This window comes from Malania oleifera, chromosome 7, assembly GCF_029873635.1.
Source record: "Malania oleifera isolate guangnan ecotype guangnan chromosome 7, ASM2987363v1, whole genome shotgun sequence".
Lineage (NCBI taxonomy): Eukaryota > Viridiplantae > Streptophyta > Magnoliopsida > Santalales > Ximeniaceae > Malania > Malania oleifera.
This window is the reverse complement of record NC_080423.1, coordinates 93,364,395-93,502,674: the sequence shown is the minus strand read 5'-3', so window position 1 is coordinate 93,502,674 and position 138,280 is coordinate 93,364,395. Positions and strand designations below refer to the sequence as shown.

General features: G+C 36.5%; 1 protein-coding gene and 1 long non-coding RNA gene across 2 annotated transcripts; one reads left to right on the top strand and one right to left on the bottom strand.

Annotated features, from left to right (window-relative positions):
• Positions 1 to 39,407: 39,407 nt before the first annotated feature.
• LOC131160453 (probable LRR receptor-like serine/threonine-protein kinase At1g06840) lies at positions 39,408 to 125,664 on the bottom strand. Its single transcript, XM_058116154.1, has 20 exons — positions 125,500 to 125,664; positions 125,180 to 125,327; positions 124,858 to 124,929; positions 124,643 to 124,714; positions 124,224 to 124,367; positions 124,068 to 124,139; positions 123,825 to 123,896; positions 111,349 to 111,423; positions 110,610 to 110,678; positions 110,268 to 110,336; positions 110,018 to 110,089; positions 109,760 to 109,846; positions 109,515 to 109,583; positions 94,040 to 94,551; positions 92,577 to 92,735; positions 65,610 to 65,893; positions 65,004 to 65,055; positions 63,967 to 64,217; positions 63,415 to 63,549; positions 39,408 to 40,086 (listed from the first exon to the last, which is right to left on the bottom strand). The coding sequence occupies exons 1-20, from the start codon at positions 125,597 to 125,599 to the stop codon at positions 39,745 to 39,747; spliced, it is 2,856 nt and encodes a 951-aa protein (XP_057972137.1). The 5' UTR covers positions 125,600 to 125,664; the 3' UTR covers positions 39,408 to 39,744.
• On the top strand, positions 113,215 to 122,304 carry LOC131160454 (uncharacterized). The gene is made up of 2 exons (XR_009138049.1): positions 113,215 to 113,377; positions 120,726 to 122,304. It is a non-coding gene; the product is annotated as an uncharacterized LOC131160454 (long non-coding RNA).
• Positions 125,665 to 138,280: the final 12,616 nt, after the last annotated feature.

The following is a 138,280-nucleotide window of genomic DNA, read 5'->3' as shown; positions in this document are numbered from 1 at the left end:
TTTATGAATCAACGACTACTTTTTGTTTCCACTTATGCAAAAGTAGCATAATAATTTTGTAACTATTATTCACTCAATAGTCAATATTAGCCTTATTTTTTACAAAAGACAACATTAGTTTTAGCCTTTAAGGCTTATTGTCATAATTGTTATGCTTTTGGTAGTTTTACAACAACTTTTATTAAGCATACAACAAAGACCATTTTCATGAACAAAAAAAATGACTTTTATAAACTATTTATTAGGCAAATTTTCATTAAAAAATGATAACAAATTTTCAAAGTGATTTCTTGTCAAACCCCAAACCCAGTAATGGGACCCAGGAGTGAAATAGTAACCTAACATGTCTCTGTATCATACAAAATCTATGACACAACACAATGAATGAGGGTCCGACCTCGTGGGATTCTTAGGTACTCTATACACATTCACATATAATAAGGGTATACACAACGGAAAATAGTCTTTTTATACACATTCTGTACTATACCAGAGTCTATACAAAAAGGAATTACAAGTCCTATAATACAAAACACAACTCGGGTGTTAGCCCAAACCACAAAAGACAACCTGAAACAGTCCTATTACTTACCCAAGTACCTCTCGCAGTACACTAACCACTACGCTCCCAACACAAGGATGCTAGTTCCAGTTACTCGAAAAACCTGAAAAATATGTATGTACCGCAGGGGTGAGACACCTCTCAGTAAGGCAGATACAAGTTATATCGGTGTGTGACATTTGAGTGTTATCATGACACAAAACATACACAGTAAAATGCAATTTTAGTATTTTCACAAAACAGTTCCAGTACAGTGCATACACGCACACACACATGATCAAGCAACCCAGTGTCATCACACCCTTCGGCCCTAAGCCGGACCGCATTACACTGCGTCCCCGGCACATGACGTAGCCCTGGGCTTCCATGACATCGTACCAATACAACTGGAGGATCCACACCCTTCGGTGATCAGCCAGTAAGGCTCATGCTCTGGGATATAAAGCCGGACACTCTTGCTACACATGGCAGGTGATATTTCACGCTCTCAGATATAGAGCCGGACACTCTTTCAGTAACTAGAACAATTCAAAATTCAGTTCCTATTGCATTTCAACAAAACACAACTATGCATGCTTATATAACCAAATAAACCACACCCATTTGGTAATCTAAAATTATGATTTTCCAAACATATACAGTTTAAACAAGTTAAGGCACGACCATCCCTATAACACAATATATATCACAATATATTTACGGTTTTCTAACAAAACCAGGGATGCAGCCCAATGCCCCCTTTTCCCCAAAACTGTAACATAAAAAACCCATAATTTTACCTATTAGATTCTCCCAAATGAATAACCAAAACGCACACAGGACCGTGAACTACAGTTCTATCGAGTCTAATTTAAAAAATAACAGACATAAATTGAATCCCCTTACCTTTCCCTGAAAATCAAATCCCAAAGTCTACGACTCCTAAACAGGGAACCGAGTTCTTAAAACTTATAAAACACAGTACAAAATATACTCACAATCCTTTTCCCTACATAACTACCAGATCAAAATTGAAAACCGAGCCTTACCTCGATTTTGAGCCAAAACCCGAAAACACCCAGAACGAAGATCCGATCCGTAGATCTTGTAGAGAATCCTTCCTTGATCCTCGTGATAATGTCAGATCAATGATTCCTCAGTGTATGACGAAGAAATCTAGAGAGAGAAATAAAGAGTATGTTGAGTTCCTAGAGAGATAGAGAGAGGATTTGAGATTTCTTAACTGAAAAGTAATGAAAACTGATATTTATAGCCCTTTGATTCGGCCAACCTCGTCGACGGGATGGCGTTTTCATTGACGATCCAATGAAGACAGTTCGTCAATGAGACGACGACCTCGTCGATGAGCCTGAGATTCTAGGTTTCCCAAAACCTTCCGGCTTCTCCTCGTCGATGAGCCTTTGCATTTCGTCGCCAAGTAACAGAAGGCCTTCATCGACGAACTCTGGCTTTGTCGACGAAACTTACTCAATTACCATTTTACCCTTCTTTTTTAATTTATTCCATATATCACGGTTCAGGTTTTTACATTTTTGATAACGCGTTTTCAGATAGTTACCAAATGATCAAGTAGAGATTAACTAATTGACATATTGGGTAACCTAACCCATTATATTTTTAGAAAGTAAATACATAAAAAATTATTAATTTAAAGTTTAATTAATAAAAAATTAGAGGTTAATTATAAGATTTTCAATACGTATAAAAAAATTAAAAATTTATTCCAAACACACCTTTATGGTCTGATTTTTGTATATCTAATGTTACTTCAGACATAGTTGAAGTGGAATCTTTATTTGATGAACATGAACATTATAGAAAATATCGATTTGTTAATTTTCTTACATTAAAAGGGAGAGTTGAAGATGAGTGATTTAGATAGATATGCGAGCTGAAGATTTGGTTTAAGTTTTTTAAGTTAAGCTCGTATTTATCTTTGCAAGCCCACACGTAAGGGCTTGAGGGGTTGGCTAGAATTAAAAAGATCCATGTCAACCATAAAAGCAGCTCTCAAATGGCTACAGAAGAAGGCTAGGGGTACAAGGATTCAGGTTGTGGTTAAAAAGGCTTGCCTAACTACTTTGGTTTATCACATGTGACACTTTAGAAACAACGAAAGCTACGATCAAAGTTATTCAAACGAACGCATACAAGATTGTCTTTGATAGATTTCCCAATTTTTCTAATTCTTGGAAGCCGAGATGCTTAGATTGATATATGTAGGCTTGGATCTTGATCTTGGCAATAAACAAGAGATACTAAAGCAAATATTCGATTGATTGAAGCAAGTGTTTGGTCAACCGAAATAGATACTGTATGGGCATTCCATCGACCGTTAATCCCATTCCATTGACAAATTGTGGCAAAATGGTCTTGGTGATTTTTGTTGGATGTTTCCGACTCTTTCTGAGAATCCACATTCACCTAAGTTTTGATTCGATTGACTGAGTTTTTGGATTATTTAGGAGAACGAATTCGGTCGCCTGAACAATGTCATCTACTTTTTTCGGTCGATTGATATGCTGAATTTTATTTTAATGTTTTGGTTTTTCTATTGAAGCTTTGTTTGGCCTTTGCGCCCCTAGGTATGCCCATGTTGAGTGTAATTGCTTTTGGCGTTTCTTTGTTGGGGAACTTTGGTCTCCATCCTCTTGAGTATGCCTAGAGTTTCTGCACACATCCATTTTGATTAATACAATTTATCATTTACCAATAAAAAAAAAAAAAGAGTGCTTGCAAGCATTATGAAAGTTGGTTCATAATTAGGCAAGCAACAATGTAAGTTGACCGGTAAAAACTAATTCAATCATCACCAATTGAAAAGAAAAGTGGAGTATAAGCTTATTTGAATAGTCATGGTGAAAATCTAATGACTCGAATTTTTTGATTAAGTTGTAGTGTATCCATGTACATTAGACCTGTGCATAATTTACGTGCACATATTGAATTTTATCTATAGAAACCTCATTTTGTCTATATAGCAAAATTTGAGTTTTTCTTATTTTAATTTTAGTGTCTTCTTGGGTCTTTTTCTAGGTATGAACTCTAATTCAATTCCAATTTGTATATTGTTTTGTAAATATTCATTAATACAATAAAAAAATAATAAAAATACATGAAAAAAAATAAAAAAATTAAGAATAAAAAAAGGGTAGGCTAACTCCTCCATCTTTACACCTGCACACACATCACAAGAGAAATTTTAATTAGTAATTGATTAGTGATTGTAAACTAAAAAAAAATAAAAATCAATCTATTTTAAATTTGATTGATCAAAATCAGAGTTAATTTGAGGTTCTCATTCTGACCTATAAATAGAGCATTTCAAATAATTAAAAGGAGAGAAAAAGAGTTTTTGAGATTGAGAGGCTTGAAAAATAAAGAGAGCATTGAAAAATTGAGAGTGAATGGGAGCTAGGAGGTTGGCACATTGTGTGATGACGCAAAAATATATATATATATATATATATATATATATGATTAAAGCACAAAAATAATAAAATAATAAAAATGGTCATTGAGTTAATATCAATACAGAAGTGTTTTTCTGTAGGATCCTTGATTCCATGTTTGATGCCTAAGAAAGACCTTGTTTAAGCGAGTGCTCAGAGACCATTGCGGCTCAGTCGCTCCCTGGAGGTCGGCCTGGTCAAAATGAAATTTCATAGGATAAACAGGATAGACACTGTTTGTACACGTAAATAAGTATATATACATAAAATAGTATTTTGATAGACATAATTTGTAGAAATACACAATAAGATGATAATAATATAGGTATCATATGTGGGGCCCACAAGACTATGTGGGGTTTACATGAGTCCTTGAGTCACAAGACACTGTTTATATACGTAAATAAGTATATAAAATAATGTTTTGACTGATATAATTTGTAGAAATATATGATAAAATAATAATAATATAGGTATCCTATGCGGGGCCCACAAGACTGTGTAGGGCCCACATGAGTCCCGAAACCGTATGAAGGTTTACACGAGTCTCAAAGTTATGTAGGATGCATAAAATCGTATAAGAGTTATTCGAGTTACGTAGGATCCATTCGGGTCTCGAAGTTGTGTGGAGCCCACAAGATCATTTGAGGCCCACATGAGTTTTTAAAATTTAAATTTAATTCTTATTCAAAAATAAATAATAAAATAAATAAATACTAAAAATAGTTTAAAAGTAATAACAACGATAATAATAATGATAATAATGATTAAGAAAAATAATAAAATAATAAAATAATTAATTAACTAATTGATTAATTAATTAGGTAATTGGTTAATTAAAAATTTATTTAATGGGAATGGTGGCAAGCACTCGCACATGACCTCCATCCCCATTCCATACTTAACCCATACCTTGCCCATTTTTTAATTTTAAAAAAATTATAATTTCATCCATCTTACCACACTTTTATAAATTCTATTTCTTCCCCAAAATTTTCCTATAAATAGGAAGCTCTCAACCTTCATTTTTCACAACAATTTTTTCAAGGAAGAGAAGAATTAGTGAGTGAAAGAAATTGTGGTGGAGAGAGAATTTTTGAGTAAGTTCTCAATCACCCACTCTTTCCGATCTCATTTCTTAGAGATAGTTACAGTGTTCGTAAGGAAGAAGGTAAGTGAATTTTGATTATGTTAGTTTTATTTATTTATTTATTTAAAATTCATACCCGAGTTTATTTATAAGTAAATTTCAATTATGTTAATTAGTTCCACAAAATTTCCATGAGTTTATTTTACGCGTATTTAATTATACTAGTTCTATCTTTAATATATTTGCATCTATTTTTGAGTTAAGAAATGTTCTAATCCCCTCGGGTAAATTTTCAACAATTATTTCTATTCAAAAATAAAATTATATATATTTTTAACACAAAAATTGTGTGACATGAGTTTATTTTTACGTTACATTTTTTATGAAAATATGAGTAAAGATGAGATTTTCACGATATTATTTTAAATTACATAAATTATAATAAGATGATTTTAAAACCCCTTATGATAACGAAAGTTCAAAGTTACTGCTCGGTACCGCAGCTTAAAGCTTATACGGATCAGAGTGCACCCACACTATTTACAGAGTGGTTATTTATGTTAGTAGATTTCTCCTGAGTGCACACCTGGTTCCGGACCAGGACTTAATAAGGAAAATCTCACTTAAAGTTTACGTACGTTGATTTAGTTTGGTTGGCCAGCCAGCTAAGTCCAGTCTTCGGACCGCACAACCCAGTCATGGTGGTAAACATGACTTACAGCAAACAGGCCTAAGGGTGGTTTTTACAATATATGTTTATACATAGTTAATTACGTATATAGAGTCACTGATGATTTGAAGGAAAAGTGAATGTTTACATGAAAAGGATCATTCTAGTGCTTAAATGACGATCTAAAGAAAACGTATAAGAAAAAGTATATGTATATTTATCATTAAATATTTATACAATTTTAAAGTTAAAAGTTTAATTTAACGGTTATAGTATATGATTATAAAATTTTACTGTTGTAATTGATGACAAAAGTTTTATGCAGAAATTTTTAAATTTATATTTATTCTAAAAGAAAATTTGAAGTTATAGTATTAAATATTATTTTACAAAATTTTTAAAAAGCTCATTTTGGCCACACATTAATAATAATCTTATTTACTTACTGAGCGTCGTCTCACTCCAATCATATTTTTATTTCAGATAACTCTGAAGAGCATATTGGAAATCAGGCTTAGCAAGCATGCGGGTGGGGATTAGAAAAAATAAAGATTGATTAGAAATATTAGTATGATTTCAGATATTTATATTTGTGTAATTTTCTCCTTTTGAAATAAGTGATTGTAATACGAATAATTAGTGCTCTGGTTTAATAAAAATTGAGTTTATTTGCTTCTACTGTAAATCAATGGTAAAAAGTTAATATCCCAGGCCCCTCGGGGTCGGGGTGTTACATTTGGTATCAGAGTAATTGATTATAGGTTCTGTAGACTTTAAGAAATAATTTACCAGAGCATAATATATAAGTTCTCCATACTCTAATATATAAATTTTACCAAAACTTAGGTATAAAACATGATTTGGGTAGGATTGGGTAGTTTAGAATATTTATTTTAGTTTGTTATATTATTATACGCTAATAATAGATTTATGAATTTAAAATAACATTTGATTATTATTTAAGAATGGATCTTAAAGATAGTAGCATTGGAGGAAATGAGATTTACGTGAAGGCTCTCAAGGACAGGTAATAATTATAAATTCTCTAAGAAAAATAGTAGTATTATTGAAGACACGTTAATTAATTTAAATATGTTATTTATGTTTGTAAAAACACGTACCCATATTGATGATTCATAATTAATTGTCAAATGTATTAATAACTTAAAATTTATATATATATATATATATAAATATAATAATAATATCTGAGATTTAATTATCTTCACTGTTGTTATTTTCACTAAATATATAAGAGATAACCCATTAGACCTTATTGAATTTAGAAGTGCTACACATACAAATAGATATGAACAAACGGTCTATTATGAAATCTGAATTTATCCAAAAAATTTCTTTGCATGCATAAGTTGGATATGAATATGTATTTTTAAGTTACATATTCAGTTATTAACAAAACATTCAAGCTTAATTTAGGAATATATATTTTGACAAAATCTTTAATTTTAATTTTGTATCAGTTTATAAGGAATTAAATATAATTCAAATATTGCTTATTATATTTAAATTCAAAAAAATATATATATGTATAATCTCTTAGTATGTGCAAGTTAAATATGTATATCTATTTTTTCCCATTACATATTCAATTTCCATCAAGTATCCAAGTTTGATTTAGGAGTACAAATTTTGACGAAATCTTTAATTTAGTATAAATTTATAAAAGTTAATACAACTTAATTTTTTCTAAAAAAAAAAAAATTCCATTAATGAAAGCAATATAAAAATTAACTAATTTCCTTTAAATAACTAACCAATGTCAAATCATCAATTGGCTAAACATGCCCAACATATATTTATTAATAATAAATAATAATAATAATAATGTTAATGGAATATATATATATATATATATATATATATATATATATATATATATATATATATAAAGGGGTACACTTGTAGTTAAAAAAAAAAAAAGGGCCTCATGAGTGAAAATCATCGGCTCTAGCTCACTTACCCCGGAAGCAAGGCCAGGGCATGAGACCACTTGGGCATAGTGGGGACTCGAACCCACGATCACATGGATGCGCGGCCGGTTCCTTACCACTAGGCCACCCACCCAAGTGGTGATCTAAGAATGAAATTAATTATAGTTAAAACATTAATAAAGATGTAAAAACATAAAAAGAACCTAGAGTCTGCAAATTTTGCAATACGTGTCGCTCGCTCAATTTTCGCGACACATGTCGCTATCCCTCGATTTGTGCAAAACGCGTTGCTCAATATCTGTGACACGCGTCACTCTCTCTCGATTCTCGTGACACACGTCGTTCTCCCTCGATTTGTGCAAAATGCGTTAATCAATATCTGTGACACGCGTCACCCCCTCTCGGTTCTCGCGACACACATCGTTATCCCTTGATTTGTGCAAAATGCGTTGCTCGATATCCGTGACACGCGTCGCTCTCCCTCGATTCTCGTAGTACACGTCGCTCTCTCTCGATTTCCACAACACGCGGTCATTTCCTTATAAAAAGGGTACGTCCTCCTCAAACTCTAAGCATCACAGTTTTCTACCATCTTGAACAACCACATTTCGGTTTGAAGAGATTAGTTCTTCCTAACTTTTCTCTTGGTTGTCTCATTACTCAAAAATGTTGCCAAATCACCCAACTCTTTAAGCTGCTGAGAGCAGCACTAGATCGCCAATCCAAAGATGGAAACCTAGCAAGGCACAGCTAGAGATTTTAGAGGAGGCCTTCTGCAGCAGTCAAGGGGAACTCCCTTCTGTGGAGCGAACTATCTTACTTGCAGCACAACTTCGAAGGTATCGTCCAATCGAGCCGAGGAATGTGCGCTTTTGGTTTGAGAATCGTAGGCGTAGGCAGGAATCAGTTGGAGAAGCCACTATCTCAACTACTGCCCCATCAATTCTCCATATTACCTCCTCCGCCACTACCAACCCGAACAGTGCCCCTGCCATTCTTCCAACCCTCTTCCCTATCGAGAATATTCCGACTATGAAACTTACAACTAATATCACACCAATGGGCCATATCCCTTACAATGACAATATTGCAGTCACCACACTAAGGGTTTCGGATAATGCTGGCCTACTTCACCATTGCAAGGAAATCCGATTCGCATTGAGACTCATACACGGGCCACCAATAACTCGGGAAGAGAGCAGCTCTTCCTCCCTCGCCGAACAAACGGGCGCTCTCTCCCTTTTTCCGACCCAAGCCGGCGACATTATAAGAGGTCAACTTTGCCAAGAAAGAACCCAGGCGGTTAGCAGTGACACCGCTAGTACTGCGATAGATGTTGACATTGATCTAAGGCTCTAAAGGCCAGATCTTGTATATTTTTAATTTATAGGACATGTATAATATATACATATATATAATTATCTTTCTCCACATCTTCTGAATTTCTTTTCCATTTCAACCTCTATTAGACCGACGATTCACACTTCAACTCCCAAAATAAAATATTTCGCCAAATTGACCCTCAATCTATTCTAAGACTTAGTCAAATCGTTAATCAATGTACTCTTTTAAATAGCGCAACCAATTATACAGTACTCATTTTAAATTAGCAAATTTCGAGGACAAAATTTTTATAAGGAGGGGAGATTGTGATGACCCAAAAATATATATATATATATATATATATATATGATTAAAGCACAAAAATAATAAAATAATAAAAATGGTCATTAAGTTAATATCAATACAGAAGTGTTTTTCTGTAGGATTCTTGATTCCATGTTTGATGCCTAAGAAAGACCTTGTCTAAGTGAGTGCTCAGAGACCATTGCGGTTCAATCGCTCCCTGGAGGTCGGCCTGGTCAAAATGGAATTTCATAGGATAAACAGGATAGACACTGTTTGTACATGTAAATAAGTATATATACATAAAATAGTGTTTTGACAGACATAATTTGTAGAAATACATAATAAGATGATAATAATATAGGTATCATATGTGGGGCCCACAAGCCTATGTGGGGTCCACATGAGTCCCGGAGCCACAAGACACTATTTATATACGTAAATAAGTACATAAAATAATGTGTTGACTGATATAATTTGTAAAAATATATGATAAAATAATAATAATATAGGTATCCTATGCGGGGCCCACAAGACTGTGTGGGGCCCACATGAGTCCCGAAACCGTATGGAGGTTTACACGAGTCTCAAAGTTATGTAGGATGCATAAAATCGTATAAGAGTTATTCGAGTTACGTAGGATCCATTTGGGTCTCGAAGTTGTGTGGGGCCCACAAGACCATGTGGGGTCCACATGAGTTTTCAAAATTTAAATTTAATTCTTGTTAAAAAATAAATAATAAAATAAATAAATACTAAAAGTAGTTTAAAAGTAATAACAACGATAATAATAATGATAATAATGATTAAGAAAAATAATAAAATAATAAAATAATTAATTAACTAATTGATTAATTAATTAGGTAATTGGTTAATTAAAAATTTATTTAATGGGAATGGTGGCAAGCACTCGCACATGGCCTCCATCCCCATCCCATACTCAACTCATACCTTGTCCATCCCTTGTCCATTCTTTAATTTTAAAAAAATTATAATTTCATCCATCTTACCACACTTTTATAAATTCCATTTTTTCCCCAAAATTTTCCTATAAATAGGGAGCTCTCAACCTTCATTTTTCACAACAATTTTTCCAAGGAAGAGAAGAATTAGTGAGTGAAAGAAATTGTGGTGGAGAGAATTTTTGAGTAAGTTCTCAATCACCCACTCTTTCCGATCTCATTTCTTAGAGATAGTTATAGTGTTCGTAAGGAAGAAGGTAAGTAAATTTTGATTATGTTAGTTTTATTTATTTATTTATTTAAAATTCATATCCGAGTTTATTTATAAGTAAATTTCAATTATGTTAATTAGTTCCACAAAATTTTTATGAGTTTATTTTACGCGTATTTAATTATACTAGTTCTATCTTTAATATATTTGCATCTATTTTTGAGTTAAGAAATGTTCTAATCCCCTCGGGTAAATTTTCAGCAATTATTTCTATTCAAAAATAAAATTATATATATATTTTTAACACAAAAATTGTGTGGCATGAGTTTATTTTTACGTTACATTTTTTATGAAAATATGAGTAAAGATGAGATTTTCACGATATTATTTTAAATTACACAAATTATAATAAGATGATTTTAAAACCCGTTATGACAACGAAAGTTCAAAGTTACAGATCCTCGGTACCGCAACTTAAAGCTTATACGGATCAGAGTGCACCCACACTGTTTACAGAGTGGTTATTTATGTTAGTAGATTTCTCATGAGTGCACACCTGGTTCCGGACCAGGACTTAATAAGGAAAATCTCACTTAAAGTTTACGTACGTTGATTTAGTTTGGTTGGCCAGCCAGCTAAGTCCAGTCTTCGGACCGCACAACCCAGTCATGATGGTAAACATGACTTACAGCAAACAGGCCTAAGGGTGGTTTTTACAATATATGTTTATACATAGTTAATTACGTATATAGAGTCACTGATGATTTGAAGGAAAAGTGAATGTTTACATGAAAAGGATCATTCTAGTGCTTAAATGACGATCTAAAGAAAACGTATAAGAAAAAGTATATGTATATTTATCATTAAATATTTATACAGTTTTAAAGTTAAAAGTTTAATTTAACGGTTATAGTATATGATTATAAAATTTTACTGTTGTAATTGATGACAAAAGTTTTATGCAGAAAATTTTAAATTTATATTTATTCTAAAAGAAATTTTGAAGTTATAGTATTAAATATTATTTTACGAAATTTTTAAAAAGCTCATTTTGGCCACACATTAATAATAATCTTATTTACTTACTGAGCGTCGTCTCACTCCAATCATATTTTTATTTCAGATAACTCTGAAGAGCATGTTGGAAATCAGGCTTAGCAAGCATGCGGGTGGGGATTAGAAAAAATAAAGATTGATTAGAAATATTAGTATGATTTCAGATATTTATGTTTGTGTAATTTTCTTCTTTTGAAATAAGTGATTGTAATACGAATAATTAGTGCTCTGGTTTAATAAAAATTGAGTTTATTTGCTTCAACTGTAAATCAATGGTAAAAAGTTAATATCCTAAGCCCCTCGGGGTCGGGGTGTTACACATTAGGAGGTTAGAGAGTTTGACTTTTAGCAGATGAAGAAATTGGGTTAAGCAAGCTAAAGCAACAAGCAAAAGGGAGTTTTTGAAAGGTCAGTATCTTTTTCCTTACACATCATTATTAGCTGGCTGAATTTTCAATTGAGTTATATATAATTAGTTCAAAAGCTACAGAATTATGAATTAAAAAGTTCATAAATGTTCTTATTAGAAGAACCATAACAATTTTCTCGGATTGTTAACCCAAAAATTTATACCTGAATTTGAAATACCATACCCAAAAAACCAAACCTGGGTCCAAAAGCCTAGATTCCACTACCCATGCCTAAATACCTCTGACCCAGCCTAGGGATCGGGGTCAACTTGACCCAAGTCCAAGTCAACTGACCTAAGAACCTAACTCGAGTCCAAGAACCCGGGACTGACCCGTTTATGCAAGGCCCAGGTAAACCCTTGTGTTGGGTCAATTAACCCTTTAACCCAAACCCAAATCCTAACCTACCCTAAATCCAAGTCCAAGTCAGTTGACCCACCTAAGGCTATTGGCTCAAGCCCAATCAAACCCAGGTCCAAAACTCATTCAAACCTAACTTAAACACTAACACATAAGTAGTCCAACCAAATCCCAACCTGTTTATACCTGTATCCTATAATGCTCAATTGGGCCTGATTCACCTAAGTTCGAACTACCCAGGGTCCAATTGTGTCTAGCCTGATTGGCCTGACCCAATTCAACCTAATACACCCTCAATTCAATTTCACTCCAGCTTAATTTAACCCAAATGAAACCCTAATTTAATTTAATCACCTAACTTAGGTTAACCCCATTCCTAATCTTGTTTGGTTCAAAAGAAAACACAGGAAAACATGATTTATTTCAGAAAATCACAAAAAATGCGAAAAGAGAAAATAGAAATGAAAAGGATTGAGGGCATAGAGGTTTACCTGGGGAAGTCCTTTAGATCTCCTCGTAGATTTGATGATCAAAGGGATAGACAAAGAGCTTTGAGCTCTCTGTCGCTGCATATACTACTAAAGATCTGCAAAAGAAGGAAAAAGAGAGGGAAGGTTAAAGATTTGAAGAGAAAGAGAGTGAGAGAAGTGATACAAAGAACAAGATGAGAGATGAAAATTGGGTAAAAAGAGAGTGAGATGAGAAAGTGAGAGAGAAAGGGACTTGCCAAGCGGCAGGGAGTCGTCGGAGGTGGTGAGACGGAGAGAGTGGGTTGAGAGAGAGAGAGAGAGAGGCATTGAGCGAGAGAGGGTGGGTTGAGAGAGATGAGAGAGAGAGAGAGGGCTCGTAAAAGAAAAGAAAAAGGAAGAAAAGCAAATATATATATATATATATATATATATTAAATCTTCAAAAAAAAAAGTTAGTGAGACACTTAGTGGATCAAGAAGGTTTATTTGGAGAATAAAATGATGTGATCTGCTGTCCAAATTGCGCTTTCTTTAGACAGTTGAATTATTACTATGTTAGCAATTTGTGTTAAACTTCCTACGCTTATCATTTCTGCCGCGTGTAAGGGTGATGTTAGCGTTGAGTGACGTTATGCTGACATTATCCATTAAATAATGATTTTTTAAAATATAGGTAATAAAAAATAAAAAATCTTGAATTGCCCTACCTTCGCCACATGTTGCGTGGTAGACACATGGTAGCCCTACAACCTTTTCTTGCTTTTTCCTTCTTAAATTGGGTCAACTTGGTTTGACCCATGTCAACCTAAGTTGAACCATTGACTCGGTTCGAACCAATATTCCTGGACCATCCATTTATTTATTTATTTTATTAATTAATTTTAATTCACAAAAATTGAGAAAAAATAGTAAAAAATCAATAAAATTAGGAAAAATTCAGAAGAAGTAAATAAAAATTCTTTGAGTCATTTTTGACTTGGGAACCAAAAAAAATTAGAAAAAATGAAAAATAAAAATAAATGAAATTGGATAAAATTCTTTAAAATTCCCAAAAAATTATTAAAAAATCTTGAAAAATTATAAAAAAGAATTCTAGAAAAATTTTGGAACTTGGAGAATGTTTTGGAAATCATTTTTCCTTAAGTTTGACGCATTTACATATTTAATATTTGTTTTTATCATGTTTTTTATGTGCATGTGTGCGTTCCGATGATAAAACAAAGGGTAAAAGGTGTTTTAGACCTCAATTATATCAGCTATGGGGGGAATCTATCTAATAAGATCCCCTCATTTGGAGGTCTTATTATAGATTTCTAAATCGCACTTGATTTTACATTTTCTTTTAAAATTTTAAATTTATTACAATGTTTAAGAGTTAATTAAGGACCGTATGATTCAAATTAGGATAATTCACAGTTAACTAGGTATTATTCGTAGAACAGGTGTGCAAGATGTGCTAATTCATTTCCCTCACATAATTGTACTTTCAATCATAAAGGGAAACCAAAATTGCTGGTTCCTTGACCTTAAGATTAATATAGAGACCAATCAACAAGTAATAATTAGGTGAACTAGGCGTATCGAATCATTATCATTAGGTTTATTTTATTTTATAACTAAAAGTTGGAAACAAAAAATCAAAGAGTGAAATGATAAGTAATGATAAGTGAGCGCTTATACTTTTATTTAAAAATTATTTTAGTTCTTATATTTTAAATTTATACGATTAAGGATTTGTACTTATTAATTTTATTCAATTGAAGTTGTCATCTAAAATAATTTAATGGTTATGAATTGGTGAGTTAAAATTAATGGAAGGTCCTTCCGCCCATGGAGATTAATTGATTCATTTGGAGCCTAGATATTATTTGTTATGAAAAAATGTATGTTATTTTTAATTTTTTTTTTATAGTTATTATACATTTGAAGTCCTAATGACTTGACGACAAATAAAACTTTTCGAGATTTTTTTAATGGTAAACTTAATATGAAAAATTGCAATATAACACGAAATATTAATTCAACACTTTATATATGTAAGTAGTTTTATTAAGATTCTTTCTTATTTTTAGATTTAATTAGGATAACAAAGGCAATTGCATGATATTAATAAGTCCTTAGATATAGTAATTAAAAGTATAAGGACTAAAATAGATTTTGCTCAATAGTATAGGGACTAACTTATGATTTCACTCAAAACCAAATCAAATAAAAGAACCAAGTCAAATATGTATGCGGCAGGCCTGAGTGGCTACGAGTATGAGAGTATCAAAAGCATGACTGGATTCAACGAAGGCCAGTTCCCTTTTAGATACTTGGGCATCTCCCTGGCATCTACGAGACTCAATGTCACATATTATGCTCCCCTGACTCCGAAAATAGAGAATATTATTAGCTCCTGGCCTAGGAAGACTCTATCGTATGCAGGTAAACTGGAATTAATAAAGGGAGTGGTTCAAGGAATGGAATGCTTTTGGCGCTCCATTTTCCCCATTCCAATGGCAGTGTTGAAGCATATATTCTGATTTTATGCTTTTTCCCGTTTAGATACTTCATCATCTTGAGTTTAAGGGGGGATGTTAGAATATATGTTAGAATATTGTGATTTTATGCTTTTTCGATCTAAAGTGTGTTCTTATTTTCTTTGGCCGAACAATTTCTTGATTGGTCAATTATTTATAAATGACCCTTTGGGCTCGTGAAAGTATATTTGACCAATTAATGATGGGGAATAAAAGATAATCACCTGATACCATATCTAGGCCAAGCTAAAGGATGATCCTTGCCTAACTTAAAATTTTTGCTGATGAATTCTCCCATCTCTAGATCTAACTTGAGATCATCCTCATTCTCAAGATCACCCTAGCTTTCAGCGAGCTTTGATTCTTCATGTTTGGCCGAGTTAGAAATCTTCTCCTTAGTATATTCAGCCACTAAAGAATCTTCATAATGTTGGCTAATAATGGGTTCGACCTTTTCATCTTCTTTTTTGTAGAATTGGCCAGTCGATCATTCTCATGATCTTCATAGCCTATGTTTTCTTAAGGAGCCTATTGCCTCCCATGCTGCTGGGTTTGTCCAAAATCATTATAGGCAATGTTTTGGATGAGAGGAGATTGCACGATCAATGTAGGGCTGCAAACGAGCTGAGTTGAGCCAAGTTGTGGTTAGCTCGAGCTTAGCTCGTTTGTTTGAAAGGAGAGCTAAAGCTTGACTCAAGCTTAAAATTTTTTTTTAGAACTTGATTCGATTAGCATATATATAACTTGAGTTTGAATCAAGATTGACTCTACTAAAGCTCATTTCATGTTAATAAATGAGCAAGTTTAAGCTTATGCTCAAGATCAAGCTCAAAATTGACTCGACTCATTTCAAACTAATAAATGAACCAAATCACTAAACTAATTAAATTAATTGATAATTAAAAATATAATTAAATAAAAGTGTATTTTAAAGTAAAATAATTCAAAATCAAATATTCAATGAGATTAGTATCGGGTTTGTTCATGAGCCTAATATCTAGTTAGATTACAAACTACTAATGAACTAGTAAATGAGCTGACTCGTGAATTGTTAAATCGTAAGCTCATGTGCCTAACAAGTTGAGCATGACTTAGTTGGAGTTTGGATCTTTAGTTAATGAGCTCAAAATTTAAGATCGAACTCGGTTTGTTTAACTAAAGACACAAGTTTGAGTGAGCCATTATCTAGCTAGTCAAACACCAAGTAGCCCATGAGTAGCTCGGCTCGTGGACCTTCCTTCTCTTGTGATTTTTGCTACTTTCTTCAGAATAGTGATGGATATCTTAGACTCTTGCTTAATAAATTCGTGTGAATTAGAACTATAAGAGTTACAACAAATACTAACTCAAACACTTCTTATTTCCTATGACTTTACATTAGCTTCCTTCAGTATGTTCTTGAGATCTCCCGAGTGAGTATCCTCTTGATCTTTGCCTATTGGAGTGTCCACTCGATCTTTGCCTATGAGAGTATTCACTTGATCTTTGGACTTAAACCTGTATCTGTATGATTTCGCCACTTATACCTGTTACAACTTGGTATGCAAAGAATAGTTTAACTTAGAACCACTAATGGGTTGTTATTATCAAAATACAACAATTAGGATTATGTAGCCACTAAGGCTAACAAGAGGTACTCACTGCACATCCTTGAGAAGTTTTCTCCTCAGGAGCTTTCCCTGCATTCTTCTTTCTGTGCCAACAATCCTTCGAGATATGCCCCCTTTTGCCACAATTGTAGCATTTGAAGTTTTTCTTACTCTTTGATTTTGATCTACAATGATTATGACTTCCACTAGAACCACGTTTTGTTGACCTTACCCTCGTTATTGGTAGTGCCTCAACTTGTTGAGAACTAAACGACTTTTCTTCCTTATTTTTGCGTCTTGTTTCCTCTTCCAGAACAGCAACTGTAACATCATCGAAGGATAGAGTGTTTGTGAGTATATTATCTGTCAAGTTGATGATGAGTTGATCATACGAGTCTGGTATACTTTGGAGTAGAATTTCAGCTCGTTCCTTCTAGTCTATTTTGAACTCCAATGCCGAAAGTTGGGAAAATAGAGTGCTGAGATTGTTTATGTGATCTGTCACCGAAATGGATTCATTCATTCGAAGAGTGTAGAGTTTCCTCTCTAAGAAGATCTTATTGTGAAGAGACTTTACATCATAGAGTTTCCCTAGCGCATCCCAAATCTCCTTTGTAGACGTCTTCTCCCTAACGCTTAATAATACCGAATCTGATAATGCTAAATGCAGATTGGATATAGCGTTGCCCTCTATCTCGCTCCATTTCTCAATTGTGATCCCTTGTGGTCTTACTCCAATTGCCGCTAAGCAATTGTCCTTCCTCAAAATTTCCTTCATCTTCAATTTCCATCGGGAGAAATTACACCCATTGAATTTCTCTATTTCTGGTTTTGTTGCCATGATAATAGCAACGATCTGCACTTCTACTAGACCAGCTCCCACTTTTTCACCGTGAACAATGTCGTGTATGTGAACAGTATTGTATATGTGAATAGTACCGTATACTTGAACAAATCTCGTATATGATCATAATATTGCAAAAGTATCTGCTGACACATGTGAATAGTAATCTTGAATAGTAATCCCAACCCAAAGGTCGTAACCCAAGACTCTAATATTGTTGTTAGGAAATGAATGGGTAGGAACAGTATCACACAACTTAAATAAGAAATGAGAAAATAAGAAATATTGACACCAATATTTACGTGAAAAACTCCCAAACAAATCTAGAGAAAAACCACAAGCAAGAGTAGAAGGAATCTATTATGAAAAAGGATGTTACAACTTCTCTCTACTTACAAGAGGAGAACAATGATAACTCTTTTGAATTAGTAGTATACAAATCTCTTTGTAAAATAGGAGAAACTAGAAATAGGCTATAGTAGGGATACTTTGCAAGAGAATACTTGATTTCTCTCTTTGAAGTTGAAGTTGGAGATGTTTGGGATGATTTATTCCTTCTTCACCACTTCCCTATTTATAGGGGCTTGTAAGCCTCCTTTTTCAACAAGTAGCCATTACATAAATAGTGCAGCCGTCATATGAATAGTGCAACCATCATATGAATAGTGTAACCACTACATGAATAGTGTAGTTGTCATATGAATAGTGTAGCCATGTTGGACTTTGAATGCCAACTTTAGTTGACAATTCACCACACTATAATGCTAGAAATGACTTTACAATTCAACATGCCACACCACCCATTGCCATGCTAATGATGCTCACCTTTCATGCGGCTACTTATCCCCTACAAGTGAGTTTCTTCTTTTACTTTCAATTTCTTCACTCGTATTTTGTAAAAGCTCAGAATTAATGTCAATAACATTAATAAAAAAAATATCAATTCCATTTGGATCAAGATTTTTTTTTAGCAAAAGGAAAGAAAAGGAAAATAAGGAGGAAACTCATTCCCTTATATATTTTTTTTTTCTGTTAAATACTATCAAAAATGAAAAATTATTTTAATTGTAACTAAAATTTTTAAAAATTTAAATATTAATAATATATAAAATTAAAATTTTGTTGATAAATTTGTTTTATATATATATATATATTCTTCTTTCTCATCTTCCTTGATAACTAGACATGAAAATGTGGATTCTTTGATATTTTCCTTTTCTTTCCCTAATATTTTCGGAGTTCCCAATGGAGCCTTGAGGAAGAGGGAAAGGAATTTGAAAAATTCCATTTTTTCTTGTTTGGTTAGCAAGAAAAGTAATAAAGAAACAAAATTATAATAACTTAATGAACAAAATTTTATTACACATAATTAACAATTGATTTGTTTCAAAAATTACATTAAAACAAAATTTCATTTTTGATAATATTTAACATAGAGATATAATATACTAGAAAATGAATTTTTATATTTATCTAAGGCTTCCAACTCTTACTCTATATTTGAAGAGACCTTGGATTTAGAGTTATGTTGGATTTGGATAAGATGTAATATAAAATTGTATTAAAATTTGTCCAAATCAACCAAAATTCAAATCTAAAATCCGAAATTCATGTTCCCAAACACTACCTCAGAGTTAAAGTTGAATTTTTCTACCTTACAAGGAGTCTACTACTTTGGAGAAGAACAACTTCTAATCCATTTGTAAAAGAATATGGGTGGTTAGTGTTTGAGTTCAATATGTCATTTCAATGTATCCAAAATGTTGCTTTTTTTTTTTTTTTATTACATAGGAACTCCAACCACCAACAAACCCGTCGGACTCCCTGGTGCGGCCTGAAACCTACGGATTAACGTCCTCCCCCTAGGTCTTGCTGATTAGGGTAAAATCCGGAATGTGGACACGACTTCCGTGCATTAGTTGGACATTCGGCCAACCCGACCCTTGGGACACGTCTCCATTACCATCCACAGTCCCCGTTGGCTCATAAAGAATTCTCACCATCTACGGTACCCGCTGACTCACAGAACGAACTCTCACCATCCACGGTCCCCGTTGGCTCACTGAGTAAATTCTCTCCATCCACAGGTACCACTGGTTCTGTGAGTGTATCTACTTAGAATTGAACCCCTGATGCTCTTTCTTACATGCTGATGTCTTTCCACTGTGCCATGCCCATGGGGGCTACCGATCCAACTTTCTTAGCATAACTATAATAGGTCTTATTGAACGCCAACATACTAGCAACAGATAATATTTATTGACGTTATTTGCGAGTACAAAGTTCAGATTTTAGATTTGGATTTGAGTGAATTTAGACAAAATTTAATATAATTTATACTAAATTTTGTTCAAATTCACTCAAATCCAATCTAAATCCTCTTCCAAATATAGAGTAAATAAATTCACTGTTTGATGCAAAAGTTGTCATATAATTGATTAATGAGGAATAGTTTGCCATTGTCGAATAATATTTTGATATGAAACTCCATACTAAAAAATAACATTGTTACTGATGAAACTTATAATAATTTATTTCTTCACTTCTCTTAGCGAAATAGCTTTAATCCACTTTGCAAAATATTCTACAACATCAAAAACGTCAAGATGCCCAAGAGAATTTATTCAGTGACCCAACTACATATAACCTCCATGCATCAAATGGCCAAGATTTGCAATTCTATTATGTGATTGTTTTTTGTGTGAAGCTAGTAAGCTTAGACATTTTTTTTTTCACATACACTATGCAATCTTTAACTATTGATTGCCAATAATTGCATGACCTTTGCTTTACTTTAAAATGGAGCTTTGAACCATGTTGGTGAGCTTCAAAAATTGAAGTAGGCCTCTTCTATGACCTTAGTAGTTTCATTCTCACATAACCAGCGAGGAAACAATCTTTCATAGGAGTAGAGAGTGTTGCTTGTGTAGTAGATAAATTGAGGGCTTCATCTCTATATATCAACCCTATAACATGGATCTCTCTAGCTTACCCCAAAAAAAAAAAACTCTGTAACAGGGATTAATAGGTAGCTTTTCACATCCAAATAATTGATCATTAGCTTCAATTATGCAAATCAAAAGTGCATTATCTTGTTTTGGTGTACATTCACATAGTTGGGATGTCAATACCTAATATTTTATCTAGAGTTAATTCTAGAGCCTTTAATTTCTAAAAAATAAAAAATAAAATCGCCTTCTTTTAATTTTGAAATTTTCTTCAAAATTTTATACTTTAAATCAGTCATTCTTTCTGTTCTCGCCCATCTCATTTTTTATTGATTCCATCTCTTAAATGGAAGGATGCTTTTGTTTGACTTTCTCATATTTTAACCTTTACCTTTTCATTTTTTGTCACTGTTTGTTTTATTTTGTTTTGTTTTTGTTGATTTTTTAAAAGTACTTAAGTTTTATTTTTATTTTTCGCTCAGCAGTTCAATGTTGGTTATCTCCTCTCCAGCAAATTAATTGAAATTCTACAACTTCCAAGGCACTAAAAACACTCAAATGGCAAAATAAATTTTCACTATTTCTCATATTTGAAAATGTACTAGTGCAAAATGAAACAAGAGTGACGAATCAAAAATGACATAATCTTAGTTAACAGTAAGGGGGCGTTTGGTATACATGCGACAAATTCTAATTCAAAGAAGCTCAGATCCTTACCATTATGTTTCATAGTCAAACTCAATTCAACAAATAAAAAAAAAAAAAAAATCACAACCAAATTCCAAAATAAAGCACCTAGCCAAAATTCAAATAAAATGTAAACCAAATTAAAGCCAATTCTTATTAGATATCGCAAAGAGCATTTAGTCAAATTAAGTGTTTTGTGCTTAACACTGAATTCAAATATGATTTTGTGAATAGATTCTAAATTCAACTTGAACTGATTAGTGAAATTGAAAACTAAACTATTTTAACAATTTCACATTTAATATCTGAATATGTTTTTTTTTCTTTTTTAAATTTTAATCGTCTTAACTCTTAGAATACATTTGATAAAATCAACAATTAATTGCATGAAATAAATTTTTAATTGGGCATAAATAATATTTTGTTTTCGTATGTTTAATTAATAATTATAAATAAAAATATAAGGTATTATTATACAAATAAAATTTGTTATTTTAATCTTAATCATTCCACTGTTGAGCTTTTTGTCATTTTCATTTTTTATAATGAATAAAATTTAAAAAGAAACATAAAATTGAAAAAAGAAATCTCTAAATTTCCTATTGTCTTTTTAAGTTTGATCCCTGGTTTTGATTGTAACACCTTGAACTCAAAACTAGGTCCAAAGTGTTATTTGAAATAAATATCTGATATCGCCTTGTGACACCCCAAACCCGCCAAGTGGGGCCCGAGTACCATGTGTTCCATTTAGTTATATCTAATATTCTAGCATCAATTATGTAGCGGAAATAACATCAACTCCTAAACAAATTCCAGAGTTTCTATATCTATATGCAGTCTCAAAAAGTATTCACCATACAACTAGTGTTCACAAATATTTACAACTCTGAAAACATAAATATATTATAATCCCAAAAATTATAACCAAAGTTTATACCATCGCTCTCTTTCAAAAATGCTACACTAGCCCCGAGCTCACTAGGCTCGATCACGCGAAGGTTTTGAAAAAGATAAAATTTCATATCGGGTGAGACACATCTCAATAAGTCGGAATAGATTAACTCTAGTGTGTGGCTATCATGAGGTTTGTGTACAAATATATATACTCATCATTTATAAATATATCACAGTATAAAAACATTCTCTACCCCTACTCACATACATGCAGTGCATTTTAATAAAATGAGAGTTCCTAAGGATTGGAGTGATTACCTGCCCATACAAGTAGCACCCCTCTGCTTTGATATGTTATGCAACCCATGGTTACAATTGAAGCATATCAAGACACTTACCTTACTTAGTAAGCCCTCAAGTGGTTAATATATCTCGTACTCACACACACATTCAAATAAAAGTTTACTGGTAGAAGTTCCCGAGAATAAGAAAAATAATCTGCCCATACAAGTAGCTTCCCTCCGCCCTAATACGTTATGCAGCCCGATTTGACTACATCTGATACCTATCAGGGCACTCGCCTTTCTCAGCAAGTATTCAGGTGAAGAGTATACTTGCCCCAAGTAAACATGATATTACAATATACAATTCATTCGTACTTTACTCTATTTTTGTTATCTCCGTATTTATTCATCTATTCATGTTCTTAGTGTTTCATATCATAATAATTCATTTGCATAACTCTGTTTCATAGTTCACATTACATGAATCTCATGTAAAGTTCACCTTACATGGATCTCATGTAAAGTCCACCTTGCGTGGATCTCATGTCATATACCTTATTTGTAACAGTTCACATCACGTGAATCTCATATCATTTAAACAATACACATGCAATACATATTCTTAACTCATTTAAGTATTCCCATCATCTTATAAATATGTCTTATTCTATCACAGTATTTACATTTTACTCATGCCACACCATTTGCATAATACGCATATTCATATCATTTAAAATAACAAAAGCCAACCAATGTTCATTGTCTATTTACTAAAAATACACTTTTAATATTCTTAAAAAATATCTTGGAAATTCCTTACTTTCCACATTTCATTTTCACGAATAATATCTATACTGCCCTAAGCTCAAAATCATAATTCAAACGGTTGGCATTTCTTTTAAAATTCCTCTGATAACCATATACATTTATAAACACATATATTTTCCATTTATACCAAAAAATTCATAAAAATTACTGGTTTAATCTATTCCCCTTACCTGATTTCCTGAATTATGCTGGCAAGAACCCCACAATGATACCTGCGGTGCTTACTCGAACCCTGAATCAATAACCCTAATTTAATCAACTCAAATCCCCTAACAACATTCCTATAACACTTCCTAGATTCCATATACTTCATTCTAACTATAAAACTCTAAAATATCTCACTTACCCTGATTTTGGGATGGTGCCCCAAAATCCCAAATCAACGATCTGTTCTAGTAAGCTTGTAGAGAATGATTCTACGAACCTCGTGGTGGTTCCGGATCATAAAAAAGGAACTTAATGGGGCGAGAATCAGAGAAATATGAGGGAATAACCGTACGATTTCGTGAGAGGGAGAGAAAGAAAAAGGAAGAAATGGATTTTGTTTATAAACTTTAGCAGGATCTTTCTTTAATGTCACCTCTGCAGAGAAAACCGTCGCCAATTTTCTCAACCCCTCAAAATTTTGTTGCTGGTTTTCTCTTTAATCGACCCAATTTTACTGTTTAACCCGTTACCGGCCTGCGGTAACTCCAAAAAATCGTTGCTGGTTTCCTCTTCATTCCAGAAAACCGTTGCTAGTTTTCTTCTCTTCTGTTTTTTTCCCAGGTCTCTACATTCTCCCATTTTTAAGAAATTTCATCCTCAAAATTTTGCTAATCATTCATTTTCATGTTTCTACAATTTATTAACTCACTATATTTCATACAGTTATGTATATGTCACTATATAAACTTTTGCATCATTTATAATTAAGTAAAACTATCACTTTCTTAAACGTAAACTCATACCTGCCCCCTTGGCTCTATCCACCTCATCTAGGATCATCATATAGACACGTGCTGGTCCACCTCCACCTCGGGGTACTTGTTGATTTTCCCGGTTCTAATTCGGTGCAGGTGTATTTGGTAACAGCACATGATAGTTCTGCATTATATGCCTCGGCCTACTGAACCTATAACAGTTAGGACCCCAGCACGACATTCACCCTTGTGCCTCTTGTTAAATCTATGGCATGCAAGGTAAGATAAATCATTCTGATACCCAGAATGATCCTGATCCCTCATCCTTGCCTCGGGCCCACTGTGTCCCTTTCTCTCTTCCACGAGCCCTAACTAGTCTCAGCTTGAAAACTGGAAGGTGCATGCCTCTTTCTCTGTTCTAACAATGTTGAACCGCCCTACAAGATTTTCTCCAGTACTGAAGCTTTATCCACCAAGTCCTAGAAGTTCTAGACCTGGAACCCCACTACAAGCTCAAAGATCCTTCATCTGAGGCCTTTTTCGAACATCCTGGCCTTTCTCGCCTCATTCAGAATAATAAAAGGTGTGAAGTGAGATAGCTCTACAAATTTCGCTGCATACTCCCCAACAGTCATATTTCCCTAGGCCAGGTTAGTAAACTTCTCAAGTTTTTCCTTTTTAGTGGATGAAGGAAAATACTTGTCAAAAAACAGTTCCTCGAATCGTTCCCAGGTCAGCGCTACTTTCACTACCCTCTATCCCTCTAGCAGCTTCACAGAAAGCCACCAGTGTTTCAAATCTCCAATCAACTTAAACGTGGCAAAGCGGACCTTTAGTTCATCTATGCAATCGAGTACTTCTATTATCTCCTCAATTTCCTAAACCCAGTTCTTTGCAGTCACTGGATCAGGTCCTCCTTCAAAAGTCGGAGGGTTCAATCTCATTAACTCCTTGATACTACTGCCTTGATCTACAACTGGACAATTATGCTCTCTAGGCTCCTTCCTCATTTCTGCCCTAACCTGCCGAGCTATACCCCGCAACATCGTGGAGGTATCAACATCCTCTTCACTAGAAGTCGCTGAATCATCCATTCTTTTAGCCTTTACATCCTCACCCCTAGGATCCATCCTGCAAATAGAATAGAAAAGGGATAAGAATTCCATTATCATAACCTTCTCAACACAATCATTAATCTAAATTTAAACATAAGCCCAACTTCTCAATTTAGGACTAGTTTCACAGCTCAGAAATGAAATCATCTAATGGCTTTTCTAAGGCCATCGACTGTTTCAGAAAAATCATAGGAAATCGTTGACGTATTTTCGCCTCTAGGCTACAAAACAAAATCCTAGTCTCTCAACACCTAATCTACCCATTTCCTATCCTCATTGTCATATATTCCTATACTAAGGTATTAATCATTTTTAAGTCTGCAGAATCCCAAAACCTAATGCTTTGATACCAAAATGTAACGTTCCAAACCCAAAACTAGGGTCCAGAGAGTTATTTGAAATAAATCTCTAATATTGCCTCGTGATGCCCCAAACTCGCCAAGTGGGGCCTGGGTGCCACGTGTTCCATTTACCTGTATCTAATATAATAACATCAATTACGTAGTGAAAATAATATCAACTCATCAAAAATATACCAGAGTTTCTATATCTATATATAGTCTCAAAAAGTATTCACCATACAACCAGTATTCACAAATATTTACAACTCAGAAAACATAAATATATTACAACCCCAAAAAGTATAACCAAAGTTTATACCCTCACTCTCTTTAAAAAATGCTACACTAGCCCCGAGCTTACTAGACTTGATCACGCGAAGGTTGTGAAAAAGATAAAATTCCATATTGGGTGAGACACATCTTAGTAAGTCGGAATAGATTAACACTAGTGTGTGGCTATCATGAGGTTTGTGTACAAATATATATAGTCATCATTTATAAACATATCACAGTTATAAAAACACTCTCTATCCCTATTCATATACATGCAGTGTATTTTAATAAAATGAGAGTTCTTAAGGATTGGGGTGATTACCAGCCCATACAAGTAGCACCCCTCTGCTCTGATACCTCATGCAACCCATGACTACAACTGAAGCATATCAGGGCACTTACCTTACTCAGTAAGCCCTCAAGTGGTTAATATATTTCGTACTCACACACACATTCAAACAAAAAATTACTAGCAGAAGTTCCTGAGAATAGGGAAGATTACCCGCCCATACAAGTAGCTTCCCTTTGCCCTAATACGTTGTGTAGTTCGGTATGGCTACATCTAATACCTATCAGGGCACTTGCCTTTCTCAACAAGCCTTCAGGCAGAGAGTATACTTCGCCCTAAGTAAATATGATACTATAATATACAATCCATTCTTACTTTACTCTGTTTCTGTTATCTCCGTATTATTCATCTATTCATGTTCTCAGTGTTTCATATCATAATAATTCATTTGCGTAACTCTGTTTCATAGTTCACATTACATAAATCTCATGTAAAGTCCACCTTGCGTGGATCTCATGTCATATACCTTATCTGTAATAGTTCACATCACGTGAATCTTATATCATTTAAACAATACACATGCAATACATATTCTTAACTCATTTCAGTATTCCCATCATCTCATAAATATGTCTTATTCTATCACAGTATTTACATTTTACTCATGCCACACCATTTAAATAATACCCATATTCATATCATTTAAAATAACAAAAGCCAACCAATGTTCATTGTCTGTTTACTAAAAATACACATTTAATATTCTTAAAAAATATCTTGGAAATTCCTTACTTTCCACATTTCATTTTCACAAATAATATCTATACCGCCCTAAGCTCAAAATCATAATTCAAACGGTTGACATTTCTTTAAAATTCCTATGATAACCATATACATTTATAAACACATATATTTTCCATTTATATAAGAAAATTCATAAAAACTACTAGCTTAATCTATTCCCCTTACCTGGTTTCCTAAATTATGCCGACAGGAACCCCAAAATGATACCTACAGCGCTCACCTGAACCTTGAATCAATAACCCTAATTTAATAAACTCAAATCCCCTAACAACATTCATATAACACTTCCTAGATTTCATATACTTCATTTTAACGATAAAACTCTAAAATATCTCACTTACCCTGATTTTGGGATGGTGCCCCAAAATCTGAAATCAACGATCTGCTCCGATAACCTTGCTGAGAATGATCCCACGAGCCTCGTGGTGGTATCAGATTGTCAAAACAGACCTTAATAGAGCAAGAGTCGAAGAAATATGAGGGAAGAACCATAGGGTTTCATGAGAGGGAGAGAAAGAAAAAGGAAGAAATGGATTTTGTTTATAAACTCTTGTAGTATCTTTCTTTAATATCACCTTTGTAGACTCAACCCCTCAAAATTTCATCGCCGATTCTTTATCTGGCCCAATTTTACTATTTAACTTGTTATCGCCCCGTAGTAACTGCACAAAATCATTACCGATTTTCTCTTCATTCCAAAAAATCACCGCCGATTTTGTCCTTTTTTTTTTCCCCGGGTCTCTACATTGATAATGACAAGCTGCATGTTACTAATCTGTGTGTCTAAGTTGTAACAAACTGAACTCAAAAAAATAAAATAAAATGAATAAAAGGTAAAGGGGGGGGGGGGAGAATAAAAGAAAGGGGAAAAGAAATTTAACAAGGGTATCAAGCAGGGACTCATCGACGAATTTGTTCTCCTCATCAACAAATTTGTTCTCCTCATTGACGAACATCCTTCTGGGTTTCATCGACGAGTACACATGTCTCGTCGACGAGGAATTACTGTGTAAGAACCCGAACTGTGATATATGAAATAAATAAATAAGAGAAGGGTAAAACGGTAATTGAGCAGACTTTGTTGACGAAGCTGGAATTTGTTGACGAGGGCCCTTCTATTGCTCGGCGACGAAATGTAGGTGCTCGTTGACAAGGAGAAGTTAAGGGGTTTCTGGAAATCCGGAAATCTTAGGTTCGTCGATGAGGCCACCGCTTCATCGACGAACTCCCTTCGTTGACTCGTCGACGAAGACGCCGCCTTGTCAACAAGGTTGGCCGAGTCAAAGGGTTATAAATATCTTTTTCCATTGCTTAGAAGTTAAGAAATCAAAAATCCTCTCTGTCTCTAAGAACTCGAAGTTCTCTCTCTCTCTAGACTTCTTCACCGTATGTTGTTAGAATCGATGATCCGATGTTACTACAAGGATCAGGGAAGAATTCTCTTTGAGATTTGTGGAACAGATCTTTGTTTTGAGCATTTTCGAGTTTTGACCCAAAATCGAGGTAAGACTCGATTTTCATTTCTATTCCTGTAGTTTTGTAGGGAATGAAATTATGAGTATGTTTACTACTGTGATTTGAAGGTTTTGGGAACTCGGTTCGTTGTTTAGGAGCCGTAGAGTTCGGATTTGGATAATTGGGGAAAGGTAAGGGGATTTTGTTTATGTCGGTTATTTTCAAAATCAGACTTGGTAGAACTATGGTTCACGGTCCTATGTGTGTTTTGGTTACTCATTTGAGGAAATCTAACGGGTAAAATTATAAGTTTTGCATATTACAATTTTGGGAAAAGGGGGCATTGGGTTGCATCTCTAGTTTCGTTGGAAAACTGTGAATATATCGTGATATATATTGTATTATGGAGATGGTCGTGCCTTGACTTGTTTAAAACTGTATTTTGAAAATCATGATTGTTGAGATTACCAAATGAGTGTGGATTGATTTGTTATATGAACATGCATGCGTTGTGTTTTGATGAAATGAAATCGGAATGAGGTTCCGAATTGTTTCAGGTTTTAATATCCGAATTTTACCGAAGAGTGCGCAATACCACTAGATCAGCCGACTTTTACCAAAGGGTGTGAAAACACTAGATCTACACCGGTTCAATGCTATGGGCTTATGCTATGCTAGGTTACTAGGGGCACTGACTTTTGCCGAAGGGTGTGAAATACCACCAGATAGTCGGCTTTTGCCGAAAGGTGTGAAATACCACTAGACAGTCCGGCTTAGGCCGAAGGGTGTGACTACACCAGATCGTATTGCTTTGTATCGTTGGTATACTGGAACTGTTTTGTGAAAATACTGGAACTGTATTAAATTGTGTATGTTTTATTTCATGATAACGCTTATATGCCACGCACCGATATATTTGGATCTACCTTACTAAGAGGCGTCTCACCCCTATCGTATGTACATATTTTTCAGGTCCTTCGAGTAACCGAAACTAGCGTCTTTGTGTTGGGAGCATAGTGGTTGGTGTACTGTGGAAAGTACTTGTGTAAGTACTAGGACTTTATCGGGTGGTCTTTTTGGGTTTTGGTTGACACCTGGATTATGTTTTGTATTATGGAGCTTAGACTCCTTTCGTATAGACTCTAGTATGGTACCATGTATGTATAGAAAGAATGATTTTTGTTGCCTAATTATTATATATGTTAATGCGTATAGGGTGTACGGGAACCCCACGGGGTCGGACCCTCATTCATTATGGTGTATCATTGGGTTTTTGTATGATACAGGGACATGTTAGGTTACTAATTCACCCCGGGGTCTCATTATCGGAATCGAGGCATGACAACTGAGAGAAGGGAAAATTCAGGTTTTTTGCTTCATCGATGAACATTTTGACCTTGTCGACGAATGTTCTTCTTGGCTTCATCGACGAACCCACGTGTCTCGTCGATGAAGGCCTGGTTATAAATAGGCATTGGATCTTCTTTTCCGCGAATTTCTCTCCCTCTCTCATTTTCTCTCTCTGGGTTTCATTTTCCCTACTTACTTTATTTGAATCTGGCCTAGATTTAACTCGATTCGATGATCAGAAATTAGCACAAGGTTCCTAGGAAGATTCTTTGCAACATAGGCGGAGCATATTTTTAGTTTGGAGTACTTGGGCACCACTCCAAAACCAGGGTAAGTAGGATATTATTATTATTAAATTAAGTATTGGGAGTGTGTGGGCCTAGGAGATGATAAATGTTAAATATCCTGAGGTTAAACTAATTAAGTTAGGATTTTTGGAATACAAGTTCTCGTTTTCCATTCAGTTTAGGTAGAATCTCAAGGAGTAGGTAAGGGGAAAACATTATAGAAACTTTTTAATTAATTTTTGAACCGGTTAAATTCAAGTATAAAATTATATATATTTAGGTATAATTTTCTGAATGGTTAGACTTTTGGATCAAAAGATGATTTTAATTAAATATATATCTTATTTGGGAAAAATCGTGTGGTATGAAAATAACTTTAATAATTAAATGGTTACGAGTACTGCTGGATAATGATTGTTGTTCGCTTGTGGCTGCTATTTGGGTTGTAAATTTTGTTTGATTGTGAATACTGTTCAAATGTGAGTATTGTTTAATTGTGTATACTGTGGTAAATGTGTTGATGTGCTTGGATGATGGGTTATGCAATGGATGTGTATTGTTCTACGGTTAATGTAAATTGTAATATAGCGTTGGCAGTGGTATGAGGAGGTCGTTATATCATACCTGATATAGTCGCCATATAACATTGACAATGGTATGAGGAGGTCGTTATATGGGCGTTTATATTAAGGGGGTAGAACATTGGTAGTGGAATGAGAAGTTTGTTTTACCGATTTACTATGAATGAGATTGTATGTGTGAATTTGTAGCCTATGTGGTTGAGAAGCTTGTGTAGTAACCTGTGTGGATGTGGGTCCTGTGTGGACGATATTCCCGGGGGATGTGAGTCCTGTGTGGACGTTGAATTCTGTGTGAATATGGACCCTATGTGGGTGTGAATGAAGAATGCGTATATCCTATGTGGATTGGTTGTGATATGCGTATACATGTGGATCTTTGTGTAATGATTAGCATTGGACGTGTGTAAATTTAATTACATAAGTATTTATGGTAAAGTAAAATTCTCCACCAAGGGCTTGCTGAGAAAGGCGAGTGCCCTGGTAATTTTTCTTTTGGTACTAGAGTAGAGGGAAGCTACTTGTATGGGTGGGTAAGCTTCCCTATTCTCCAAGAATTTACCTGGATATATAACCTGAGGGGCTTACTAAATAAGGTGAGTGCCCTAGCATTGGTGTTAGAGCAGAGGGAAGCTACTTGTATGAGTGGGTAGTCTTCCCTATTCTTGGGAATTATCAGTAAAAATAATTATGAATGTGTGTATATTATTAGATGTCAGAGATGTAATTGATGATGTGGATTCTTTGGTGCTAATGATATTAAATAATAGATGATTATTTTTGTATGTATTGAACTCTTTGCCACACACTGTTATAGCTTTTTCTTCCTTATTAAGAGGTGTCTCACCTTGGTGATTTATTATTCTTTTCAGGTCCTTCAGATGATCGAGCTTAGAAAGCTCGGGGGCGGGGTTTAGTTGTGAGTGGTTAAAAGAACAGGTTTATGTAAAGTTTTATGTTAAATTATCCTAGTTATGTAATATGGAGAATTTGGTTATACCCTTTTATGGGTTTGTATATATGTTTATAGTACTCTAATATTTTATTTGAGGTTGTTTAATTAGTTTTGCTATGTGATTGGTATCAAGGACGTGTGATTGGTCTCATCACACCCTGGGCCCTACTTGGCGGGTTCAGGGCGTTATAAGTGGTATGAGAGCTTTAGGTTATAGATTCTGCAGACTTTAGGAGGATTAATACTAGAGTATAGGTTTGAGTTGGATAAGGGTAGGAGTGAGTAGATTAGGGTATTGATAGGAATTTGAGTTTTGTTTCGTAGCTTGGAGGCGGAAATCCCTTGACGGACTACTGTGATTTTTTGAATTAGTCAACGGTTTTAGAAAATCACGGTAAATCCATCGACGGTGATGTTTCCAAACAGAGAGTTTGAAACATGAAATTAGAATTTGAAGGTTAATATGATTTTGAATAATTGGATGTTGGATGTTTAATTGAGGATTTGGGTATTAATTTGGTTTCCTGTTTTATGATTATGTCAGTTATGTTGAGATGTAGAAATTTTAAACCTTACCTTTGTTATATATATCCAGGATGGATCTGAGAGGTAAAGGCATGGATGATGAAGGAGGAAATGAGTTGGGAGCTTCCAGCGGAGATGAGATTGAAATCTCTCGATTGTTGCGAGGTATTGCTCACTAGGTCAGGGAAGAGATGAGACGAGATTTCGGGGGATCAAGCTACCCACTAGTGCACCAGGGCCGTACAATTAATCAATTCACCCGCCTGAAACCCTCATCTTTTGAGGGTGGCATTGACCCAATCAAGGTTGAGACTTGGATGCAAGAGATGGATAAAATATTACCAGTGCTGAATTGCACAAAGGAGTAGAAAGTTCTATTCACCACCTTCAAGCTAACCGGAGAAGCTAAACGGTGGTGGCAAGCAGTGAGCTATTCGAAGAGCAGCGAGCAGTACCTATAGCGATGACCTGGGGTCATTTTAAGTAGGTCTTCTACGACCGATATTTTCCCGCCACCACCAGGAATGCGAAGACGGAAAAATTTTTCAACTTGAGTCAGGGGCGCCTCACAGTTCAACAGTATGTTGCTAGGTTCTTGGAACTTTCCCGTTTTGCACCTTTCATTGTTTTAGATGAATATAAAAAGTAGAGATGGTTTGAAAGAGGCCTAAATTAGAGGATTTATAAGCACATGACATGTTTGCAGATATAGGACTTCACATAACTAGTGGATAAAGCCACCGTTGCAGAGTCGAGTCTGCGGAGAGGTGCAGAGGCGTTAGAATGGAGGAAGAGACCCATGTCTCCCAGCCCTCATGAAAATGTCAGACAGGGGTTTTGGAGGGGAGATAGAGATACTGTGGGTTAGAGGCTAGAAAGGAATGATCGAGGACGATAGGGAGATTCGTCACGCCCCCATTGTTCTAGATGCAATCAAAGGCATTGGGGACAATGCCGGGGAAGGGGTGTCGTGTGCTATAGATGTGGCAAGTATGACCACATAGCCCGAGAGTGTTGAGAACAGCCAAATAATGCACCTGCTCCATATCTGAATTGGAGGAACAACCTGGTGCCTCGTGGCAGCGACAACCCGACACGTGTTTATATGCTTGGTACAATAGAGGGGGGACAATACTAAAGGTGCAGGTAATATGTTTACATTTGCATAAGTAATGATCTTGTTTGACTTTGAGTGATTTGATGCTGCATATGCTATAATTAATTAAAATATATGAATGTGGTTAGCTAGTTCTTAAGATTGAGAAAATATGAAATTAACGAATTTTGAGGATGAAATTCTTTTAAGGAGGGGAGGATGTAATAACCTGAACTCAGAAAAATAAAAGAAAATAAATAAAAGGTAAAGGGGGGGGGGGGATAAAGAAAGGGGAAAAGAAATGCAACAAGAGTATCAAGTAGGGACTTGTCGATGAATTTGTTCTCCTCATCGACGAACATCCTTTTGGGTTTTGTCGACGAGTACATGTGTCTCGTCAATGAGGAATTACCGAAAGTAGGGAAAATTTAGGTTTTTAAACGCTTCGTCGACGAACATTTTGACCTCGTCGACGAATGTTCTTCTTGGCTTCATCGACGAACCCACGTGTCTCGTCGATGAAGGCCTAGTTATAGATAGGTCTTCGATCTTCTTTTCCTCGAATTTCTCTCTCCTCTCTCCTTTTCTCTTTCTAGGTTTCGTTTTCCCTACTTATTTTTTTTTTTCAAATCTAGCTCGGATTTATCCCAATTCGATGATCAGAAACTACCACGAGGTTCTTAGAAAAATTCTCTACAACATAGGTGGAGCATATTTTTTAGTTTGGAGTACTTGGGCACCACTCCAAAACCAGGGTAAGTAGGATATTATTATTATTAAATTAAGTATTGGGAGTGTGTGGGCCTAGGAGATGATAAATGTTAAATATCCTGATGTTAAACTAATTAAGTTAGGATTTTTGGAATACAATGTCTCGTTTTCCATTCGGTTTAGGCAGAATCTCGAGGAGCAGGAAAGGGGAAAACGTTATAGCAGCTTTTTAATTAATTTTTGAACCGGTTAAATTCAAGTATAAAAGTATATATATTTAGGTATAATTTTCTAAATGGTTAGAATTTTGGATCAAAAGATGATTTTGATTAAATATATATCTTATTTGGGAAAAACCGTGTGGTATGAAAATAACTTTAATAATTAAATGGTTACGAGTATTGCTGGATAATGATTGTTGTTCGCTTGTGGCTGCTGTTTGGGTTGTAAAATCCGTTTGGTTATGAATCCTGTTCAACTGTGAGTACTGTTTGATTTTGTATACTGTGGTAAATGTGTTGATGTGCTTGGATTATGGGTTATGCAATGGATGTGTATTGTTCTACGATTCATGTAAATTGCGATATAGCGTTGGCAGTGGTATGAGGAGGTCATTATATCGTACCTAATATAATCATCATATAACGTTGGTAGTGGTATGAGGAGGTCATTATATGGGCGTTTATATTAAGGGGCTAAAACATTGGCAATGGAATGATGAGTTTGTTTTATCGATTTACTATGAATGGGATTGTGTGTGTGAATTTGTAACCTATGTGGTTGAGAAGCTTATGTAGTAACTTGTGTGGATGTGGGTCTTGTGTGGATAGTATTCCTGTGTGGATGTGAGTCCTGTGTGGACGGTATTCCCGTGTGGATGTTAGTCCTGTGTGGACGTTGAATTCTGTGTTAATATGGACCCTGTGTGGGTGTGATTGAAGAATGTGTATATCCTGTGTAGATTGGTTGTGATATGCGTATACATGTGGATCTTTGTGTAATGATTACCATTGGACATGCGTAAATTTAATTACAAAAGTATTTATAGAAAAGTAAAATTCTCTATCGAGGGCTTGTTGAGAAAGGCGAGTGCCCTGATAATTTTTCTGTTGGCACCAGAGTAAAGGGAAATTACTTGTATGGGCGGGTAAACTTCCCTATTCTCGAAGGCTTTGCCTGGATACATAACCCGAGAGCTTACTGAGTAAGGTGAGTGTCTTAGCATTGGTGTTAGAGAAGAGAGAGGCTACTTTTATGGGCGAGTGGTTTTCCCTATTCTCGAAAATTATCAGTAAAAATAATTATGAATGTGTGTATATCATCAGATGTGAGAGACGTAATTGATGATGTGGATTCTTTGGTGCTAATGATATTAAATAATAGATGATTATTTTTGTATGTATTGAACTCTCTGCCACACATTGTTACAACTTTTTCTTCCTTACTGAGAGGTGTCTCACCCTGGCGATTTATTATTCTTTTCAAGTCCTTCAGGTGATCGAGCTTGGAAAGCTCTGGGGCGGGGTTTAGTTGTGAGTGGTTAAAAGAACAGGTTTATGTAAAGTTTTATGTTAAATTATCCTGATTATGTAATATGGAGAATTTGGTTATACTCTTTTATGGGTTTTTCTATATGTTTATAGTACTTTGGTATTTTATTTGAGATTGTTTAATACGTTCTGCGACGTGATTAGTATCAGAGACGTGTGATTGGTCTCATTATACCTTGGGCCCCACTTGGTGGGTTTGGGGCGTTACATACGTACTTGAACAGGTTAATCATTCAAAACACACACATGTAAGTGAAGTGGAAGCCAAAAAGGACTTAAAGCACGTAATCCTAGCTGATTCCATGAAGAGTCAAGAGTAAAAGAAGAAGACATTCGTTTTAATTGTAAATGCATTTTGTTTCATTATTTGGTCTGTAACATTGTGGTCTATAATAACTCCATCTCATGCATAATGTGTTTATATGCTGAAGACCATAGCTTGACCTTAGGGATCATCTTCGGTCAACCGACTTCGGATTTTTTGGACTTAATGCTCAAGGCCATAGATTGACTTTAGGTCCCTAAAAATCACATGAAAAGTCCCCTATAATTGAAAAGTTATACCTATGTGAACAGGGGTGACTTCAAATAAAAATTAGGACCTAAAATGACCATTGGAAAGGCCTCGGTCGACCGAACCAATCTAGTTGTACTATGTTGGTTAAGCGAACCACTGTTAGTTAAGGAGATTAAGCCTCGGTCGATCGAACTTATGCAGTATAAATGATATGGTCGACCGAACCGTATGTAAGTCAATATTTTGACTTCGTATGGTCGACCGTCTAGGTTTGAACATAGTGTCCTCAGTCAATCGAACCGCCACGTGCCTGACACCCTGTACACTTAGTCGACCAAAGTTTTAGTTCTCTTTGGCCACGGTCAACCGAACTATTTGATTAGCTGACTGAACTCTTTGTTGGTCGACCGAACCTCGAATGGGTCAAAATCGCCCGAATACGATCGACCATATTCGCAATTCAAAATCTCCACGGTTGACCGAACTTGGCAATATGGTTGATCGAACCATGAATACGGTCAACTAAAACTCTCGAGTTGCCGTATTTTTAATCGCGATAACTCACTCTAAATAGGGGTTAATCATTAATTAAACTTTTCAGAAAGTCCCTTCGTATCCCTAACGGTCTAAAATTAAGGGAATTCTATATATACCCCTCATTTGTCCAAATTAGCATAGATTAGCAATATAATTAGCAAGAATTCTCTCTGATTTTTCTTGAGCCCATATTGCTTATACTTCATATTTCCAAGTCAAATTTTTAATACTCTCACATTTTATTCTTGCTAAATCTTTTTCAAAAAAGAGAGTTATATTTTTCTTGTGCTCCTTTCTTGCAAAATAATTGCAAGTTAAAATGAGTTTGATTCTCACTTGTGTGAGGTTACATATATTCCTCTTGAAGCTTTTTACTATCATTGTCTTGCATTGTTTGATAATTTTCTTGGAGAGTAAAGCTAGGGTCTTTCTCAATATATTTGATTGATAAATATTATTTGAGAAGAACTCTTGTTAGCTTCTAAGTCTTGACATCTTCATTGGTAGATTCGAAAGCTTGCATGCACTATTTGATAAATTATTTTTTAGCAACCTTGATCCCTAAATCTCGGTTGTGCTTAATATTTAAAAAATATTATTATTGAGATTCTTACCTTGAGATTCAAAGTTCCTTTGATATTATATACTGATTATAATCTTTCTAAATCAAAGGTAGTCACTCTCACGTATACACACGTTTATATACATCTTTGGAGAGTTGAAATCTTGTTAGAAATTATCTCACTTGAACATATATTCCGATTATATGTGAGTGCATATTTGGATCACAATATTGTACAAATCTGCTTGTGTTAGAAGCACCTTTCATTGTACGCAAAATTTATATTGATCGATTGTAATTCAAGCGTGGCCTGAGGAGGGTCTTTTCCGCCCCTATAAGGAGAGGTTGAAAAAGTTGAGGTCAGCCCTGATAATTTGACCTAGTGTTGTATACGGCATCGCTCCACCCATTAAGTGAGTAATAGTGGTAATCTTCGGGCTTGTGAGCTGAGACAGGGACGTAGGCAGTATTGGACGAACCCCGATAACATTTCTTGTGCCCACTTTTAATTTCTACAATTTAAATTTCAGCACTGAATGTTTGCGTTTAATTATTTGAATATTTAATTGGGTTTATGATTATATAGAAAGATCCTAAGTTTGTGTAATACTGTTTGTGGAATTTAAATTTACTTAGGAGAAAAGTTTCAAATACCCAATTCACCCCCCTCTTGGGAATACACCAATTCCAACATTTCCAACTTACCAAATCATATATGTTTCCGTATCTAGTTTTATCAAAGGAATCCTAATTTAGAGATTTCATCAAACACTTTGATGTCTAATTGTAGTCTCTATTCAAAAACCATATAGATTGACACAACGCATCCTAAGTCTTGATGGAACTAACAAACTAACTAACCTTCCAAAGGAAGATTATTATTTATTCTCTTAGAAAACAATCTATTCACGTGCTACACTAAGGTTTGGAATTCAAAAACACTAGGGAAAGAGAAAGAAATCCATTTTTTCTTATTTGGTTACAAAGAAAAATGAATATATATAACATATGAGGGCTGACTTTACACATACTTAACACTTGATTTTTCTTAATTTTTAATCACATTAGAACAATTTTTCATTTTAATGGTATTTGGTATGGAGAAAAATTAAAATTAAAAAATAAATTTCCTTTTTATTTTTCTTCCCTTTTTTTTTCAAACAAAATTCCCGATCCAAACAGTCTCTTGATATTGTTTTTGCAAACTTCACAAAATGAGGCTTGGGTACACAAAATCATGATAGAATGCTAAAACAAGGTTTGGTAAAAGCAATTTGTCATGGCTTTGTATGAAAATGATGTTGTACCCCAAAACAATGTCAATTTGTTTGACCCCATGACAATGTCAATTTGTTTGATGCAGCATACAGCAAATAGATGAAAAGGACAACTTGGGGTCAGATAGGCTGGCTGCTTGCTGGCAATTTCCTTCAGCTATGAACTAGGTCTGCCACATTGACTCCAACAGGCAGTTGAATATTAAAAAACAGTTGAATATGAAAATAAATCTACCAAACTGTATTGGTTAATCCAAGTCTCACACTGCAAATTTTTGTGAAATGATTTTTTGGATGAATGCAAATTATTCAAATGTTCCTGAATCAAATCCAGGACCCTGTACATCTTCATGTTTGTACATGTTCTTGTGTAATTTTTCTTTTCAGATTGATAAGGGACATTTTGTCAACCGATGGGAGGTTATATATGATGTAACTGAAAATCTGTCACACAACCACCAAAAAGATCTGAGAAAAAAGAATCGCTGGAATTTCTCTCAAGTACTGAATTTGATAAAGGTGGTTGCTAGCACTTGCCATTCTTTCACACCTGGTCTTGCTGGTACATGAACATTAGCTGTAATTGTCTTCATACATAGTAATCAAAAGTAATCTGAAAACAAAAGTAGGGTATGCATAAAACATCCATCAACCAAGTTATAGATTCCTGAAGTTCTTCCAATTCATTTGGGCAGTTCTACAAATCCATCTATTAGATTTTCCCACTGTTGGCATAGGGTTGCACATTTTGGAAGCAGATTTTGACTACGATGATCTTTTTTCCCCTTCAGAAGAATCAACAGGTTACTTTTTTTTTTTCCCCTTTAAGGTAACATGCGAAGATTAATGGGAACACTAATGCATTAAAAAAAATGCTTATTGCTTATGCAGCATGGAACTAGGTTCAGATACTTCACATGTCATCTCTCCCACTACAACCCCAGACCCGGGATATACCAACAGATTCTACACTTGGCGAGGTTGGGCACTGTACAACACAAAGCACGCAGAACTATATATACATATTACTGTTCAGCCAAAACCCAAAAATGGAAAACCCAGTGAGCTCTTAGGACTGCACAAATTCGGCCCTTCTGTGGGAATGAAACTACAAAGGATTCAGCATGTCTTTTTGAACCTGCAAGACTTCATAAGTATTAGAGGTTTTACAAGTTTATAGGAATTATAAGTTTATTACTTGCATCAACGGGGCCTGATGGTGGGGAAGACACCACTGACAAGATTACTTCCAAGGAACTCAGTAGATGGATAGGAGTTCCTTCCAGAATAGGCCGATGGGACTGAAGATGGCACTCCAGACGTGGATGCATCTGACACTAATGGAATGGTGTTAGATTCTGGCAGCAATGATAACATGTTCTCCAGCTCCCTGACCACCTCCAACATTGAAGGTCGTGCCTTTGTCTCCTCTTGACAGCACTTGAGGGCCAAAGTCATGAATTTATTGACACACTCAGATGGGTACGGACCCATTGTGCGGTTTATTATGGAAAACATCATTCCAGATTGACAAGCTGCAATTACCTGGCATTCAATTAGTACTATGCACATGTGAGAAAGCAGGGTGATCGCCATGGCCTGGGATAGACTTAATAAATTTACATGGTGAGAAGGGTCATTGTTTACATGCTTGCAAAAATCCAAGTTGATTTCCCAAAACCAATTAAGGTCATAGAACTGTAGATGCTTCAAAAAAGAGGGACTAATTTAATGCAGGTCTATTTTCATCTAATGGAAGACTAACTTTAAAAGATGAAGAGAAAAGGGCAAGTTAGCTTCATTACTAATGATGTGGCAATATTAGCACAGTCTTTATTTTGTTACTCAATATTAGGCTTATTAGCCCAAAATGAACATAAATTCAAGGTGAACATTAAGGTTGTTGATTCAAAATCCTTCTGTTTATTGAAAAGGAGCATTGAACATTTAATATTGTCCTTCATTTCTTAAAATAAAGCATGTTCCAATAAATGGGCAATGTTCACTTTTCAATGAGGTTGCATCATCTATATCAAAAGATTTTATTGGTCATTGATTATTTAATAGTATTAGCTTTGTTAGTAACTAAGAGTTAGTGAGTGTATTATGGTCATTGTGCCGTATTTGACATATATTATAAATAGAGGGAGAGATCTATGAGTTTGATTAGGCCACACAATACCTTAACATGGTAGAGAGCATGATCTGACCTAAACTTACAAGGGCCACAGACACCACCAAACCAAATCCTAACTTATAACGGTATGCATGTCTGCATAGGAGGGTTGTCCACACCACCAATGACCTAAAACCACTCCACTAGTTTCTGGAAAGCTCCAATGTGTTACTAACAGTTCCAAACCATAAGAACCCCTTTAGATTTTGCAAAACCAAGAGCACTATTACTCACAAATATTGCTGATTTGTAACCCCCTCAAATTTTATCGAAGGCCCAGTATTATGGACCCAAACACTTCTCACTATGTGAAGGGTCATGTGGTACTAGTTGTAGCACACTAGCTTAACCAGTCAGAAAGTAAACCAGGTTTCACCACATGAACAAATTCACAATGATTGAGTACAAATAAAGTACAAACAGTAAGCAAACAATGTACGTAAACATAAGTCTCATGGTAAACCATAAAGCAATGCAATTTATTAATCACACCTTCATAGGCAAGGTGTGTTTAGTGAGGGAGGCAAGTAGGCAAAATATGTTTGCAAACGCTAGTAAATTACACAATGAATAATAAAAACTCACCCTCCCCTAAAGAGCTTTCTATGCTATTAGCACTCTGTCACTAGGAAACATCAATGTGACTGAGGAGTCATACTCTTTTTTTTCATTAAGACAATATCCTACTCAAAAATAAAACGTACACTCGTATTTACATGATGGTTACCAATCCTATATGCACACAAGCAGTCAAAGACAAGCATAATGCCTTGAACAAGCTTGCCTCATGACAACCTGCCACATATTTCAGTAAGACATTGTCCTACTTGAAGAAGTAAAACTTACACTAGTATTTACATAATGGTTACTCATCCCATATTTACAAGATAAGCAATCACACGTATAATGCCCTAAACGAACTTAGCTAGTGACAACCAGTGACATGCCCTCATGCATTGGTCAAAGACCAAATGTTCAATCATCATGTGCCAACATATGAGGCTTTGTTATAGACTTAAGAGTACTGTTTGCTTGTACCTTGCTCATGGTAGTTCTGGTTGTTCCCCTCGTTCATGGTTGTTTCATTAACCATGTTCCATGTTGACCTTGTTTTTGAGTGTTGGGGTGTAGTTCATAAATCCTGGTAGTATGTCCCTTTCATCATTGCATGGATAACAAATGAGAAGTTGGACGGAAAGAATTATGTGCAGTGGTGTAAAGCTATTAAAATCTATTTGACAAGCTTAGGCAAATATGAACACTTGTTTCAATCCTAACCCAGCAACAATAAAAGGAAAGAAGTGTGGAACTAGGAGGATGCGTTTACCATATTCCTATTATGGAACTAGATGGGACCGTATATTGCATGAATGTGCATACATGTGGATGTATGCAAGGAGACTTGGGATTTTGTCAAACTCTAATAATGCCATAACATTACATGTAGGCACGATCTTTCCCTGAAGTACTTTCAATTACAATATAGAGGCAAAAGCATCACGGAGGACTTTGAATAGATGAAGCACATCCATGAGGAACTTAACATCGTGCAACCCATAATGGTCGATGCTCATGAGATGCAAAAGTGAAGGGAGCAAATGATATTCCTTTGGGTCCTAGCAGGTTTGAAACCCAAGTTCAAAGCAACCGGTCTTAGACTCTTTGTAGTATGGATTTGCCATCCTTTGCTTATGTTTATTTTCAAATCCTTCGTCCTTCCTTTAGCACACATTCCTTAACTCCTAGTTCAAGTGTTTCAACCTCTAGCTCCAAGAAGATTGCTTTTATTATAAAAAGGTCATGTTAGTTTTGACCCAAGCAGCCGTAGAAGTTCTTGAGTGGTTTGTTAGGAATCTGTGAGCAATAAACACATGCCAGAAAAATAAGAGACACTAGAAATTACGTGGTTCGGTCTAGATTGACCTACGTCCACAGAGCACACCATAATCCACTATGAAATCAGGAGAAAATACAAACTCTCTCTCTGCTCTCTCTGCACTCTTCCTCACGCCTTTTTAACACACATTTTTCACTTGCACACACCTCTTTATTTATAGATGGTTGGAGGAATTACATTAAATGGTGATGGAGGAATTACAATAAATGGCAATAAATAGCCGTGGACACAGCTCAACACGGCTTGCACCAACTTGCACGCGGCACCAGCTCACACACAGCACCGCGTCTCTGGCTCCAGCTACTCAACAATCTCCCACTTGGAGATGGAGACGCCTCCACAACCAGTATATTGTTAAATGATGTACTCAAATATATCTTCAGGCATGAAGACCAACTGAAGTTGAACACAACTTCAGCTTCTCTGTAGTCACCACCTTTGTCAATATATCTGCCGGATTCCTGCTACCTTGGATTTTTTCCAGTATCAACACTCCATCCTCTAATAGAGATATGATGAAATAATAACGTAATCGAATGTGTTTGGTCCTGAAATGCAGAGTTCTTTGCCAGATGTATCGCACTCTGATTGTCGTTGCATAAAATATTTCTTTCCTGCTTTATTCCGAGCTCTGTTAACAAACCTTAAAGTCAAATCATCTCTTTACTTACTTTCGTCATTGCTACGTACTTAGCTTCTATAGTGGATGGAACAACAATCTTCTGTATCTGTGACATCCAACTAACAGCTGTTGTGCCAATAGTGAATATATATCCGGTGGTGCTTCTGCGATGATCAATTTCACCTGCAAAATCAACATCTACATACCCTTGAATTTTCAAGTCGCTTTTGCCGAAACATAGGCACTTATCAATAGTGCCATGTAGATATCTGAAAATCCACTTCACTGCTTCCCAGTGAGTCTTCCCTGGATTTGACATAAACTTGCTGATAGGTCCCACTACTTGGCCAATATCTGGTCTGGTACCAACCATAGCATACATGAGACTTCCAATGGCTGAAGCGTATGGTACCTTAGCCATGAAATCTTTTTCTTCATCTGTCTGGGGAGACTGATCCTTAGAGAGATAGAAGTGACCTGCCAATGGTGTATTTACTATTTTGGCGCTTGCTCATGTTAAAGCTCTATAAAATACGGCTAATGTACTCTGACTGATAACCACAACGTTCCTTGTTGCTTATCTCTAGAGATCCGCATCCCAAGAATCTATTTTGCAGAACCCAAGTATTTCATGTCAAACTCCTCTGACAATTGCTACTTCAATTTTCTGATCTCTTCTATATTTGATCTTGCAACTAGCATATCATCAACATATAACAATATGATAATACAGCTAGTACGATACCTCTTGAAGTAGTAACAGTGATCGGCATTGCACTTCTGAAAATTTTTCTTCTGCATACAGCTGTCAAACTTCTTGTACCACTGCCTAGGAGCTTGTTTAAGACCATACAAGCTCTTCTTCAATCTGCACATAAGATTTTCTTTACCTTTAACTGAGTAACCTTCTGGCTATTGCATATAAATTTCCTCATCAAGGTCACCGTGAAGAAATGCTGTCTTCACGTCTAACTACTCAAGACGTAAGCCCTCTGAGGCAACAATGCTTAAGACAGATCTGATGGTTGTCAGCTTCACAATTGGTGCAAAAATATTAGTGTAGTCAATTCCTTCCTTCTGCTTGAAACCTTTGACTAATAACCGGGCTTTATACCTCTTAGATTCATCATGCTCTTCTTTGATCCTGTACACCTATTTGTTGTGAAGAGCCTTCTTACCTTTGGGCAACTTAGCTAGTTCCCATGTTTTGTTAGAGGTAAGAGACTTCATCTCATCTTTCATTGCAAGCTCCCACTTGCTCGAATCTCTTGCCTGACATGCTTCAACATAGTATTTAGGTTCTCCTCCATCTGTAAGAAGTAAATGATTCACATACCTCCTATTTGGTACATGCTGTCGAGAAGATCTCCTAAACTCTGGAGCTGGAGTAGGAGGTAGCGGTGCAACAATTTGCTCCACAGGTTCCTCTTCCTGAGGATTCTCAGTGTTCCGCTGACGTGTCCTTACACCTTCTAGGACATCATCCACATCTACATAGGTTGTTTCAAACTCTGTAGGTTATGTTTTGTGTCTATCTTTGTACATTACCTTTTCATCAAAAATCACATCTCGGCTTCTGATCACCTTTTTGTTTTCATCATCCCAAATGTGATACCCATATTCATCTCCACCATAACCGACGAAGGTGCATTTCCGGGATTTTGGATCAAGCTTATTCCTGACATGATCATTGATATGTACATATGCAACATAAACAAAAACTCTCAAATGTGAAAGTTTTACCTCTTTACTTCTCCATACTTCTTTTGGTAGTCTATAGTCCAATGGTACTGATGGACTCCTGTTAATCAAGTAAGCTGTTGTGTTGACTGCTTCTGCCAAAAACATCTTTGGTAAGCCTGATTGCATATGCATGCTTCTGGCTTTTTCTGTCAATGATTTGTTCATCCGTTCGGCTATGCCATTGTGTTGAGGCGTACGTGGCACAGTTCTTTCCATTTTGATACCATGCTCATAGCAGAATTTCTTGAACCCGGTGTCATCATACTCACCACCATTATCGGTTCTCAGCTTCTTGATTTTCAAACCAGTTTCATTTTCAACCATTGCTTTCCAAATTTTAAAAGCATCAAAGACATCAGATTTTTTTTTCAGGAAGTAAACCCATACCTTCCGAGAATGATCGTCAATAAATGTTACGAAGTAGTGCTTCCCAGTTGTGGATGAAATGGTCGTTGGTCCCCATACATCTGAATGGACTAGCTCAAGTCTCTCCTTCTTTGGGGTACTGGTGTTCGTCTGGAAACTGGCCCTCTTCTGTTCCCAAGTATGCAATCCTCACATGTGTCAATCTTCATTGACTGTAAATTAGTTAACTTTCCTTTTGAGTGCATCGCCCTGAGTCCCTTCTCACTCAGGTGTCCGAGTCGTTGATGCCAAATGTTGCTATCATCATTTCCTATAGCAACTGTAATAGACATGCATGCATTAGGGGTTACATAAAGAGTTCCACTTTTCTTACCTCGTGCAATCGTTAGTGCACCCTTCGAAATCTTCCATTCATCACCAATGAAAGTTGTGTTATATCCTTCATCTGCCAGTTGACCAACTGAGATTAAGTTCTTCTTTAGGTTTGGAATATATTTGACATCTCTCAGCTTCCATACTGGCCCGTTCATCTTGATCTTCACTGTCCCCTTACCGTCAATGTCGCAAGGTTGATCATTGCTAAGGTATACTTTACCGAAGTCACTTCGTGTATACTCCTCTAGGCAATCTCTATTGCAAGTGGCATGAAATGAAGCTCCATAGTCTAACACCCATAACTCCTTTTTTCACTCCAAAAAGTAGATCAACATATCATCATTTTCTGAAGCAACATTTGCTTCTGTTTTCGCCTTCGTCTCGTATTCTTTCTTTGGACCTTTGCATTGGTTTCTGTAATGACCAGTTTTTCCACAATTCCAGTACTCAATATTCTTTGTGCCCTAGGAACCTGTGTTCTGAGAACCTCCGGGTTTTCTGGATTTGACCCAAGCAGCCGTAGAAGTTCTTGAGTGGTTTGTTAGGAATTTGTGAGCAATAAACGCACACTAGAAAAATAAGAGACACCAGAAATTACGTGGTTTGGTCTAGACTGACCTACGTCCACGGAGCACACCACAATCCATTATAAAATCGGGAGAAAATACAAACTCTCTCTCTGCACTCTTCCTCATGCCTTTTTTACACTCATTTTTCACTCGCACACACCTCTCTATTTATAGATGGCTGGAGGAATTACATTAAATGGTGATGGAGGAATTACAATAAATGACAATCAATAGCTACGGACACAACTCAACGTGGCTTGCACCAGCTTGCACGCGGCACCAGCTCACACACGGCACCGTGTCTTTGGCTCCAGCTACTCAACATGGTTTGAGTGGTCATGGTGGAAGGGATGGATGTGGTAGAGGTCCCTTATGCAAGTGCCTTCATTGTAGGCTAATAAGTCTATTGAGTAGAGTTTGATCTTCATGGTAAATCACCACGCAATGCAACCACCACAAACTCCACTTTTTCAAGTTCATCAAGTGGAGAACAACATTGTATAAATTTCATATGAAAGAGTCTTTAGAGCTCCTTAAGTATTCAAGCATCCTAACAAGCTTCTCTTCCCATTGCAACTCTTGGTCAATTAAGTAACCATATAACTTGCTCTTTGTCCAATATTTCTCTAACTAGTGCTTGGGTTATAGATTGAGTCTCTAACGACCATATGATGGGTTTAACCAATTTTCTTTTCCACACTCCAGTATTTTGAAAGCTTATCTTATATCACCCTTGCTGTCGGGTCTACTACTACAATTAAAGGAATAGGGTAGTTGTTGACGTCCAATTTTGTTCAGGGCAAATTTCACAATTAATTGAAGGATAAAAGGTATTAAGTGATCACAAAGCAATTCATTAAGGTCTCTTCACCATTCTCTATGTCATTGCTTGTGTAATTCAAATTAGGACTCTCAATTTCACTTTTTTGGGGTTTAATTGCTTTAATTTTGTAAAATAGGGAGCTATCCTTAATCAAGGTCTTAAATTTCAATTTCAACTAAAATTTCCAAGCTTCAAAAGTACAAAAACTTTTATGGTAATTTCAATTTCGATATCAGTTTAGATATTAAATTTTAAAAATAATGGAAATTATGAGTAAATCGTGGAATTCTTTTCCAAAACTTAAAAATTGGTTACTAGACATAAAAATGAAAGTTTTTTGTAACTAATATATAAACTAAATACACCATGATAGGTATGTTGTTTATGAGGTACAATAATCATAATATAAAATTCATAATAAACATATTCAGATAATATAAATGATATTCATAAATCAATTAATTATTATTTATTATACAAATGAAGAAAATTTAGACATAAATGGCTAAATAAAATTTTTTGCTAATGTATAGGTTTAATTTTTCATATAATTACAAAAGGTCTAGTAACATCTTTGGTTTCAATAAAATAAATAGATAAATTGAGAGATAAATTTGACTTTATGTTTAAATCTCATATTTTAATTCCAAGAAAATTTTTTACTTGTTAAAAATTCAAAAAATTTCACTAAAATTTTGAAATTTAGATATATATCAATAGATTCATTGAAATTCCAATGGAAATTTTGTAAGATGGAAATTGATTGTGAAAACAGAATATAATTTCTGTATTTCTTGAATTCTGCACTTTCTGTACATCCCAATCTTACATTATATAGTACAATCACCAATTCTAAACAAGGAAATAATCCCCCTACAGAATAATATATAATCTTCTACATTTACCCACTTTCCTAATTTATTCATTATTCACAAAGATACTTGGGATTTTAACACTTCCCCTCAAGTTGGATCATAGATATTAATCATCTCCAACTTGCTAATGAGATCATCAAAGTTTTGTCATACCAACCTTTTAGTAAAGATATCTGCAATTTGTTCCTTGGTAGGTACATAAGTCATATAGATAGTTCCTTCTTCAACTTTTTCTTTGATAAAGTGTCGGTCCACTTTCACATGTTTAATCCTGTCATGTTGAACTGGATTGAGAGAGATACTGATGACTGCTTTGTTGTCACAATAGAATTTGATAGGAAATTTTACCGGGACCTGTAGTTCTTCCAAGAGTTTCTGTAACCACATTCCTTCACATATTCCTTGAGCAACTGCCCTGAAATCAGCTTCGGCACTACTACGAGCCACTACATTCTATTTTTTGCTTCTCCAAGTTACCAGATTTCCCCAGACGAATGTGCAATAATCGGTGGTGGACCTTCTATCTTCCACTGATTCTACTCCATCTGCATCTATAAAGATCTCTACTTCCTTAGTTTCACATTTCTTGAAGAAGAGTGCTTTGCCTGGGGAGCCCTTGAGATATCGAAGGATGTTGTACACAACATCTAAATGAGCTTCTTTTTATGAATGCATGTGTTGGCTTACCACACTGACTGCAAATGCAATATCTGGTCTAGTATGTGATAGGTAGATTAGCTTACCAACCAATCTCTGATACCTCTCCTTTTCAACTGGTATTCCACAGTTTTCAACCCTCTTTACTGCTTCAATCGGGGTTTCACTAGGTTTGCATCCAAGCATGCTAGTTTCAATTAGGAGATCAGTAATATACTTTCGTTAAGAGACACTAATAGCCTTTTTCGTTCTAACAACTTCCATGCCCAAGAAGTACCGCATTTGTCCCAAGTCTTTAACTTCAAATTCAGTAGCTATAACTTTCTTCAATCTTCCCATCTCTACTGTATCATTCCCAGTTAGGATTATATCATCAACATACACTATTAGAATTGTTCTCTTATCCCTTTCAGACTGTTGGAAGAATAGGGTGTGATCTGATTGCCCTTGTCGATATCCTTGGTTCTTTATTACTTTTGCAAATCTGTCGAACCATGCTCTGGGAGATTGTTTGAGTCCATACAAGGAAGTCTTGAGTTTACACACTCTGTTTTCTTAACCTTTCTTACTGAAGCCTGGTGGTATAGTCATGTAGACTTCTTCTTCTAACTCGCCATTTAGAAATGCATTCTTGATGTCAAGTTGTTGTAGTGGTCAATCTAAGTTGGCTGCCAAGGACAAGAGGACCCGAACTGTATTCAAGTTTGTCACCAGTGCAAATGTCTCCGTATAGTCAATGCCATAAGTCTGTGTAAATCCTTTTGTAACAAGTTTGGATTTATATCGTTCAACTGTGCCATCAAACTTATATTTCACTGTGAAGACCCATTTACAACCAACTGGCTTCTTCCCTCTCGGCAAATTCATTACATCCCAAGTTCCATTTTTTTTCCAGAGCCCACATTTCCTCCATGACCGCCTCCCTCCATTTAGGTACTTCCCAAGCTTCCTGAATATTCTTTGGAATTCTCATCCTGTCAAGGTTAGAGGCAAAAGCACGATATCCTGTAGACAAGCTTTTATAAGACATGTATTTAGACTAAGGATATTGAGTACATGATCAAGGTTGTTTTTTGATTGCAATAGGTAAATTGATGTCATCAAGTACAGGATTATCAGAAGAGAGCATGACTATCTATTACCAGATCAAGATTGGGCGTGGACTCATGGTTGTTCGGAGCCATCACCGGTTCCAACACTCTTGGTGCCTCAGGTATGAGATTCTCCCTGTTCTTTGTGTTTGGCTTTCTTAAGTAAACGAGTATGTCTGCATTGTCTTGCTTTCCTGCATCTCCCTCTGAGGTTAAGTGTTCTTTTGTGTTTGACAGGTCAGGAAGTGATGCAATGGAAGGTTCAATTGATGGGTTAGGGAATGAAGCAATGGGAGGCTCAATAGATGGCATAGATTTAGTAGTAAAGAAGTCAAAGAACCGATCTTCACTCCATTTCTCCCCCTGAAGAGAGGTCTTTGGGAAATAAGGAGTGGTTTCAAAGAATGTGACATCAAGGTCAACAAACATCCTTTTTGAGACATGGTCATAGCATTTGTAGCCTTTTTGGGCAGGGGAGTAACCAATGAAGACACATTTAATAGCACGAGGATCCAATTTATCCTGATGGTGAGCATGAACATAAACAAAGGCAGTATAGCCAAAGATTTTCAGTGGAAGATTGGAGGTGAGTCGAGAGGTAGGAAAATGTTCCTGGAATTTCTGGAGAGGAGTGGCAAAGGTAAGTACTTGACTCGGCATTCGATTAATGAGATGGGTAGTTGTTAAGATGACATTGCCCCAAAAATAGCTTTTCATGTCTGTAGTGAACATCAATGCCCGAGCTACTTCAAGTATATGTCTGTTTTTTCGTTCAGCAACCCCATTTTGTTGAGGGGTATCCAAACAAGAACTCTGATGAACAATCCCATTTTCTTGAAGATAAGTTCCTAGAATATCATTAAAATACTCCGTACCATTATTAGTATGTAAAATTTGAATGTGAGTCTGGAATTGTGTTTGAATCATTGAATGAAAACTGAAAAAAATGGAACGAACTTCATTTTTATCTTTCAACAAGAAAACCGAACAAAGACAAGTATGTTCATCAATAAAAGTAACAAACCATTTTGTATGGGTGCGATTAAGGGATCTTGAGGGTCCCCACAAATCACTGTGAATCATAGTAAATGGGTGGGATGGTTTGTATATGGATGGTGGGAAAGAAGCACGCCGATGTTTTGCAAGCTCACACACTTCACATTGAAACTCAGAAGAAATTTTATTTGAACTAATAGACGGAAACAAACGTTTTAAATATTGAAAATTTGGGTGACCCATCCTAGAATGCCATAACAAAAGTTCAGTATCTTTAAAAATAGATGCAGAATCACAAATTGCAATATTACATCATTCACTCAAGCTTGCCTCCTCAAAGTAGTAGAGTCTCTCATGCACCTTAGTAGTGCCAATCGTTTTCCCCAATGATAGGTCCTAAAAAACATAATGAGATGAATCAAATTTAGCAGAGCAATTGGAGTCTTTGGTTAATTGGCTGATGGATAACAAGTTGCAAGATAACTTGGGAACATATAGGACAGATTTTAAAGTTACAGAGTTAGATATGCAAATACTTCCTTTATCGGCAACCGTTGATAGAGAACCATCTGCAATTTTGACTCTCAGATTTCCAGCATATGGTGAATAGGATGAAAACTATTGATAAGAACTAGTCATATTATCAGATGCACCCAAGTCAATTATCCATGGTGATTTGTAACAAGATATAGTATTTAAGGGTAACAAATAATTACCTCCATAAGCTAGAGAACCAGTGGAAGACTGACCCGATGTTTGAATTGAGGAAAACATTTTATATAGCTGATCCATCTGCTTTGGACTGAATACGCTACTAGGAGTGGTATTGTTACATTTTTCGCCTTGTGACTTCTCAACTGAATTATCAGTAGTTTCTTAATATCCACATTTTTTATTATTATTTTGTCTCAGCTTCCAATCTGCAGGCTTTCCATGAATTTCCCAACAGGTATCTTTTGAATGGCCCGGCTTGCGACAATGCTCGCACCATAATTTCCCCTTATGTGATTTTTGCCCAAATCCCGTAGGGCCTTTTGAAATTAGGGCCAAAACTTGAGGCCCATTTGGTTTCAGATTTAGGGCTGATTTTTCCAGCCCAATATGGCCCATAGGTGTCTTCAGTATCACCTTTCTTCTGCTCTCCTCGCGCCTCACCTCAACAAATACCTCTTAGGTCGATGGAAGGGGTTGTTGGCCAAGTATTCGTCCTCACACATCATCCAATTCACTGTTGAGGCCGGCCAAGAACTCGAAGACCCTTTCATTCTCGAGTTGTTTCTTGTAGCGGGTGCTGTCGCCGGAGCATTCCCACTCCTCCTTGACGCTCTGGTCGAGCTCCTGCCAGAGTTGTGTCATCTCCATGAAGTACTCGGTGACGTCTCTCTCACCTTGCCTCATCTGCCACAATCGAATCTTTATCTCGAAGATTTGAGAGTAACTCTCGACATCGGAGTACGTCTCACGAACGGCGTCCCATACGTCCTTCGCCGTTGGTAAGAACAAGTAGATTTTTCCGATTGAAGGCTTCATCAAATTTACTAGCCATGCGGTTACCATGGAATTTTCAGACTTCCATTTTTGCAAGGCTGCAACATCAGTTGAGGCGGGCTTCTTCCTCTCGCCAGTAAGATAACCTAACCTCCCTTTGCCTTTGATCACAAGTTTGATGGACCGAGCCCACTCAAAGATGGGGAAGATGATTGGCAGAGGACATAAGGCTAATGATTGTATTACTTTGAGTCAATGCCTCTTTCTGCTGCTTGCATTGTACTACACTACTTCAAATCCTTTGTTGCCTTAGTTATCCTTCATTGGACAATTTAAAACAACTAGTTGCTACGTCAAGTTCTATGTCTAGACTTGAAGGCAAGTCTTGTCATCCCAAGTCAATGCACAAGTAGTAAGCCCTTTCATGCTAGTCTATTTTGATGTTTGGGGTCCTAGTGACGTTTTGTCAAAGCTGGATCACTCAAGGATTTTGGAGGGTACCGAATGAAAACTCACTTATAGATTTGGAATTGATAATTTTCAACCAAAATTTTGGAATTTTAGAAAATCCTAACCAAAAATTTTGAAAATGTAGGTAAATTTGGCACTAGAGCTCAAATTTTGATGAAAAAACTGAAAAAAAAAAAAAAAAGTTTGAAGCCCTAATGAAGAAAGCCCTAAACTAAGCATACCTCATCACTTCGTCTTCTTACCCTCTTCCTCAAAACTCCGAGGAACCCTAGCAAGTTACAAGTCCTTGCTGCTCTCTTCAAGCTAGAGTTGATTCTTCAAGCTTTAAGCACGGCAACTCCTTTCTCTCTGTCCCTTGCAGATGCAGAAGGTGCTGAGCAAGAGGAAGGGATTCGTCGCAAACTCATAGCTCACAACCTCTCCCACAGTCTCTAGACGATGCATATCAAAGTTGACTGTTATTTTCTCCCAGAGAAACTTATGCAAAAACTCATTGAAACTACTCACGTGAAGTCCCCAAACCAACTCGCTCACTCACTAAAGCTTTAGAGGGTGCTTAGAATCGATTTTTGAAAACCTAGGAGCATATGTGATGTAGGACAAGAAGCAAGGTATTTGGAATATCCTTGTTGGAGAATAATTAAAAAATAATTGGGTTAAGGGATGGTTGGGTTTAGTTAGTAGTTTATATGAGTCTAGTTTAGTTAGTATAATATTATGTGTATTTGGGAGCTTGTTTGTAATATTTGTATATTCTAGGGGTATGTTTGTAATGTAATGTAGTTTTAGGGGTTTATGTTTAATTTCATGTGAGAGGCCTTTTTATAAATTAGTGTGTGAAAGCCATGTTAGGCAGTTGTTGAATTTGAAATTGAAGTGAACGTGAGTTTTTCCCTTGCATCTTCTCTCTCCTATCTTCCTCTTCTTCTCTTCAATATCTTTTAATCTCTCTCATGGCTGCAGATTCTTGATGCTTGCCCCTGCATCATTTGGTATCAAAGCCAGACCATGATCTCATTCTTCCATTTCAATTCCCCCATTTTCCTTTCATTCTTCTTCTCTTCTTCCATCTCCCCACTTTTGTATAACTTCTCTCTCCCTTATTTTTTTTTCTTCTTTCTTCTCCTTCTTGTTCTATCTCTAATTTTTTCTCTGTTCTGCTTATTCTTCTTCTTTGTTTTGTCCTGCTTTCTTCTCCACTTCCAGCAATTTCTCCCTTCTTTTTATCTTCTTTCTTATCTCTTCTTCATTCTATGATTTTCCCCACTCCTATATATTTTTCATTCTAATATCTGGTTCTCTGTATAGAAATTTCAATTTAATTAAAAAAAAGTAATATAGTTATGACCAATTTCGAAAATTCCAGTTTGTGTCCTTATTTTTCAAAATTCCAATTTCCAGCCTAGATTTTGCAACACCACCCACACCATCAAAAACAAAACCTCTTGAAACCATAGACCCTAAAATTTCATCACCATACAACCACCAGTGAAACCTCACATGCAGGACAACAGTTCTAGCCGTCTGCCCCTTTTGAATCCCTGACTTCTTGTAATTTTCTTATCAAACCACCACCACCATAACCATTGCCTTTATCAACCCTTGATCTACCTATGCCTGATTTTCATCACCGAGGACTCACTGCCAGCAATGCACGTGAGAATTGGATCAAGGATTTGGGTTTAGTTAGTAGTTTATTATGTGTTTGGTTTAACTAGTATGGTATTATGTGTATTTGGGGGCATGTTTGTAATATTTGTATATTCTAGCGGTATGTTTGTAATGTAATGTAGTTTTAGGGGTTTATGTGTAATTTCACGTGAAGAGGCTTTTTCATAAGTAGTGTGTGAAAGCCATGTTGTAGGCAGCTGTTGTTGAATTTGAAATTGAAGTGAACATGAGTTTCCCCTTGTATCTCCTCTCTTCCCCTTCTCTTCAATTTCTTCCAATCTCTCCCATGGCTGCAGATCCTTGATGCTGCCCCTGCATCAATATGATATATATGCTCTGGCTTGAGGGGGAGTATTATTGGTTATTGGTTGTTTAGTAGTATTACCTATGTTAATAACTAACAGTTAGAGAGGGTTTTTTGGCCATTGTGGTGTACTTGACATGCATTATAAAAAGAGGGGAATACCTATGGCAGTGATTAGGTCTTCTATTTTACACAATTCTTCAACAAAAGACAAATGAGTTTGCATTGGAAATAGCATGGTAATAATTTCCTACACTTTTCCCATGGCCATGTGAATCTCTTTTTTTTTCCCCTCATTCTACACTTAACTCACTCTTTTGTGACCTTCCTGCCATCCGTTTGGCACTTCTGACTCAAATCAAGTCACTTATTGATGCTAGCACCCTTTCATGTTCTTCTTCATTGTATGCGCTTGTAACAACAACAACAACAACAAGCATTAAGTCCCACTAGGTGGGGTCTGCTACATGAATCCTATTCCGCCAATTCACCCGATCGAGAGTGTTTTCTTCAATAATACCCCTACCTTTTTTCATGCCAGAAGCAATAACTAACTCAGTCCTCCTCATAGGTGTTCTACTAGGCCCGTGTTTCAAATGCCAAACCATCTAAGTTGTCTCTCCCTTATCTTGTCTTTAACTGGTGTTATGCCTAAATTATTGTGTATATGCTCGTTTCTTACTTTATCTTTTAATGTTATATCACCCATTCACCTTAACATTCGCATTTCAGTAACTTTTACTTTTTGGACATATTGTTTCTTAGTTGCCCAACATTTTGAACCATAAAGCATAGGCGGCCTTATAGCCGTCTTATAAAGCTTTCCTTTTAATTTTAAGGGTATTCTACGATCACACAACGCACCTGACACACTCCTTCATTTTACTTAACCTGTTTTAATTCTATGTACAACATCTTCTTCAATTGCCCCTTCTGCTTGCATAATAGATCCAAGATATCTAAATCTATTAGTGCAATTAATCTCTTGATTACCAAGTTTAATTTTCTCTCCACTACTACTCCTTAGATCACTAAAATTACATTTCATATATTTTATCTTATTCCTACTAATCGTAAACCCTTTAAGACTCTAATGTTACTCTCCAAAGTTCTAGCTTAGATTCCGCTCCGCTCCTACTATTATCAATCAACACAATATCATCTGCAAACAACATACATCAAGGGATCTTATTTTGGATATTCGTAGTAAGTTCATCAATAACTAAAGTAAAAAGGACTCAAAGTCAAACCTTGATGTACACCTATTGTGATTAGAAAATCTCTAGATTCCCCTCTCCTAAAGTCCTAACGCTAGTCACCATTCTATTATACATTTCCTTAATGATCTTAGTATGTCTAACACATACCCCATTCTTTTCTAAGACCCACCAAAGAACTTCCAAGGTACTCAACATATGCTTTTTCTAGGTCAATAAAAACCATATGCAAGTCCATCTTATTTTCCCTAAACTTTTTTATTAAACTTCTTAAAAGATAAATAGCTTCTATTATTGATCTCCCAATCCCAGACATAAAATCAAATTGATTTTTTGAAATCCTTGTTTCTAGTCTTATTCTATGTTCAATTACCCTTTCCCATAATGTCATTGTATGACTCACAATCTTAATTCCACGATAGTTATTACAGTTTTGAATATAGCTTTGTTTTTTGTACAAAGTTACTAACGTACTTTTACTCCATTCTTCTGGAATTTTCTTCATTTTTATAATAATGTTGTATATATTAGTTAACCAAATATTTCCTTTATCCCCTAAACATTTCCAAACTTCAATTGGTATTTGTTAGAGGTTATTCATGTCTTTCAGTATTATTATTAGTAAGTGTGTTAATTAGTGAGAGTTAGTAAGGGTATTATTGTCATTAGATAGTATTCAATTTGTATTTTATAAATAGAGGGAGAGACCTATCTTTAAGAAGGTCACTCATTTTAATAAAACTCTCAACATGTTATCAGACTGTGATCCAACCTAAACCTTATTCTTTTTAGTTATCACTAAAAAAGCCATTCACGTTGATGTCCTTCTCAAATCCACCTCTGCCTCTCATTATTTCACAAAACCAACCATAAACCCAAACACAAAACCCTCCAAAGTCCAACCCCACAAAAACCTGATCGCCGAAAAAGCTCCCACGCGCAGCCACGCACTGAACAATTGCCGATAGTACCAACCCCACGAGCCGAAACATAAGTGAGTTTGTGGCTACCTTTTTCTTTTCTTTTTCTTCCTCTCTCATGTTCTGATTTCTTCTCTAGACAACATTATCAAGCTGTCGGACCTGTTTTTTGCTAAAAAATCCAACCGTTTTCGACCATGCACTCGCAGTACTCCATTAATCTCTGTTCAAGATTTGTGAAGGCTTCTTTGTGAGTTTCTTGGAGCAGTGGCAATGTTCGTATGCCCAATTGTGAGGTTGTGGCAGTGCTATATCAATTGGGGAGTCGTTCACCTCATCCGTGGTTGTGTTGGTACTTCACATAGTTTGTGATTGTCCCAATTAGTTTTGGTTGTTCTTCTTGTTTGACATTGGTGTGGCTGCTGGTTTGTGAGTGTTGGGATGGAGTCTTTGAATCCCAAAAAATGTTGCCTACATCGCTAGCACAGATAACAACTTAAAAGTTGGATGGAAAGAATTGTGTTCAATAGTCTAAAATTGTTTGGGTTTATTTAATAGGATTAGGAAAATATAGGCACTTGCTCCAATATGATCCTTTTGATGAGAAAAGAAATGAAGTGTGGGTTCAATAAGATGCCTTGATTGTTTCCCTCTTATGGAATTCGATGGAGCCACAGATAGCATGGATGTGTATGCATCTAGGTACGTGCAATGATATTTGGGATTATGTCAAGCTACTATACTCTAGTAACATTAAACGTATGTATGATTAATCCTAGGAGTACTTTAGTTACAACAAAGAGATAGAGTATTGCAGATTTTTTGGAGAGATGAAGTGCAATCATGTGAAGCTTAACGTCATGCAACCTATCATTGCCGACGTTGGTGAGAGGCAGAAGCAAAGGGAGCATATGACAGTCCTTCATGTTCTAGCGGGCTTAAGACCCATTTTGAGGCAATCCCGTCCCAGATATTTAGTAGTGTCGAGCTACCATCATTTGCCAATGTTTATTCTAATGCCCTTCATGATTTCTTTAGCACACATTCTCCTACTCTTGCATCTGGCTCTGAGAGGACAACCTTTGCTACACAGGGTGATTCTAGTTCTTTACCGAACAACTGCAAAAGTTATCGAGGTGGTTCGAGTGGTCGTGGTGGTAAAGATGGACGAGGTAGAGGTACTCCTCGCAAGTGCACTCATTGTGGATGGAATAATCATACTATTGAGCAGTGTTGGGATTTCCATGGTAGAACTTCACATGTTGCCAATACAACCACCACCGACCTCACACCTTTGGGGGATGCCAATACAGCCACAACTAACTCCATACCTTTGGGGCCAAGTGGGGGGCAACGTGCTTTATTCATGTCAGAGGAAAAGTATTCCAAGTTCCAGCAATATCAAGAGTCACAACAAGCTTCTCTTCCCATTGCATCTCTTACCCAAACAAGTAATCCCATAGTATGCTTGTCATTCAGTACTTCTCATCCTAGTCCTTGGGTCATAGACTCCGCTGCCACTGCTCATATCAATTATACCTAGCTTCTTCTCCACTCCTCAATATCCTGCAAATTTACCTTGTGTTACTCTTGCTGATGGATCCACAACTGCACTCAAGGGAATTGCGATTGTAAATCCCATAACTTCTATTTATCTTCCTTCAGTTTTATATATTCCCAAATTTTCTTTCAATCTTATGTTCGTTAGCAAGATTACTAAATCCATGAATTATTCAATGACATTCTTCCCTGATTCTATGGTTATTTAGGATTTGAAGATGAGGAAGACGATTAGCGGAGGGTGTGAGCTGGTGGACTCTATCACTTTGAGTCGCTATCTCCTTCTACTACTTGCACTACTGCTGCCACACCTTTCCAAATTCATTGTTGCCTTGGTAATCCTTCACTGGAAAAGTTAAAATGTCTTGTTCCTAGTTTGAGTATTGTGTCTAGTCTTAATTATGAATCTAGTCAGTTGGGAAAGCACCATCGTGTCCCTTCCGCACCCTGAGTCAATAAATTGATTGCAAGACCTTTTATGTTAGTTCATTATGATGTTAGGGGTCCTAGTAGAGTTGTGTCCAAGTTAGTTTTTTGGTGCTTTGTAACCTTTGTGGATGATTATTCAAGAATGACTTGGTTATATTCAATAAAAGATCCTTCCAAGTTATTTCATGTATTTTGTGCCTTTTGTTCAAAAATAAAGACTCAATTTGGTTTGTTAGTTCAGATACTTCAAAGTGATAATGCTAAAAAGTGTTTCAGTGCACAATTCACTACTTATATGACTCAATTTGGTATTGTCCATCAATCATCCTATTCCTACACTCCTCAACAAAATGGGGTTGCAGAGAAGAAATATATAAATATATAAATATTCTTGAAATCACTCGCCCCTTACTTTATCAAATGCATGTACCTAAAGTGTTTTGGAGTGATGATGTACTTACTGCTTGTTCTTTGATCAATAGGATGCTATCCTATGTTCTTAGTGGTAAAATTCCCTACTCCATTCCTTTTCCTAATTCACCTTTATTCTCTCTCCCTCCTCATTTATTTGGGTGTGTCCTTTTTTCATCAACTAACTCTTGGGGTGGATAAGTTGGATCCTCGTGCTATAAAATGTGTCTTTCTAGGCTACTCATATACTCAAAAGGGATACCATTGTTAAGTTTTGTGCTTCATCGCTTTTTTGTTTCTGCCAATGTTACCTTCTTTAAGCCTACACCTTACTACACCCAGTCCCTGAGTGCTTCCAAGCTCAATGAATCTCTTCCTTTTCCTAGTCTTCCAAATTCTACTCTACTGTCCTTGCCCAACCAACCATCTGAGTCTCCATGTAGTTCGAGTCCTTCTCATTGTCTTGATCATCCTAATTTGCAGGTGTACCATGCCTTTGGTTTCCTCGTCTGATGATCATATTCCCTATGATGTTGATCTTCCCATTGTTGTTTGGAAAGGTAAAAGCACATGCACTCAACATCCCATTTCCAATTATGTTTGTTATGACTTCTTATCACCCTCCTATTATTGTTTTGTTATTGCTCTATCATCTACTACCCTTCCTAAATCTGTTTCATCATCATACTATGGGTGGACGAGTGCTATGGTTGAAAATGTGAATGTTTTACATGAAATGGCACTTGGGACTTGGTACCTCTTCCTCCTAAAAAGTCTGTAGTTGGTTGTTGCTCAATTTACATTGTGAAAGTCAACCTTAATGGTTCTATGGCTCATCTAATGGCCCGTTTTGTTGATAAGGGATATACTCAAGTGTATGGTTTGGATTATTCTGATACCTCTTCTCTGGTTGCCAAACTTACATCAATTCATATGTTCATTTCCTCGGCTACTACTTATCACTGGCCTCTGCATCAGTTAGATGTGAAGAATGCCTTCTTGCATGGTGAGGTTGAAAAGGAGGTTTATATGGAGCAACCACCTAGGTTTGTTGCTCAAGGGGAGTCAGGTTCAGTGCGTCGGCTTAAAAATGCTCTATATGGTTTAAAACAGTTTTTGAGAGCATGGTTTGGTCGTTTCAATGTTGTAGTACTTGAGTTTTGTCTTCGATAGTGTGCAGTGGATCATTTTGTGTTTTATTGTCATACTTCATTGAGTAGGATCCTTCTTGTTGTTTGTATGGATGATATTGTTATCACAGGTGATGATGATAAAGGTATTCAGAGTATTGAACTTTTTCTACAAACTAAGTTTCAAACCAAAGACTTAGGACCGTTGAAATACTTCTTGGGTATAGAAGTATCTAGATCTCGTATAGGAACTATTTTGTCATAGAAGAAGTATGTTCTTGATTTGTTGGATGAAACTGGATTGTTGGGATCTAAACCAATTGATACATCAATGGATCGTAACATCAAGTTAGTGCCAGATATGGGTGATTTGCTACCTAATTCTGTACAATATTGGAGACTTGTTGGAAATTTGAATTATATCACAGTTACTCAGCCAGATATATCTTTTGCAACAAGTGTTGTGAGTCAATTTCTAGATTCTCCAAGGACAAGTCATCAGGACGCAATAATTCGCATCTTGAGATATCTCAAAGGTGCACCTAGGAGAGGCTTTTTATATCTTGATCAGGGTCACACTTATATCCATGGAAATACAAATGCAGATTGGCTGGGTTGGCTTCTGACCAGAGCTGCACAACCAAGTACTGTATCTTGGTTGGTGGTAATTTGGTTTTTCAGAAGAGTAAGAAACAAATTGTGTTGGCCAGGTCAAGTGTTGAATTAGAATATAGAGCTATGGCTTACTTGTGAACTTGTCTAATTGAAGAACATGATGGAAGAATTAAGTATTTCGCATTCTTAGCCTATGAAGTTGATGTGTGACAATCAAGCTGCTCTCCATATTGCCTACAACCCGGTCTTTCATGAGCAGATGAAGCAAATTGAAGTTGATCGCCACTTTGTTCAGGAGAAGCTTGTGCAGAAGCTCATTACTACCATTTATGTGAAGTCTAATATGTGTCTTGCCGATTTGTTTACCAAAGCTTTGGGGGGTGCTCGTGTTAAATTTATTTGTAATAAGCTAAGAGCATATGACATTTATGCTTTAGCTAGAGGGGGAGTGTTAGAGGTTGTTTATGTCTTTTATTAATATTATTATTAAGTGTGTTAGTATGTTAATTAGTGAGAGTTAGTAAGGATATTATTGTCATTAGAATGTATTTAATTTGTATTATAAATAGAGGGAGAGACCTATCTTCAAGTTTGGTCATTCATTTTAATCAAAATCTCAACATTATTCTATCTGGTCCTATAGATTTCTCACTTTTCATTATTTTAATGTCATCTTAACTTCAAGGACTCTAATTTTGCGAATAAAGCTCCTACTTTTAGTCTTCTCCTTATTTGTTACTTCCAAGTTCAATCTTTCAGTTTGGTTTTCATTAAAACACTTATCAAATTATGTTCCCCACCTCTCTTTCATGTCTTCTTCTTTAATTAAGACATTATCATTATCGTCCTTTATACATTTTACATCACCTAAATGTCAGCATTTTCTTTCTCTAGCTCTAGCAAGTTTATAAATGTCTTTTTCTCCTTCTTTTATATCTAGTCTGTAAGCTCTATGTTTAGCTTCACTAACAGCCATTTTTGCATTTTATCTCGCCTCTTTATTTTTTAAGATTTTATACCAACTTCTTTTGTCTTAATGACTTTTTTGACTTCTTGATCCCATCACCATCTTTCTTTACCACCCGAGTATCTTCATCTAGACTCAACTAAAACTTCTATTGTTATCCTTATGCTAGAATTAGCCATTTTATTCCAAACAAGTATTTGGATCTACCTTACCCCCGAATCACACTCTTCAATTATTTTATCTTTGAATTTACTATATTATCTCCCTTCAATCTCCACCATCTGCTCCTCTTTGTTGATTTATATTACTCTTTTTCTTCCACTTTTTACAATGTATATCTAATACTAGGACTTTATGTTATGCAGCCAAACTTTCATTTGGGATAACTTTACAATCCTTACAAGATAGACGATCCCCATTCCTAGTTAAGAAGAAATCTATTTGGCTTTTATTATACCCACTCTTGAAAAATACTTTAGTGTTCTTTTTTATAAATCAAATATTCAACATAACCAAATCATAAAACATGGAAAAATCTAAGATTGTAACACCAGCCTCATTTTTATTTCCATATCCATGGCCTCCATGTATCCTCTCATAGTTTATATTATCCTTTCCAATGTGTCATTTAAATCAGCTTCCATGAATGTCTTTTCAAACATTGGTATCCCTTGTAAAATACTATCCATATCTTTCCAAAATTGTTTTTCAACATTTTCTGTTAAGCCTATTTGGGGAGCATACGCACTAATGACATTCACCATCTCCAAGCCTAAAGCTATCCTGATTTTAATGATCCCATCCCCTATTCTTTTAACATCTACTATATTATCTTGAACCATCTTAAAATAATTTTTCATCATTATCTCCTTATTAGGTTTTAAAAAGCATTACCCAGTGCTGCCCCCACCAAGTGTGGTATTGAGAGAGAGGAGCTGGCTATGATCCTGAACTTTGGTATTTTTGCAGCTAGTAGCTGGTCTTACACATTAAACCTGCACATTTGTCCTTAAAACAGTTTGAGACTACTAGCATAGCACTAGATAATGGCCCACTTTGGTTTTAAGTGTAAAATATAACTTGATTTCAATGCAGTTGCTACTCTGGATGAATGTTTTAAAATTACTCGTGGGCCACAATGTTGATGAGATAATCAGGGAGAGACCAGTTCAAACTATCTCTAATTAGATACTTAAGGAGTAAAATATAATTTCTCCAATCCACATACAGTTTCCTACAAAAACCTATATGTAAAGTAAACTCTTAACAGGCCATGTACACTTGCAATTCAAGTTAAATATTATTTTTTTTGAAGAAAATAAATATGTAGATGCTTTTCTCAGACTTTTCGCTAAGATCAAGTATAAAAAATAAATATATCGAATCTACATCAGCTGCATCAAGTTTATCCTAATCTGCATTATCCAAGTTAAGAAAGCATCTGAAACTGAACAAAAGGGATATATAAACTATAAGTAAAAGCAGTAAGTAATCAAGTACCTCCCGGACAATGTTTCTGCCATGAGATATAGGTTTCATCCCTGTCAAAAGTTCTAGAAATACAATTCCAAGACTATAAACATCACTCTTCTCTGTTAACTTGTGAGTCTGGAAGTATTCTGGATCAAGGTAACCCTACACGGAAGACAATGTAAAGTGAAATTACACCATGATTCCATACCAAGACAACAAAACGATTTAGTAGCTGAAACTTTTAAACTACACCAAGAGCCAGTATCCATCCTATGAGCACTGTCACAATCAGTGCTCAGCCTTGATTAATAATCATTAATGATCAGTTTTTTGTTCATAACTGGCATGAAACACAGATTTAGAATTGTTCAAATCCAATTAATTGTCATTTTCTTTGTTCAACCAGAAAGCTGGTATGCACACTAATTAGAAACTCCAGAAGACAGCTGGCTGAGATCAAACTTCAATTATTCAACATAAAACTAAGGCATCATATAATACATGTAGACCTCAAAAATTGTATTTGGACTTCTTAATTATACAACTCTTTATCTCCAAAATTTTCAGAAGAGAGCTTACTGGAGTGCCTTTAACAACTGTGGACACATGAGCAGTTGAAACTCCTTCGGTATCCGATACTGGTGCAAGCTTTGAGATTCCAAAATCAGAAACTTTTGCAGTAAGCTTGGAGTCCAATAGTATGTTGTTTGCCTTGATATCACGGTGAATTATGGGTGGGTCAGCTTCTGTATGGAGGTAGAGAATGCCTTTGGCTGAACCCAATGCAATATTCAATCTCGCAACAAAACTCAATGGTTCTCCAAATCTACCTGTCATATTGCACATCAATGACAGAATACATAAGAGGATCAAATTTTAATTTGTAAAAACTATGACCATGTGCTTGGAAGCTTGGATTTCAGGCCTTGGATTTGGACTTGTGTGGATTTAGATAAAATGCATAACAAAATTGTATTTAATTTTGTCCAACTACGTGCAAATCCAAACCCAAGGCTTGAAATCTGTGTCCCCAAGCACAAGCTTTCTGCTTTAAAGAGAAGTAAGAGAAAGCAAGATGGTGACCATGAATGTAAAAGTTCAAAAATAATAATTGGGGTTCTTCAACCAAGTTGTTTTTTTTTTTTTTCCAAATGACAACCCCCTAATAAAGAAACAAAAATAGAAGTAAAAATATTATTAAAGAAAAATATTTGACTTCACAATTTCTAAAATAGAAGTCATAATATACTGAGCATATTATTACAAAAAAAAAATGCTTTTCTCATAGATCAACTGTTACTGTTCCTAAATTGTCAAATCAGAAACATATCATACACATGCAAACCCCACCCCTCCCACACCACTCATGAAAAAAAAAACGATAGAGAAAAGAAGCAAGGACCTTTCAACAATGTAAGTCAAATAACATGGGTGATATCACAGTTTCACACATGCAAGCATGGATGGAGTGTCAGGATATACACAACAAGTAGTTTCAACAGAATATTTTCTCATAGAAAGTCAGCTGTTACTTCTTTTCTAAAATGTGAAATCAGGAGTATCACCACATTGGTGCACTTACAACAGCAAGAACGGAACTCAGGAAGAACATTTACCAGATAGGAGATCGTGCAGTGAACCATTAGGCATGAACTCGTAAACTAACATCTGCAAAGACACGCAAGATGATCTGATGTTCAATTTTCTATTTTAGATAACAAATAAATATTACTAAAATTACTTTTTAATTATGAGATTTTCAGCTTTCCTTTATGATACTAAATACATTCAGGACTGAAAATAACCAGAATATCAGAGAATAAATAAAGAAAAGCATCAATTTGCATGGTCAATAATAGGACTGATAGGAGAGTAGAGATCATAAAAGGAGGCTTCAGGAAACTAGTTTATCCAATTATGACACACAAATTCACCAGTAGATATCCCCCAAAAACATTGCAATAGGCAACATTGGCAGGTTGATAATTCTGCAGTAGGCTCCTGTCAAGCATGATACATGTTTTTGCCCCCTTCCCAAATGGCTTAAGCCTTTGACACCAATTTGTAGTTTAACAATTCCCAATACGTTGTCCAAAATCACTATGAAGTTTACCAATATCCCCATAAAATACACAAACGAAACACAAGATTATGTATGTATAAAATGGCCAGCATTGTCTCTGTCCTATGATTATGTATATCTAAAATGGCCAGTATAGAACCTGTTCATCTTCTTCATCACAGTACCCAATCAATGAGACCAGGTTACGATGGTGTAGTCGTGACAGCAATTCTATCTCAGTGAAAAACTCTTTTTGACCCTGTAAGGATCCTTCCTGTGCACGCTTTATTGCCACAACTGTGCCATCAGCTAAAATGCCTTTATAGACCTTTCCATAGCCACCTTGACCAACTTGGGTGGAGACACTAAAATTGCTTGCTGCCTTTTCCATTTCTCCAAAACTGAATCCTTTCACACCTTCAACTTTGATAGGAATTTTCAGAACTGCAGAAAAAAAAAAGAATATATAATTGCTTCTGATAACTATTATAAGTGGTAATCTAAAAAAAATATTTTGGAGCTGTTTTTATACTATAGGTGGAATCTCAAGTAGCTAAAACTTGTGTACCAAGTGAAAAATGTAAATTGAGGACCTAGCTTGTACCCGAGAAAGGTAAGAGCTAAACGGGCCTCCCTTCAGGCCCACAATTCTAACTCACATAATCAAGGTAATCACTAATCAGTCAATACGAGTTTCAGGAAGGGCTTGTGTAGCCCCATTATGGTTGATTCACATTTGGGGGGGGAGTTAGCATTATCCCTTTTCACAAAACAGGGTACATACCGCAAACATATTGCAGAAAAAGGGTAAACGATACTTCTGTATTTCAGGACAGAGAGAGGAGCGATCCAGTTAGTCATGGGATTTCAGTTGATGTTCCTGCACATTTGGTGTAAGAGGGCCACATCAGGAAGATAGCTTGATCTGGAACATGTTGTTAGCAACAGTTAAGGGTGGCTTTCACTGAGGTCTAGGAAGGGTGTGTGGATCAGCGGATTACATTCAAAGGAACGTTGACAATGTGGGGGACCGATTTACTAGTGAGAGAAGGAAACGTGAGAGGGTTACTGCACACTGTGTTGACTAGCTAGGTAATTCTGCCAGGACAACAAAAAAATTTTAAGGAACAATGCTGAAGGTGTAAATGTTGTGGAATCTCCAAATATTCTGAAGGATGATACAGATGCAAGAAGTAGCAAGGGTAAGGATATGGGAAAATGGGCGACATGTCATTGTGTGGGATAATGGTAGTGTTTATGTTAATGACTTCGCAGATGATGGCAATTTGCTTTTGGACTCTATCAGGAACCATTCACTAGATTTCTGAATTATCTAATTTATTGAAGATTTATCATATGTGCCATCATCTCCAACGGAAGGTTTAAGAGGGTAATTCAATATTTGAGGATGGAACAGTTAAGGAGTTGTAATGTAAGGATGGAATTTTGCCCATCCTGTATATGAGGCTAATTGCAAGGATTTAGAATCATTTGGAACCACTTATAGAAAAATACTTTTTTGAAAAAAATAATATTCTGAAAACATATTATTTAAAAATAATCTGAGATTGCTTATTATAAGTACTTTCTTCAGAAAATACTTCTTCAAAAAATACTTATTTTCTTTAAAAAAAAAAAAAAGTAGTTTGGAAAAGTACTTTTTGAAATAAGTACTTATTAAAGTGTGAACCAAACACTACTTATTAACACAAGTACTTAAAATAAGTACTTTTCTTAAGACGTTCTAAACAGGGGCTTAGAAGCTCAACAATTGTTGGATGAGTTGGGTTTTTGGCTATTTGGTCCTGGAGGTAATGAAGTTCACATAGGTGTGGGTGAAAGGAAGTTGAAGGGTCAGTGCGAATTAGCAGATTTGAAGTGCCTGATGAATTGGAAAGGATTTAAAGAGGGGTTTTCTTATTTGAATTGTTAGGATTTTTTTTTTCTCTTGTTTCCTTTTCTCTTGAGGATTAAATGTCCTCTTTTAGGTTGTTATTTTCTTTTTCCTCTCTTAATATATCTTCTTTTTAATATAAGAAAAAAAAAAGTAAATCAAGGATTTGGTATCAGGTTAATTAAAAGGACACCATCGGATATACTATATCAACCAGTTTCATGATGCAAAACAGACACAAAACAAAATGGTAAAATCAAATTACACCAAAAAATTGTGAGCCATGCAATTGACAAGGATCAACCTTTATGCTCATTGACATAGTGACTCATATAGAAGACTCCTTTTACATGATACTTAGTTCCGTTTTAAAATGTTTACTGTAGTAACTTGCAAAGGGAGTTTTATGAAATCAGAAGCAAAAGCCATATGGATGCATCATCATGGGAAATATACTGCAATAGGAAGGCATGGCTGTAGCTGGTTGCCTTTTGAATAACAACATATTTTGAATGCATCTAGGATGAGGTTTTATGAAATATATTTATCCAACATCATCTTCATTGTACCATCATTAACCATGGATAAACATCATATTTCATATCGCTGCATGAAAATTGATAAAATTTTAAACTAAACATTTTATATTATGTGCAGGGGTAACATCCCAAAAGTGAATATTGGAGGCAAACTGACAGATGCAGGAATGGAATCAATATGAATTAGACCATGGCAAACATGCCAATGCAAAATATGCACAACATAAAAATGATGAAATTTAAGCATTTACATATGCACACAGAAAAAACTTCAAATGCTAGAATTATTTTTCAGATAATAGCAAATAGTAGATGCAATGTTCAGTATCATATTGCAACTTGGATCACTCTATTAAGGAAAATTAAAAAATTAAAGTTCCCAAGAGCTCATATTCAAATTATAGAGCATGGAATCTCCGACAATGATTTTCCAAGGCTTCATATCTTCCCTTGTTTTGAGTTAGATTTCTTGTATTAGGTGTAAGCATGGTCTTAAATTTCAGCCGAAATTTTCGATTTCTGTCACCCTCGAAATCGAAATGGCAGTTGATTTCTGTCTTGCATAATTTCTGTCGAAATCTCAATGAATCATCTAAAATTTATCGAAATCTCGAAATTTTAGCGAAACTTGTTGAAATTTTAACTATACAATGAAATTTCATCGGAATTTAAATGAGATATTTAGGAGTGAAGTGAAATTTCTCTTTTAATTTAATTTATTTTATTTATTCTATCAAAACAAAAGATTATTACAAGTGCTTTTGAAATTATATGAAAAAATAAACTTACAGTAACATTTTATTTAACCATTCATATCTAAATTATCATTATATGTATAATAAATAATATTTAAATGATTTATGAATTTCATTTGTATTAGCTGAATATGGTTAATGTACATTATCTTACAAATATGTTTGATAAACCTACTATTTTACAACTTTTCCACCTCATACAAAACATAGATGCATTTAATTTGTAATATATTAGTCCTAAAACTTATATTATTATGTTTGTTAACCATTTCTAAAGTTTCATAAAGAATTCCATATTTTACTACTAATTTCCGTCATTTTTTCAAATTTAAATCGAAATTTCTGTCGAAATTTCCGTACTTTTGGAGTTACAAAATTTGAATCGAAATCGAACTTTAAGACCTTGGGTGTAAGAACCCAGTTTGGTACAAGACCAAACCGTCGACGGTTTCAAACGGTCGACGGTTTCAGGCGGGCTGAGCTCTTTAAGTTGCAAGAAAGCTTATATTTTTGTTAGACTCTCACTCTCTCTTTTAGGGTTTTCTCTCTTTCTCTCTCTTCCCTTTCCTCTAAATTGTGTCCCACTCTCTCCTTCACCCAAATTCTCTCCACTCTCGTTCTCGGATCCTCTTTCTCTCTCTCTCTCTCTCTCCTCTCCGATTGTCTCTCTCTCTCTTCAGCAAGGTTTAAGGAAACTGGGGTTTCGTCTTCCGAACATTGCAGGCATGGTTCTAGGAATGTGGTAGGTCTATCTTCAGGAATAGGTAAGGGGAATAGATTATGTCAGTTTATCTTGAAATTGAACCGATTAAACTTGAGTATTTGGATACAAAAATATTATATTGGATTTTCTAAATGAATCAGGCCGTTGGAAATTATTGATTTTGATTTATTATATCGTATTTGGGGAGAGTGAAAGTGAGTAGGGTGATCGTCTCCCTTTTCCTGTAAAAATACGTATTTTGAGTTAAATTAAAACTGTAGAGGTGATCATACCTTTAAGTTGTGAGAAAGCTTATATTTTTGTTAGACTCACTCTCTTTTAGGGTTTTCTCTCTTTCTCTCTCTTCCCTTTCCTCTAAATTGTGTCCCACTCTCTCTTTCACCTAAATTCTCTCCACTCTCGCTCTTCGATCCTCTCTCTCTCCTCTCTGATTGTCTCTCTCTCTCCTCGGCAAGGTTTAAGGAAACTGGGGTTTTGTCTTCCGAATGCTGCAGGCATGGTTTTAGGAACGTGGTAGGCCTATCTTCAGGAATAGGTAAGGGGAATAGATTATGTCAGTTTATCTTGAAATTGAACCAATTAAAATTGAGTATTTGGATACAGAAATATTATATTGGTTATTCTAAATGAATCGGGCGGTTGGAAATTGATTTTGATTTATTATACCACATTTGGGGAAAGTGAAAGTGAGTAGGGTGATCATCTTCTTTTTCTTGTAAAAATAAGTATTTTGAGTTAAATTAAAACTGTAAAGGTGATCATACCTTTATTTTCAGAAAAATATACTGAGGATACTATGATATACTTTCTATGGACAATTTAGTAGAATATGATATTAACACTTAAATGGAGTGGCATGAGAATAGTTTATTTGCATAATCTATCTTGTTGGAATTGCTATGGTATTATATGACGAAAATTGTGGTATTATACTGATTTCTTGAATTGCTGGGAATAATGCGGATATTGTGAATTTGATGGTTTAATATCGATCATGTGGATGGATGGAAATTGTGAAAAGACTATTGTGAACTCAACGTTAAGAAAATGGGATCATGTTACTGTTTTATTATGTAAATTACAAAATATGGTTTAAAAAATCCTAATGGACCAAGTGTGATGAAAGCTCGGTACTGTAGCTAGTGAGATGACCAGTGCAGCCACACTATTGTGGAAGTGTAGGCGGTGGATAGTCGATTTGGCCTAAGAAGGGTTGTGTACCCTCCTAGGTCCGAACCAGGATGCGGTAGGCAAATCGTACTTGCAGACGTGTTACTTTGACTTAGATGTGGTTTGATCAACCAAGCTAAGTTCAGTCTTCAGACCGCACAACCCGTCATGGGGGTTAAACATGTCGTTAGTCCAAATGAGGAGTTCTTCTATACATATTTGTAGATTTATGTAAATGGGGCTATTATTGAGCCAGAATCATGATTTGAAGGAAAATGTGTATTTTTAATTATATAGGTGTGAGTTATAGTTTATAAATGTAGTTTTATTTAAAGTTAAATTAATGGAGGTATTTTGTGCACACTAAAACTCATGTTATCCACATACTGATAATAATTTATTCCTTCTTACTGAGAAGTGTCTCACCCCAACAAATATTTCAACTTTTTAGGACCTATAGGAAGCCCAACTTAGTGAGCTTTGGGAAGGGGTGAGATAATATAGTTTAGAGTAAGTGTTTGTAAAATACTGAATTAAGCATGTTTCTCTATCTCTTGGGTTGTAATATTGTTATTTGGAGATACCTATAGGTTTGTGATGGTTTAGTACTTTGGCATAGTATTTGAGGTTTATATTATTTCTGCTACTTGGATTGAATTAATGTATGGAAAGTCTCATCTTGGACCCCACTGGGTTCAAACCATTATAATTATGGTATCAAAGAGTATATTTATTCCTATGTGGCACTCTGGACCCCAATTTCAGGTTTGGGGCGTTACAGTTGTAGTATCAAAGCGTATATTTATTCCTATGTGGCACTTTGGACCATGGTTCGAAATTGCGGTTGCGGGTAACATCGTGTAACGGTCGCGGGTGTCGCAGGACACGGGAGACACGGGTGTTACGTAACGGGAAGCGGGCATAACGGTCGTGAATTTTTTTCACGCATGCACAACCATGCCAAAATCGAAAAATAAACATGAAATCCATTAATACATGATTTTTAATGAATTTTAAAGGTCTTCATTCAACCTACAAATGCTTTTTAATAGGCATTATGATTTTTATATTAATTTTAGTGCGTTGTTTACAAAAAAAACATATTTTTTAATAATTTACATTACTTTAAAATTTACAATTTAACAAAATAAATATGAAATTGTAAATCTTATAATTTAATTATTTAAATGGTAATAGAAACTTGAGTCACTTAAGAGTTGAGACTTGACTAATTGTGTACAAATTATAATTTATTATAAATTGTAGATCTAATATTAAATTATTAATTGTCAAGGACCTCAAGGTATTTAAAAAAATAAATATGTAGAATATTAGTTAATAATTTTTTACTAAATCTGTACTCTAAGTTTCTAAGTTCTAAGTTCTAGGTTCTAACTCTCTAAGAGTCTACGTAACTCTATAAATTTTATATTTTAATCACTTTATACTAATTTTTTTATTTTAATTAATAAATTCTACTTATACAATCATTAATAATTTATAATTGTTAATTTGTATTCTAATTAAATAATAAATAAACTAAATTTATATACTAATTATATTTATAAACTGAAATTATAAAACAAAATTTACAACTTATATACTAATTAGTAATTAAATAAACTGAAATTTATAATTTATATAAACTATAAATTGAAATTATAAAACAAACTAAATTTAAAACTGAAATTTACAATTTATATACTAATTAAATGAACTGAAATTTACAATTTATATACTAATTATATAAACTGAAATTTAAAACAAACTGAAATTTACAATTTATATAAAGCAATAAAGCATAAATTGAAATAATAAAATAGAATAAATTATTAAGCAATAAAGCATAAATTGAAATAATAAAACAACATACATATTACATACCCACTGGCCACCACCCACTACCCAGTTACCATTTACCCAATACCCACTCCTGACTCCCGCCTGCGACTACGAGAGAGCTGCTGGCTTGCTGCAGCTGCAACCTGCAAGCCTCCAAATTTTGAAGGAATCGAAGGCTTGCTGATTTTTGGGTTCTTGGATGAAGGAGACAAATGACGGACTGAGGGAGACGAAGCTGTACGAAGCAGATTTTGGGGGTTTTAGGGATTTCGAAGCTTCAGATCAGTAGATCGAAGCTGTACATGTGAAGGAGACGAAGAATCGAAGAGTGATTCAGGTGAAGAGGGAACTGAACTCAGCTTGCGGACGACAGATGTAAGGGTTCGAAGGCTCGAAGCTGCGTAACGGACGTTATGTTCCGTACCGTTAGTGTAACGGCTGTTACGAGCCGTTACATTTCCGTAACGGCCGTTACCCATGGGAATTTTTGACTCGCCGCTAATGCGGCCCGAAATGGTATCGGAGACCTGTTTTTTCGTTACGTAACGGCCGTTACGCTATGTAACGGCTGTTATTTAATACCATGCTCTAGACCCCAGTTTCGGGTTCGGGGCGTTACAGTTGTGGTGTTAGAGCCTAAGTTGTTAGGTTCTGTAGATTTTGGCGGATAATTTTACCACAGTATAGGTATGAATTATGAAGAGGGTAGGAATGAGTAGGCTAGGTGTTGTAAGGTTGGCAAGGTATAGGATGCATAGCGGAGTAAAATACACTAGGAAAATTGGAATTTTAGATTTTGTCTCGCAACCCTGAAGCAGAAGTCCATCGAAGGTTTCCTAGGATTTCTTGAAACAGTCAACAGTTTCAAAAAAGCCACAACAAACCATCGACGGGTTTTTCTCCCAAAAGGCTGCATTATGTTCTTTTCTTTTTGTAAATTGTACTAGGATATTTGTAGTTTAATATTCAGGACATCGTAATTATGTGTGTGATTAAAGGTTTGTTTCTTGAAATGAGTAACTTATATTAAAAAAGGGAATTAGTGAAGCATTCAGGGGCAAACCGTCGACGGTTTTCTATGGCATTCATAAACCATCGACGGTTTCATCAAAAACATGCTCTCGGTATTTCCAACAGTCGACGGTTTCAGGAATCTCAGAAAAACCGCCGACTGTCTTGTGTGTGAGCAGTGAGAATGAGACTTAAATTGGGAACTTGGACGTTAAACTGGTTTATTGGTGCGGAGGAAGTCCCTAAAGGAAAGCCTAAGTATTCTTGTATGTGGATATTGTGCATTTATAGTTTCTTAGTTAAATGGTTGTACCAATCGTGTTACAGTATCGGGATTCTAAATCAATTTTGGTCCTATCTTCAGGATGGACCCCAAAGATGACAATGTGAGTGCTGGAGGAGGTAACAATATGGGGGCTTCCAATGAGGACGGCATTAATTCTACTTCAGTGCTACAAGGTTTAGCCCAACAGGTCATGGCGGAGATTATGCGGAATTCTAGGGGACAAAACTGCTCACCCACTAACCAGGGTTGCACTATTGATCAATTCACCTACATGAATCCCCCAACTTTTGCAAGAGGAGCTGACCCAATCATTGCAGAAAATTGGGTTCAGGAGATAGAGGAGTTACTGGCAGTCCTTCATTGCATAGATGAACCGAAGGTTCTTTATGCCACTTTTAAAATGACTGGGGAGGCTAAGCGTTGGTGGATATCGGTGAAGCTACTCGAAGAACAGAGTCTGGGACCCACATCTTTGACTTGGAACCATTTCAAGGAAATCTTCTTTGATCGATACTTCCCCGCTTCCACCAGGAATGCCAAGGCAGAGGAGTTCATGAACTTAACCCAAGGGAACTTAACCGTCCAGCAATATGCGGCCAAGTTTGTTGAGCTGTCCCGATTCGCCCCATATATGGTTCTAGATGAATTAAAGAAGGCGCGGAAATTTGAGAAAGGCCTGAGTCTAAGGATCTACGAGCAGGTGGTGGCATTTCAAGTTCAAAACTTCTCGGAGTTGGTGGATAAAGCAACGGTATAGGAGACAAGTCTACAGAGTAGTGCAGGAATACTGAATCAGAGGAAGAGGCGCCCATGCCTCCAGGTTTTCACGCTGGTACAAGTCAGAGTCCATGGAGGATAAATAGTAACAATGTGGACCAGAAACAAGAAATGGGGAATCGAGCTGATTAGGGTAATCCATCATGCCCTCTTTGTCCTAAATGTAATATGAAGCATTGGGGGGAATGCCGGGTTGTGCACCCTCCTAGGTCTGGACCAGGATGCGGTAGGCAAATCGTACTTGCAAACGTGTTACTTTGACTTAACTATGATTTGATCAACCAAGCTAAGTCCAGTTTTCGGACCACATGACCCGTCATGGGGGTTAAACATGTCGTTAGTCCAAATGAGGAGTTCTTCTATGCATATTTGTAGATTTATGTAAATGGGGCTACTATTGAGCCGAAATTATGTTTTGAAGGAAAATGTGTATTTTTAATTATATAGTGTGAGTTACAATTTATAAACGCAGTTTTATTTAAAGTTAAACTAATGGAGGTATTTTGTACACACTAAAAGTCATGTTAGCCACACATTAATAATAATATATTCCTTCTTACTAAGAGGTGTCTCACCCCAACAAATATTTCAACTTTTCAGTATCTACAAGAAATCCAGCTTAGCAAGCTTTAGGAAGGGGTGAGATAATATAGTTTAGAGTAAGTGTTTGTAAAATACTGAATTAAGTATGTTTCTATATCTCTTGGGTTGTAATATTGTTATTTGGAGATACCTATAGGTTTATGATGGTTTAGTACTCTGGTATAGTATTCGAGGTTTATATTATTTTCGCTACTTGGATTGAATTCATGTATGGAAAGTCTCATCCTAGACCCTACTGGGTTTAGGCCATTATAATTATGGTATCAAAGAGTATATTTATTCCTATGTGGCACTCTAGACCCTAGTTTAGGGTTTGGGGCGTTACAGTTGTAGTATCAGAGCGTATATTTATTCCTATGTGGCATTCTGGATCCCAGTTTCGGGTTCGAGGCTTTACATTAGGTGATTTCACACTTGGCACTAAATGACACTGCAAAGGGTGTCTCTCTCTAATTAGTCCAATGCCAATGCCAATGCCAATTTTTTTAGGACAAAATGCACTGATCAACTTTAAGGTTTGGTAAAAAGACGCTAATCTCCACTGAGGTAAAAATTTCACAAACTTGCCTTGAAGTTTGGAAAAAAGATATGGATCTCCCTGATTAGCAAAAAGAAAAGCTAGGGAGGGATATAAGTGTTCCAAAAATCAAATGTCAAGGCAGATCTATGGGATTTTTGAAACCTCGTGGCAAGTCCTTGTCGCTTTGAAACCTCAGGGAGGTATATGGATTATGGAATTTTTGGAACCTCAGGCTCTATGTTTTTTTGGCAATGTTAACAAAGGTCTGTGTCTTTTGCCGATTTTTTAATACGTCATTAGGTATTTGGGTTGGACATACATACAAACATGCTCAAAAACTCAAATGCACACATAAATTCACATAACACATGCATATCTGGAACACAATAAGGGTTGTTATTCAGTCTTTGGATTGAGAGTTGAGGGGTGTAGAGTTACCTATAATTCTAGTTTGTATTGACTGTGTATTTGATATCCCCTTCCTCTGCAGACTAGCCACAATGCTGAACCACAAAAGTCTTGTTGTTTTTGAGTGCTTATATCATTTCTCTGTTGCTTCATGTTAGATCCTATGGTTTGCCGTAAGCACCTTGTTGTAACTTGTAAAGTAAGACATTCACCATGGGTTTTGCCAAGGATGGTTGAACAAACTATGATTCACTAAGCTACCACATTTAGTCCTTCATTGCTTGAGCACAAAAATAAATAAATAAAAACTAGGGCTATCTCAAAGTTGATACGTTTATTGTATGATCGAGCACATAACTGTCCGTTGCATGGATGCTCAACTGATGAGTTATTTTCTCTCTATATTATGGTCTTCTATGTTAGTTTGATGTTTCTATTAAGAGTAGCACATATATGTAAATCCCCAAAACCAAACGCCACCCCCCTCCACCTCCAAAAAGAAAAAGATAGAAAAACCTTGCCTTCTACTTTCTTTTAGGGATCATGGCAATGGCAAAACCGATAATCACTTACAGATGAGAAGTGGTTGATTAAATCAAGAAGATTTCCACCCGAAGAAGAAAATTGATTAGTCAAAAAGTTGGACATTGATGATAATTAAAAAATTTTGCAAATAGAATAAATGTATACCTTTGCTCAATAATTCATTGTATTTATTTTCAATGTTTTTCTTATATAACATTCAATACCTGAAAGCAATACCAGGTGGCATAAAAATAAAATATGAAGGATTTTTAAGAAGAAGAACAACCATTCTTATTGAATTTCAAGAGACATGATTACAAGATAAATAGTAGAGGAAGGCCACAAAATCAGCAAATCAAATCACCACAAAATCAGCAAATCAAATCACCCACAAAATCAGCAGATCAAATCAGCAAATCTCTACGCTAGAAAACAGGAAACTGAAACTACTAGAAACTGAAATAGTAATTTCAGATTAAAAAAAAAAAAAGAATTTCCTAATTTATTCCCTAGAAATCCAACACCCCCTCCCTCAAGTTGGAGCGTAGATATCATGCCCAACTTGCTTACAAAGAGCTCAAAACTAGGTCTGAAAAGCCATTGGTGAAGATATCGGCTATTTGTTGAGTAGTAGGAACAAAAGGCATGCAAATAGCTCCACTATCAATCTTCTCTTTTATGAAGTGTCTGTCACTCTCTACATGCTTCGTGCGATCACGTTGTACTGGATTTTGAGCAATACTTATGGCAACTTTGTTGTCACAATACAACTTCATTGGTGAAATCAGAATAGAATTTTTTGTATTTCTTGAATAAATCTGTACAAGCCAATACAAACTACTTATAATACAATCTCAACTTTAAATATGGAAACAATCTCCTAAAAGGATCTCACTCAATAATATACAATAAATACCCCCAAAATCTCTCCAATATACACGGGATTTCTACACTCCCCCTCAAGTTGGATCATAGATATTAATCCTGTCCAATTTACAGATGAAATCATCGAAACTCTGTTGGGCTAACCCTTTGGTAAAGATGTCTGCAGTTTGTTCCTTGGTAGGTACATACGTCATACAAATGGTTCCTTCTTCAACCTTTTCTTTGATAAAGTGTCGGTCCACTTCTACATGCTTAGTCATGTCATGTTGAACTGGATTGAGAGAGATACTGATGGCTGCTTTGTTGTCACAATTGAGTTTGATAGGGAATTTCATCAGAATTTGTAGCTCTTCCAAGAGTTTCCATAACCACAGTCCTTCACATATTCCTTGAGCAACTACCCTGAATTCAGCTTCAACACTACTTCGAGCCACTACATTTTGTTTTTTGCTTCTCCAAGTTACCAAATTTCCCCATACGAAGGTGCAATATCCGATGGTAGACCTTTTATCTTCCACTGATTCTGCCCAATCTGCATCTGTAAAAATTTCTACTTCCTAGCTTTCACATTTCTTGAAGAAGAGTCCTTTGCACGGAGAGCCCTTGAGATACCTAAGGATCTTGTACACGGCATCTAGGTGAGTCTTTTTGGGTGAATGCATGTGTTGGCTTACCACACTAACTGCAAATGTAATATCGGGTCTGGTATGTGATAGATAGATGACTTTACCAACCAATCTCTGATACCTCTCCTTTTCAACTGATATTCCGCAGTCTTCAACTCTCTTTGCTGCTTCAATGGGGGTTTCACTAGGTTTGCATCCAAGCATGCCAATTTCGATTAGGAGATCAAGGATATACTTTCATTGAGAGATACTGATACCCTTTTTTGATCTGGAAACTTCCAGTCCTAAGAAGTATTGCATTTGTCCCAAGTCTTTAACTTCAAACTCAGTAGCTAGGGCTTTCGTCAACCTTTCCATCTCCACTATATTATCTCCAGTTAGGATTATATCATCATCATACACAATCAGAATTATTTTCATACCGTTTTCAGACTGATGAAAAAACATAGTGTGATCTGACCATTTTTATCACCTTTGCAAATCTGTCAAACCATGCTCTAGGAGATTGCTTGTGTCCATACAAGGACTTCTTGAGTTTACATACCTTGTTTTCTTCACCTCTCTTACTGAAACCTGGAGGTATCATTATGTAGACTTCTTCTTCTAACTCGCCATTTAGAAGCGCATTCTTAATGTCAAGTTGCTGCAATGGCCAATCCAAGTTGGCTGCCAAGGACAGGAGGACCCGAACTGTATTCAATTTTTCCACTGGTGCAAATGTCTCCATGTAGTCAATGTCATAGGTCTGTGTAAACCATTTCGCAACAAGTCGGGATTTATACCGTTCAACTGTCCCATCAGCTTTATATTTCACTGTGAAGACCCATTTACAACCTACTAGATTCTTCCCTCTCGAAAAATTCATAACGTCCCAAGTTCCATTCTTTTCCAGAGCCCACATTTCCTCTATGACAGCTTCCCTCCATTCAGGAATCTCCAAGGCTTCCTGGATATTCTTTGGAATTTTTATCCTGTCAAGGTTAGAAGTAAAAGCACGATACTCTATAGACAGGCTTTTATAAGACATGTATTTTGACCAGGGATATTGAGTACATGACCGAGTTTGTTTTCTAACTACAATGGGTAAATTGATATCATCAGGTACAGGCTTATCAAAAGGAAGTTCATGGCCATCTATTACCTAATCGGGATTGGGCATGGACTCGTGGTTGCTCGGAGCTATCACCGGTTCGAACTCTCTTGGTGCCTCAGGTATGAGATTCTCCCTGTTCTTTATGTTTGGATTTCTTGAGTAAACAAGTATATCTGTGTTGTTTTGTTTTTCTGCATATCCCCTTGAGTTTAAGTGGTCTTTTGTACATGATAGGTCAGAAAATGATGCAATAGCAGACTCAGTGTATGACACAGATTCATCAACAGAGAAATCAAAGAACCGATTTCACTCCTTTTCTCCCCCTAAAGAGAGGGCTTGGGGAAGTAAGGAGTGATTTCAAAGAATGTGACATCAAGGCTAACAAACAATTTTTTTGTGACAGGATCATAACATTTGTAGCCTTTTTGAGTACAAGAGTAACCAATAAAAACGCACTTAATGGCACGAGGTTCCAATTTGTCCCGATTGTGAGCATGGACATGAACAAATATAGTACACCTAAAGATTTTCAGAGAGTGATTGGAGTGGAGCCGAGAGTTGGGAAAACATTCTTGTAATTTCTGGAGAGGGGTGGCAAAAGAAAGAACCCGACTAGGCACTCAGTTAATGAGATATGTAGCTGTTAAAATGGCATTGCCCCAAAAATATTTTTTCATATTTGTAGTGAACATTAATGCCCGAGCTACTTCAAGAATATGCCTATTTTTACGTTCAACAACCCCATTTTGTTGAGGGGTATCCACATAGGAACTTTGATGAACAATTCCATTTTCTTGAAGATAATGTACCAAGATATTATTGAAATATTCTGTACCATTATCAGTACGTAAAATTTGAATGTGAGTTTGGAATTGTGTTTGAATCATGGAGTGGAAACTGGCAAAAATAGAATGGACTTCAGTTTTATATTTTAACAAGTAAACCCAACAAATACGAGTATGATCATCAACAAAAGTAACAAACCATCTCATGTGAGTATGATTAAGAGAGTATGAGGCCCCCCATATATCACTTTGAATCATAGTAAAGGGTCTGGATGGTTTATATGTGGATTTTGGAAAGGAATTACGTTGGTGTTTTGCAAGTTCACAAATCTCACACTGAAATTCAGAAGATGTATTATTTGAACAAATGGAAGGAAATAAACATCTTAAATATTGAAAATTTGGATGACCCATCCTAGAATGCCATAACAAAATTTCACTATCCCTAGAAACCGATGCAGAATCACAAATAGGAGTTTTACATTGTTCACTCACATTCGCCTCCTCAAAGTAGTAGAGTTCCTCACACTTCTTAGCACTACCAATCGTCTTCCCCGATGATAGGTCCTGAAAAACACAATAAGAGGGAAGAAATTTAGCAAAACAATTGGAATTCTTAGTCAACTAACTAATGGATAGTAAGTTGCAGCATAAATTAGGAACATGAAGAACAGACTCTAGTGTGATGGAGTTAGAGAGTCGGATATTCAATTTGCCTGCGACAGACGAGAGTGATCCATATGCAATTTTAACTTTCAAATTTCCAGCACGGGGTGAATATGATGAGAAAAGATGATTGGCATCAGTCATGTGATTAGAAGCACCAGAATCAATAATCCAAGGAGTTTTGGATCTAGAGGTTATACTCAAGGCTTGCAAAAAATTACCTCTTTGGGCTAAAGAACCCGAAGAAATATTTGTGGAAGACGAAGCTCTGTAATAACTAAACGAGGTCCTCCAACAGAGTTTCACGAGGTTCTCAGTCTGCGATTCGCCCCGTCTCTCGTTTAACCCGTAGTGTGGAAAAATTACCTCAGGCCCTAGAAGAGTTTTTCCCCCAAATGGCGATCTAGCAATTCGGAGCTGGAGAGCGTCGTCACCACGAAAGAGGTCAGGTTCAGTGTTTGAGACCGAATTTCAGCCTATCTCCACTCTCTACTACCATCTACTCTGCTGCCGAGAATCCTCCCTGGGCTCCGTTTCCTTGGCCGCCAACTTTCACCTCGACTTCGCCCTCATCCTCGGTCTCTAGGGCAAGCCCGTCATTCTCCAGGTCTCTATATTTTCGCCTCTCCAGCAATCTCTCGAACGAACCAAACAAGTCCTCGGCCTGTCTCCACTTTGTGTCCGACTGCAACAACTCAAGGCTCACTCTGTCATGCATGCTTGGAGAGGGTTTTCCTGCATCCTTGATGATGATGACGTTGATAAAATTGAAGCTTTGTGACACAAGATCGAGCAGTCTCTGAGAATCCCATCCCAGTCATCGTCCGAAAATGCGGCTAGGATGCCAGATTTCTCCACCTGCGGGATCCCACGATGACGTCGGCCGTGCTCCTGATCCGTGCTAGCATCGCCAGTGCAGAAGATGTCATCCTCGTCAAGCTCGTCACCACCGCACCAATCGACTGCGGTTTTCGGTTGAGATAGAAAGCGGACGTCAAGGAATCGATAGGACGACGGAGCTCTGCTATTGACGGCTCCTTCCGCCATCATTAACTAGGATTATAGAAAACCTAACTCTGATACCATTAATCAAAATAGAATTTTCTGTATTTCTTGAATAAATTTGTACAAGCCAATACAAACTACTTATAATACAATCTCTACTCTAAATATAGAAACAATCTCCTAAAAGGATCTCACTCAATAATATACAATAAATACCCCCTAAATCTCTCCAATATACACAAGATTTCTACAATTGGCATATTCACCAATGTCAGCAGCTCTTCAAGAATTCTCTTCAGCCATAGCATCTCAAAAACTTCGTTAGCCATAGCCCTATATTCTTCCTCGACACTGCTCCTTGCAACCACATTTTGTTTCTTGCTTCGCCATGTGACCATATTTCCCTAGACATAAGTACAACATCCTGACATGGATCTCTTATCAATAATTGAGCCTACCCAATCTGCATCAGTGTATGCCTCTATGTTCTGCTATGTGGTCTTCTGGAAGAGTAAACCTGATTACGCGTCAAAGTTGCGTAATTAGGCGTGTAAAATCATGCATTAAATATTATAATTTTAATTAAATGCCTAGTTATGTTCAGTATTTCAGAATTGAGCTCATTTGAGTTAATTATCCTATTTTGCCGTAAATTTATGAATATTCGTTTTTTATTATTGCAGGATAATTTCTGAAAATTAAAGCCGAGCTATGCACGAAAAGAGAGGCCGTATACGTGAGTTGTGTGCGTGCGTGAAGGAGCCGAGCCATGCATGAAAAAGCAGGCCATGTGAGATGAAGTCATGCACACAAACGGGCCACATGCACATGCAAATGAAGCCGTGCACACATGAAAAATTACCCTTCCTGGACCGTGTGTAAAGGAAAAGAAAAGGAGCGGCCATGGACATTTAATGGGCATGCAAGGTGGGCTGGCCATGTAGCTTTGAATTACAAGCTTCAAATTGTGTTGGGCCTTGGAAATGCATGGATGTGACCACGTCAAAGGTGGCCGGCCCATGCGTGGGGAGCTCCATGAGGCGCTGGGCTTAGTAGCCATGCCTAGGGGCTTGAATGAATTGAGGAATAGGGCTTAAAAGAAGCTTTTTGCTTTGATGTGACCACGTGAGTGGGCTTCCAAGCCCATGCAACCGGGTAGCCCATGCGGAGAGAGGCGCTAGAAGCAATTGTGCAAGCTGGGAGCCGAATTTGGATTGGGAAGTAAAGGTTGAAAAGTCAAATATTGTGGGCTAGGTTTTTCTTTGAGGTTTTTAAAAGTAGGGTTTCTTTTTTTTTTTTGGATTACGCACCGGGTATCCACACGTCCGTTTTACGGAGTAGGGTTTCTTTTTGTTGGAGAGTTGGTGGAGACTGCGCCACACAGGAAGCTCTCCCTTGGGGGAACCCGAACTCCACACGGCCTCTTCTTCATCTCTCTTCATCGCTCTCTCTCTCTCTCTTCTTCTCTTTAATTAAGTAGTTTTGTTCACTTATTATTTATTTTTCTTTGTCATTTTCCATAGATATTTTAATGTGTAGTTTGAGTTATTTATTGCATTGAATATTTATCTTCAAAGTATTGTTGGGTTTATCTCTCTCTCTTATTTTGGCTCTTTACTTTAATGATGTTTAAATACATTGTTTGAGTAGTTAATGTTGGATTTAAATATCAATTTTTACTTTGTTATTTCAGTGGTCTATTAGATTAATTAATTTCTTGTCTTTAGGTTTGTTATTTTAAATGCTTCCAAGTTGAAGTAATTTGTTGTTTTACTTTGTTGTCTTTTATTTTATTGTTGCAATGAGCTATTATGGAATCAATTTGATCCGAAAATTTCAGATTACAAATATGAGTGGCTAAGTTCTACAACTTAGGTTGCGGTTCAATGTCGGTTAGTTTCCATGATTTATTAGTTTTCCTACAATGTTATTGTTAAACCCTCATTTGGCTAAAACCGAAAATTGAACGCATTATTGATAAATCGCTTGCTCTTATTTCTTGTTTTGTTATTGACATTAGGCACAACAAAATCATGATTTAATCTAGGATTTTCATCAATTAATTTTTATATGAATTTCGGTTGATGCTTAGTGAGAGTACTTATCTTGTTCCGTTTGGATGTGGCAAATTCACTTGAGCTCTAGTTTGAAAATTTCATCACATTAATGCCTTGATTGGATTAACAAGAAGAGGAGTAAAGCCGAGGAAATTAGTAAATGGTGGAAGAAAAAAGACGTTGAACCCGTAAACCAAGTGTTTGATAAATTGCTTCAATGAATTTGTTTTGTTTTGGCTGCGTTATTGAATTTATATTTTTGGAATCTTGGTAAAAGTTCAATCTCATCTTAGCATTTTTCTCAAGTACTTCCCATCTTGTTTACTGTTTTCATAAACATACAAAAACCAAAAAGATTTTCACACCACATTTTACATCAACAGGTTTTCACAAACATTTTACAAATACTTTGATCCTCAGTGGTCCCTGTGGAATACAATCCTGGACTCTTCCTTGATACAACTTGACACTTCAACACTTGGAAGCACAATACAAAACGAGTCAAAACCCTTTCTTGGTGTACTTCTTAAGTATCTGAGAATCCGATAAACTGCTTCAAGATGTTTCTCATAGGGTAAATGCATAAACTGGCTTACCAAACTCACAACAAAAGCAATATCAGGCCATGTATGTGATAAGTAAATTAACTTTCCCACCAACTCTTGATACCAACTCGTGCTCTTTTCTTCTGATGATGTCGTATAAGTCGGCGATAATCGATGCCCAAAGAAATCCTACCGGCTCTTCTGGTACTTCCAAAACCATTCCACCCAATCCCACTATTCATCCCAAGTCTGGATCTACTAATTACTATTCCCGAAATTCAGCCCTTTATCTCAAGGTTACAAAACTCAATGGGCGTAAAAAACCATGGTGCAAGCATTGCAAAAAACTGTGGCATACAAAGGAGACGTGTTGGAAGCTTCATAAACCAGCAAATTGGAAGCCAAAATCCAAACGTGACAGCAAATTGGAAGCCAAAATCCAAACGTGACAATCACACCTACCAAGTCACTGCTGAAGAGACTCAAGAGCCTTCTACTAACTTAGATTGTTTCAATCTCCAAAACTATCCTTAACTATTGCCTTGTTCTTTGGTACAGAAGGGTAACTCTCTTGCTACTTCATTTCTAGGTGTTATTCCTAATTCTTTTCATTCTTGGATAATTGATTCTGGTGCAACTAATCATATGGCTGGTTGCTCCAAATTGTTCTCATCCTATAGTCCATGTGCAGGCAACAAAAAGGTCAAAATTGCAGATGGTTCACTCTCGGTAATTTTCGGAATAGGAACTATCAAACTCACTTCGTTGTTAACTCTCCATGATGTGCTCCACGTACCAAATCTGTCTTACAATTCGTTTTCCATCAGTAAAATTACCTCTGATCATCAATGTCAAGATAATTTCTACTCTTCTTATTGTGAGTTTCAAGAATTGACCACGGGGAGGATGATTGGCAGTGCTAAGGAAAAAGATGGACTTTATTATTTTGACAATGGACCTAACTCGAGCAAACAATGTCAAAGTACTTGCTTAAATTCTGTTTCTATTTTCAAAGATAATGATATCATGTTATGGCATTATAGGTTAGGCCATCCTAGTTTTCAATATTTAAAATACTTGTTTTCCAGCTTATTTTGGTATAAAAGTCCATCTTCGTTTCAATGTGAAGTTTGTCAGTTTTCTAAACATCATCATGCATCCTTTTCCACCCAACCCTACAAACCAACTACACCATTTACTATGGTTTATAGTGATATCTGGGGCCCATGTAGTTCTGGCAAAAAATGGTTTGTGACCTTTATTGATGATCACGCGAAATAAAGTTGGGTTTATTTGATAAAGGAAAAATCTGAAGTGGCTCTGATACCATGAAGGACTTTTTAGAAGAAGAATAACCATTCTTATCGAATTTCAAGAGACACGACTACAAGATAAATAGTAGAGGAAGGCCACCAAATTAGGAAAGGCACAAAAGCAAAAAATTAAATCACCACAAAATCAGAAAATCAAATCATTTCAAAATCAACAAATCAAATTAGCAAATCTCTAGGCTAGAAAATAGGAAACTAAAACTACTCGAAATTGAAATAGTAATTTTAGATTTTAAAAAATAGAATTTCCTAATTTATTCCCTAGAAATCCGACAAGATACGACAACAAAGAAACCCCACCAAACTTGGATAAAGGTGACATGTAATTCAACCATAAATGCAGTTGTATGGTTCCTTACTTGTTATCATGATTTTAAGTTTCACTCAATACAATTCAATAGTAGCCTATTTGAATCTTAAATTCATAGAAACTCTTTGATGTTTTAGGGCACAATAAAAAAATGTAAAATATTTACTAATCCTATTGGGAAATGATAAATTAGAGGATTAAGACAGACTCCCAGCACATTATTTAATCAAACAAAACCAATTAAAAGACAAAATGTGAGAATGACATTAGATGAAATATGATACATGCATGCCTCAAACTTCAAAAATGTTGAAAGCTAACATCATAAATAGTATGAACAATAGCAATGGAATAGCATGGTTTCTTTGACAGAACATTTCAAGAAGAAATTCACAAACATAAATACAAGAAAAATGCAACTATAAATTTAAAAAAATCAAATACCAGCAATAGGCTTTAAACCTTTATCCATTCTAGAATTTAGTCACTTAGAAGGATTGGTTTTTTTTTTTTTTTTTACAACAACAATAACAAAACCATGCCTTAAGTCCCACTAGGTGGGGTCGGTTATATGAATCATTTTCCGCCAATTTATGCGATCATGGACCATTTCTTTTAACAGATTCATAAATATTAAATCTTTACTATCTCCTTCCAAGTTATTTTAGGTCTAACCCTACCCCTTCTACTGCCCTTCACAGTAACTTATTCACTCTTCCACACTGACGCACTATGTGGCCTACGTTGCAAGTGTCCATACCATCTGAGTCGTCCCTCCCTTATCTTATCTTCTATAGGAGCTATACCTAACTTACCGTGAATATGGTCATTCCTTAATTTATTTTTCAATGTTATACCACTCATCCATCTTTCCATTCTCATCTCAGCAACTTTTACTTTTTGGATATTCTGTTTCTTCGTCACCAAACATGCTGATCCATATAGTGTTTCTCTTTCTCCATTTTTGTTTGTGCTAGTGGCTGATGTTTTGAGTAGGATGGTTGATAGGGCGGTGGATAGAGTTTTAGTGAAAGGTCTAGAAGTACACAGGGAGGAGATCATGGTGTCACACCAACAGTTTGTGGATGATACGATCTTTTTCTTGGAGGATCATAATCCTTATTTCCTAAACAATTTAGGGCTTCTTCAAATTTTTGAAACGGTCTCTGGGCTTAAGATTAATATGGGTAAGAGTGGTATTGCAGCTATTAATGTGCCTGCAGAGAGTGTTAGGGAACTAGCCTTGGGAGTCATATGTGTTGAATTGGGTTGGCTTGAATGATGGGGAAACTATTGAGTCACTTTCTTTGTTTGTTATGTTGAATATGTTGGAACAGAAGAATAGAAAAACAAAAAAAAAACAAAGAAAAATAATGAAATATGCCTCTTAAATTTACTGACTTGATGAAGAAATTACATATATAAAAAGCTACAGTGCTGCAGCACTTTTTGCTGGATTTTTTAGATTCTTTTCTATTTTTTCACTACTTAAAATGATTGGGATAAGGCCACTATTTATAGGGCAGAGTACATGGGGAATAGATGGGAAATTTTAATATTCTAGGGACTTAACAACTCATTAAATAAATCTAGAAACAAGGTAAAGAATATGACAAGTTCCTAGTCTAAATAACTCACTCTTGTGCTATTAATGGATGACAGCTATATACCACTTTGAAAAACTGAACAGAACTTTAAATAAGAATCACACTGGCTGCAACTTGCTGGCTGAATAATTTTATTGCTGAATGTTATGTTGACTGTAAGCTGAGTTGTCTGCTGACTTTTCAACTAAATAACTGAATTAACTAATTTCAGTAGGTTCATGGCTTTCTCACAGAACAATTGTAATGTGTCTTTTGAAGATGATAATCAATCTTGGTAGTTGGATTCTTCGGGTGTTTACTCTTGTAAATCTTTTAGTGAATCATCTCTTGGTACCTTCTCCTTTGTACTATACAAAGTAATCTAAAAGGTCAAATTTCCCCCTAAAATCAAGGTGTTTCTTTGGTTGGTAGTGCTTAATAGGATAAATAATAACAACTTGTTGCTAATGAGAAGACCTTTAAAGGCTCTCTCCTGATTTATGTATGCTTTGTTTTGATTGTTCAGAATCTGTTTCACATTTTTTCTGACATTGTGATTTTGCAAGGTTTGGAAGAAGCAATTAAAATTTTGTGGAGAAAGCTGAGTTTGTCCTAGAACAGTGGAGGAGTTCTTGGTGGCACCCTTTGTGGGGTTTGGGAGGAAGAAGGAAGGAATTGCATTAGAAATTGTGTTGTGTTTGCAGTGTTTTGGGGCTTGTGGAAGGAACGTAACTTGCATATTTTTTCAAGGAAGAAGTTACCATATTGGTTGGTGTGGGAAAAGGTTCTTTTTATGGCTTCTTTATGGTGTGTGGGCAACAAAAATTTGAAGGGGATGATGTAAACGGAATTCAATTTATGTATTCCTTGAATTCTAAATTATATACATCTCAATCTTACAATATATAATACAATCAAATATTCTAAAAAAGGAAACAATCTCCCTACAGAATGATATACAATCTTCTACTTTTACCCACTTTCCTAATTTACTCACTATTCCCATGGATACTCGGGATTTCAACACTCCCCCTCAAGTTGGATCATAGATATTAATCATCTCCACCTTGCTAATAAGACCATCAAAGTTCTGTCATGCTAACCCTTTAGTAAAGATATCTACAATTTGTTCCTTGGTAGGTACATAAGTCATACAGATGGTTCCTTCTTCAACCTTCTCTTTGACAATGTTGGTCCACTTCCACATGTTTAGTCTTGTCATGTTGAACTGGATTGAGAGAGATACCAATGACTGCTTTGTTGTCACAATAGAGTTTGATAGGGAATTTCATCGGAATCTGTAGCTCTTCCAAGAGTTTTCGTAAGCACGGTCCTTCACATATTCCTTGAGCAACTACCCTGAATTCAGCTTCAGCACTACTTCGAGCCACTACATTTTTTTTTTTGCTTCTCCAAGTTACCAAATTTCCCTATACGAAGGTGCAGTATCTGGTGGTAGACCTTCTATCTTCCATTGATCCTGCCCAATTTGCATCTGTAAAAATTTTTACTTCCTAGCTTTCACATTTCTTAAAGAAGAGTCCTTTGCCCAGAGAGCCCTTAAGATATCTAAGGATCTTGTACACAGCATCTAGATGAGCCATTTTTGGTGAATGCATGTGTTGGCTTACCACACTTACCACAAATGCAATATCGGGTCTGGTATGTGATATGTAGATTAGCTTACCAACCAATCTCTAATACACCTCCTTTTCAACTGGTATTCCGAAGTCTTTGAGCCTCTTTACAGCTTCAATCGGGGTTTCACTAGGTTTGCATCCAAGCATGCCAGTTTCGGTTAGGAGATCAGTGATATACTTTCACTGAAAGACACTAATACCCTTTTTTGATCTAGCAACTTCCATGCCCAAGAAATACCGCATTTGTCCCAAGTCTTTAACTTCAAACTCAGTGGTTAGGACTTTCTTTAATCTTTCCATCTCTACTGTATCATCCCCAATTAGGATTATATCATCAACATACACTATCCGAATCATTCTCTTACCACTTTCAGACTGTTGGAAGAACAGAGTGCGATCTGATTGCCCTTGTCGATATCCTTGGTTTTTTTATTACTTTTGCAAATTTGTCGAACCAAGCTCTAGGAGATTGCTTGAGTCCATACAAGGACTTCTTGAGTTCACATACTTAATTTTCTTCACTTTTCTTACTGAAACCTGGTGGTATCGTCATGTAGACTTCTTCTTCTAACTCACCACTTAGGAATGCATTCTTAATGTCGAGTTGCTGTAGTGCCCAATCTAAGTTGGTTGCCAAGGACAAGAGGACTTGAACTGTATTCAAATTTGCCACTGGTGCAAATGTCTCCGTGTAGTCAATGCTATAAGTCTGTGTAAATCCTTTTGCAACGAGTCTGGCTTTTTATTGTTCAACTGTCCCATCAGCTTTATATTTCACTGTGAAGACCCATTTACAACCAACTAGCTTCTTCCCTCTCAGCAATTTCATTACGTCGCAAGTTCCATTTTTCTCCAGGGCCCACATTTCCTCCATGACAACCTCCCTCCATTCAGGAATTTCTAGGGCTTCCTGAATATTCTTTGGAATTTTCATCCTGTCAAGGTTAGAGGTAAAAGCACGATATTCTGTAGACAAGCTTTTATAAGACATGTATTTAGACCAGGGATATTGAGTACACGACCTGGTTTGTTTTCTGATTGCAATGGGCAAGTTGGTGTCATCAGGTACAGGCTTATCAAAAGAGAGCTCATGACTATCTATTACGAGTATGATCATCAATAAAAGTAACAAACCATTTCATATGGGTGCGATTGGGGGATCGTGAGGGCCCCCACAAATCACTGTGAATCATAGTTAATGGGCAGGATGGTTTGTATGTGGATGTTGGGAAAGAAGTACACTGGTGTTTTGCAAGCTCACACACTTCACCTTGAAAATCAGAAGACGTTTTATTTGAACAAATGAAAGGAAATAAACATCTTAAATATTGAAAATTTGGGTGACCCATCCTAGAGTGCCATAACAAAAGTTCACTATCTCTAGAAATAGATGCAAAATCACAAATTGCAGTATTACATTGTTCACTCATTCTTGCCTCCTCAAAGTAGTGGAGTCCTTCATATGCCTTAGCACTGCCAATCGTCTTCCCTGATGATAGGTCTTGGAAAATATAGTGAAATGAAACAAATTTAGCAGAGTAATTGGAGTCTCTTGTTAACTGGCTAATGGATAACAAACTGCAAGATAACTTGGGGACATATAGGACAAATTTTAAAGTTATAGAATCAGATATGCGAATACTTCCTTTGCCGACAACTGGTGAGAGAGATCCATCTGCAATTTTAGCTTTCAGATTTCCAGCATATGGTGAATAGGATGAGAACAATTGATAAGAATTAGTCATATGATCAGATGCTCCCGAGTCAATTATCCATGGTGATTTGTAATGGGATATAGTATTTAGGACTGACAAAAAATTACCCCGGTGAGCTAAAGGACCAATGGAAGACTGACCCGATGTTTGAATTGAGGAAAAAATTTTATATAGCTGATCCAACTGCTCAGGACTGAATACACCACTTGGAGTGGTATTATTGTTTTTCTCACCTTGTGACCTTTTAGTTGAAGTATCAGTAGTAGCCTGATAGCCACGATTATTTTGATATTGCCTCGGTTTCCAGTTTGCAGGCTTTCCATGAATCTCCCAGCAGGTATCTTTTGAATGACCCGACCTACGACAGTGCTCGCACCATAATTTTCCTCTTTGTGAGTTTTTCCCAAATCCCGTAGGGCTTTTTGAAGTTAAGGCCGAGACATCAGGCCCATTCGAATATAGGGCTAGTATTTCAGGCCCGAAACAATCCGCCTGTGGCCTCAATATCACACGTCGTCGGCTCTCCTCCTGCCTTACTTCGATGAACACCTCTCGGGTTGATGGCGGAGGTCGTCGTCCAAGGATTCTTCCCCGTACGTCGTCCAAATCTCGGTTGAGGCCGGCCAAGAACTCAAAGACCCGTTTGTTTTCGAGCCGTTTTTTGTATCGTGCGCTATCACCGGAGCACTCCTATTCCTCTTCGATGCTCGGATCGAGCTCCTGCCAAAGATGACTCATTTCCATGAAATACTCAATAACGCCTCTCTCACCTTGCCTCATCTGCCACAATCAGGTCTTGATCTTGAAGATCTGCAAGTAACTCTCGATGTCGGAATATGTCTCACGAACGGCGTCCCAGACATCCTTTGCCGTTGGCAAGAACAAGTAGATTTTCCCGATTGACGGTTGCATCGAGTTGATGAGCCAAGCGATGACCATGGAGTTTTCGAACCTCCACTTTTGCAAGGCTACAACGTTGGTAGAGTCTGGTTTCCTCCGTTCGCCGGTAAGATAACCTAGCCTCCCTTTTCCTTCAATCACCAATTTTATGGGTTGAGCCCACTCACAAAAATTTTTTCTGTTTAATTTCTCCACTAAGAGTGGAAAGGTTGTGTTGTCTAGCCCATTCAAACCCCCAACGGATGTGGCCTCTGAGTCTCCGTTGATATTTTCAGAAGAGGTTGATCTTTGCTGTTGACGGTGCCGTTGGCCATAGTTAGCTAAGGTTGAGAAACCCTAGCTCTAATACCATGTAAATGGAATTCAATTTTTATATTCCTTGAATTCTAAATTATGTACATCCCAATCTTACAATATATAATACAATCAAATATTCTAAACAAGGAAACAATCTCCCTACAGAATAATATACAATCTTCTACTTTTACCCACTTTCCTAATTTACTCTCTATTCCCACGGATACTCGGGATTTCAATAGATGAATATTCCAGATGTTTAGCATGATTGGCAGTTTCTTTTAAGGGCGTGCTGATTTTCATTTGCTGTCTTTTATTTTTTGCATTTTTCTAATTTTGTTTTTCTTGGATTCCCATACTTCATTAAGTTCTGATTGTACATTCTTTCTCTATCTAATGAGTTTATTTTTCTATCAAACAAATACCGATATTGCGCTTTTGACTGGATGGACAGCCACATAATAGAAAGATCAAGAAAGAAACTACTTCAATCACAGAGCTACAACCATATTATAAGCAGGAATAGTAAATTTTGATCATTAAATTCTCCTTTTCATGATACTGGTCGAGGTCTTCCATGCAATACTTTGTGAAGGAAAGGTGCTTGAACATAACTAATATAATGGACTCACATGGTTGTTTTTTTGAAACTCTGTGCCGATTTCTGAGCTGCTTTTTCAGGAACATGACTGCAATAACCAAAGATATTGCAATTGCACAGGCGATGGCACCCAGCACAATTCCAACCAGGCTGCCTTTGCTCATACCTGAGTGAAGAGGTGGTTGGGCAACTGCAAAAATAAGAACTATCAGTTTATTCCAACATAAGTCCATGTAGTACAACTGAATCAATGATGCCAAGTTTTAGAGGCATAACAAAATTTTAAAAGATGATAATTATGCACACGTGCACAAGGTTTACTGGGGAATGAAATGTATCACATGCAGATTCTTTATGAAAGTAGTCATTCTACTTAGTTTTTATCCTTATTTTCAATCTTCCAATGATGATAACTTAATCAAGTTTGGTTGGACAAAGAGACTGTAATTCAAAATACATAATAAATTAATAATGATAGGAAAATATGGTGCAATGGCATATCACCATGTTGGGAAGCCAAACTTTATAAGCACACTACTCAAGATATTGACACAACCCACTTAATGCATTTTTTAGGGAAAAAATTAGGTTATTTGTCAATATTGTGGGTAGTTTGGCTACACAGTGTGCTGACAAACCATTTTCCAGAAATAAATTAGAAAAACTGTAAGTAGGACTGGGGGTAATGTAATAAACTAGTTGATCGGGATAAAATAGTTGGTTTACGGCTTTAAAATTTGTAAATTCATCTTATATTTTGAAATTGACTGATACAGTGTGCATGCATAGATACATACATATAACACATAAATAATTTTTTTATGTAAAAATAATATATATGAATTTATTTATTTAACTTAAAACTGGATTGGAAAAATAATTAAAAAAAATAATATATATCCAATTTTAATTAATTTATTTAATAAATTAACAGATCCAGACCTCAACCAGATTATCTTACATCACATCCGTCTATTTAGATCAAATGTCAATCAAATTTGAATCAAAGTTTAGCAAGCCTAATTGCAAGTACCTTTCCCCTTCTCTATATAAATTGGAAGTTAAGAGTGACTTGACATTATTATACAATACAAAAGTGAACAAAATTTGATTATATTCTAAAACAGAAGCTATTATATAGATTCCTCAAACTCCAAAAATACAGGTTCAAAAGGTTTAACAAAAACTTATGATGTCTGCCAGTCCTAAAGACAAACTACACTTTAGTGAAATAACCTTCTTTTCCACCCCAACCCAGCCCATGACTCTTAAAATAAATAAATAAATACAAAATAAATCAAGAAAACGAAACCATTTCCAGGTGATATAGTCATCTCAAAGCAGCATTGGTGGGAGAGAGAGATAGAGAGAGCAACATAAAATGATCATTTTGACTACTACTGAAAAATTTGATCCACCAGATAATAGATATATATATATATATATGATATATCCACAGTTATAAACAAGAAATGGATGGTGCTGGAGACATACCATTTGAATACGGTCCCAAAAGAGTGAAATTAAGCAGGTCATATGGACCAAAGGTATCATTCCCAGGAATCGCAAATGTAGCAAATAAGTCAATAATCCTTTGGACCTCACTTGTATTGAATATAGAATAATTACCATACTTGGGAAAGAATTTCAAGTACATCCTCAGCCTAGGACCTTTCTCCCATATGAATGAAGCAACATGTAGTTGGTAGATTTCCAAATTAGCATAAGAAGTAATGTATGTGTCAAATTGTTTCTCATATGGAATAAAATCTGATATGCTAGGACTTCTCAAGCGTAGTCCAACTCCGAAAGGTGCAGCACAAAAGCAATCGACTGGAGATCCTAGGACATATTCATAATTCTCACTGGTAGGACAGGATTGAGCTTTGCAGGATCCACTGGAGTTGCTAAAGCTTCCAGGACCCTCACTGTCTCCAATTTCAGTCCCACAGAATTGGACAATGTTCAGTTCATTCGCTTTTGTACAAACAGGATTACCCTGAAGCCTAAACATTCAGAATTTGAGGGTCATCAACCTATAGCAAGTATAAGAAATTCACATTTACATGTTTTTGTAAGAAGCACTTACTCAGAGTACAACACAATATAAAGATGCAAAGAAAGTTAACCATATATTATCATCCCCCCAGAGACCATTCTTCAGTACTCATACACATGCAATTGTTTGGACTTCATGCACACAAAAACAGGATGGATGCTGTATTATAATTCATTTTAAGCAACAAATGGAAAACCCAAGCTCGAATAAATTGGAAATACTTGCAAATAAACCCAATAAATTTAATTTTCTGATAGCACATATCACCCAAGTTTATTTTCTTTCTCTTTTTCAACCCTAAAATCAGTAATATTATCTCCACAAGGGCACGGACAACCAGCATACAATATTTCACCATGTTTATATACATCAAGTGATTTGTAGTCATTTACTTCCCAACAGTAGAATAATACAAGGTACAACATAATGTCTGCTAAATTCTTTAAAAGTATGTATATTTCTAATAAATTATTTGAATTTGAAGCTTCAAAAACTATTTCTTCAATATGTGCACATTTCCAACCAATGTGGGTGAGAAAATGCTCTAACAGAAACTCCAAATAAGGATGCAACAGTTTACAGTTAAGGTAACTGATCTTTTATGGTGCAACTTCTCAAGTAATGGAATGAAAAAACATTGGAACCAATCCCAGGACCATCTCCTGATCCCCTAAAAGGACCCTCGAAAAATGCAATTTTAAGTGCCTAATGATTAGATCCAACTGTCTAGGATCAATAACATGATTAATCCTTAAGCATAATGTCTATCACAAAGATGGAGCGTTTCATATCACAACTTGTCAGTGTTCTTTTTGTTGAGAATTTCACTAGTGAGCTTGTCCCACATTGGAAAATTAGAGTGGGTGATGGGTGCTTATATATATGGTTGGGCCCAAGACCCAATAGGCTTAAGCTTTTGGGTCAGGTTGATGTTCACCCATGTGTATCAAGCCTACCCATGGGCTCCTCCGGTCCTAACAAGTAATATTAGAATCGACGGTTCGTAACTCTGGGCGAGCGACATCGTAAAAAGTCGAGACGTGAAGTTAATTCTCCTAACGTGCTAACAGTTGGAGGACCAAGTGTGTGGCTGAGGCTAATAAGGATCATCTAGGCTGCGGATGGATCAGAATAGGGTCAAGACGTGAGAGGTAGGATTGGTTCGGAGGCACGTGAAATGCAATCCGACGCACGTAAGGCGCCTGTGGTAATGCCCACTTAAGCAATTGTTGGAGAATTGGGATTACTCCCATAAGAGAGACGGTTTCCGTTCAAGGGGGAGTAGTCGGAACTCACAAGTGAGGGGGAGATTGTTGAGAATTCCACTTGTGAGCTTGTCCCACATTGGAAAATTAGAGTGGATGATGGGTGCTTATATACATGGTTGGGCCCAAGACCCAATAGGCTTAAGCTTTTGGGTCAGGTTGATGTTTACCCATGTATATCAAGCCCACCCATGGCCTCCTCCAGTCCTAACACTTTTAGCTTCCAATTTCAATCTAAACTGCATGCTGCACATTATTGTTTTGTAATTGACTTCATCTAAAATATCTAAAATAATGTCAACTACTGATGTGCTGTAACTTAAAAGACATTTTCAATTCAATTACCTACATGAGTAGGTAAACAAGATCACCTTCTTCAGTGTAACTTTATGGCCTTGTAAACTAGGTTATAAACAAACTCATGGAAGCACTGAATCCTTAGAATTTTATTAAAAGAATATGCATATTGAAGCTTATCTAGAAATTGTTTCTAGTCAATAAAAATAGATGATCAATTTCAAAACATATATTGGAGTTAATCAATTAAACCCTGGTCAATGTTCAGTAAGTGAACATTTTAAGTTCTTCAATCAAAAAAACATCTAAGTTCACTGGACATTTATTTATGTATACTATTTTCAATCCACTGTGAAAGACTTCCATCATATGTCATGAAACCATTACAGGTGTTTTAGCGCATATTGAGAATCTTTGTGCTAGAGGAAAGGAGAGAAGAAATGAACTCCACCTAAACCAACAACAAAAATGGTGACACAAAACTCTTCATTCCCTTACTTCCATGTCTCTAGGCCAAGTAACACAATGCTATGAGCATGGTCTTAAATTTCTATGAAATTGTCGAAATTTTCGTCAAAATTTCCGATTTCCATTACCCTCGAAATCGAAATGGCAGTTGATTTTCGTCTTGCATAATTTGCATCGAAATCTCAACAAATCATCCAAAATTTATCGAAATCTCGAAATTTGTCGAAATTTTAACTATACAATGAAATTTTATTAGAATTCAAATGAGAGATTTAAGAGTGAAGTGAAATTTCTATTTTAATTTATTTTATTTATTTTATTGAAACAAAAGATTATTACAAGTTCTTTTGAAATTATGTGAAAAAATAAACTTACAGTAACATTTTATTTAGCCATTCATGTCTACATTATCATTATTTGTATAAGAAATAATATTTAAATTATTTATGAATTTCATTTGTATTAACTGAATATGTTTAATGTGCATTATCTTACAAATATGTTAGATATACATACTATTTTACAACATTTCCACCTCATACAAAACAAAGATGTATTTAATTTGTAATATATTAGTCCTAAAACTTATATTATTATGTTTATTAACCATTTCTAAAGTTTCACAAAGAATTCCATGCTTTACTACTAATTTCCGTTATTTTTTCAAATCAAAATTGAAATGACATCGGAATCAAAATTTCCATCAAAATTTCAGTACTTTTGGAGCTTCGAAATTTGAGTCGAAATCGAAATTTAAGACCTTGGCTATGAGCATACAAGAGACAATGTCGCGGGCCGGAACACTTCACACCTTGTGAAGGGCCATGTAGCACTAGCTAAAGCATTCTAGCTTAACAAGTCAACCAAAAGAATATAGCAGTTTACCACAATAACACATTCACAACCATCAAATGCAAACTAAGCGGAAGCAACAAGCAATCAAGTAAGCAAATGAGAATTGCGTAGTTTACGTTAAAGCAACATAATTCATTAACAACATATCAATAGACAACGTGTATTTAGTGAGGAAGGCAAGTAGACTAAACACATTTACAAATACAAGTTTCACAATGATTAATGAACATTCACCCTCCCCTAAAGAGCTTCTTGCACAATTTTAGCTCTGACACTAGGAAACATCAAACTAACTAAGGAGTTAAAACTCCTATTTTACACTAAGGCATAAGTACATCAATCAATAAACCCTATACTACTATTTGAAAGGTGGTTATCCATCTTATATACACAAGGCAAGCGATCACAGATAAGCATAATGACCTAAACAATCTTGGCTCGTGACATTCTCCCCCACTTATGCAGTTAATATTCTTGTACGCTTTGGCTCTAGGTACTCTTCAACTTTGTCTAAGAACTATTTCATGTTTTCCACAACCCAATTGATTTATTTGTCTCCAAGACGGCAAGGCCTTTCCATTTCACTAAGAACTCAAACTGCCTCTTCCTTGATGATGTGAACTCTCTATTTGCAAGGATGACTTCAACTTCTCTTATGTCAGGTTACATTGTCATTAGTGGTGCCCTGATTGATGACTTCTGCTTTTATCTTCAATGTCGGTGTTGAATGTCTTGAGGCAGCTAACGTGAAACACATGATACACTTTTATCCAAGCTGGAGGATCAACCTTGAAAAAGCTTTCCCGACTTTAGCCAATATAAGGACTAGTCCTTTATATTTTTGAAGTAATCTCCTATCTTGAACCCATAGTGACTTGATCTGTTCTAGATATAGCTTAACAAGCATCAAGTCATCCATGTTGAAGTGCACCAGTCTTCTCCCCTAATTTGCTCACTTCTTCATTCATTTGGAAGCTTTCTCCATGCAAGTCGGGCAATCCCTGCAACTCCATTCTTTGGAGAAAATGTATACTCTTGGATTCTTTCCTCTACACGACTTGTCCACTGTGTGAAGTAACAATTCTTGTTGTCGAGTAATGTGCTCAAAAGGACTCATGTTGGTTGTTGAGCTTTTTGGATGTTAAAACAGAACTAAGCCACATGAAGTAGTTGTACCCAATTCTTCTGGTTGGCAGTGACGAAATGGTGCAAGTAGCCCTCAAGTAGCTGCACCCAGCCCCGATGCAAGAGTGGTCTCCCATCAAACAAAGGGAACTAGCAAACAAAATCGGTACAACCTTAGTCTCCCTCAAGAATTACATTCCAAGTATCACTTGGAAATCATCCATCGACACGACTATGTAATTCGTTTGTCCCGCCCAATTCTCAAGCTTCACAATCACTTGCTTGGCTACCCTTAGAGTAGGTCGAGTTGGAAAGTTAACCTCTTTCATGTGTCCTCCTTCAAGTTCAAGTTGAGTCTCTACACTTCCACCTGTGAGGCAAAGTTATAAGTAGACCTAGCATCCACCATAGCATAAATGCTCTTCCCATCAATTCACAGATCCCCAAACATTAGCCCTTTTTTCTTGGGTAACTTCTAGTTCTTTTGTTTTGCCTCTCCAATGTGTTGAGTGATTGTGTTGCACTCATCCTTAGGGTTTCCTCCTCACCCTCCTCATCTATTTGTGGCCCCTTCGAATGTAAGCTAACAAAGCATTAAGTGATGACTTGTGAGGGTAATGAGCAACTCGATGAGGGCCTTGGCATAAGAAGCATGCCATCTTGCCCTTATCACTGGTGTGTGGAAAGACCAAGATGATAAAGCTTCCTTTGAAGTTGATGCCTTGGTGCCGGCTCCCCTACTTTTGGGTTTGATCTTCTTGAACAATTTCCTACTATTTACACCCATGTCACTCTCTTTGGACGTTTTGGAATTCTCTTCTCCAGCATAGTTAGTCAAGCAACCATGGTAGCCTATGTAGTAGACAAGTCCTGAACTCTTTGTTAATTAAATTCTGCCCTCGCCCACAATTTTAACCCCTAAATAAATGAAATAACTTTTCTTTAACATGTCACGGATATCCAACATCAAAGTAGAGAATTGTTTCACATACTCCCCGACTATACCAGTGTGTTTGAGATCTTGCAATTTGGATTGAGCATTTTACTCAACATTTAAGGGAAACAATTAGGCCTTGTGCTCTCTCTTCAAGTTGCTTAACAATCAACTACACATAGTCCATTCTGTATCTCACTATACTTGATATGCCACAACAACTTAGCCTCACCACTTAAGTACATTGTTGCCCTAGCTACTTTCGCCTCCTTTAAGTCAATCCTCACCGCACAAAAGTATTGCTCAATGCCAAATAAGAAGTTCTCCAACTCCTTAGCATCGCGGGCACCCCCATATGCTTGGGGTTTTGGCACCTTTGTTCTTCCATACTCGATCCCCATTTCCCATAATGTGAACCATTAGGTTCATCTTGGCATTTAGATCACCCATTTGGAAGTTTAAAGCTCCTATTGTAACGTGGAAGTCCTCTGGCATTACCACAATAAAACCCTATTGGCGTTTTCGTGATCCCTCCAAAACATCAACATGTTCAACAAGTTTTCCCATCTCTATGACCATATTTTTAGCTGTCTCAGCTCTCAGACTGCACCTTTAGCGCCTTAAGTCTCTCGATAATGTTTGTTAAGGTCTTTTACCGATGCTTCATAGAATTCAACAATAAGAAGGAAACTGAATTGATAAAGCAATTACCAAGCTCTAATACCATCTGTCATGGGCCGAACACTTCACACCTTGTGAAAGGCCATACGTCACTAGCTAAGGACCTTTCTATGCTATTCTAGCTTTCACACTAAGAAACATCAAACTGACCAAGGAGTGATACTCCCAATTTACACTAAGGCATGAACATACCCAATGAATAAACCCTATACTACTATTTACTTGGTTGTTACTCACATACCATGTACACAAGGCAAGCGGAGACAAGCTAGCATATAAGCTTGGCACGTGACATAAAAAACAGTGTGTAATAGCTGTTATAGCTTCAAGAAAGTTACTGTGTGACATATTAGAGGTACTCCAATTCACAACAATAACTGTTGTTAAGGTCCTTATGGTACGTAACAGTTATGGCAACCACTAGAGGCAATTATGTTATCATACTAGCAGTGACTAAGTAAAATAGATTTCATTTTCTTTTTATTTTGCATTTTCCCCTCTTTTCCCTTTACTAAAGCTTAGAAACTCAATTTTCAGTTGGTTTACTTTAGTTAGTGTTAACGCTTGATATACATGGTTGGCCCACAACCTAACAACTTAAGCTTTTAGGTAAAGTGGTAATCTAACATGGTATCAGAGCGCTTCAAATATGAAAAATATCCTCATAAAGTCAGAGTGCTATCAAATCCATTTTTTTATACCAAAAGAACTATATTAATAGGAAGAGAATTTACAAGGGGGAGAAAAGGCATCTCCCAAGAAATCTAGAACAAACTAGATAAAAACTAAAACATCAAAAACATAAATCTAACCAACCAATTCCTCCAATCCCTATTTAAATCCTGAAAGCTAGCTTCTCTAAAATTTCCAAACCTGACACACTATAAAGAAGTCAAGAACTGAATCTTTTGCCACATCAAATATGAATGCAACTTCTTCCTGGAAGAAATCCGTGCATTATGTTCCAACTTCCAACCAAATACCCCATAAAACTGCATACTTACAACACGTCCATAGAGATTTCCTTTACTTCCTTCTTCCAAAGCCTGCAAAAGATTAACAAATCTTCCACAAAATAAGGGCAGACCCAACTCTCTTCCATAACACCAAACAATTTATTTCAAATCCTCTATGCAAAATCACAATGCAAAAATAGATGAGAGGCTGTTTCGGAATTCCTATAACAGAGCATGCAAACATCTGGAGAGAAAACCTTCAAAGGTCTCCTAATCTATAGCAAGTTATTGGTATTAATTTTGTTAAGCACAATCAACCAAGTAAACACTTTAATTTTGGGGGGAACTTTAACCTTCCAAATAGCTAAATAAAGAGGAAAGGGATAATTTGAATAAGTCAAAAATTCAAAAAATGATTTACAAGAAAACACTCCTGAATGATCCAAACACTAAGAACAAACATCCCTACCCAATGATAATTTGCAACTGTTCAATACAGACAACAAAGAAGACAACTCCACCATCTCCTTATCATTCAAAGATCTCCTTAAATGAATATTCCAAGAGACAGGAAAGCCCCTCCCATTACCCACAAAGAAAGAAATAACTTTGTTTGGCTCACAACACAATCCAAAAAGACATGGAAAAGAAATAGAAAAAGAATCGTTCCTGAGCCGTGGGTCTTTTCAAAAATGAATCTGAGATCCCCTCCCCACTACAAATTTAGTGTGAGAGATAAAAATAAGGTAAATTTGGGAAATAGCCTTCCACAAACTCCCCAAAGAACATCTCAAGCTAGCATTGGTATCCCACCTATTCTTCCAACCCAAACTTACTGCGAATAACTCTATATGCCTTAGGGAATTATCTTCCAAGAGGAAGTGCCACAACCATTTAGCTAAAAGAGCAGTGTTTTTAGACATCTAGTTACCAAGACCCAACTCCCCTCCTTTTTAGACTTACTAACCTCCGCTCAGTTTACTAAATGGTCCCCACAACCTCCCATACCAAACCACAAAAAGTCCCTCATAATTCTCTCAAGCTTGCTCACAACTCCCACAAGAATTTTTAAAATTATCCCTTCGCCCCAAATTGTTAAATTGATCAATGTCAAACTTGCAAGTGCATATTAATTAAATTAAGTATTAACTATATTATGTTTGCATTCTTATAGAAGGTCAATATCGACGGTGCGTGCTGAGATTGGCCATAGAGAGATGTGGCGGTGTCTCTATCAATCCCAATCCTGGGATGTTCTAGAGAGTTTCGGCTTGGTGGGCCCAAGTCAAGGTCCGCTGAGGGGTTCCCTACCCCTTAGATTTTTCTTAAGTTGCTCAAGCGTTTACATGTCATTCGTGACACGTGTTCCCTTTTATTTCCTCTTATATGAACCCTATGCCATTACTGATTTGCTAAAAAATCCATCCTCTTGACATAACATGTCAATCTATTATTCGAGGATAAAACCTTGCAACATTATTTCTCTCCCCTATAAATACCCTTGATTATTCTCCAAAGGGGATCTTCTTGACTTAAGCAACTAAGCCCCACCCCATTCTCTCTCTCTCTCTCTCCCTCCCTCCCTCCCTCTGTCTCTCTCTCACTTGGCTTCCCACTAGCTCAAGGAATACCTTTAGCCACCAAAATACCTTCACCTACATGATTTGTGCTTGCACTTCTTGGGAATTGCTCAGCTCCCCTCTTTGGCCCTCTGCGAACATCCATTGCTTGTGTACAACAAAGCTCTCCTCCCTTCTCAAGAACCCCCTCCACACCACCTCGTCCCAAGTTAATTTAGGTCTACCCCTCCCTTCTTACAGCCTTTAAAATAAACTAGATCACTCTTTTATTTGGTATAAAAGCCTCTAGCATCAACATTATGTGTGTTATGTTTTCCATCCAAACATTAAAATCCCTGCTTTAAGTAAATTTTCAGGTATGTTGAGGAGATTAAACATCGTTAGACTCTAAAATTGTGAGCTTAATTTTATTCTAAAATTATGAACTAAGATCAGTTGATTTAGATATAAGCAGTTAATTTAAAGCTTAGCTGAACTGGGGTAATTGTGCCAATTTGAATGTTAAGAGCTTTTTGTGTTTAAAAGAGAAATTCTTGTCTGTGATTTTAGTAAAAACTCACATACCAAATAGCACATGAATTTTCTAGAAAAGGTTCTCTAATACCTATTTGAGAGAGGACTTCCCTGCATTTTGTGCTATGTGTAACTATGTAAGCATGCAATAAAGTATATTGTTAGAGAACTCATCCTCAAAACCTAGGTGTCAAGGAGAGAGAGCTAAGAGGATCTTATACTAGCTTTGAAACTGTTCACAGAGAAGATGTGGGATTGGATGCACACTAATACTCCCCCTTGAGCCCATGGGGGAAATGAGGCGAGGAGAGACCATGGGAGGAAATGAGGCGAAGAGAAGTCCAACCCACGGAGGAGCCAAGCAGGCCAAGGCCCAGCTCTAATACCATTCTAGAGAACTCATCCTCAAAACCTAGGTGTCAAGGAGAGAGGGCTAAGAGGATCTTATATTGGCTTTGGAACTGCTCACAAAGACGATGTGAGATTGGATGCACACTAATACATATAACTAAAAGGAGCCAAAGAAAGCTTGGTTCACGATGAAAATATGAAAATGATGCTTAAATTAAAACCCAGATCATGACCAACACATTAAAATCACTGGGTCGGTTGGACTAGCTGAACCAGAGAGTAATACTAGTGGTCAAACAAGTGATGTCAGCATGATACAAACACACAACAACGGCAACAACTAGAACTCTTTTTTTTTACTTCTCCTATTATTTCTCAAATATTTGTGAAACTTACAGTTACTCTTATTTTTAAGAGTCAAATAAATATTTAACTAGCGAAGGTTTATTCAATTGAAATTTATTGAACGAGTAAAATACTTGAGGGTTTTATTAACTCACGTGTATGTATGTTGTGAGCAGAATTCTATATCATTTATGTACATCCCAATCTTACATTATATAATACAATCAACTATTCTAAACAAGGAAATAATCCCCCTACAGAATAATATAAATCTTCCACATTTACCGACTTTCTAATTTATTCATTATTCACAAAGATACTTAGGATTTTAACACTCCCCATCAAGTTGGATCATAGATATTAATCATCTCCAACTTGCTAATGAGATCATCAAAATTCTGTCATGTCAACCCTTTAGTAAAGATATCTACAGTTTGTTCCTTGGTAGGTACATAAGTCATACAGATAGTTCCTTCTTCAATTTTTTCTTTAATAAAGTGTCGGTCCACTTCCACATGTTTAGTCCTGTCATGTTGAATTGGATTGAGAGAGATACTGAAGGCTACTTTGTTGTCATAGTAGAGTTTGATAGGAAATTTCACCGGGACCTGTAGTTCTTCCAAGAGTTTCCGTAACCATAGTCCTTCACATATTCCTTGAGCAACTAACCTAAACTCAGCTTCGGCACTACTACGAGCCACTACATTCTGTTTTTTGCTTTTCCAAGTTACCAGATTTCCCCAGACGAATGTGCAATAACCTGTGGTGGACCTTCTATCTTCCACTGATCCTGCCCAATTTGCATCTGTAAAGATCTCTACTTCCTTGCTTTCATATTTCTTGAAGAAGAGTCCTAGCCCTGGGAGCCCTTGAGATATCGAAGGATCTTGTACACAGCATCTAAATGGGCTTCTTTTGGTGAATGCATGCGTTGGCTTACCACACTGACTACAAATGCAATATCTGGTCTAGTATGTGATAGGTAGATTGGCTTACCAACAAATCTCTAATACCTCTCCTTTTCAACTAGTATTCCAAAGTCTTCGACCCTCTTTACTGCTTCAATCGGGGTTTCACTAGGTTTGCATCCAAGCATGCCGGTTTCAATTAGGAGATCAGTAATATACTCTCACTGAGAGACACTAATACCTTTTTTCGTTCTAGCAACTTCCATGCCCAAGAAGTACCGCATTTGTCCCAAGTCTTTAACTTCAAATTCAGTAGCTAGAACTTTCTTCAATCCTTCTATATCTACTGTATCATCCCTAGTTCGGATTATATCATCAACATACACTATTAGAATTGTTTTCTTACCCCTTTCAGACTGTTGGAAGAACAAGGTGTGATCTGAATGCCCTTGTTGATATCCTTGGTTCTTTATTACTTTTGCAAATTTGTCGAACCATGCTCCGGGAGATTGTTTGAGTCCATACAAGGACTTCTTGAGTTTAGACACTCCGTTTTCTTCATCTTTCTTACTGAAGCCTGGTGGTATAGTCATGTTGACTTCTTCTTCTAACTCGCCATTTAGAAATGCATTCTTAATGTCAAGTTGTTGGAGTGGCCAATCTAAGTCGGCTGCCAAGGACAAGAGGACTCGAACTGTATTCAAGTTTGCCACCGGTGCAAATGTCTCCAAATAGTCAATGCCATAAGTCTGTGTAAATCCTTTTGCAACAAGTTTGGCTTTATATCGTTCAACTGTCCCATCAGATTTATATTTCACTGTGAAAACCCATTTACAACCAACTGGCTTCTTCCCTCTTGGCAAATTCATTACTTCCCAAGTTACATTTTTTTCTAGGGCCCACATTTCCTCCATGACCGCGTCCCTCCATTTAGGTATTTCCAGAGCTTCCTGAATATTCTTTGGAATTCTCATCTTGTTAAGGTTAAAGGCAAAAGCACAATACCCTGTGGACAAGCTTTTATAAGACATGAATTTAGACTAGGGATATTGAGCACATGACCTGGTTTGTTTCCTTATTGCAATAGGTAAATTGATGTCATCAGGTACAGGATTATCAAAAGAGGGCTCTATTATCATATCAGGATTGGGTGTGGACTTATGATTGTTCGGAGCCATCACCAGTTCCAACGCTCTTGGTGCCTCAGGTATGAGATTCTCCCTATTCTTTGTGTTCGACTTTCTTGAGTAAACAAGTATATCTGTGTTGTTTTGGTTTCCTGCATCTCCCCCTGAGGTTAAGTGCTCTTTTGTGTTTGACAGGTCAAGAAGTGATGCAATGGAAGGCTCAATAGATGGCACAGGTTTAGATGGTATAGATTTAGATGGCACAGACTCAGTAATAAAGAATTCAAAGAACCAATCTTCACTCCATGTCTCCCCCTAAAGAGAGGTCTTTGGGAAATAAGAAGAGGTTTCAAAGAATGTGACATCAAGGCTAACAAACATCCTTTTTGAGATAAGGTCATAGCATTTGTAGCCTTTCTGGGTAGGGGAGTAATCAATGAAAACACATTTAACAGCACAAGGATCCAATTTAACCCGATGGTGAGCATGAACATGAACAAATGCAGTACAGTCGAAGATTTTCAACGGAAGATTGGAGGAGAGTCGAGAGGTAGGAAAATGCTCCTGGAATTTCTGGAGAGGAGTGGCAAAGGAAAGTACTCGACTCGGCATTCCATTAATGAAATGGGTAGCTGTTAAGATGGCATCTCCCCAAAAATAGTTTTTCATGATTGTAGTGAACATCAATGCCCGACCTACTTCAAGTATATGTCTGTTTTTTCGTTCAGCAACCCCGTTTTGTTTAGGGGTATCCACACAAGAGCTCTGATGAACAATCCCATTTTCTTAAAGATGAGTTCGCAGAATATCATTAAAATATTCCGTACCATTATCAGTATGTAAAATTTGAATTTGAGTCTAGAATTGTGTTTGAATCATAGAATGAAAACTGACAAAAATGGAACGGACTTCAGTTTTATCTTTCAACAAGTAAACACAACAAAGACGAGTATGGTCATCAATAAAAATAACAAACCATTTCGTATGGGTGCGATTGAGGAATCTTGAGGGTCCCCACAAATCACTGTGAATCATAGTAAATGGGCAGGATGGTTTGTATATGGATGATGGGAAAGAAGCACGCCGGTGTTTTGCAAGCTCATGCACTTCACATTGAAACTCAGAAGACATTTTATTTGAACAGATAGACAAAAACAAACGTTTTAAATATTGAAAATTTGGGTGACTCATCCTAGAATGCCATAACAAAAGTTCACTATCTCTAGAAGTAGATGCAGAATCACAAATTGCAGTATTATATTGTTCACTCAAGCTTGCGTCCTCAAAGTAGTAGAGTCCCTTATACGCCTTAGCAGCGCCAATCGTCTTCCCCGATGACAGGTCTTGAAAAACACAATGAGATGAAACAAATTTAGTAGAGCAATTGGAGTCATTTACTAACTGGCTGATGGATAACAAGTTGCAAGATAACTTGGGAACATGTAGGACAGATTGTAAAGTTACAGAGTCAGATATGCAATACTTCCTTTACCAGCAACTGGTGAGAGAGAACCATCTGCAATTTTGACTCTCAGATTTCCAGCATATGGTGAATAGGATGAAAACAATTGATAAGAACCAGTCATATAATCAGATGCACCCGAGTCAATTATTCATGGTGATTTATAACAGGATATAGTATTTAAGGCTGACAAATAATTACCTTGGTGAGCCAGAGAACCAATGGAAGACTGACCCGATGTTTGAATTGAGGAAATCATTTTATACAACTTATCCAACTGCTCAGGGCTGAATGCACTACTTGGAGTGCTATTATTTGTTTTTTCGCCTTGTGATTTTTCAGTTGAACTGTCAGTAATAGCCTGATACCCACAATTTTTTTGATATTGTCTCGGCTTCCAATTTGCAGGCTTTCCATGAATCTCCAAGCAAGAATCTTTTGAATGACCTGACTTTCGACAGTGATCGCACCATAGTCTACCTTTTTGTGATCTTTGCCCAGTGCCAGAGCCCGCAAGAGTTTTTGTGATTAGGGCCGAAACTTCAGGCCCACTGTCTTTTTGGGTTATTGCTGATATTTCAGGCCCACTGTTTTCGTGCAAAGCCTTCAACATCACGTTACGGCGACTCTCCTCACGCCGCACCTCTACGAAGACCTCTCAAGTCGAAGGCAGGGGACGCCGGGCAAGGATCCTTCCTCACACATCGTCCAGGTCACGGTTGAGGCCTACCAAGAACTCAAAAACTCTTTCATTCTCGAGTCGCCTATTGTAGCGTATATTGTCGCCGGAGCACTCCCACTCTTCATCGACGCTTAGGTCAAGCTCCTACCAAAGAGTGGTCATCTCCATGAAGTAATCAGTGACATCCCTCTCTCCTTGCCGTAGCTGCCACAGTTGAGTCTTAATCTCGAAGATGTGGGAGTAGCTTTCGGCATCAGAGTACGTCTCGTGAACAACATCCCAAACATCCTTTGCCATTGGTAAGAACAAGTAAATCTTGCCCATTGAGGGCTTCATTGAATTTATGAGCCACGCAGTCACCATGGAATTCTCTGACTTCCATTTTTGCAGAGCAGCTATGTCGGTTGTGGCGGGTTTCTTCCTTTCGCCAGTAAGGTATTCTAACCTTCTTCTGCCTTCAATCACAAGTTTAATGGACTGAGCCCATTCACGGAAATTTTTTCCGTTCAATTTCTCCACCGAGAGTGGAAAGGCTGTGTTGTCTAGCCCATGCAAACCCATGATGGAAATGGCTTCAGAGTTGCCGTCGAGAGCTTCAGAGGAGCTCGACCCTCTGCTGTTGACGGCGTCATCTGCCATTGTTAGCTAAGACTTAGAAACCCTAGCTCTGATACCATGTGAGCAGAATTCTATATCATTTATGTACATCCCAATCTTACATTATATAATACAATCAACTATTCTAAATAAGGAAATAATCCCCCTACAGAATAATCTAAAATCTTCTACATTTACCCACTTTCCTAATTTATTCATTATTCACAAAAATACTTGGGATTTTAACATATGTACATTATTTTGTGTACCTAGAGATAACCAGCTGCTTTAGTGGTAAGACAATACCTTGTTTCCCAGCAGGTCCTGCGTTCAACTCCTCACAACAATGCATTAAACCTTTTCTAGTCAGAGGTAGGTCAACCTTGGTGGTCCGCCTGGCCTGGCCGAGTCGGGCCAAGTTGGCCAGATTGACTTCTATTTTCTATAGTTTAATGGTATAGACCCGACCAATTATTGGACCAGTTCTGATGTAACCCTGTTGAACCAGCTGGTCTGGTCTGCTCTGGGTTCTAAAACTATGAAACGATGCTGATGATAACCATTTACACTCAAAAACCAGCATGTTTAGGATAATACTGCAAGGTATAACCCAAAACATGGAGTAACAAACATAAATACAATTAATTTATTGCAAATTAATATACCCAAACATTTATTGGACCAAATGCAAAGACGACTAAAGCCAACAGGGGCATGCTAACACGTTACTGCACAATATAAAATTTATGAAGAATAAAACTTACATTATGGTCACATTTGAAGGGGGATCAAGACTGTTCGAAATGTCTGATAGCAAATTATTTTTGAAGTCCCTGCAAACGTGGAGAACAACAAAACAGATTAGCATGAAATGTGGAACAGGACAAAATGATGAGGCCCTTTAGCTCCACCTAGCTTCCTTAACCTCAGCATCAATCATATAACGTTGAAAAAAAAATGTTGGATAAGATGCAGTTAGATGTGGTATCTTTGTGCTATAGTGACTTACAAAACAAGTTTTGCACTTGTGCCAAAAGTCACATTCTGCCAAACAGTAGATGGAACCGAACCATTCAATGAATTGTTCTCAAGTGACCTACAATTATAAACAAATTTCATAATCCTATAGAATGAATGGGAACTATCTTTTGATTCATTATCCTATAGAATTTGAATTTTGATCTACACGACGTAAAATACTAAATAGGAGTTAGCACCACATGCAGAAAGACAGACATGTTAAATGATAATGCAGAAAGCTTCTCACAATCTTTGGAGACATGGAAGGCCAGAAAATTTTGACGGTATAGGTCCATTTAGCATATTGTTGGATAGATCACTGCAACACAGTGCAAAAAAATATAAATACATAACAGGCAACAGATGGTGGTTTTTAAAACTAACACAGATGCACACTGTGTATGTTAGTATGTTTTAGAGAGAGGGGGGGGGGGGGAGAGAGAGACGGAAGCAGAGCAAATTTGGAGCAGAAATTCTGAACTTCAGCAGTCACATACATAGTTGTGATATTATCTGAAAGCTTATTTGATGGTATACTTCCTGTCAGTTGATTCTGACTAAGATCTCTGTGACATGAACATTAATAAGAAGTAAGATACAATCATGATGAATGAGAAATTTTGCTACATGCACAAAGACAGCTAAAACACTACTCAGGAGCAAATATAGCATGTCTCCACATGATGAAGTCAGTTACTCTATGAATGTGACTTTCATCAATGAATAAGATATATTCATCAGTAGAACTGTAATGTAAAGACATGTATACATCATGTATAAGCATAGTGAATGTTTATACTAAAAAAGAAAACAAAAAATCAACAGTAGTTGAGACTTACAAGTAAAGAAGGCCAGGTATTTTGCTAAGATCAGGAACAATTCCTTGCAAGTTGCAATTTCTAAGACTCCTGTGGAGTCAAAAGCAATATAAAAAATTAAATACTGTCTACTAGGAGTTTCACAAACTGCAAGTTGAGAAAGGTCCTCCTAAACAAAGAACACAACATGTTAAATAACAACACCACCACCCAAGCTTTAAGGTCAGCTACATGAATCCTCTTCCACTATTCTGCATTGAGGGCAATGTCCTCCAGCTGTTGGAAGGCTGCCAAATCCTTCCTATCTTAGTTCAAGTTATTCTATACCTACCTCCCCCCCTTCTACTGACACTAACATTAACTAGCTCACTCATTCTAACTCTTGCATTCTTTAGCCTGCTTTGCAAGCACCCAAACCATCTTAATTGACCTTACCTACCATAAACATACAACTGAATGTTGTACAACTGCTATGCCTAACTTACTACAAATGTGTTTATTCCTTGAAAACAGTATATTAAATGCAGAACTAGGAAGTTATAAAGTGAAAAGGCCCATATTGCAACTCTCCTGCATGTTATATGGGGCATAATGGAGTTTTGACATCTCCCCAAGATGGAATTTTCTCATATATTTTATGAATTTTTCTTTATTTGGAAATACAGTAAAAGTAACCTTCAAGTCAGTTAATGATAGAACAATGAGAAGGAAAATGAATTTAAGGGCTTACAATTTGGGAAAATAAATTTAAGGGGCTTACAATTTCACCAGTTTAGACATGTTTCCATAAGACTTTGGAATCTCACTCCCATTGAAGTTGTTATTATCAAGTTGGCTGCAATAAATGGAGAGAAATAAAGGGAAGGAGTGCATGTGTTAGGAATGTATTAATTTTTCCACTCTGTAATTCAAAGTGTTACAGAATAAACAAACTGATTCTCAGGAATGCACAGTTTAAAAATGCAGCTATTAGCCTCGCAAATTAGATGTGAACCACAGAGCTTATTCTTCGTAAAGCACAAGGATAAATGCATCAGGCAATCCATCCTTAAAATAGGAAGAATATATCCAAGAAATAAAATTCCAATATGATTGATGGATTTACTTTAATCAACTCATATAACTACCATATATGCAAGATATGGAAACATAATAAACTAGGCAGAAAATGATGCAGAAAGGGAGAAGGAGATAGGAAGAGGGGGACAAATAAATGGTTATCCTTGCACAGGATCACCACGCCTGCAGGCACACACAGCTCCTCAAATATTTCAACTTCGATTAGAAGTCAATCATACTAAGTATTTACAGGACCAGCACTTACCACAAACCCTAAAAGGACTAAATATTTTAGAAATATTTTTTTCAAAAATACCCTAGAATCCTTATTTTTTGGCACCAAGTGAGAAGCTTTCTTAGTACCAAGAGACACTTAGTACCAAGGGACAATACAATCTGACAAGTATAGAGTAACTCATCAAAATTCGTAATTCCCTGTGCATCTACTTCTTACATCCATGTTGCACACTGTATAGCATTTCCAATGTTGATTTCAGTTATTCCATAGAGTTTAGAGTTTCTAGCCTTCTGGGTGTGATAAACTGTTGTAGACCAAGCCCTTTTGTAGGTTACATCAGTTGGAGAGTTTCCCAAGTCAATCACCCAGGACAAGTTTGCATCCCAGTTTGTATCTGATCTAGGAATTTTCAAGACCCTTGAAAATTTAGCAAGTAATAGAGCAGATGAAGAAGGGATGGCTTCTGGATTCAGGTACGGAACCACACATTCTGCAAGTTAAGTCAGTAGTTTTTCCTCAAGAAACTAGCTTTTCAAGTGTAAAAAGTTTGTCCTTCATTTCTAGCCAGTTTTGCCCAATTAACCAATAGACTTCTTTCTCAATGAAGTCCCAAGTCAAATGGAAGGAGAATTTTCCCGGATTGAGGCCCCAGTATATTGTGCAAGTAAGGAGTTTGGAGATAGGATTATCCTTTTCTAGAACTCCAATTTGGGAATATAAATTTTCTAGACTTCCTAAATTTGCATTTTTTAGGGCAGGCCTAGGATCAACAGTAAGATAGCTCCTTTGTGACCGATTTGTCATGGGTTTAAGTCCAAGGAAACAGCCTTTCTGCATAAAAGCAGGTGTAAGGCTGCATGCATTGTGATGATCTTTTTTATAACCATACCCTTTAGGCCACAGTAAATTTAAACTACTTTGACAAATTAGCATGACTTGCTTTGTTTTGCAATAAACAAGCTCATGCTAGCCATGTTATTCATTTATTTGAGTTTTGTTAACTAATATTGGAAATTCCATTTGACTTATTAGTGGTAGGAGGGGCTTAGATGAAAGCAAATTATGAAGATCAATCTAAAACATAAATAGCATAAGAGTTGGGGCAGAGAGAGAGTATAACAAAAAAAAAAAAAAAAGATGGGGCATGCTGAACCAGGTGTGACACCTGGCAGCACTACAAACCAGCAGCAGCCACCTGGCAGTTCTGAAAAACCAGCAGCAGACACCTAGTGCACAGATGTCAGCACTGCAGGACCTGTTGCCACCAGCTGCCTACGGTCCTGCCATGTGTCCAGCTGCTGTCTTGACTTTCCAGCCCTGCAGAGCAGCCTGAACATAGAAACAATACCACAAACTCTTGCTGAAAACCCTAGTTCTAGAGAGAGAGAGAGAGGGAGAAAAAGGGAGGGATAACTGCATAAACTCAGGGAAGTTCAGAGAAAATACTCATCAGAGGAAAACTTAGACTAAGTTGAAGAAGCTGAAAATCAAGGTAGGTGTTCTTAAAATTCATTTATTCACCTATGGATTTTGGTTATCCAAAGGAAACAAGGGTAGAAACTTGCATAAAGTTGAACCCAATAAGGAAAATTTAAGATTGTTATCTCTAACAGTTTGATATGGCTGCATAATGCATAATTTTTTTCTTCGTTATCATAGTTGCATATCTTGTTTTGTTGGGAAATTTTCATGTGATAGATATTCATCTTGTAAGGATGATGGTTTTACTTGCTATGTCAAAGCTTGTGTATGCATATTTCGAATTGTTATTGTGTGAAATAGATGGCACCATGTGTTGTCGTGGCTCTGAAATTGTGGAATTTGAGAAAGTAAGGATTGTGTCTCCCTTGGGTGAAAGGCCCTAAACCTCCGGAGGGTATTTCTGTGTTAAGCAATGGTTGGCTGGAATTTGGCACTTGTTAGTATTTCGGTGTTAAGTGGTGGTTGGCCAAGCTGGAATTTGGCACTGAGATAAAATGTGCACTTAGTTGGGATAGCACTGCTATGTTGGGACTTGGGAAAAAAGTGTAAATGCATGCTATTTGGATATTTTGAGATGGTCGCTTAAGATGAACAGATTGGCTACAATAAAGAGTGTGTTCATGCATATTGTTTTGAATAAAGTGCGTTCATGCACTTTATGATCATGCAAACATGCAAGAAATCCTGTGTTAAGTATTGGAATCCTTATTTGAATAAGAGGGAGTTAATAATGTCAATTGAGCTTGTGGTTGCTCGCCCTATTCCTTAATAATTTTATGTTCAAACTGAAGGAGAGCTCCACTTGTACGGTTCTCCAAGATGCTACCATTTTGACATATATTACAGGTTGGAGGGAAAACAACAAGGACACTAAGCGTGTGTTCAGTTTTGGCAGTTATGTATGTAGACTAGGGAGTGAGAAAAATGATGCACGTAAAATACAACCCAACTTAAACAGCTGGTTACTGAATGAAAAACGTTTTCACTTGCTTATGAAATATATATGACTTGTTTTTTCAACAAATGTTCACTCTTAATTGGCTTTTAACTTGGTTCCAAATGATGATTTGCCCAGTCATAGTGACCCTATTGGATTTTAGATGGAGACACAGCCGGTCACATGCCAAAAACCAAGGACGTGACAACCTTCCCCCTACCCTTCCAAAGTGGGGAGCCTTGCGGCCTGAGGTCCACCCTGAATTTCAACTTTTTTTACTTGAACTTCAATCCTCCATAATTTTCTCTCGGTTAGGGGAAAAAAAAATAAAAAAAAAAAAAAAAAAAACACCTTATATTATGAATTGCACAAGGATCATAAACCATAGCCTTCAGACTAGTGGTTACATCAATTTAACCACCTCATCAAGGCATCAAAGAGAAGTCAAATTAGGTTATGTAACTGAACTTGCAAATGTAAAAGGGGTGACAAGCTCAATGATTGGAATGCCTTGAAATTCATTTACATCATCAGTTACCTACTCATAATTGCTTGTGGAGTTTTCATCTTCAACAAGTTCACGGGCTTCTTCCTTATTGATCTTTTAAGCTTGTAGTTAAATTCATTAATATCTCAGACACTCTTCACTCTCTAAAGGTGCTAATTGTAAATTCTCTTTCAAAATTAGATTTACCTTTACTCTTCATGGCTATCAATTTCAAGAATGCCTCTTTGAGCAACAACTTCCAAAATTGGACTTGGTGAAAAGTTCAAACTGCTCTAAGGTATTGGAGGTGTTTGAGGAATTGAGGAATGGAGTACAGTGGTGGTGAAGTTGCATAATAAGGACAACTAGAATTAATGTTGGGTGGTGGTGGGAACCAACCTAGGATGGGAGTATATATAAGCAGACATAGGTAAAACCTGGGATAATTGGTGTACAAACATGGCTTTAAATAGCAGTTGTGGATAATGCCGCACCATCACATAACAGTCACAAGTTAGTGAAATGTGGGAGTAGCAAAGGTTATGTGACAAAAAGTAGCTGGTGTATAATAGAGAAAATAATGAACTAAATCCTCGGGCGAGAATTCACTTAAGGTCCATCATTCGAACTGTTGGAGATGTGGCTCATATTTGAGTGGAACGCAAGCACCGGCGAAGAATAGTGATGCAAAGAACAAGGAAGCTGGTTGCAGGAAGAAACCGTCGACTGTTTGGTCGACGGTGATCAATGGTTTTGGCCTCGGGAGATAACCGTCAACGGTTTCAGTCTGTAGCAGGAACAGCTCTCAGTATTTAACCGTTGATGGTTTCCCTGAAACCGTCGACGGTTTTGTGTGGCGCAAGTCACAGATTTTTGAATTCGAAGATCAGTAGATTGGGGTTTTCAGAGGATTTTCCTCTGGGGATTGCTACAGAAGTGTTTTAGATGTAGTCTAAGTCTTCTGTGCACAAAGAGTTAGATATATGAACTAGATTTTGTAACCCTTGATGTAAGCTTGACAATTGATGGTGAAAATCAGCAGCTTGCTCCCGTGGACGTAGGCAAATTGCCGAACCATGTAAATTCTTGTGTCTTTGATTCTTGTGTAAATTCTCATTGTGATTTATTGTTCCATATATTTATCGTTAGTTGCTTGCATTACTTGTTCCGGATTCGAATTTGTTGGTTTCCGCTACGCATTGGCATTGACATTCATGCCACTTTGCACAACAAATTGGTATCAGAACTATTGGTTGCAATGGCTGGGATTTCTTCTGCAAAGTTCGAGATTGGTAAGTTCAATGGAACGGAAAATTTCGGACTTTGGCAGAGAAAGGCTAAGGACGTATTGGTGCAGCAAGGTATAGTGAAGGCACTATACGGATAACAGTCGAAAGGCATGGACGATGTAAGTTGGAATGAGTTCGAAGCAAAAGTTGTGGCTACTATGAGGTTGTGTCTGGCTGAAACTGGAGAGCGAGTACATGTCCAAGCTTTATTGAACAAGTTGTATCTTAAGCAATGACTCTATGGGCTTAAGATGGCAAAGGGTTCGAACCTGAATCAACACATCAATGTATTCAATCAAATCATCAGTGATCTGAAGTGAGTTGATGTGAAGTTCGAGGATGAAGACAAAGTTTTGATGCTACTAAATTCCCTACTTACGTCTCCTATGTACGAGAATTGGTTACAACTCTGACATGGGGAAAAGAGACTCTGGAGTTGGAGGATATCACGAGTGCCCTGTTGAGTTTCCATTAAAGGAAGACGGTCGGCGAAAAAATACTCAAAGTGAAGGGCTCGTGGCAAAGGGGAACCAAGATCGTGGGAGGAACAAGTTTCGGGGTGGACCAAGTAACAATAGGTCTCTGTCAAATTCTAGAAAGAGGAAGGACGTGCGGTGTTTTAAGTACAGGAAAAAGGGGCACATAAAACCCAATTATCCGGAGAGGAAGAAGGGGAATGTTGAAACAAAGAAGGTTTGACAAACACGGGGAATGTAGTGGAGAAGGAGACTCTGGGAGCGGTGATGGTGATATGCTCTTGGTTTCATTCGGGTCAAATGAGTTTTCGAATTCCTGGATCTTAGACTCGGCATGCTCTTATCATATGACGCCCAACAAATACTGGTTCACCATTTACAAATTGGTGAGTTCTGGTTCCATTCTGATGGGAAACAATGTTGTCTGTAAAATTTTCAAGATGGGGAATATCAGAATCAAGATGTATGACGGTGTAGTGAGGACGTTATGTGATGTTAGGCACATACCAAAATTGAGGAAGAATCTAATTTCGTTAGGCACCTTAATTGTAACGGGTTTAGTTACAAGTCTAAAGGTGGGGTAATGAAGGTGAGCAAGGGTGTTCTGACTGTGATGAAGGGGCTGCAAGTACCAGGGAATATCTATATACTGCTGGGTACTACGGTTGTAGGTGGAGCTGCAACTGCAGGGTCAGAGTCTGACAGTGCCGTTTTGTGGCATATGCGGTTAGGACATATGGCTGAGCGTGGAATGAAGGAACTTCACAAGAGAAACCTTTTGAAGGGTGTAAAGTCATGTAAGCTGGATTTTTGCAAGTACTGTGTGCTTGGAAAGCAGAATAAGATTCAGTTCATGGAAGCCACACACAATACGGAGGGAATACTGGACTACATTTATTCGAACGTTTGGGGGCCGGAGAGAGTAGCATCACAAGAATGACATGTGTACTTCGTGAGTTTCATCGATGATTACTTACGAAATGTCCGGGTGTACTTCAAGCGGCACAAATCGGAAACTTTTTCCAAATTTAAATTATGGAAAGATGAGGTGGAAAACCAGACCGAGAGAAAGATTAAGTTCCTCAGGACATACAATGGAATTGAGTACACGAATTCGAGCTTCAAAGAGTTTTGCAAGCAGCATGGCATAAGGAGACATTTTACAGTACGCCAGACACCACAACAAAATGATGTGGCAGAAAGGATGAATCAAACCCTAGTTGAAAGGGGTCGGTATCTCAAGTTGAATGCTGGGCTCACTATGAATTTCTGGGCCGAGGCAGTGAGTAAGGCTTATTTCTTGGTTAACAGATCACCAAGGGCATCACAAGGTGGGAAAGTTGCTGAGGAGGTGTGGATAGGTAACGAGGTAGACTACTCCGGATTGAGAATATTTTGGTGTCCAGCCTATGCACACTTTCTTGGTGAGAAGAGATCAAAGCTTGAGGTGAAGTCTAGAAGGTGCATCTTTCTAGGATATCAGAAAAATGTGAAATGGTTCAAGTTGTGGGATTCGGTGACAAACAAGGTGGTGATCAGCAGAGACGTGGTTTTCGATGAGAAAGCTTTGTTGCGGCATACTTAGGAAGAATAAGAGAAATAGGTGCTAGAAAACTGCAGCAGTAACGAGCATGTTGTGTAGATGGAGTTGGGAACTAAGGGCAAAAATGCAAGGAGTTCTAGCTCGAGAGATCAGCAGGCGGTGTACGTGAAGATGACGATGTTCAGAACACAGGGAGTTCTAGCTCGGATGACCAACAGCTGCGTCGCAGTATAGCTGTAAATAGACCTAGATGCATCGTCAGGCCAGCCCCCAGGTATGGATTTGACGATCTAGTATCTTATGCACTTATCACCAGCAGCGAGGATCCTACTACCTTTCAGAAGGTCGTGCACAACCCAGGAGAAAGGTAGTTGGATGGGAGCTATGGTGGAGGGGATGGAATCACAGCATAAGAACCAGACGTGGGACTTGGCGGAGCTTGCAACTAGGAAGAGGGCGATTGGATGCAAGTGGGTGTACAGGAAGAAAGCAGCAGTTTCAGAAAAATAAAGAGATAAGTTCAAGGCTCGCTTGGTAGCAAAGGAAAACTGGCAAAGGAAGGGAGTTAATTATGATGAAATCTTCTCCCCTATGGTCAAGCACACTTCCATCAGGGTAGTGTTGAGACTAGTGGCGAAATACAACATGTATCTGGAGCAGATGGAGGTAAAGACGACGTTCCTCTATGGTGATTTGGAGGAGCTGATTTACATGACACAGCCAGAAGCGTTTTGCCAACCTGGACAGGAGCACTTGGTTTGTAAACTGAAGAAATCACTTTACAGGCTGAAGCAGTCTCTAAGGCAATGGTACAAACAGTTTGACGCCTATATGATCCATATTAGCTATAGGAGGTGCGAGTACGATTGTTGCGTCTATGTGAGGAGTCTTGGGGATGGTTCTCTCATATTTATGTTGCTTTATGTCGACGACATGATGATTATTGCGAAATACATGATTGAGGTGAATCAATTGAAGACTTTGTTGGGTAAAGAGTTTGACATGAAAGACTTGGGTGTAGCCAAGAGGATTCTTGGCATGAAGATTCGCAAGGAGAGAGCTGCAAGGAGATTGTGGTTATCTCAGGATGACTATGTGGAAAAGTGTTGGAAAGGTTTAGCATGGATAATGCTAAACCGGTGAGTACACCGTTAGCGAGTCATTTCAAGTTGTCTACCGCGCAGTGCCCAAATACGGACAATGAGGTTCGTGACATGTCGAAGGTCTCCTATGCCAATGCAGTTGGGTCTCTGATGTATGCCATGGTGTGTACAAGGTCGGACCTTGTATATGTTGTTAGTGTGTTGAGCAAGTACTTTTCGAATCCAAGTCGACAGCATTGGAATGAAGTCAAGTGGATTCCCAGGTACTTTAGGGGTACAACCAGATATGGCATTATATTCAGCAGACAACATAGTGATCCATCATTGGTAGGGTATGTGGATGCTAACTACGCAAGAATTTGGATGACAGGAGGTCTACCACAGGGTAAGTATTCACCCTTGTGGGAGGACCTATTTGTTGGAGGTATATGGTGCAATCACTCATTGCTTTATCTACTACTGAATTGAAGTACATGGCATTGGCTAAGGCTTCCAAGGAAGCATTGTGACTTACAGGATTGGTCAGGGATCTGGGTGTCTGGCAAGGTCGAGTTTGGCTGCAGTGTGATAGTCAAAGTGTCATCTATTTGGCAAAGAATCAAGTGTATCATGTGAGGACAAAGCACATTGATGTGTGGTTTCACAGGATCAGGGAACTAATTGCTTCAGGTAACTTCTAATTAAGAAGGTTCACTTGTTTGACAATGGAGCTAATATGTTGACAAAGCCTATCACAAAGGACAAGTTCAAGCATTACTTGGACTTGATCAACTTCTCCAAGTGCTAGATGGGAGACGGTCCCAATCTACTGTCCCAGGTGGAGCAGTGGGTTATGCTTCCATATTTCTCCTAAATGGGGAATATTCGCCAAGGTGGAGATTGTTGGAGATGTGGCTCATATTTGAGTGGAACAACGCATGCGCCGTGGAAGCATAGTGATGCAAAGAACAAGGAAGCTGATTGCAGGAAGAAACCGTCGACTATTTGGTCAACGGTGATCGACGGTTCAGGCCTCAGTAGATAACCATCAACGGCTTCAATCTGCAGCAGGAACAGCTCTCGGTATTTAACCGTCAACGGTTTCATTTGGCACAAGTCATGGATTTTTGAATTCGGAGATCAGTAGATTGGGGTTTTCGGAGGATTTTCCTCTGAGGATTGCTACATAAGTGTTTTAGATATAGTTTAAGTCTTCTATGTGCATAGGGTGAGATATATAAACTATATTTTGTAACCCTTGATGTAAGCTTGACAATTGATAGTGAAAATCAGCCGCTTGCTCCCATGGACGTAGGTAAATTGCCGAACCAAGTAAATTCTTTTGTCTTTGATTTTATTGCTTTCATTACTCTCATTGTGATTGATTGTTCTGTATATTCATCGTTGGTTGCTTGCATTACTTGTTCCGAATTCGAATTTATTGGTTTCCGTTGTGCATTGGCATTGGCATTCAGGCGACTTTGCACAACACGAACCTAAATTTGGTTCAAAGAAAAGCCAATACATGTTCCCTATTGCTGCAGGGATAGGCTAAAGGACTCTGTGGGCTGCAAGGGATGCTAGTCAATAGTAGAAGGAACAAAGAGAAATAGAGTGGGAGAAAGGGACAAATGACAACCATCACAAGGCATCACCAAGCCAAGGATACCATCAAACATAATTTCTTAAATATTCAATGACTGAAAATCAATTACTACTAGATATTTACAGGACCAATGCTCGAGCTCAAGCAGAAATCCTAGATACTAGTCTCCAAAATTAGAAGACCTGAATATTTTAGAAATGTTTTTGCACTTGGAAGAAGAACTAGAAAAGGGAATAAATATTGTGATAATTAGATTCTACTCAGATTTGGTGCTAAAATACCCATGGAAATTTAAAAAACTGAAAATAAGTAAAATTACAGTAATTTACTACAAAATAGAAATTCTAAAATTAGTAAACTTGACTTTGCACTTGAACTTGAATCCCCTGTGGAAAAGCAAGACATGAACTACAGAAAATTACTAGGCACAACTTTCTTATGTTTATTAATAGTGGCTAACAGCATTTACAAAGTATAATTCCACATATTGATCTCATAGACAATATACGTTAATTATTGCAACCATTTTCACTGCCAAGATGTTCCCATCTCCAAAGACAGTGAATGCAAAAAAATAAAAATTATGTACAAACAAATCAATTTAATCATTTTCATCCTGATTTAAGATATTGGCTTGATTCATCTTGATGTAAACAAGGTATGCTCCCCATATACAGCTCAAGTGCACAAATAATTTAAGAAGCAATATATCAGTAACTTATCACAAGTATCAAACAATAGCTTCAAATATCATAACTCAGAACTATGTGCTGCAAATGACGATATGTTACCATTTAAATTTTAATGCATAATCATCCCATTTTATGAAGAAAGATATATGGTTTTACGGGCAAGAATATGATTAGATTTTATTAATCAAATCTCCCTTCCCAAAGAAGAGAAATAAATTGAGAAGAGGATTTACAATTTATTTTGCAATGAAATATCACATGTTATTTACATGCATAAATATGGGTGTGTATATATAGTGAATGGGTAAATGATAAAAACTTATAAGCTGGTTGGTTTGGGTGCATAGATATTACAAGAAGACAAATGACAGTGAAGTTAATGATGATACTTAGCTTTTTTTTATATTCTATGATCATGGAAAGTATTTCACATTTAAAAGACATAGCAGTATAATAGACACCAAAATAGCACAAGCTCGTGAAATTATTAGTCAATAGTATATTTGGTAAAGAAGGGGAGCTTAGGCACAACTGTAAGGTTGTCACCGTATGACCTAGAGGTCACGGGTTCAAGGCGTGGAAATAGACTCTTACAAAAATGCAAGGTAAGACTGCGTACTATAGACCCATTGTGGTCTGCCCCTTCCCCAGACCCCACATATGCGGGAGCTTTGTCCACCGCGCTGCCCTTTTATTTTTTTAAGTATATTTGGTAAATTTTCTAATTTACCATTTTCATTGTGCCAATTGCATTTTTTTTTTCAATTTTTATGAATTGCTTATGTAGCATGGTTTACCATCCAATACTAAGTTGTATCATTGATAGTAAGTTGTAAGAGAGGCTAAGAATCCTAAAAGATATGTGACCAGCACCGATACTTATGCCAGAATTATCTTTCAATTAAGCAAGACTGCATTTCTAAATAATGATTACTTCAGAGTTCAATTTTTTTTTTTTCAAATATCCTTTTTTTTTGTATAGTTTTTAATTAATCAATCACCAAACATTTCAAGTCATTAGCTCAATTCTCAATTGATATTAGACATGAGCTTTCTTTTTTCTTGTTGGGAGGGTTACTTTGGTGGATCAACTGGGCCAACTAGTCTGCAGGACGGGGTAGACAAGTAAAATTTTTGGAGTAATCTGTAGAGACCTGGAAAATTGAAATAATAAGAAAAACAGAGAAAAGAAGGAAATTTGGTTTGGTGTATAGACCAAACTGTCGATGGTTTGGTGAGAGGCCAGAAAACCCTCGACAGTTTTGTTTAACCGCAGCCTAGTAACGGTAAAACGGTGAAAATAGGTTTGGTTAAAAATCAAACCATCGACGGTTTCAGGAAAACCATCAACAGTTTTGTCTGGCAATTCTGAATTAAAAGGGATCCTGCAAGCTCATTTTCATTAATGCAGAGACCTAGAAAATTGAAATAATAAGAAAAACAAAGAAAAGAAGGAAATTTGGTTTGCTGTAGACCAAACCATCTCCCTTTACAATTACAGAAGTGGCCCAATAGTTTTTACTGCTTCTGCTCTCCTTCTTTTGTTCATACTATAAGCTTGTAAAATTACACATTTTCCTATATATCAATCAATTCAAAATACTGCTGCTTATACATAGAGCATATACAACTCAATCAACGAAAATAACATTCAATTCAGATAGTCCAATATGCCAAAAAAAAAAGTTAAAAGTCTAAAGCCTCAAATGAGCTTTTCTCCAGTGTCAGAAGAAACACCTCAGTGTGTTGTGATATGTATCATTGATGATAATGTAGCAGTTGTTATGTACGTAATATGCAAAAGGAGAGAACAATTAGTTGTGTTGGTCTGAACTATATGCATCTAACAATGTTAAGATTTCTATAGCCAAAAATAAAGAAAAAAAAAATCTTTCAAACATATGAAGCTACACTCGTACCGTGATTCTTGCTCTCATTTATGAAAACCAACTCTTCCCTTTATATGAAAGCCACTCAAGTATAACATATTATATATTATAATTCACACTAACGTTTATATAAGCCAACTCAACAGGAGATGATGTATACCAAGCAGCATATTGAATTTTCATATAATAAAGCACCAAAAACTTTAAATTTTAGCCATTTCCATGTTCCAGCTTGTGCTTTCAATATTTTAAATGTTTCCTAGTCTGAATCTTCTATACATTATATTAGCATTTGGATAATCTAATTATTTATATCAGTAGTACCAAGTTGTAACAGGCCCGTGAATACTTAAAATTATAAATTCAGATTAAAAAAATAAAAAATAAAAATGTGTTATATAAGTCATCTAACAAAATCTGGATAACAAAAGAAAATTTGAGGGAGAAGGAACACACAGAATCCTCAAGTTTGGCATCTTAGCAAGCTCTGGTGGAAGATGTCCAGATAAATTGTTGTTGTCCAGCAGGCTGCAAAATATTCGCTTTATTTATCAGACAGGGGAAACATGATGGCAACCAAAAAAAAAAAATTCTCTAGAAATGTTTGAATAGAATAATTATGGAAATGAAATAACCCATGAATGTTTCTGTTAAAAGTATATAATATCAACGAGAAGGACAAGTTGCTAACAAACTTACAAATGCTTAAGCCGAGGTAATGCAGAGAGCTCAGGCGGAATCTGGCCACTGATTGAATTATTGTTCATATGACTGCAGTAAACTAAAATATTTCACGACTAACTATTTTCAATTAGAAGAATTCAGTCTCCAAAAAGAAAAAAAGAAAAAACTCACAAGTGCTGAACACTAGCCAAGTTTGCAAATGATTTTGGAAGCGGTCCTGATACAAAGTTTATGTCCAGCTGAAATTTAGTCACATTGGGAAGATATCCAAGCTCATCTGGCAAAGGACCTGATATTTGATTTCCACTCAGAAGCCTGTAAATACAGAATAGTACACTTAACTACATTCATCTCGTGATTGTGAACATACCCACATCACACATTTCTACTCAACTGGGATCAGTAACAGTATCTCATATTTTGCAATCCAGTTTGTCAAAAACATGCTATCTTAGTAGCTCAAAAATATTTCATTCACCAACAATATAAAAGAGCATTTCTGTGACTGAATTGAATATATTTCAGCCGTAAGCTGAAGCTGCAGAACCAAGAAAGTATTTGGTAATGTTTAAAAGAATACGAAAACTTACAGTAACTGCAAAGCAGTAATATTGCCCACCTCCTTTGGAATATTGCCACTTATATTGTTCCAAAGAAAATCTCTGACAAAGGGACAATGAAACAAATCATCCATATCAACACGATATACCATTCAATGGTGCTTAAGTTTCAAGCTTTGATTGGACAGAATATATCAACAAATCAACAAATATTTTCCTTAGCATCAAACATTGTGCTGACTCACAGTACAGTCATATGAGATAGTTGTCCAAGCTCAGGAGCTAATGTTCCAGATAGATTCATTCTTAGCAACCGCCTGCATCAGGAAAGAAATAAAGAAAGATAAAATAAACCAATAAGACTCTGACATAATCCCATTGAATGTTGTTAAATTTACGGACTATGCAGTATTTTGTTTTGGTAGAACAATACTGCCAGAGTAACAAGTTCATAAGGTCCATAGACCCTCTTCGTTTTAGAGCTTAATTCAGACACAAAGCAAATCATAGTCTGAGAATTAACAAAATTGTGGACAAAAGAGCAAGCTGAGATACAGATATGCGTACAATTCTTGAACATGGTAATAACCATCACTTTCATCAAAGTAGCAAATTACACCCGTCCACTTGGACAAACACGGGTCTGTCTTTTTCCAGTTTCGCAGATTCTTCATAGGATCCCTAAGCTTACTGCGGACTGCTTGCAGTGCTGCAACTGCAGTAAAATACATCCAGTATTTTCAATCTGATCAACAATTCAACACGAAAGTTCCAACCTTTAATGCATAATGGAATTGTTTTCCAATTTTAAATAATACTCAAATCCATGTGTATGAAGAGAGAGAGAGAGAGAGAGCAGAAGATGCAAAATCAAAGGTAAAACTCGCCTTCCGATGGATGGGTAATCTGTCCTGAAGTAAGTAGAGAAAAGCAGCACCATGATAGAGCAAGAATAACTCTAAATAGCAAATCTCTTACCCTCGCCATCTCCAGATTAAGTACACCAATCCCCCGGGGAAAAAAAAAAGGAGAGTCACAACAACACAAATGAAAACAGAAAACTCCAACTTTAACCCTCCATTTAGCTCCTTCCCAAGAATGAGAACAAAGAGGAAGAACGAAAAGCACCAACAAAGGAAAATCCTTTCTTTTCTTTTCTTTTCCGCCCTTCTTCTTCTCTGATTATCATCAAGAACCCTAGAAGAACAAAGTGTCAGTGTATTTTTAATATAATTTTTACATTGTTAGTATACTATAATATTATTATATTATTAACACAACGCAGCAATGCGGAGTGCAGAAATCACAGAAAACGACTCATCGGATGCCACAAGAAAAGATGTTGGATAGAAGCTCGAGAATTTCTGCAGACAAGTGGGTGCAGAGATTACAGAGGAGGAGACCCATAATCATATTTAAGAGGGGAATGGGGATTGGCTAAATGGCACTGTCCAAATGGGTTTTGGAAAAGATCATAAAATATTGGAAGAAGAGATTATCCATTTTCGCACAAAGTAGGAAGAAATTAAGTGGAGAAGATAATGAACACTGACGTTTGGGAGGACTTGTTCGTACAAATGGAGTTGCTTCAGTGAGGCGCCAAGGAGTTCGCTGTTGCAGCCAAATTTTAAAATGTGCTAACGACCGTTGGTAACCGGAGAACACGGGAATTGCCACTCTTCATATTGACGAAAAGATCATCGAGTTTTAAAAATTCTCATTTGGCAAAAAGCAAAAAGAAAAAAAAAATAATTATAAAAAATCTAGGAACTTGAACTTGATAGAGCGAGGTAAACTTTTTTGTCACATTTGAAAAAAGCTACTAGGGTAAAAGTGCCTCAAAAATCAAATCTCAAATAAGGTTTGTGAAGCTTTTAAAATTTTAAAAGAGTTTTGTATCTTTTTTAAAAAATATCAATGTTTGTAAAGTTTAGAAACGTTAATGAAGTGTCGTAAAAGTTTTGAAAATTTAGGGGCGACTTGTTGAATGTTATCAAATATTAGTAGATATCACATCTTTGCATGTTCTGTCAAACCTCAAAAAAAGGTTAATGTTTTTTGTCTAATTCTTAAAAATAATTTTATTATTACTAGTTGTGGGCAAGCATTATATGCATGATACGCAGTTCTTTATTTTTAAAAATTTGTTAAAATATTATGAAGAAAATAGAAAGAGTTAAAGAATATTTTAATTTTTAATTTTACATTTACTATAGGGGTTTTTAAAAATTATGTGTGTTTTACGGTTCTCTATTGTTAAAATTTAAAAAACATATAACAAATAGTCAAGATTGTTAAAATTTAAAAAACATATAACAAATAGTCAAGAGTCAAAGAATATTTTAGTTTCCAACTTTATATTTTTTAGAGGGGTTTTTAAAAAAATATATAACAGTGCTTTGGGATAGTTATGGTCATATGGGTACTTACAAGGTGTTTTATAATAATTAATTGTAGTTATAAGTATAAATTTAACATAAATATAAAAGCATTTTAGGATAATTATGGGCCATTATCAAGTGTTTTGAAATAATTATAAGTACTAATGAAAAAAGATACCAAAAGAGAATTCCCTTTATAATTTTTTATTAATGGTCATGTTACATCTTAAATTGATGTTTTTATGGACCAAAATCCTATATGAGGCTTGAATTACACAACAAGAGGTAGCACATCTCCCACCTTATACCCTTTTTTATCTCTTTTCTAGATTCAAGTATGAGACTTTCAACATGAAAGTTATAAGCTCTAACAAATATTCTCTGAGAGAAAAAATTTAAATTGTCATAATTTAATAGAATTTTGGCATAACTATTAAGTTAAAATTTAAATTATTTAAAGGTAGTGTTTGGAAACACAATTTCGAAACTTGAGTTGAGATTTATACAAATTTGAAAGAAATTTAATATAATTTTGTATTGCATTTTTTTTTTTCAAATTCATACAAATTCAAATACAAGATCCGAGTACTATCAAATGCAAAAGAAAAAAAGGAACATTGATAGTTGAAATCACAACAATTTAAAAGGTAAAATAATGACACTAAAAAAATTGTAGTAACTAGGATAACTTTTTCTTAAGATTCAGTGGCTAAATTGTGTTTAACTCAATGTTAACTCAATAAGTTTTACTATCTTTAAGATAGGGGACGCAAGTTAAGATTAAGTAGACTAGAAAATATATCATGCATCCATGATGTGGCAGGTCAATTACTACTTGAACTTTAAAATAAAATTTTGTAGAAATCCCAAGTATCTTGGGGGAATTTAGGAAGGTATTTATGTAGAGGATTGTATATTATTGAGAGAGATTCTTTTAGGAGATTGTTTCCATATTTAGAATTCCCGAGTGTATTATAAATATTGTGCATTTGCCTTGTACAAAATTATTCAAAAAATACAGAAATTATTCATTCTGATTTCATGATATCAGAGCTAGGAGATTAAACCTAGCTATCAATGGTAGAAATTGTCGGCCAAAGTAGAGGTTCAATTACCTTTAAATCTCACGAGGTCCTCCAACAGAGTTCCACAAGGTTCGAGAACTCCATGGATTCCTCTTCGTCACCAGCATCGTCGCTGCATCCGGCCATCTCCGTCTTGATCGGTGCCTCCACCAGAGCATCGCCAATGCCCTCGTTGTCTTATACCATAAGTACGTCTACGAGCAGTCCATGAAAGAGATCAAGGACATCTTGGTCCGCCACAACCGGACCCTCCTCATTCCCGATCCCCGGCAGTGTGAGCCCAAGAAGTTCGGTGGCCATAATGCTGGCGCCAGGTTCCAAAAGTCATGTTGCCACAAGGCACTGGAACCCATCCTCCTGCTCAACCACCACCGCTTCAATGGCATCGACATGCGCATTTGCGTCAAGGGTGAAGGCCATAACTCCTAGATCTATGTCATCCGCCTTTTACATTCACAAGCGCAATGTCAACCAGGTCCTCCGCCTCCTCATTGACATTCGACGCAAGCTTCCTCCCGATAACGCTAACCATCGATTCGCGTTGCGTGACCAAGAGGAAGAAGAAGAATAAGAGGAAAGACTGGCGAGAGATTTTGATGTCCAACATGACTTTGACGTTTTTGGTTCAAATAGAGAAATTAGGATTGATGAGAAAATGTTGAGGAAATGGGCAGACCAAACCTTGTTTAGTTATTAAAAAGCTTCGTTTTTCACAAATATTTCTTCGGGTTCTTTAGCCCAAAGAGGTAATTCTTTGTAAGCCTTGAATATAACCTCTAGATCCTAAACTCCTTGAATTATTGATCTGGTGCTTCTAATCACATGACTGATGTCTATCATCTTTTTCTCATCATATTTACCCTGTACTGGAAATTTGAAAGTTAAAATTACGGATGGATCATTCTCGTCTGTCGCACGCAAAGGGAATATCCGACTCTCTAAATCCATCACACTAGAGTTCGTTCTTCATGTTCCTAATTTATCATGCAACTTACTATTCATTAGTCAATTAACTAAGAATTCTAATTGTTCTGCTAAATTTCTTCCTTTTCACTGTGTTTTTCAGGACCTATCATCGGGGAAGACGATTGGCAATGCTAAGGAGTGTGAAGGACTCCATTACTTTGAGGAGGCTAATGTGAGTGAACAATGTCAAACTATTATTTGTGATTTTGCATCTGTTTTTAGGGATAGTGAAATTTTGTTATAGCATTTTAGGATAGGTCATCCAAATTTTCAATACTTAAGATGTTTATTTCCTTCCATTTGTTCAAATAAAATGTCTTTTGAATTTCAGTGTGAGACTTGTGAACTTACACCAACGAAATTCCTTTCCAAAGTCCACATACAAACCATCCAGACCTTTTTTTATGATTCACAGTGATTTATGGGGGCCCTCACGTTCTCTTAATCGTACTCACACAAAATGATTTGTTACTTTTATTGATGATCATACTCGTATTTGTTGGGTCTACTTGTTGAAAGACAAAGCTGAAGTCCGTTCTATTTTTGTCAATTTCCACTCCATGATTTAAACACAATTCCAAACTCACATTCAAATTTTACGTACTGATAATGGTACATGTTTTGCCCCAGCCCGGGAGTATATAGTCTAGAGGGGGGGTGAATAGACTCTTTTCAGGAATATGTATTTTTCTACAAAAAAAAAAAAAAAAAAACTCTTGGCAAGATACAAGAAATTATAATATGAATATAAATCATGCACAAGATATAAAATAAAGAGTGTAAGGGAGAGAAAGAACAACACCGGTATTTTTACATGATTCGGCACCAAGCCTACGTCCACGCCTTAGCACCAAGTCAAGGATTCCATAATCCACTATAATTGCTCATTCCGCAGTGGAGCAAGCCTTACAAACTTGGGAACAAATCCCTACCGCTCACAAAGAGCCTTTATCAATTCAGTTCACAAAGAACCTTACAACATGGTTCACAAAGAACCTTTCACACGAAGATGGAAGATTACAAAGAATGCTCCTTACAATGAGCAAATATGATTTAAAACTCAAATCTCACACTATTCTCTCAAGAATTGAATCAAACACAATAAGTGAGTAAGAGAGAATGAGCACATGTAATGAAGAACTAATATGCAATGTGTTAGGTTTTGTATAAAATGATGTTTTTTACTAAAAATGATCAAAGACCTTCAATATCATGTTAATACAAGTCTAATAGCTTGTATTTATAGCCCAAGAGCCTTAGGAGCCGTTAACTAGCCATTGGGGGGAAGAAAAAATATTTTATTTGGCAAACTAGTCATTTTCTGCTCGTTGAACTCATCGACGAATTCCCTATGTTCGTCGATGAAGGCCCTGAATCAGAAAAAGTCATAAAATGAAAGTTTTGGCATTTTTTCTTAGCTTTCCAGGTACACCAAGATCGTCCCATTTGGACCTTTCTATCAAAAGTTATGCTCAAAATACCGAAAGGTGTTCAGGACTCAAGGTTGCACTACAGTAGTGACGATTGCTTTGTTTTTCCTTGTCAAAAAGCGTTTTAATGACTTAAAACATTTTTGGACAAAAGAATATGAAATATATTGAGTCTAATGAAGATTAAAACTTGTCCAAGTGAGTTTCCCCATAAATATAAGATATCTTGTTTTATGAAAACATATTTGAAAACTCTTTTCGATATCTTATATGCTTAGTATGTCCTTTATTGAAAATATGCTTGACTTTTAGGACTTTAGGATATAGAGCTAGTTTTGTAAAATCGAGACTAAGTTTTGAAAATGTTTATAACTCATATATTACTTAACACTTGTCCCATTTTGAAAACTTAATTGAGTATAGGATTATTTTGACAACCTCTTTGTTTTTACTTTGAAAATTATGAATTCTGAGTTTGTTGCTTTTGTGCAGATCCTATATGCTCATGTGTCCTAGTATACTTATGCAATGGCTCAACTCTTACTCAGAAAGCATGCAAGACATACACCGCAAGAGTTATAATATGCACTCACTCACACAACCCTTATTACAATTAATTTACCCACAATAAAAACTCCGGGATGTGCTTTGGTGCTTCTGAGTCAGTGTCCTTCTGATCTTTTCTATTTGATGTCTACTAGGTCCGATCTTTGCTTCTGATTTGGCACCTCTGTGTATCTGACACTTTGTACCTATACTAGATAAGATCTACAAGGATGGAAAATATTAGAAACAACAAATATGTTAATATCATCAAAACATATAAACCAAGATAGTGTAGCTGACAAGGCTAACATTACAAAATATTTCAATAATATTTTGGGACATTATCTTCAAGTAAATGGAATTGTCCATCAAAGTTCCTATGTGGATACCCCTCAACAAAATGGGATTGTCGAATGCAAAAATAGGCATATTCTTGAAGTAACTTGGGCATTGATGTTCACTACAAATATGAAAAAATATTTTTGGAGTGATGTCATCTTATTAATCAAATGCCTAGTCGGGTTCTTTCTTTTGCCACTCCTCTTCAAAAATTCCAATAATATTTTCCCAACTCTCAGCTCCACTCCAAGCTCTCCCTGAAAATTTTTGGGTGTATTGCATTTGTACATGTTCATGCTCACAATCGATATAAATTGGAACCTCGTGTCATTAAGTGCATTTTTATTCGTTACTCTCCTACTCAAGAAGGCTACAAAAGTTATGATCCTATCACAAAAAAAAGTTGTTTATTAGCCTTAATGTCACGTTCTTTGAAACCACTCCTTACTTCCAAAAGCCCTCTTTTCAGGGGGAGAAGGGGAGTGAAGATCGATTCTTTGATTTCTATGTTGTTGAATCTGTACCATATACTGAGCCTCCCATTGCATCATTTCATGTTGTTGAATTTGTGCCATATATTGAGTCTTCCATTGCATAATTTCCTGTTGTTGAATCTGTGTCATATACTAGGTCTTCCATTGCATCATTTACTGACCTGTCATTTACAAAAGATCACTTAAACTCAGAGGGAGATGCAGAAAAACAAAATAATAAGGAAATACTTGTTTACTCAAGAAAGTCATAAACAAAGAACAAGGAGAATCTCATACCTAAGGCACCAAAAGAGTTGGAGCCGATGATAGCTCCGAACAATCATGAGTCCATGCCCAATCCTGATCAGGTAATAGATGGCCATGAGCTTCCTTCTGATAAGTCCGCACTTGATGACATCAATTTACCCATTACAGTTAGAAAACAAACTAGGTCATGTACTCTATATCCCTGGTCAAAATACATGTCTTATAAATCTCTGTCTATAGGGTATCATGTTTTTACCTCTAACCTTGATAGGATGAAAATTCCAAAGAATATCCAGGAAGCCCTAGAGATTCCTGAATGAAGAGAAGCTGTCATGGAGGAAATGTGGGCCTTCAAAAAAAAAATAGAACTTGGGACCTTATGAATTTTCCGAGAGGAAAGAAGCTAGTAGGCTGCACATGGGTCTTCACAATGAAATATAAAGCTGATGGGGCAATTGAATGGTATAAAGCTCTACTTGTTGCAAAAGGGTTTACACAGACCTATGGCATTGACTACACAGAGACATTTGCACCAATGACAAAAATGAATACAGTTCGGGTCCTCCTATTCTTGGTAGCCAAGTTAGATTGGCCACTACATCAACTCGACATTAAGAATGCATTTTTAAATGGCGAGTTAAAAGAAGAAGTCTACATGACGATACCACCAGGTTTCGCTAAGAAAGGTGAAGAAAACAAAGTATGTAAATTGAAGAAGTCCCTATATGGCCTCAAGCAATCTCCCAGAGCTTGGTTCGACAGATTTGTAAAGGTGATAAAAAACTAAGGATATCAATAAGGGCAATCAGATCACACTATGTTCTTCCAACAATCTGAAAGTGGTAAGAAAACAATTTTGATTGTGTATGTTGATGATATAATCCTAACTGGAGATGATACAGTGAAGATGGAAAGATTGAAGAAAGATCTAACTACTGAGTTTGAAGTTAAAGACCTAAGACAAATGTGGTACTTCTCGGAAATGGAAGTTGCTAGATCAAAAAAGGGTATCAGTGTCTCTTAGCAAAAGTATATCCTTAATCTCCTAACAAAAATTGGCAGGCTTGGATGCAAACCTTGTGAAACCCCAATTGAAGTAGTAAAGAGGGTTGAAGACTGCGGAATACTAGTTGAAAAGGAGAGGTATCAGAGATTGGTTGGTAAACTAACTAGATGTTGTGTACAAAATCCTCAAGTACCTCAAGGGCTCTCCGAGCAAAGGCCTCTTCTTCAAGAAATGTAAAAGCAAGGAAGTAGAAATTTTCACAGATGCAGATTGGGCAGGATTAGCAGAAGGCATAAGATATACCATTGGATATTGCACCTTTGTATGGGGAAATTTGGTGACATGTAGGAGTAGTGCTGAAGCTAAATTCAGGGCAGTTGCACAAGGGATATGTGAAGGACTATGGTTACGAAAACTCTGGGAAGAATTACAGATCCCGGTGAAATTCCTTATCAAACTCTACTGTGACAACAAAGCAACCATTAGTATCTCTCTCAATACAGTTCAACATAACAGGAATAAGCATATAGAAGTGGACCGACACTTTATCAAAGAAAAGGTTGAAGAATGAACTATATGTATGACTTATGTACCTACCAAGAAACAAACAACAGACATCTTTACCAAAGGGTTAGCCACACAAAGCTTTGATGATTTCATCTGCAAGTTGGATATGATCAATATATATGTATATGATCCAACTTGAGGGGGAGTGTAGAAATCCTAAGTATCTTGGAGGAATTTAGGAAGGTATTTATGTAAAGGATTGTATATTATTGAGAGAGATTGTTTTAGGAAATTGTTTCCATATTTAGAATTCCCGAGTGTATTATAAATATTGTGTATTGGCCTTGTACAAAATTATTCAAGAAATACAGAAATTATTCATTCTAATTTCAAATTTAAAAATAAATTAAAAGTTGTTCATAAGGAACTTGGCTTGGCAAAAGATCATTCGAACTTGCTTATAAATGTAAACTAGTGATTTGTAAATGTTATTTTGGAACTTGTTTAATAATCAAATCAAGCTTGAACAATTTATTTAGCCCAATTGTTGACTATTTCACAAGCTTGTTTATGCTTATACAACATGTACCATTTTGTCTCAATAATCTCTCTCTCCCCCCCCCCCCCTCTCCCCTCCTCCTTTATTTACAAATAATGTGAAATCTTAATTTTGAAGCTATTTTGATAAATGAGGCAAACTTGATTTAGGCCTGTTTTATAATCGGACCAAACTTGAGGAAGACTGACCTTGGCCCATTTAATAAACGAACAAAGCTCAAGTTCAATTTCAATTTTAAAGTTTGAACACACTAAAACTTAGCTATGCTCAATTATTGGCTCAATAACAACAAATTTTTATTCTTTAGATGCAAATACAGCAATATATATGTTACTAGGCACTCATAGTTCTAACCATACATTTTGTTAATATGAGAAAATATTCATGTCAATTTTGTTAGAGAGGGAGCGAACAACCTTTGCTTAAGATAGTCATTCTTTTTCACCTTGTTGCATTGTACATAAAATCAAGTGATATTCTTCACACAAACTTATTGATCCTCTTTACTAGGGAAGGGGGTGTGGGGGGAGGAAAAACTTCAAACTTTGAAACCTTACATTCCCTTGGAAAAGGGTGTATCCTATGGATTCAATATGGATAGGTTTTTAAAAGATATGTGAGTTAATGTGAAACATCCATACCAAATTGCTTTAAGGCCTGAATTGTCTCCCAAGTATAAAGGAGTTGGAGCTACTGGGGCTAGCCAATTGTCAAAAAAGCGTGAATATTAGGTGATTGGGCATATAGTGATGCTAATTGTTGATGGTATTGTTGAGGGTGCTCTTCATGCACAAAAGGGTAAAAAGGCTACTCCCTAAAATTTTCTCCCTATATCTATCAAGACTATTTGAACGCGAAGATTTTTTTGATCAATTGGAAGTCCACACTGAGCTTGAGCTATACAATAAGAAATAGTTAAACTCTTATCTTGCAATCCTTCTTTCGCATGTACAGTGAAACTTTGGTAGAATTCACATGTTCAGCCAAAACCATAAGGAAGGTTTTAATTTTTTTTACTTGAATCATAATGTAATTAAGATGGTGGACAGCATAGTTGATTCATGGGCTTCGCCCACTTCTTGCCCCTTAGGTCGAAAACTCTGGGCCAATTACAATGAGTGATTCTGACTTCCTCACATGCCAATCCAAGTGAACAGGGGTTTGCACAGATTTTACAATATGAGCATCTCGTTACTAGAAATTGAATCGGTAAATGAACTTCAGACCCGAGTTCTCAATCTCATTGGTCCAACTAATCTAATCAAGTTGGGTCAACTATTAACATCAATATAACAACATAATTTTAATACTATTTCAATATTTTTAAATTTAAGTAACCCATTAAAACAGTATTAAAAAAACATATACTAAAATTTTAAAATTCATATTTCATAATTTATAAAAGAATGCTAGTCATTTTGTATGTAAAATGTGGATGCTAAACGGATAAAAAAAAAATTTAATTCTACATTAATTGGTTGACTCGGTTCGAGTCAGTTTTCAGATTTTTCCTAATCTTATCCACCCTGTTCTGGTACTTAAATATAGTATTCAACTTGGCGTAGAACTACAATGGGAGAGAGATATTTTCTTCAAATCCCAATAACCCACCTCCCTCGCAGCCAAAGAATAAAAAATCTTCGGATGTGGATGTGGGAAATGCATGCACCACTGTAGACCAACTCTTTCCACTGCTGATGTAATCTAAGAAGGAAGCAACCAGGTCAAATTGCATAGGCATAACTAATAATGAAATAGCTTAGTTGCATACTTGTTCATAGTTCCACCATTGTGGAATTTCCGTACAGCAGCTCCAATGTCAGAAAGCTCTTTGTGTTATTCTGTTTTATTTGCTTATAGATTTTTCTGATACAATATTTTACACAACCTAACCCACACTGACTTGGTCACTGGCAGTGGAAAGCCCAAAACACCAGAGATCAGCAGGGAAAGAATGCTTCCTAGCTCAAGCAAAGGCTTTGAACCACAGATGTTTACTTACCACCTGACCAAGCAGACGTTTCATTTTTGACAGTTTATGACGGACTACAGAGTATGAACATTTCCTCCCTAGTTCTTTAATCAGCAAAATGACTACAAGCAAATGATTGACCCTGCTGTCCACCAACCCATGTTGCAACTTGCAAGGGCTGATTTGAACAACTCAAAATTGCCCATGGCTGAGAAAAAGAAAAGGTTAAAAAATAGGTACAGAACATGCAGCACTTTCAGGAAATGACCTAAAAATAAAAAGGCAAACGGAGTTGCCCTTGATTCACTGGGGCTGACTCAACTCAAAACAGTTGAACATCGCACCTGGGCACAGGTAAATGGCTTGCACGTTGACAAATAATAAAATAAAGTAGAATGCGAAAAGAGCATATCGAGCTGGGCAATTTGAAGGCCAATTGACTCTGTCCAATGGATTTTTAAATCTACCTGTCGCATTCATTCGAGTCTGTCTCTCTTTTATAAAATTATAACTGAGCAAAAATCCAGTTTCTAGCCCCAATCCCATCTCTGCAATCACAATGGAGTTTTCAATCCGACTCCCAACCAATCCATACAAGTTGACTTGTCAGAAGATTTAGAATATTTTGAACTAGAGAATCTGTTGAATTAAACAATCACCAATAACTTGCAAGGGCAATATAAACATAAATTTTATTACCATCTAGCAAAATGATACATCAATTGGCATCATAACTCTAGCCTCATGTTTGGTATGCTGGAATGGGGCGGATTGGAAATGGAAATGGGATGAAAAACCCCCCAGTCTAGAAGAGCTAGGTGGAGCTTCTCAGGTACAAAATGAATCACTTGAAGTAGGTTCATGGCTCCGGAAGTTATACCACAAATAAGTAAAGTTAGAAAGACAAGTTCCATTCCATTCCGTCCCATTCTTGCTAACCAAACAACTCATAACTGGTTGGTAAAATATAACTACCGAGTACAACCATTGTTGCATGAACACAAATAGTGAATATTGCATGACAGGTTTAACTCTTTTTCTTATATGTTTTTTTTTTTCAATTTTTTAAGGGGATATTAAAGAACTCCCCTGAGGGGATGATATAAAATGTTGTGTTCACTGTTAAATTTTATAGAATTGGGTGTTGAGAGGATGAATGTATTGGCAAAAACCATTTACCGAGAAGGAAATTTGTAGGATGATTTTTTTTTTTTTTTGGAGAAAGGGGGGTGTTTCCTTCTAAACGTTTTTTATTTTATTTTATTGGAAGGCCATGTGAGAAAGAACACTAATCATTTACTAAGGGTTGTTTGGATCGAGGATTTTACTTAGAAAAAGTAAAGAAAAAGAAAAGGAGTAAGAAACTCATTTTTCATTGAGTTTTCATTTTCTGTTAAATGCTATTGAGAATGAAAGTTTATTTTAATACGATTGAAAATATCAAAAAGTTAGATATTAATGATCAGTAGAATCAAATTTTGTTCATAAATTTGATTTATTTTTTATTTTCTCTTTCACTTTCCTTGGTAACCAAGCATAAAAATGCAAATTCCTTCATATTTTCCATTCCTTTCCTAAGTGTTGTCAGATCCAAACAGAGCCTAAATGATGAAAAGAATGATTGTTGTAGTCAAAACTCAAAAGATGCTTCTTGGGCAAGAGGAATCTTTTAACACCTGCATTTTGCTGAATAATGAATGTTATTCAGCAAGGCAAAATGAGGAGATTCGTGAGATGTCATAGGACTTAGGCGACAATGCTCTTTGGCCTTATTGCAGATCATTTGGGGAGAAGGGCATTGAAGGGTGTTTGAAGGCATAGAGAACAAATTGGAGGATAGATGATTTATGTCCTTCGTTTTGGTTGACTGGATATTTTTTCTGTTTCTATTGTAAATATTGTTGATAGTGTTTTCTTCGGTAGTAAAATTCCTCTCCTCTCCTAAGAAGGGATTTCTCTTCAGCTGCCTTCCTGTTTAAAATTTCAAATTTTCACTTAATACTATTACCATTATCAATCACAGCTGCAACCAGTAAAGACAACAGAAGTTCAGGAATGGTAAATGGCATTATCAGAAAATGATATTATAATTTATAATTTTTTTTCCTCTTTTGGAAAAATTGAACCTACATCTTCC

Bases quoted from the DNA above. Each gene is read 5' to 3' on its own strand.
- LOC131160453 (XM_058116154.1), bottom strand. From the start codon at position 125,599: ATGGCGAGGGTAAGAGATTTGCTATTTAGAGTTATTCTTGCTCTATCA. The intron at 110,337-110,609 runs GTAAGTCTCAAC...TTCATGTCACAG, and splicing joins ATACCTGGCCTTCTTTACTT to AGATCTTAGTCAGAATCAAC. The intron at 109,584-109,759 runs GTAAGTCACTAT...CCACGTTTGCAG, and splicing joins ACAAGTGCAAAACTTGTTTT to GGACTTCAAAAATAATTTGC.